The 144,179-nt window shown below is 41.1% G+C and overlaps 1 protein-coding gene across 1 annotated transcript; it reads left to right on the forward strand.

Moving 5' to 3' along the window:
- The first annotated feature begins 9,791 nt into the window (after nucleotides 1-9,791).
- On the forward strand, nucleotides 9,792-93,226 carry LOC139611330 (ephrin-A5b-like). Its single transcript, XM_071465913.1, has 5 exons — nucleotides 9,792-11,071; nucleotides 76,868-77,160; nucleotides 86,516-86,581; nucleotides 86,720-86,800; nucleotides 88,514-93,226. The coding sequence occupies exons 1-5, from the start codon at nucleotides 10,947-10,949 to the stop codon at nucleotides 88,636-88,638; spliced, it is 690 nt and encodes a 229-aa protein (XP_071322014.1). The 5' UTR covers nucleotides 9,792-10,946; the 3' UTR covers nucleotides 88,639-93,226.
- The last annotated feature ends 50,953 nt before the right edge of the window (nucleotides 93,227-144,179 follow it).

Below are 144,179 nucleotides of genomic sequence, written 5' to 3' on the forward strand. Positions count from 1 at the left end.
ATGGTGATGTATGAGACTGGGCTCCTGACATCATTAAGTAGACTGTGATTCTGCAGCTCCACTTTCAGCGTGTGAGAGTCTCCCTGCTCCTCACACGGTTTTCCCCTTACTGCAGGTGAAACAGAGTCATCACTACTTGAGGGCTGCATTTCACACTACAAGGCCAAAGGTATGCAGACACAAAATTTTACCCACATGTACATTAGCAATCCAAGCCCACAGGTATTAATATGCTGCTATAACAACCTCTGCTGTACTGGGAAGGTTTTGCAAGTTTGCTTCCATTAATCCCCAAACCTCTTAAAGCCTTTTTACCCCAAAATTTACCCATGTTAAAAAAAAAAACACTTAAAAAGGCTATCGACTCCTTTACGCTGCCAGCCAAGTTAGCCTGTGAGGAGACACCCAAGTGCAGGGACCAATCACATGCAGTTACAGAGCACACACACACACACAGATGCAGGGGAGGAAGAGTGAGCTGCTAACTGTGGTGCAGACTGGGTATCTCATCCCCCGGCTGGTGCTCCTGTAAGTGTCAGATCCTGCCTGTGAGACACTTCAGTCGCTTATTGTGTGTTTTTGAATCTTATTTTGGGGACGCTCTCACTCTTTCATCCCTGAGCACAGTGTAGCCCGTGTCTGTTTACAGTGTTTGTGCTCTGAAAGACATAACCGCTCGGAAAAGGGGTGAAAATGAATGGGTTCCCCAGGGTTTTGTGTTTACATCGATGCCAATCAGGGCTGGAGACAATAAATACCTGCGTCTACTGCAGACTCATTTGACCCAGGTGTGAATACTGATTGTATCCTTTTCCATTGCTGACAAAAGTGCGATGTTGGCTGGTGTTAGCAGGTTTTTTGACCAGTGGAAAAGAGGCTTTAGCCAGGTCATTCACCACTGTTGGATGATGAGGCCTAGTTTGCAATTTGTGCTCCAGTTCATTTTATGTCTTGGTATGAATTAGAACTGAAACAATTAATTGAATAATTAATTAGTTGCTGTACAGAAAAGTAGTTGGCAACACTTTTGGCTGTTTTTCTTACCTATGGGTTTTTGAAAGCTGTTTGAATATGTCAACTTGGGCTTTGAGACTGGTATTTTTCCTCAATTTTCTAATTTTCTTTTTAATCTTTTATAGGCCAAATGCTTAATGGAGAAAGTAATAATGAGATGAACTGATAATGAAAATAAATGTTACTAGCAGCCCTAGAGAAAGTCTTGTAGGAAAGATCAGTTGGTTTCCCAGTGGCTGCCCTGGTTATGTTTGAATCTTATGTCATTTATATTTAAAGTATCGTATACTTACATCAACACACCATAACGCAGTAGTTTATTTGTGTTATTGAGTGTTTCTGCAGGCTCAACCCTGAAATCGCTGCTCTAATTATTGCTCTGCTTTATGCTGTGTTTCTATCTTGATTTTGGGGGCTCTTCCTGAAGCTGACCGCAGCACAAGGCATTTATTTTCAGAACCTCTGTTAAAGGCCACCAACTTTATTGAAAAGTGTCTGTTTCATTTTCACACAGACCTTCCCAGAGGGGGATCAGATATCTGTCGGAAGCGAAGCCAGACAATATATTCCCTCCTGCCCTTTCATAGCCCCGTCCCCCATCAGGTTGGGATCTTGACCTGCCAGTGGAAGCCCCCCTACCCCTGCCTCATTCATCCCACAGACACATGAGCTGATGAGTCCTTTCGATCATTGGCTTCAGATCAATTTTACCATGCTTGGAGCGATTTTGCTCTAGTAGTCCGATTCATGGCTCCCTCATGTCCTGTTAACATCAAGTACCCACTTCAGCTTAAAGTGCCTCAGATCAAAGGCTAATGAATAAAAGCTGGCTAAGCTAATATCCAGACCTTTTCATCGGATGAAGTGAAAGGTGTGAGTGCTGCATGTATGATAAATCACTTTGATAGAGATTAACTCAAAGAGCTACTTCAAAGGGTCACTTCTTGCCAAGATTATTTCAGCTTTTGTTTACAGATCCCAAAATACTGTAAAGGATGTTGTTCTGTTTTTCAAGAGGGGATAAGACGTGCATGGCCAGTGGCACAAAATACAATTCAGTATATGTAAATCTTTCTGTCTTTATTCCTCTCCCCAAATCTAATCTCGGCTCCTGTGGTTTTAGAAATAAGCTAATTTCAGGCTGACAAAATTGCGTTATGAGAATAGGAGTGAGTGGATTGATTGAAAGGGCAATAAGGGCCGATCAATGAGCAGGAGCTCTGGACGTTCAGCTTCACAGTGTGTGACTCCCTGAGGCAGATTTGGCTGTGATTCGGATGACACCCACTCATTTAGTCTTTGGAGCAGTCACCCACAGCTGTGTCTCATCCAGGCTTTCGAATGAGGCTGCAGAGATCTGATCCTGGAACAGCCTCATTCACCTCCCCATGAACTGTATGAGCTGCACAGATTCTCTGAGGCTACATGTCATATACAGCATAGCATATCACATGACCACTCACGTCCACTGGTCATCCGCATGCCTACAACAGAAAGCAGGTTGTCTGCAGTTGGTCACTTAAGTGCAAAAAATGGAACAGCAAAGGCGAAATGTAAGACGAGAGATTTCTTTGCTTGGAACGACAACGAGGTGGAACTGTTAGTTAAAGTAATGCAAGTATACGTTGGTCATTGCTCACTGAACGGGAACCAACTGGAACTAATCATAAGGGCAACTGTTGATCATCATCGCACTTGGGTTGACCAGAGGAATACTTTAATCTACCATAGGGGAACTTTCAGCAATTTGGATGCCCAGAGGGTCCCTTGAGTTAACCAGAGAGGACTTGGACTGACTAGAGGGATACTTTATTCAGACTTTAATCAGACTAAGGGGGCCCATTATTCACCCAGGACACGGTGGTAGACCAGAAGGGCATTTGGGCCGATTGTATGGGAATTTTGGGGCACTGTCTTCAAACACATTAGCAGTTTGTTTAATCAGAGCTGCATGTTGGTTGACCAGTGTGGCACCTTGGGACACTTGTACTTGCTTGTACTTTGGCACAGAGATGCCTTTAGGCTGACTAGAAGGGCAATGTGGATGACAAGAGGGTCAACTGAAGCTACTCTGACCGGAGGAGACTTGGTACAGCTGGTTGTGCACTTTTGCTGACCAGAGGTGTGCTTGGGTTGACCAAAGGGCATTTGGGCTGACCAGAAAGGCACTAGGGCCAGTCACTGGTGCACTTCAAGGCATTTTTGTTGATCACAGGGGTCGCAGGCTTTGTTCAATAGAATGGATGCCTGGGCTAAATAAAGGGGCACTTGGGGCTAAAGGTGCTCTGTGGTGAATCAGAAGAGCATTTGGGCCACCCAAGTACAATTCTGGTGTGACAAAGACACATGCTCTGGAATATAAATGCTACAAAAAATGCATCCTCTATACACGCCACTGGTATAAATGTACATATCTGGTGAGAACCTCCCCCCACCAACCAACATAGCTAGCATTCCAGTGTCAGCTGCCCTCAGTCTGAATGACTTTAAGCAGGGCAGGCTCCACGGGTCACAGACATTACTTACCTACATGCAGGGAATCATCACCGTGAAAACATGGATGGAGAGGAGTTTTTTCTCCATAAAACATGTGAAGCGTGTGTGTGAGTGTGTGTGTGTGTGTGTGTGTGTGGCTCCTGTCTTTGTGTGTGCTTACACACTCTCTCAGGCTTTTGTGTGAGCTTGTGTATTTGTGTTTGCAGAGGTCATGTATACAAAAGGAGTTCATCCAGGTGCCACACACAGACCTACAAGTGCAGATTCGACAGGAATAACTCAGACCTCCCACGTCTCTCTGGGTCTGAGTTGGCCTGTCATCGTGCATCTTCCTCACACCCCGTCTCTCAACTCCTATTTCACTTTAATTTGTATATTTTTTGCCACAGCCAAATCCTTTATTGGATGCTATTCTTCTTCTGGCCTCAACACCTACAAGTAAGTCCTGTATAGGGTTGTATTCAAGGCCAGATGTGAAGGTTCACACTGGAGTTTTAGACAGAGCGATGAAGAGAGAGAGAGACGGAGGAATAAACCGCTCCCTTGGGGGAGAGGTAAACATTTACTTTTCCATGAGGGGATGGTGATAGCATTACAAGCAGCTGGAAATGAAGAAAAGAGGAGGAAGTGAAAGGAAATCAAATGGACAGTGGGAAGAAGAGATAGATGGAAAGGGAAGTACATGACTCATCAGTCTGTATATAATACATAGTTTATTCCAATAACAGTGCCTGACCTGACTTTGTTTTTACAAAAACCTTTTGAAAACTAGCAGAGCGGGGCCTGTTGAATGTTAAGTGACCATAACCACTACCAGGCATTAATCTGCAGTTCGGGCAGGTTACCAGAACACACTGTGGACTTTAAACAAGAGAGAAGAAGCAGAACAAGCTGTGATTTGATGTTTTTAAATGAAAAATTTAAATCAGCCAGGATTGATCTTACTAGAAATTGCATTTGAAAGAAACTGATTGCAATTTTTGCATCTGATATGCATAAAAAACACTGGCCCATAGAGACTTTATGCAAAGCAGCAGAGTGAAAAACTATAATATTTTTACAGGATATGTACAACTGCTTCATAGCTTTCAGTAATGTTGGATAAACGTATATTTTACATTTAAACAATGGTGGATGATGTTGGTAGGTCAACGTGAATGTTTGTGACTGACTGAGAGACAGAGTTGAGTGATCAAGTTGCACCTTAAACCTTAGCTACTTTCGTTAGAAGAGAGTCATCAGTATTGCCCATATGAGCGAGGCACACACCTCTTTCTGTGTCTGCTCTGTTCAGTGAGTGGGGGAGGGGCAGTGCTGCGGTTTGCCACCCATAATAAATTCAGCTTTATTAAAATACTGCACATGTGAGCACATAGAGTAGGAGAGAAATAAACAGATAAAGGGCTGAAACCAGCTGAGACTGGGCAGAATGCAAACAGGACGCCATGATGTCAGTTGTTTACAGCAGTTCACAGTTTTCAACTGTGTCCTCAGTTTCGCAAATTGACCATACAAAGTCCAGTCATATGACATAGTCTTGTTTCAGAATGGAAGGAATTCATAATGACTCAACACATTGCTTTGGTGAAATCAGCCAATATAAATTATATATTAATTTAAGTGGAGGAAATAACCCTGGCAGTGTTAATGTTCCCTGGATGGTGTATGAAGTGCAGGACTTTAATTGCAGAGACTCTGGTGATGTGCATGTGATTTGGTTTAGAGTAAAAAAAAAACACTCTAGAAAAAGACGGTGGTTTGGGTAAATTGTGAAGAAGTAAATGACTTGCTCATCAAGTCAGCATTGACTTTTTAAAACATCTAAGTTTTAACTTTCACCAACTTAACCAGGTGCTCTGAGTCTCCTTAAACAGAACCAAATCACTGTCAAATCATTCTCTAGTTGAAAATTAAAAGTCTTAAAAGGCTACAGTGATTAGAAAGTGGTGAGACGGGCCAAGGCTAGCTGCTTAGCATGCTAACTTCATGTTGCTTTCCACTACTGGAGACATGCAGTTTTATGCTAAGCTTGCCACATTTCTTCTAGACTAGGTAAACAGCTGTTAATGCTAACGCTGGCTATGTAGCAATAGCAAAATTTACAAATAGCTCCTTTAACACTTGAGAAAAAAGTGTCTGTTCGAAATTTTAAAAAAATGTTTCCAGATGCTTAAAAACTTAGCAGCAGCTACATTTTTGGGCCACTTATTTTAAATAATAAGTGACAGCAAGCCCTCATACACTATATTATCATTACAGTGTTACAAAGTATTATATACAGTTATTATAGTTTTAGTCTGTTCCATTTTTTTTGTCTGTGTCGTAAACAGCTGGTTGTTGGGCTCTTCTTGCCACTGGTGTGAATAATCTTAAAAGATCTTTGGTGAATTCTTTTTTTTTTTTTTTTTACAGAACTCAAATTAATCTGCAAAATATAAACAACTCAAGTGGTTACAGCAGATATTTAACTTGTGCTGAGAAAAAAGAAACAATTTATTCTTAGAACAAGATAGGAATATTAAAATGGATTTTTGTTTGCAGAGCCGAACGTCATTACAGTGTGTTTACCAGCTGCTAATAGAGGAGCACTGAGGGGTTGTAATGCCTGTGTCACAACATAAACACTCACTGGCACTGTGATGGCGCTGCTTTATTACAGATTGCATTCATACTCAACAGGGAAAAAACATCGGAACAATCTGCAGCTCTTGTTGCTGCTCTCAGTCTGATCAAGTGATTCCATGTCCTGTGGCAAAACTGTGTAATATACACTTCATAGAGAGATCATTCCTCCGTGTGTGTTACAGCGGACTCATAAGGCCATGAGAACCATTAGAATGCACCGCTGTGTGTTCTGCTGGCAGCCCCACTGACCCTAATTCATAATGACTCCATTGTCTTGGGGGACACAGACATACATCAGGCATAAATGAAGTAGGACAGGCACTTTAGCTGGTGAGATGAGGTGATTATAGCTCATGGATTAGTCTGCCTGTGTGAGTTGGATGATCAGCCTGATGTGCACACATACGCACACGTGCACAAAAGAAGCGTGCACTCACAAGCACGCACGCAAAAAGACTCAGACCTGCAGGGTTGCAGCCTGTATACTACATTTACAGGACACACGTGCATACATGCACACCTGCTGTGACCTCAGCTCCACATGTGAACAGCATGTGGTGTTTTTACTGTTAAAAAAACCCCACTGCAGGATGATTCCGAAGCTGTCCAATTTGATTTATATGTTTTTTTGTTTTTGATGGACAGGGCAGTTAAATGTACAAAGAGGGGTTTCATAAAACCAGGTTTATTTCAGTAAGTCAGGCTTATTTTCAGGTAACTTTGTGTCATAAGGGCGGTTTAAACAAGTCTGACTTAAGTCATAATGGAAACATATCCATCCAGACTAGCCGAGCCCTTCGTTTTCGGGCTTAGCGTCACCTCAGGATTAACTAGTGTTGGGCCAGAGACACACTCGGTGCGTCACGTGTGTGTGGCTGCTGTGGAACATCTTGCTTTTCATTTCCACACCCATGATAGAGCGGACACACCGCCTGCGTCGCAGCTGCATCACAGGATCTAGCGATTCAGCATCTCGCCTATTTTTCACAAGAGATGCAGCAACAATAGTCAGAGAAAAGAACTGTTGACAGTCATTTTGTCATCATACAAGGAACAAGCAACACAAAAACTGACACCTTCCACTGTGTCTGTCATGAAGAAATATAAATTTATTTCTTAACTATTTTAGCAGCTGCATTTTAGACATTTTCTGTCAAAATATAAATCAGACATCAATTAAAAATGAAGAGAAATCCAACACTGGTCGTAGCAGCGATGCAGCAGACATGTAGCTGGTGTGAACACACGTTTTCCTGCAGCAGATCAGCAATGGCAGCCTCGACGCACACGCCATACATCCAGGGTGCCTCTGGTGTTACAGTCAATTTGTCAGACTGGAGATGATGCTTTCCCCAAAGTTCCTCCCTAAAGGTTCCTAATTTTCCTTTTTATTGTGTGATTAAAATCTGTCACTTTCATACAATTAAAGAAACAGACATCCTGGAATTAGGTTATTTAAACTATGGTGGGTGGGGGGTGGGGGGTGTGGGGGGTTATTATAAACAGTACAACCATCATATGGAGGCTGTTGTGCTGATGAAGTAGCAGAATACACCTGATGGTTCTGTTCACACTGTAATTGATTTTTGGCTGGTGTAATAAAACTCATTCCTCATGCAGGACTTGAGCCACTGATGTCACGATTACAGACAGACTGAGCAAACAGAGACGACCAGTGGGTTTATCTCTGTCAAACCCTCAGCTCACTGCTGGTTCACAGGATGCACCAAAACTTCACATTTGGTCATTTTAATGGTTTTATTACTTTTTATTGTTTAATATGTGCTTTACTCTGTGCTGTGAACATCACAGTTTTGAGCATTTCTTTAACTTGATATGATCAGTGCTTCTTGTTTCAGGCCTGGTTTTTCATGTAAATGATGAGATAAACCAGACTTGATGTATCCGGATCTCAGCAGCTGTAACTTGGCTTAATGAAACAGTTTGATGCTGCTTCACTTTGTTAATGTTTTTACAATAAAACCTGCTTTTCTGGTTCGGCTTTACGAAACACTCCTTAGCTGTTATTATAGACAACATGTTTTCAAAAGGTTTTTTTTTTTTTCATATGAATCAATGAATCAAGCTGTGATGAACTCATTACTATTTCTCTGGCACCAAACTACAGGCAAAGTTAGTGAACATCTAGAAGCTAAAGAGCCTGAATGTGCGACAGCTGCACATATGTCAAGATAACATGCACATTTTTAACTATAAAGGTCCTTGGTGGATACAAACCTGCTGCAGTTATCTCACTCTGTGGACCTCTCAGCCACTGTGCCGCTCAGTCACAGGCAATAAAGCATTTGATGTGATATATATAAAGCATTTGATGTGATATCAACCCGATGCCCTTTCCTATTTCACTTCATTTTGCAGGTGCTCACCCCAGAGCTTATGTCCTGGTAAGATGAAAAACCTCATCATGTGAAAAAGTATTCCTACTCGTCCCTTTAACTGTGGCTTTCAAAAAAAAAGCTATTTCATTTTGTACGCCGAGAAGCCAAACAGTTTTGAAGTAAGTGTACACACTGGGGTATCAGGGGCCAAAACAGACGGAGGGAAACTCTGAACCAGGCAAGATGGAGTTCAGCGAGTCTGTTCAGGTGGAATAAATCAGGCTGTTTGTGAACAGAAGCCATCGTTTGAGGAGACTGTTCAGTGTCTCAATAAAGTTTACAATCCTCCTGTTAAGTCCAGTCCAGCTTCCTCAGTGGTACTGTTGTTATGAGGAGGATTAGTCCAATGATGAGGCTGAGCTCATGTGTCCCTGCACTGCCTCACTAATGGACTCCACTCTCCACCTGGTGATATCCATGTAGTCTAAATACTTTATATTCATTTTTTTTTTATTTTTTTTTTTTTACAATTCAGGAGATGAGCAGTTAAAAGTGGCTCTCCTTTAATGAGCACAGGATTGAACTCGTGCAAAAGACCCACTGTGGAGCCTCAGGCGACGCGCGGTGGTTTTTCCCATCACCACCACTACGTGGCGCCCGAACAGCTGCACAGCTCACTGCAGATCCACAGCCCCGAAACCTGCGGGGGACTTCACTTTTATTATGTCTGTTAGATGAATGTGTGGCCAGTGAAAAAGCTGAGAATAAAATGTGCTGACAGTGAAATGTGCGGCTTTCCTTGAGTCATGCATGCAACATATTGTTTTCCCCAAAACAAGTGAAACCTCTGCCAGCTGAGATACTTGTCATACGTGCTGGTTTCAGGGCAGTTTTTCCCGTTAAAAGCGCTATTGAAACCAGTTGAGGCCCGTTTGAAGCACAAGAGAACAAAGGGTGAGTAATAAATTCTCTGACAATATAGTTCATGTTGGTGAATTCATAAAATTAACATTGAAAACAGCTGAACTTTGGTGATGGCACAATAAATAAAGGCAGCTTCACAGGACAATTGTTAGGAGGTGAAACTTTGGAAAGAGTGGGCAACTGACTGGAAATAAGGTTGAAGCAGTGAAAGGAGGCTTGTTTTCCGGCATGTTTATGAAATGATCTGGGATCTGTCTGCCGGCCTGGGAAGCACAGATACCCCCCAGGAGGAGGGATGTTGTTTTTGTAAGCGAGACACCCGTCATTCAAAATCCAAGCCAATGAGACTGTGCGCAACCGTGAAACTGTGCACTGCAAGAAATATCCGCAATAACAAACAGTCCTGCGGCGGCTGCGCTCCAAAGAAACTTGAGAATGACAGCGTCGCCGGCGCACTCAGCAAATCTGACGTTTTCTACGTGAGCTGGAGGGATTTTATTGTGTTTTCCGAAGTGAGGTGATTTTCTGACTCATGTGAAAAAGCGATGCATCGTAGATTAGAAGCAAAGCAGAGCTGCTGAACCCATTTATCCCACTTCTGCGTTTTCTTTGAGGAAAACGAGCCACGCATGATTCAACACTTTCTGAGACTCAACGCTTCAAGTGCAAAGACGAACATTTTTTGCAGTGTGCCCCGGCTGGCACAGTAGGAGGGAGGGAGAGAGAGAGAGAGAGAGGGACTGGGGGGTGGAGGAGTTGGAGGAGGGGGGTTGGGCCGGGAGAGCATGGCCGCAGGAGCCACAGCGCTGCTGAGTTGGTTTGGTTCCTTCAGGTTGGTGACACCGCTTCTCCTGCGCTCTCGGTTATGTTGCGGGGCAGTTTAACCCGGAGACTGTGTGCGTGTGCGCGCCGCGGAGAGGTTTGACTGAGTGCGTGTGTCGTTGTTCGGCAGGGCAGGAGCGGGTTCAGCCGGAGCTGGAGCTGCGGGTTTGACTCTTCTTCTTTTCGGCTTCTTGGTGATCCACACTGATCAGGAGCGGAGAGCCGCAGCCGGAGACAAGCGGCGGCGCAGGGACGGTGTTTCTGCTCTTTATCTCTGTGTCGTGGAACATTTATTCCGTTTTTTCTCCTCTCTGTTTCCTCTGCGTTATCCAGCGCTGCCTCCTCTCTGGGAAATTCAGTGCGAGTTGGAGAAACTGTTCGCTGCGCGGAGCAGAGTTGAGCCAGAGGAAGACTGTTCGTGGTGCAGGCAGAATTATTGTGGATTTTCTCTGTTCACTAGTTTCAGAAGAACTGTTGACATCAAAGCGAGTGAAGAGTGAACGATCTGACCGTAAAAACGCGGGCTGTGCAAGAAACCGCCGCTTTAAAAGAAGAGAATTTAAGACTTAGTTTTATTCTAAACACCGAGGAAGGAGCTACATCTGTGCGGGAGAAAGTGGACTCTCATCGCATCACAGCATTTCACCTCCACATCCATCAGAACCTGTAAACCCGAACCGGGAGGGACTGTAATCGATTTGGCTTCATCGGAGTTCCAGAGCAGATATGCCGCAGGTGGAAATGATCCTCTTCCTCATCCTCATCATTGGGATGTGTGTGAACGGCCAGGACCCGGCTTCCAAGGTGGTGTCCGACCGCTATGCCGTCTACTGGAACCGGACCAACCCCAAGTAAGTAAACCCGTCCGGCTGCTCGACTCACAGGGACGCGCTCCCTCCGCCCGCTGGAGGCGGCGGACTTCACCCTCGACGCTGCCCGGTTGAAGGTGCACTCGAACCGGTCTGCAGTGTCCGGGTGTAGCTTATACACTGAGCTCCGTTTGCGCCTTTACAAGAGCTAAAAATCAAAGTATTCTACTTAACGAGGCAAAACAAAACAGCACTTTATTAATGTACAGTTTAAAACCCGGCCTGTCACACCATCAATTTGAAACAAAGCACATCATGTTGTCACACTGGCTTTGAGTTACCACCGTTATGAACTCTTCTCCGGCTCAGACAAGGTTGACAAATTGACTGTTGGTCACTTGGCTCACTCTCGACTTCAGCCTTTCATTTATTGCCCCCATGGAGGGATTGTTGTGATGGTTACAGTTTAATAATCCTCCTTATCGGAATCATCTCTGCAATCAACTGTGCAGCAGAAATCCCACTCGACAGTGGAACAACCAGGCGTTTTTCACACGGGCCGTCCGCTATTACCCACCATTACGCGCTATTACGCATTAATGGTCAGTATTTGCCTCCACGTCCAGGTTGAAAATTAAATACAGGAGTTGTGTGCAGAGCGCTGGGAGAAACGCATTCCGCTGAGCGTGAGCCTGCTGGGTTCAAATAAAGCTGAGTCGCTCCAAGTCTGCTGCCATCGATTAGAGTTGACAGAGGAGTTTTTGTGCCAAATGGAGACGCATCCACTGGAAGTTTGGAGATATTTTATGCCAAGTTGTGTCGAGTTTAGGTTGTTCATTATTATTATTATTATTATGAGCATCTCAGTGACATACTGCCTCGCATTTAATTGCTGATGGAGTGTATTTTTTGTGTTGCTTGAGTGAAAACCTGCAGGTAAAAACTCCGGGTTTCTTCCTGGTTCTAATTATCACAAGTTTTCTTCACAAACTTTTGGATGTGAGCCCAGATTCTTCTGGTGTGGATAGAAAGTGACATAAACTCCCTCCTGTATAATGTCAGGGCACCTCCCTGGGTGACTCAGTGCCTCACTCTTGGTGCTTGAGCACATATGAGATAATGAGTGTGTGTCACTTGGTTTTAATTGGACTGCGGTAATTTCACTCACTGGTATTACAAGGCTACAGTTTCGGCGTGAGTCAAACAAAAAATTCATATCAGGGTCAAGAAACTGGTTTGTTGGGATTAAGAGAGGAAGGGCTTAAGTCATAACACACAACAAGGCTGCTGTGTGGCTGTAACAGTGACCCTGAGGCAAATGTGTGCAGAGTTTGGTGTAGAGGAGTTGACCTGACAGGATGTTAATGATAATAATGCAAATGCTGTGGTGGTGACATGAAAGGCTGATGGAGTTCCTGCTCTGCTAACAGACAGATATCTGAGTCTGATAACAGCTTTCTGTCCCACTCACAGGCTGCAGGTTGTTTTTCCTTTTCCTTTTGGCCTTCAAACAGTTCCCAGTTCCCAAGTCTGGTTTTTTGGTTGCCATGCTCCCCCGTCCAAGTGTCCCCCTCCACCCCCTCTGCCCTCCTCCCGGCCCACGCTGGGGCAGACAATAAGGGGGTACACAGGGGTATTTCAGCAGCGGCCAAGACACAGCGTGGTGCTCGGTCTTGTGAGAGATCCACACATGCTGAGGTCACACACTCGGTAGTAACCAGGCGAGTCGCGGGTTAAGCAGCACAGAGGGGACCGTTGTCAGGGTCAAAACCGGGGCAGTACCCCCGGCCATGGGGCCCGGTGACGGCCCCGGCAGGGCACCCCGCCTGGGCTTTGTCTTGGCAGAATGGGGGCTAAATAAATGAGTAACTCTAAATGACTGTCTCCTTTTCTCATTCATGACTTTAATCTAAACCTGACCTGGGCTGTATAATGTAAGGGAGGGCCGTGCTTAAAGCCTGGGGGCCCCCTGACCCAGAGCAGAACCTACCAGTATTCCATAGAAGCCCGTGGGCCCTGGATCCCTGCTGTTTAATGTAACCATACTCAGTATTGGAGCCCTGGGAACCTGCTGTGGTACAGTCCCAACTTCCAGATGAGCTTTCTTACCCCCCTCTCCTGCCGTCAGCGCTGTATATTCAACCAAAGTGGGGAAAAATAGTATCCAGAGCAGCAGTCCATACTCAGCCATTCATGAAATCCCCTACAGGAGCTCTGGAATTGAAATGGGAAGTGAATCGTGAAAAATGGAAATGCGATGACATTTTCATGTTTTGCTATTGTTTCAAAGGGGCAGAAAGGAGCCTTTTTGTAATTTAGATAAACATGCGTTTACGTTTGCTGTGCTTTCATCTCAGGGCAGCGTTTTCTTGCACTGATGTTTGGTGCTGATTAGGCTCAGATGAGCAGGACTCGGAGCTGTAGAGGGATTTACAGCCCTGAGGATGGTTCAGTCTTGCCTGGAGTTTGAAAAGCTCTGAGCCGACAGCGAGTTACTGTGCTCGTATAAGTTACCAAATGAAATTAAATAAAACTCCAGTATCAGGAGTCTTGTTAGGGAAAAAAACTGCTGAAACACAATTGATGTTATGACTCCTAGCTATTTTTTTTTTTTATGCCAAATCCCCCCAAAAAGAACTGAAACGGCTTTAGATAATTGTGTTATTCTGTTATTCATCTTGGTGTAGAGGCCGCAGTGAAATCTTTTGCGTTGTTCTTTCCCAGAATCAGTCCATTTGTATGTGGGCGTATAAAAGCTGTGCACATAGTTCCTACGCAGGTTTGGAAAGTCTGGGAATACTCCTAGTGTGGATTTGATTACAAAAAATGTAGGAAATTCACAAATCTGTAAAGAATATCTGGCAAAACACTGTGGTGTCTGCCTCCTTTTGAGCCATATGTTCTGAAGATATTGTCACAGGAGAGTAACGAAGAGTAGCGTAGTGTCCGTGCTACACTGCCCTGGTTCACAAGGGCAAGACAAGACACAAGTTCTGCAGTCCTAAGTACATGTTTCCACTTCATAATAAAGCAGATAATATACAGGATTTATAAGTTATAACTAATGACTTTACCGTTAATAAATCATTTAATAATTGATCAGTAAGAAGCCATTTGTAAGAACAACTTGTGAGTTGCCAGGTTGTGAAAAGGTGGAACGGTCCAACCTCCCGCTCTCTGGAAGAGGGCTGCAGAGCATCCAGACCAAAACTCATTTATATTAACGTCTTATTAACATCTACCACTTCAGACATGACGGATTAATGTAGTGGAAGAACCCCTCATTAATGTCTTGCTAACATTTATTGTTACACATCTGTTGGCTCATTAGAAACAGAGAAAGTTTTACATATGAAGCAAAATGCAAACGTAGCTGTAGATGCAGTCTGTTGTCATATATTATGATCAAAGAGTAATGAGTGTGTGACTGCTGTTGTAATTTACCTCCAGTCATATTGCACTAGTAGCAATTAGCAAATTAATAAATAATTAATAAAGGCTTTTTAGATCCGAGTTTGTCTTGCCATTAGCAACTTGTTAATGTGTGATCTATAAAGCATTAATAACTCTTTGTTCATCATTTAACATTAGTTGCAACTTCTAAAACCTACATCAAGTGACTTATTAGGAAGTTGTAAACGTAAATAAATGGATTTTAATGTACATTGACATCATTAAAAGCTGATTAATAATCTATTATGTATAAAGCCATTAGTTACAACTTATAACTTATACTCTTTGTAAAGTAGGTCTAAGTGTAGATTTGATATAACAGAAGAATAAAAATGTCCTTGTGTTATCTGTAAAACATTACTAGCAGATTCAGTATTCATTAACAAAGTCATAGTTACAACTAACAAACCTTGTATGAAGCAGGTTTTGTAAGAAAGTGGCACCAGGACAAAAACCTCCTAATCAGGGCAAGAAATCAAAACATGGAAAACAAAAGCTGCAGCGTTTCATGGTGGAAAAGCTCATGTAAGAAAAATGAGCCACAGATGTTCCTTGTCAGCTCCGCCGTCTGTGTCGGTAACCAAATGATGGAATAAAGTGTATGAGTGGGGTATTTACTGCTGCTCTGACAAGGGGCTATTAGTGAATTCCCTGCTCACCAGCTATTTAGCTGCTTCATTAAAACCCACCCGGGTCCATATGGTCTGCATGCAGGCGTTGTCGTGGCCCAAGGTGTTTATTTGTTGCTGATAGGTGGGATCAACGGAGAATCAGGGCCGAGTTCCGTCCCTAATCTCCCAAACTGTTTGTGTCTCAGACGCCATGGAAACTGATACCCCTCGTCATCAAAGAACCTCATTGGGTGGGACTAACGACCTGACAGCTGGGGAAAGAGGGATTCCAGTATTCAGGGAGAGCACTGTCACCCCGGGGGTTTCCTTTAATCCCTGATAATGCTCATCCAAAGCTTTCCCCAGCAGATGCAACATATTTCTCCATAAGGCAATCAAACAATCTTTTCATGTTTGGTCTAAATGTGGTTATTGACTTTAAAGAACTCTCTGATGATCCAAATGATCTTTTCCCTCTCAATTTCTGGACATACTTGATTATTTTTGGCTGCGGTAAAACCTCAGAAAGCTACACGACTTGACACTTGTGCATATTTCTTCTCATAGCAGAATAACCTCCGCTATTTGCTTTTCTTACACTGCTCTCTTTTTAATCTCCACTTAAAGAAACAATGCTGCATTTTTCACTTGGTGGCAAGCTGATGTTGTGATAGTTTCCCAGTGGCATTGTGAGTTTCCCCGTTTGCATTGTTCCCTCTGTTTACCCTCGCTTTCCCCTCTCAGCCTTTCCCCGGCTCCCTGCTGCTCGGTTCCGCTTGGATTAAAAATGGACACAAAAAGGCAACCACGTCCAAATATTGACTGGGTCTCAGGACTGCAGCCCTCTCCCAGCGCCCGGCACAGACTGCCTGAAAGGCCACTATTGTTCCGCTCGTACTCAGCGGCCCATAGCCGGCTTTTAGCTGAGCACAGAGACAGACTGAGACAAGGAGGAGACGGGAGCGGTGGTTTTGGAGAGTGTGCATATGTTATCCGAGGTGGGGCTGGGCAGATTGGAACAGGAGGGACAGCACAGTCGCAGGGGTGAGAGAAACTTCCGCATTAGAGGCCAGAGGCTGTGACAGAGGAACAGTGTCCAGGCCGTGGAGTCCTAGGGTGGGGTCAGAACCAGTGTTTCCACCCTGAGGAGGTGTCAGTCTCAAAAGGCATCAAAGAGAGCTGAGTGAATGTGATTTCCTGCACAGGGGGGCCTCAGACACCATCAATAAACTGAGGATGAGAGGCTTCTTATCTGAGGTTTACCTTCCATTTTATTACAAAATGCAGCAGCATTAAGCCTCCGCGCAGCACTGTATTCTCTCAGCACATGAAATAAAAGAGTGTCACAGCTTAGATATGAGGTCCAACATTCACTCTCTCATTTAATGTCAGTTTTCTTACCACTCGGTTGTACCTTACAGGATGTACTTAAAAGACTCAACCTTCAGGTCAATTACGCAGCGATTCTCTATAGTCAGCTTTCTGCAAAGGGAGGAACATTCCTCATGCTCTGTACACCCCTGCCTGCAGAGAGGCCGCCCTGACCCTCCCTTTACGCCCTGACTAATAAGGCGAGGTCCTCAGGCTGTCAGGGCGTGATTGACAGGAACTAGTGACAAGAGGTTACTAATAAGTGTGGCAGGTTTATTGTTTCATGGGAATGATTCTCTGAAGCTCTGGCACAGTGAACGCACTGTGGTCACAGTAACTGTTGCAAATCGGTGCATTGTCCTCTCTTTGGCTGGTTGTATTTTTCATCACGCAACTTGTTTTCCAAAATAAGAGAACAAAAGAGACCAGAACAGCTTGATTACCTCCAATAAATTCAGCTGCTTTCAATAATTTCCTAGAACTGATTGAAAGAAGGCGGAATAAAGTGAATCACTGCACCAGAATCAAGACGAACCTCACTTGAATTTAGAGGATTCAGCTTAGAAGTAAAAAATCTGACCATGTGGTTTTATTCTTTCATCAAATTTCTGATACAAACCCATTTGTTTCAAGGATTTTGTCTGCCTGATGCACTAGAATCTTGCTCTAGAAGACGTTGCTTAAAATAAGTGCCATAATCTGCCAGCAAAATGTGATCGTTTCAGCTTCAGTTTCCGAGGTTGTTTCAAGTCTGCTCTGGAGCTAAGTCTCAGGATCTTAATGAGGACAGGAAGCAGATGGCAGCACTACAATCCTTACTTGAGCTCGAATCAAAACAAGTGAAAAAAATCAATCAGCAGTTCAATTATTTCAACCTGTTTTCAATACAGTAATAAAATGGTTTCAAAATGTTTTCTTCCTGGAGTTTGATTCTGACTCATTATTTTAAAAGATCACACAAGAGATTAAAGGAAACTGGGAAATGTAGAGGATTCTGTAAATGTTTAACTGGCGGTGGAAACAGGTTAGAATAATGTTACTGTAGTAGCATTTTTTAAAAATTATTTTAAGCTTATAAAATGTTTAGGACTCACCAGTGGCCAAAAAGTGACTTGATAAGATGCATTGTGTTCAGATCAGATACTGTGTGAGTTTGGCCTCCTCTGTTTGATATGTGCGACAGTCAATGGATTAGCGGGGGACTCTTCAGGCCTAATCTCAGTCTCACTCTGCTGCACAGAGGTTCACTTTTCTGCTGTTTTAATCTTGGTGGGGCTTTTTTGTGTGTGTTTGCTGTTTGAATGTGAGTGGTGAAATGGCATCCCCTGTGTCTTTGTAGGCACCGGTGAGGGTATTAGCAAAGAGGCTCTAAGGGGCTTAAGAGGTCAGCCCTCCCTTTGTGTGGAGACACAAAACACTTCCTGTGGGACCCTTCACCCCTCTCTGTTCTTCCCTCAGAAAGCCAGGCCCTGCCTGACCATTCACATTAATCAGCCTTAGCTCCTAATGACTGCAGTAAAGCTTCTGAAAAGTGCCTCCAAAATGGTCCTAAAGTGCCACTAAGCTGCCAACAGAGCGGCCATGGCCACCGCTCCTTGCAAGGGCATCACACAGTATCAAGGAGAGCTGGGTGGGTGCGTGGCCATCATGGCTGCACTTATGTTCTCCTGAACCTGCATCAACTAGCGAAGCATTGGTGCAGAATTATGTGTCAAGAGCTGCTGTGTAATCAGGACTCTGAGAAAACAGTGAAAGTTTATCAGAGATCCTGCAACAGCGAGGATGTGCCTCTCCTGTTCTGTCTGCTGCACCTGAAAAGATTTTCTGTTCAAGAATTCACTGTAAAAAAAAAACAAAAAAAACTCCATTTTAGGGGGAAGGTTTTGTGTGTTATTGATCCCCAAATGACTTTTTTTTCTTGTGCAGTGTTATTTCAGCTTGATTCCAATACAAGTCAACTTGTTTCAAGCTTTTCCTACAAAGATGCAATATTTGTCTTGATTCTAGTGCAACGTTTTTCCTCATTTGATGTCCGTTCTCACTGGGCAATTCTTGAAAGTTGATTTGTATTGGAAACAGGTTGAAACAACATTACGTCACTGGTATATTTTTTTCCTGTGTACTTTAATGGGTCATAACGGACAAAATGACTTGATAACATGGAGATTTTTTTTTGCAGTGTAGAAGTTAAAGGTGCATCTATCCTCTTCTCTTTGAAGTGGAGTAAACGTAAAAGATGAGTTGATTCAACAGAACTGAATGAAAGCTGGAAGAAAACAGAGTCAGAGAGTGAGTAACTCTCTCTGGGTGATGATCAGTTTAATTTTGGACTAAAAACTGTGAATGAATTGTCTACAGTTTTGAGTCATTAGCTGTGATGTCAGTAGTTTTATTACCCGATGTGGATCCCCTTACACGGGGGGCTTCGCTGTCTCTTCTGGTTTAAGACAAATGGAGGTAATGAGGAAATTGGCACATGAGTGAATTGGACTCATGTATGATTACAGCTGAAATGTAAATTGGCTCGAAATATATGCTTGATAAAAAGCAAATGTGATCATTTTGACAGCGGGGGCCAAACCTCCAAGTAAATGTTTCTGGAACTATATTTGGGTCAGTGCGGCTTTGGAGGGAGGCCTGAAACTCAAAGTATGTGCACCTCCTCATCAGAGCAATATTTCCTGATTTTAAATGGCTGCTGACTTCTAGCTTTTTTTGTGTATTTTGGAAGAAATTAGACAAAGCTGATGTGTGAGCGTATTACTTTTCCAGTCAGTTGCGTGAATCATGTGTGATTCACTGAGTGATGAAGCTGCACGTACGATAGACAGTTTTTCTTTCAGCCAGAAAGACAAAGCAAAACATCTCCGATGAAGCAAAATGTGCTTGTGTGGGAGACACCACTGATGTTTAATTGCTTTTGTTTCTCGGGTTCAAATGTCTCGTCTAATGGTTTTGGTATGAGGGTTTATCTGATGATGGTTTGGAGCTGTGTTTTTCAGACCACAACAGAGGAGAGGTTTTAGCTCGGTTTGCCCCTTCCAGACTCCCGCGGTGAAAAGTATTGAAAAGACAAATGTTAGTTATTTGTGTGAAGAACGGTTGTTTGATGAACTTGGTGTGACTTTGTGGGACCTTTTCGTGTGGCTCTCTGGTCCGCTGAGACTCAAAGTGTTTCCTCCTGTTGGATTTCAGCACACTTGGTGCTTTGGGACTCATGAAAAATTAAAAAAGCTGTTTGTGATCTCACGATAGAGCCTGGACAAACCTTCACACGCAACCAGGAGAAATCCAGGTCAGGACCGCCACGACTTTAATAGAGGGGTCGACATTATGTCGGCTATGCTTTTTTTTTTCTCTGGCCTGTGCTACATTGGTGATGAATGACTGCGATTACATTGTTTTTGGTATTTTATCATCGTGCAACTTGAGTTGCAGGGTCATTAATTGAAATCTCAGACTGCCAAGATCTGTACACTTTCCATAGACGTGGCAGACCTCTCCTCATCGCCTTTTCTCTGTGGTGTGTGGCGGAGTGGGGAGCACAGGCAGCCATTTTCCAAATTCGACTCCATTTTGTTTCAGGGAATAAAAGTAGGTTACGAATCCTGGGATGTCACTTGAGCGGTTTCTGATCTTTCTGATCTGACACTCAACCACTGCAAAAATCTTCTCATGAAGTCATTCATGTCTGTGAAAGAAATCATTCACGTCTGCCACTGGGTTCTTAGAGTCTGATCTTCCTAAAATGTGAAACAGCCTGGCAGAAAAATAACAATATTTCAGTTCTTACAAATGCAGATCAGCTTATTTGAAATGTTTTCCAGTATCATGATGTTCTTTATTCTTTTTCTTTAATCGACTGCAGCAACCCGTCTCACTTTGAGGATACAGATTCTCATTTCTAGAATTTTTTTGAAATTTCAGTTCATCTCAGTTTGAAACAAGTTGATATATGCTTTCTTTTTTTCAGATTTTTCACTAGTTTGAAGGAAATTTGGGTTTTTCAGGACTCATGTTAGGCGTAAACGTTCAGTCTTGCATCGCTGAAAATTAAAATGACCATCCTAAATTTCTGGCCACATTCAGCCTTTTTTTAGCCACAAAAAAGGCCAATTTTTTGGGTAGGCAAGGACAAGTTACAAAACAATCTGTGAGTGATGAAGACCAAATTATGTTTGACAAGATTTCCTAAAACTATCACAAAAATCAGGCCACTACAAAACACTGTCGAGGCTTAAGACTTGATAAAGGCATAAAGGTTCTTGAGGTTCTGCTTAAGGAACAAGTTACTGAGACAATCATACAGTTTTTGTCCTGTTTTCAAACTGGTTTTCTTCTTCTTTCTGTTAAAAGATGTTTGAGACGTGAGCGCAACAGCCAAATAGTTCCCTCTTCAGACTTATCTCATGTGGATTCCATCTGAAAAATTAACAAAAAGACCAAGTAAAATAAATTTTTCTGACTCCGTTGAATCGGCCTCTTTGTATTGAGGTCCATCGCTCAGTCTGATTGACCTACTAACACAATGATGATCGCGCACCCTGCCATGTGTTCGTTTATGCACAGACTCTGTTGGTGTATGGCACCACTGCTGCCCTATATGAGTGGGTACCTTGGTGCTCATATCACTGGCCGCAGCAGCAGCACGTTGGGAACACGCGGGCAGACGCTGCGAGCGCTCGCGCTGATGATCCCCTTTTATGTCTTGGCTCCATCAGGGCCCTGAGTTATTCTAGTGCATAATTGATGGAGGAGTTAGAATAGCAGAAGTAATGCGATGAGAGGGTGCAGCCAAGCGGAGCAAGGGATCGCGTGCGTGGGGCTGCAAACATTGCAGGGGACGAGAGGAGGGCATCTGGCGTAACAGGTCCCAGCGCTGAGTCGACACAGAATATGTCACCACCTCAGCCAATCACTGCGCTTCTCTTCTCCGCCAATGAGAGGTCTCCACTTGAGCAGAGTACTACGTTCTCATGAATCGGGCAGGAGACTCTTATTAGTGCCTCTGCAGCTTCTGTTCCTCCTTATTTGTGGTATTAAAGCTCCAAGCTGAATCAGAGGTAGAACTGAGATCATTTACATTTTACTGGAGCTTCTTCTTTGACTGAAAAGGAATGTTGTAAATCACCTCAGGGTTTTTTTTTTTTTGCCTCAAAAGACTTTCTTTGTTCCTGTAGTGCATTCCTAAGGTTGCCTTTGTGGTATCAGCAGTGACAGGGTGGATATCACACCTAGACGAGCACCTACAAAGACAAACTAATGGCCCAACAAGGCTGTATTGTCTGTTTAACAAAAGGGACAAGGTCACAGATAACCTGTCCCGTCCTGCTTCAAAGAGACTGATGAACTCTGAGGGAACAAATAAAAAACCTGCGGCACTGCCCAGAGTTTCACTCTGTTTTACTGTCGTTAGGTTTTTTTTTTAAAGAAAAGAATGTGTCTAAAAATAATCATGAGAAATTCTAAATATTCAGTAATAAAATAAACCAAATATTGAATCATTGCATTTTTTTTTAAATTTAGACCTAAAAGATGAAGGTAAAAGAATCTTATAGGTTATTTTATGTGAATCATAATTTTATGCTGTAATTCACCAAATAAATTATCATAAAATTCATTTTACTTGACTTGATTTAATAATAATGTTTTAGAACATATGACATAGAGCACTGCAAAAAACAACCACCTATACCACTCATTTTATCACTAAATTAATCTGCAAGATGTATTTTCCCAAAATCAATAGGAAAATCTGCCAATGATGGTGAGATAATTTCACTCTTTTTCAGTGTAGCTTCCCTTGATTGAGAAATTTTCTAGAAGCAAGAGTCAGTATCTTTAAATAAGACACAATTAAGTAAAAAAAAGTGAAGGCAACAACTCTTTAATGTAGAAAATGCTTAAAACATGGTAATTTGTGCTGGAACGTGATGTAATTTCACCTCATTTGTGGATCTTTTCATATTATTTAAAAACAGTTTTTACAGTGTAATTATCACACTTGAAAAGAAAAGTGATGAAAATTGCAAAAGAGAACAAAACAAACTCACAGAACTTGTTTTCTTCACTTTATCTCCTATTACACAGACCATAGGACTCCTTCATACAGTGTTTGTTGTGTATCAATTAGTTTCATATTACGTGTCTTAATGTGCAGAATGTGCATTAGCCACAGCTAATGGGAATTTATTGAAATTTCACGGGCAGAGAAAGTGTTCTTTTAATTATGCAGCAGCCCAGTGTAATGAAAACACTAAGTTGTGCAGAGTTTTGTGTGGCTGTGCAGACAGTGGCTGGTGTTTGAAGTCGGCTCTGAAACACAGACCTGTCCAGCGGAGCACTTAGAGGCCACTGGACCGGGACTGTGCCCATTAAGATCATAAAATCCTTCTCATAAAGATGTTTTATTTGTTTCCTGAGTGTGCCGGCTGCTTAGGTTTCCATCAGAAGTCTTTATGGCTCAGTGCTCATGTTTCTGTCTCTGGATGGAGGCGATATTAAGTTTTAGTGGAAAAGTAAGTAGCAAAAGCCTGGTCACCAGAAGTTCACTAATTATTATTTGTTGTTTTTTTTTGTTACTGGACTTTTTTTCAGCTGCAGTGCGATGGATATTATAATTAAATGGGATTTTACAGTATTTCAAATTTCTGCATCAAAGGGAAAATAAATTCCAAAGCAAGTAGATATTATTTCAATTTATTGATAAATATTTTAACCGGTCATGTTAAGCAAATCCCCCAAAAGTTTTTTTTTTAATCAATATATCTTTATCTGCATCTACATACATATTTTGTCATTATTCATAAGTCGTGCTTTCCACACCATTTTTTAAAAATATATTTTTTGTTTATAGTGACCGAAATAAATTTTTTTAGTATGTAATTTTTGTCAAGCTAAATTGTATTTAAACAAATTTTTGATATTAGCCTAAAAGTTATAATTTTAATTATACTTTATTTTGGAATTAAAATACACTATACCCAAAATGATATATTTATGATAAATTGTGGTAATATAGGCATACAAATATGGATATATTATTGTGTGCATGCGTAGAACACAAAATTACTTTTCCAATATGACCTTACGGTAACAGTTACTTAAACGGAAAATGAATTAAATCTTGAGTGTTAAGATATTTTATTTATTAAAAAACTGCAAACAGCAAGAGGAAATATTTTCAAATTAATAATGACAGTAAACTCGTTGATTTAATATCAGTCATAATGTTATTTATTTATTTATATTTCATTTCTAAATTAAATGTTTGCACCGTTGTAGCCATACTTTGGAAAATTAATCAGATATTAAGTCTCATGACCGGCTTTTCACATAAATTACCGGGGAAAAAAATTCTAAGACGAGTTGGCATTTGCAGCGTTGAACCTGGCTTTGATGCGGCCATGTTTCGTTGGCGCTGGGTTCCACTTATGTCACTTTCCCTCAGTTTCGCTTATTTGAGCGTTTCTGATTATAGGCTGGAATAAAGGGGAAGAATTGATCGAAGAAGAAGGGTAAAAAAAAACGGGGCCTGATGTGTGGATGTTAAAGTCCTGTGACTGCTCCTCTGGGTCACATGGTCCTTCCAGAAGTAGTGCTGGTGAGGTCTAGACACGCGATACACAGGGGGGTTAGAGAAACACGCCGGCTAAGACGTCACACACATTTACCATCCACCAAGCCACTCCTGTACGGAGGCAGGCCTGTTCTAAATTTTGCCCAGCAACCCAGCAGTGTAGTGGGAGATGTGGTGTGGTGCAGCACCAGTCTTTGACATACTTCCTGACTTATCCAGTCACAAATAAGGTTATTTTCTGATTACTGCGAAGTATAACGAAGAAATTTCAGATTCTGCGTGGCTATAAAGTTTGTTTTGAAATGATCAGATTGTCTTAAAATAATTTTTCCCATGTTGTTGTAAGAGTTTCACTCTCAGCTCCAGCTGAGAGATCTTTTCTACATTTGGTGATATCATGTCTTTGTCATTTTGGGCCCAAAAATGCTCCAAAAAAATTAGGTTAGAAATCTTCTGTCCTACAGTGAAACTGGATAAATATGCAAATTTGATCTAAAAAAAAAAAAAAACAGAAAAGAGGAACAGGGGTGTGTCCTCTCAGAAAGTCACCAATCAGGCTTAACCCATTACCCATTAGCTTGTGGCAGCCAATGAGCCGCGGAGCAGCTGTGCGTTCATTGGCCCGTTGAGCACAGATAACCAAAACTGTGCCAGATACACCAGGGTAGAAATAACCCAGAATTCCTGTTGCCTGAAGGGAGCAAAGCTCTTAATGCAGCATGCTGAATTCATGCTGCAGCAGTCTGCTGCTTTCTGGGTGATGTAAACTCAAAGTGCCAACAACTATCTGAATAAATCACTATCTGTATGGTCTCTGTGCATCGTGGCAAGGACACACACACACATACACTGTTGCAGTGTCCGCCACAGTATGAACGTTAGAAGGTTACAGGGAGCTGAGTTTGCTTTCTCTCTTTCGTGCTTGCTCATTATCTCTGAGTGTTTCTCATTTCTCTCTCTTTCTTTCCTGCCTCCTTTTTATTTTTCTTTCATGGAAGCTCGTGCCTTCTCCCCTCAGCTATTGCCTAAAATGTACACATTACAATCACTCTTAGGAAAATATTAACCTGATTAACCCCCTCGGCCCCCCACCCACGTGCAACAATAGGTTATGCTTTTCTAACAAAAAATTTCATGTCATCCACCAAGTTTGCCGTCCAAATGCCGAAATATGTCACAAATGCTGTAATGAACCCAAAGTTTAATTCTTTTAAAATTTGTGATAATCCCCACCTAATCTATTATTAATCTGATAAAAAAGTGCCATACTTCTTGGTCTAGTAGTGAGAAAATTTGTCATGTACAACACATTTTTTTAAAGGGCCCATAGCAATTTCTTGGTAAAAGAAAAGAAATGGGGTATAGTTCATGCAAAACACCAAAATTTGGTGTCACATACAGTATGTTGTTTGTGATAATCCCAACATTTGGTGTAGAAACCCTGAAGTTTGTTATAACTCCAAAACTTGTCTGTAGGACTTGTAAAAGTATTTGTTCTTGTTGTGATTGACAAATATGTTACAGTGCACACAGATTCCACAAATTCCATGTTGTACAATCAAAATGTATTTGTTGTCCTCCCACAATAGTAAAGTGGCGTTATAATTCTTCAAAATTTCTCATAAGAATAAAATATAATATGGTGCATTTAAATCCCAAAACATAGTGCACCTGAAATATGTTATGCATTATAAACCCTTGTCAGAATCACAACATTTGTGTAGCAGCTCCAAGATTTGTCATAGAAACAAAACGTCTCATATGGCCCTTTAAAAATTTCCTGGTATAACCAACAAATATGTCACAGTGCATGCAGCTCCAGGTTCCTCTGTTGTGCAAGTCTGCTCTCCATGTTGTCCAGATGTCTGTTATCCAGCTGCTGACTCCTGCTGCTCCGCTATCAGATATGAGAGGGGCGATTAAGACTTCTCAGATTTCACAGCTTTGTTCTGCTCCCCAAAAAGTACACTTTCACCCCAGACCGCTCAGCTGACTCCTTCGCTCTCTGCCAGGTTTCAGATGAAGTCACTTCCTCCGTGTGGGCAATGTTCAACCGCTGGACTCTCGTCGCCGGCTGAGATTAGTGTAAACCCACCGTTCTCCGCTTATTTGTGAATTTGAGTGTTCGATCGTCCTCCAGAGAACCATTTTTTTAGATCTTCTCTTGAGAGAAATTGCTTTGGTTGTGATCCTGCACAGAAAAGGTTGAGATGCTGCACAGATGAATGTGCATTGGTGACTTTAATTTGGCAGTGTGCTCTGTGGGTGCAGACACACATTTAATCTGGTGTGGAAAATGAGTCTGCAGACTTTGGGGAGACAGTGTGATCACACACACACACACACACTTCTACACCCACACACGCAGGCCATGCATGCCTGCACACAGAGGCAAACACACACAGATGCAGACGCGGACTTGTGAGCAGGGTGTCGTATGTTTATCCTGTAAGTCAGCTGTTTGATCATAATTTGTGATTAATCAGCCATGAGAGCTTTTGAATTAAGTGCAGCTTTTCATGTCAGAGTAATTGCAGCCTAATCCGTCTGGCCTTTCCCAAATGCTTTATAGTTTAGCGGAGCAGATGACACGGAGCAGGGTGGCATGGCGCTGCTGCTGGTTATCCAGCGCCTCAGAACCGTAAAGTCACAGGTTTTAGTCCCAGTTGCGTCTGGAGCACAACAAACCGCTGCCCCACCGATGAAATGTGTGTCTAGGATGGTACTTTATTTTTCAGCAGGATCCACCTCCACATTCAATCAGTTTGTCCTTTCCACACAATCTGGGTAGGTGAGGAATCTGCGCTCTCTTTTGTCTATAACCAATGTCTCAGCCGCGTACGTTCACAGATCTGCAACAGGAAATAACAACAGGGAGCCACACTATGCAGATAAAATGTCCTTTAGGTTCATTCTTTCGCCGGGGCTCGTTATTTTCTGGCTTTTTTTTTTCCCCGGAATTTATTGATGAATTTTAAAAGATGGGTGAAAAAAATCAGCGGCAGAAAAGTTTCCTGAACTATACGAAACATACTCTGAGCCGTGCTCACTGCAACAGGATAATGTTTATCGTAAACTGCCAGAAACAGTGTCTTAGTGAAGCAGTATTCGGCTGTGTGTGGGCACATAGTGTAAGATACCATGTTGAAATCAGTTAAACCGGATTTCCTTGGTGAAAACCATGAGCCTTACCTTCCTACTGCGCTTCCTTGTTTTGTTTTCTATAGATTTCTTTTTATTTCATTTCCAAGACTTGAGGCTGGACTCACTGACGACATACCACCTTGCAGACAGTCCATCTTCCATCCAGCGAGTGTCATTTTTGCTCAAACCTCTACTTTAAAACTTTGATTTTGTTTGTGCCGTATTGCTGCCATAAGTCGCAGGTTCACCAGCGCCTGCACATTCATCTGCATAGGTCTGCCTGTTAGCCTTAGTTGTGTGTGTATCACTGCTATTAAAATGCCTCAAAATGCATCAAACTCTTCCTGCATGGCATGCCCATGGGCACGCTGCTCCCTCCCCACAAATGTTTCTCCTACTGCCCTTTTGTTCCACTCCAGAATGGAGTTGACGCGTGTGAAACCGAACGTGATACCAGGGGCCCGAGAGTTCATTATTCGCTGCTGTTCTCACGGGGCGAGTGAAAAATCACTCCTTTGTGCAGAGGAAGAAAGAGCCTTCCTCTGACCTCATGGTTGCGCAGTGTAATGTCAAAAGGCCCTGAGGTTTGTGCGGTGTAGCCACACCCACTCCGTTGTGCAGCCGGCGTGGAATCTGACCAGGGTCCCTCGTCCCTGAGAGAGAGAGAGAAAGCTGAGGGGGAAAAAAAACAGCCTCTTGTAAACAAATGTTTGGATCCCACATTGTATACCACACTAATTGGACCTTGGCTGCTCAGAGGACTTTTTTTTCCTCCAAATCCAAATAGTGCATTTTCTGCATTCTCTGTATCCTGTCCACTTCAGGCCGCACTCAACCTTCCACTTAGTCCCTCTCCTTTAACGGACGTGTTAGACTCCGTCCTCACCACGAGCTCTCTGATGCAGCTCTTTGCTGTATCAAACAGGTCTGAATTATAGGTTTCTTGACGTCAGCTCAGTTAGTGGCTCTCCCCAGCTTGTCACATCTCTCGGGGAACTGACCAACATCTAACAAAGAGAGTCGTCTCTTAAGTGCAGATCATGCGCTTGTTGGATGTTGGGAGCCGTTTCTCAAAGCTTCAATCTGAATGCTAACAGATGACATAATGACCCTCAAGAGCCGCCTGCCTTTCAGGTGTTAATTGCAGCTGTGTGTGTGGTATGTTTATATGTGTGTGTGTGTCTGTGTGAGTGTGTATGTGTGAGTGTGTATTTTTTACCATAAATTCACCCCTACACACACAGACACAAAAACCTCTTTCTTCTCATTGGATTTTTGTCTATTATTAAGACCTGGAAATCATCACCAGGTCATGAGAATTAAAGGTCCCAGATTTTACACTTTACCTGTGTTTTATCTAATTTATTTATTTGAAGTGTTGATATCCATCAGAAGATATATTTGTTGTTTTAAGAACCAAAAACCATCTGAATGTAGTTTTACATCTCCTCTCTCAAGCTTCTCTCTGCAGCTCTAGTAACAACAAGTCAATGAGCCAATCAATAGCAAAGCTCTGAGCCTCTCTTCTGATTGGCTGACTTTTTTTTCTGAGTGATCCACTAAAAATACAGCAGATTTCAGGTTAACAGTCAGACAAACCAAATCCTGCAAGGCTGGATAGTAGGTCCAGGTCAGGCGGGGCATGCGGCATGGCTGAGAGCGGTGACTGCTTTGTTGTGACATCACAAAGTTACAGAAGTCCTGACGGCTGGTTTTAAGGCTCAGTTTGTGAATACAGGCTGTGTGCATTTCTCTGTGGACTGAGGCTTTGATACTTTCACAGTATTATTGTAGAACCTGGACCTGCTTTATAATCAAAGAAGACATGGACATCTACCTTTATACAATATGGGACCTCTTAAGACAGTAAAAAGAGCATATTTTGACTGGCTTCATGTACAAATCATCAATCAGCTGAATTTGCTATGCGCAAGCATCAGTCTGCGTTAATCTGTCTTGTTTTGAGATACTGATGTAGAAACTTGTCTGTTGACAATAGTTGGCTCATTTTGCAGCAGCTGAAAAATCCTTTGGTACATTCTCTCTTCAAACAGTGTTATCCTATCTTGACACTCATTCTAGACAATTGAAAAAAAAATCCCCCTGCTTTAATAAGACAGGACTTTGAGGGCCTTCATAATAGACAAACATTTCCTGAAAGGACTTTGGCAGCTGCTGCTAAATCCTGAGGTACTGTACTTTCCCCAGCTTGTCTTCAAGCTGTTATTCTGTCTTGTTTTAAGATAGTGACTCATTTCTCGGGAAAAATCTTGAAACATAAACACTTTTTGACTTGTTTTTACAAACAAGACTTTTTGGTTTCACCAATAGACAAAATTGTTTGATAAGATTTATTACTGCAGGTTGGCTGATATCCCCCCTGCTCCCGTCTTCTTTTGCTTTCCTGACATTTCCAGAAATAGAAATGGTTCTCTTGTTTCTAAGAAAACAAGGTGTTCTCACTTTGCTCAATAATGTACAATGTCAATAATGTAAAAAAACTCACAAAGATGGTGATTTTTCTGCAGCAGCTGCTACAACTTTTAGTACATTCACCCTCTGCTGACAAATCCAGACTCAGCCCACGATCTTAAGAGGGTAATGGAGTTTTCAGTGCAGATCCTGGTAACTGTGTGATATATGATAGTCTGCTTTAATCACAATTATGACACAACTGAACCGAAGCGGCGCTCTCGTGAGGTTGATTTTGGACGCAGCTCTGATGTTCCATCCACCATCCACCATCCTCCGTCTTTCTCCCACCTCCCCAGATTGTGCCGCCTTGTTAGCCAGGAATGTAGAGACGGCACATTTCTGCTGAACTAAACCTTCATGGGAAAACGTTGCTTCTTCTGTGGAGGAAGAACTGTTAATGGATTAAGTGGCTGCTGTTTCCCACCCGGGGGCCAAGCCTCGATCGTACCCCAGTTTATTCAAGCTAGATGTCCCCCCTCATCCGAATAGGAATGGCTAGCGTAGCTCAGCTTTAGACCCTGGTTCTCTGCCATGAACTTGGCTTTCCTGCCCCTCTTCACCCCATTCATGTCAGCAGGCCCTGGCATTCTTGTTGGGCCTTTTAAGTGTGTTCACTTTGGACGGCGATGAAAGGAGTCGGGGGAACACGGGATCTTAAATCACTTAATGAGGGGAGACAGGCAACGCTTTTGTCCAGCTTGTTCTGGAGCTGCGTCCAGCCAAAGGCCTCTAACGGGCTCTGACACCTCGCTCTGCTGCAGACCTGAGTGTGTGTGTGTGTGTGTCTGTGTGTGTGTGTTGGTGTATCGCCAGCATCACTTCAGCCTGCCTGGCTTCAGTGTCCGTACAATTTTTGTTCTACATCTCAGCATTTATTCGCATTTCCTCACCAGCGCGGCGTGTTTATTTGGTCTCAGCATATTTGGTGTGTTTGGGCAGCAGGAAGCATATTTGTGTGTGTGGTGAGGGTTAGGTGGGAGGCAGAAAGAAGCCGCGTAATGTGCTAGGCAGCGGTGACGAGGACAGGGTCGCTCCCTGCGGGTGTTTGGCCTTGGCGTACGGTTAGCATGTGCTGACTGAGCTGGAGCATGAAGGGAAAACCCAGAGAGGGAAATAAATAAACAAGTGGCAGTAGCAGAGTTTCACATGTTTGTGTTCGGTCATTACTTTGGCTTTGCACTTTCTGACACACACTTCTGCTGACCCGATGAACAAAACACACAAATATGTTAAGGATGGGCGTATAAGATTGTTCATTTTTAATGAGCCCCAGGAGTCCCTGAGCCTGTTCTCAGATTTTACCAAAAGTAAAACACCCCTAACATTTTTATAATTCTGTGATTTACTACCATAAATCAGTGGTTCCAAATCTTTTTGGCTTGCCTCTATGTGAAATGAAGTATTTGTTACCCCCCTCGTCAAGTTTAATGCAGTGTGTTTTTTAACCGTAGAGTGATTTTTCCCTCATCAGACTGATTTAGAGGCCAGAGGAGGCAAAACTATCCATAATTTTACAGGGAAATAGGAAAAAATGAGAGAAGCCAGAGAAAACACTCATTGTGTGAAGCAGAAATATGTTTTTCTCTCATAATTACATATAACTTAGGTTTATCATGACTTAAGCAACTGAAAGCAGAGTTTTATTTGTCTGGGGTTACTTTCCTTACAGGCATATAATATGTTTTTCACTCTGGATGTACTGACACTGCTGTGTGGCACAACAGAACTTATGTAACAGTTTTGCTCTCGACCTTCATCATAAGGTTTTGGAGTTTAGCATGTATTTGTTTAATGCTATGTTCTCATCATGTTAGCATAACGTATAAAATGGTAAAATAATATCCACTGTTAAAGTTGGAGTAGAGCTGAGTGATATACAGATGAAGTTGATTACTTCAAACACGATAAGTAAACTGTGTATGTTCTGAAAGAGGTTATTTTCAGTCTTTAAGTAGCATAGATAGCTAGCTACATTAGCTACATCAGCTGTCTGGAGTCATGAATGTCCCATAAACTGCAATGTGAACAGTTACGCTATATTCCACCTGCCATAGATCACAACCGTCTGCAGATATCACGCGAATGTCTCACCGAGAAACAAAAAGCTGGAGCAGATGAAGTTGTGCAGTTGATGATGCAAATCTTTGATTATTCTTCCTAAACTTTCTTTCTTCCAAAGATCTGAAAAATAAAACCATCAATCATGTTTTAGTCTTGCTGTGTTTTTCAAGAAATAGAAAAGATAAAAATTGCGCATTGTTCCCAAGCTTGAAGAAAATGGATTTTATTTTTCGGCCATATTGTTGAACTCAACCTGAGAGCGCTCGCATTATTCCAGGAGCATCACCTCTGCTGCGTGGTGTCACCTGTACTCACACTATGATGGAAGAGTGGCTGAAACAAGCTATTTTTATCTTGTCGGCTACTTAAACCAGGTGGAAACTGCATCGGATGTATACTGCGGCTCTTTTTAAATTAGCAGTTTTAATTAAAGGTAACACATCTGCGGTTACTTAAGTGTTATGCTACTGTAGGCTGATGAGCATCAGTACATCAGGAAACAATATTGCTGTGTTTCTCTGTGTGGGCATGTGTGCTACAGGCATCATTTTATGCACATCAATTAACGCTACGTGTTTTCTGCACTTAAGTGTTAATAAGGGATTTTATATATTTATTTTGGCGACCATCTGCTGTTTTTCCCCAAGTGGAAAATACCACATCTCATGCTCCTACATCATTACAATGAGGCTAACGCTTCTCCATTGCCTGCTCTTATTTATGGTCTGTACCACATCACTTGCATGATAATACGACTGTGAGCTTGTCTTTGGTTTTTCTCACATCAAAAACCAGGTTACATCAGTAACAGGTTTGATAAGAAAAAAAAAAAAGGTATTCTTCATATACGAGAGTAAAGTCCAGCTCTGCTTGCACTGTATAAGAGAGACCAGATCAGAGTTTAGTAGCACTCCTGGCCTGATAGGGATCAGGGCGGCGCAGGCAGGCCTGGGGTCAGCTTTATAGCTGTGACATCACAGTCCAGGAAACCCCCTTCCCCCCTTAAGCTTCCTCCACCCTCACATCAGCCCCTGGCACTCTCCCACCCCCTCGACACCCGCTGCTCCACGCTCCTCCAGCCGTGAGATGAGCTGCTCTCCCTCTCCGCTGTCTCCTCGCCTGCTAGTTAAGTCTATCCACCTCACTCACTCCATTTTCACTTGCGCGCTGCTCTTAACACTCTCCCACATTCTTCACCCATACTCCCATACTTCCTCCCCCGTTTTTCCTGTGACATCTCTGCTGAAGGTGCGTATTAGTGCTGGGATGGCTTTTTGGCTTTGACATGTACTGCTCTCTCTTGCTCCCCCCCTCTCTCTTTCTCTCTCACTCATTGTCTCTCACTGTCTACCACCATTTCCCTCCCCTCTCTCTTTTGCACATGCTGTACACACACATTTCACACATCCCCGCACACATACTGACGAGCTGGCAGGCTTGTGTTCAGTTACAGGACACCCTTCAGTGTTTCTCCTCTGTGCTCGATGTGTAAATGAGTTTTGTGAACTCGTCTTCATTAGAACCGGAGCTTTTTCGGAGGCCAGTGCGGGCACTCTGGCTGCAAACCAGCCTGGGATGAACTATTAACATATCAGCTGTAAACAGTTGTTCGCTGCAGAGCCGCTGTGCGTGCGTGTATCCGCAAGTGTGTGTATGTGTGTGATTGCATGTTGATGTTGCTCTCTAAAAAGCCAAGATTTATATGGTGTTCTCAATTTAGCTTCACTGCAGCCGCTTCTGGGCTGTTAGACCTCACTGTTCCTTTCAATTGGCTCAAGTCCGCTTCCTTTCACAGTCCTCCAAAACAAGAAGAATGCCATGAAGTTCCCATGGTAAATCACATTCACATTTACATTTTAGGCCTCATCCAGAATGCAATGAATACCATGGGAGAGGCTATGTTCAGACCCACAGCAGCTGCATCAAAAAACCATAATTCTCTGCACTGGTGTCACCATAGGTAACGTTAAGAAGATTAAAAACCAACACATTTTACAGCAGTTTATTCTCCTTTTGAGGCATGAATTTACAACTTGGTAAAGTAATTGAAGCAATGATTTTCTCATCCCTCTCAGTGTTGGTGGGGTAAATAGTTGAAGTAGCTAAAATTACAGTCAGCTAAGAGATGCACCAAATATAAGAAAAACAAATGTAAATAAGGAAGAAAAGTCCAATAAAAGAAAGAAGAAACTGTAAAAATAAAAATATAAAGAATCTAATAATAGAGAAGATTCACAACTCTATACAAGCCACATGCTACAAGGTATTCACCCCATAATATGCACTTGCATTATTGGATTTGATTGGCCACCGTATGTCAGCGATTACACTGGACTGAATTGCAACAAAAGATGAACCAGGATCAGCCTTTTTGCAGACGATGAACCTGTGTTTTTTTGCTATTGCAGCACCTTGCTCTGCCGACAACAGTGTCACTGAAATGAATGGGGAAACTTTTGACGCAGTGCTGCTGTCAGTGTGAACATGGCTTTATGTTTCCTGACGTTGAAAATGGCCAAATGGAATGAAAACATATATTAAGGTTACATAAATTTTACCCTGTGGATTATACATAAATTTGCTTCAGTAACAACAACATGTAAGGTATCAACATGGTCAAATCAAAAACGTCTAGGTTTTCAGTGCCTATATCTTACTGTATAGTTAGTTTAATAAATTGCGTTAGTACCACAAAGTTGACCTAAAAAGTATTAATGTTTCCCACTAGTCTATATATTCTGTGATTTACATGGGAATTTTAAACTTTGTCCCTTTGTGTCATCAGTAAACCAACTCTAAGAATCATATGTATGGTTTCAGACCAAAATACATCAGAGTAGAGCTTGAAAACACTTGACACATTTTGGACTTAGTAGGAATAAGTCATTTCATTTCTGTGTGTTGATCCCAACTCCTTTTCTCCCTATGCTGCTAGATCTTATTCTAAGAGCTGGTATTTCTGTATTGTTATTTATGATCCAGCAACAAGTGCTATTCTATAGTTACTTATGGAACTATTTCAAATTTGAGTCAAAAATTTAAATTTTCTTTTAACTTATTTAATAATCTTTAAATTTATTTGCAGAATAAAGATTCTACCATGATAACGCTTGTCACGCAATTTTAAATGTCTGTGAAATCCAGATGTGATATACAGTTAACTGCAAAACTGAAAACAAAATCAGTGCTTTATGTCACTGGTGCAGGTGGAGGCACGAAGGACACTGAGGTCAGTTTCAGGAGCCCTGCGGTGGCGCTGATGTTTTGGGGATGTTTACTGCACTAAATGAGAAGTTTGTGTAAAAAAGAAAATACATACCAACCAAACCACAGTCCACCCAAGTGGTGGCTGACGAACAAATCCTGTTTCCAGACACTGTGTGTCTATGCCAAACAGCACTCTGCCAGTGCTGCCACATCTGTGCCTACTCAAAGTGTTTTTTTTTTGCATTCTTCTCCCCAAAATATGCAGATATGTTTTCAATCAGAGGATCTCGAGCTGAAATACAATAAGATTATGATTTTATCAGCTTTCTCTCCAATCTATTCAAGCTGAGATTTTCTCAGGCTCAAGTTATGTGACTACTGCATGTGAAAAAGACTCTTCGCAGCTTTGACTTAGGGTATAAACTTTACGGTACTTAAAGAGAAAAAAAAAACAGGCTGTTCCTAGTTGCCAACGGAAAGTGTAGAAGTGAGCTCAGTAGAGCCTGGATAAATATGGATTCATGCTTGTGTGACCAGACTACAAAAAGACATGTGTACTTTGCTTTGCAGCCGCTTTGCATGGTGTTTGAATGGGCGGCTCGATAGGCTATGAGACCATGAGAAACCCCCGACATGAAAGCCGTCGTCCGTGCACCAAGGAAATTCTGCTGACACCTAATCACAAAAAGAGAGGAGTGAAAAAAAATCAACCGGAGCCCACAGCGATCTCGGCGGGTTATCTTGAGGGAGCGTAACCTTTGTGACACTGATAGGATTGTACACAAAAGAAGCCGCTTTGCCTGCAACGCACACACAACTTCACCAACTTTTTTTTTTTTTTTTTTTTCATTAGCTCTCTTTGGAGTGTGTGAGTGCTGTGAAGCAGTGGAGGTGATGGATGTCAGGTTGCCCTCTGTCGCTGTTCTACTCGACTCGCCTTAATGGACCTTTTAGAGACTTGAGTGAAATTGATGGGAAAACTAACGCCAAAAATAAAACCGAAGCGCCATTCTTCTCTGCTCTTTTCTCAGGCTCGCAACCGCACGCCGCCTTATCAACACCCAATATATTACACACAGTAAAAACCTCCCATAAAAATGTGTTTCTCTTTATCTCATGGAGCTGGTCAGAGCTTACGGAGCTGGAAATCGAAGTGTGGCTGGAAGGCAACCAGTGAAACCAGTCACTCCTCTTCCTTCACACATATTTCTCTATGTCTTTCTTTCTTTCTCCTAATCTGACAGAGCTCTCTCATGTCAAGCCAAACATGTGATTCTCTTTAACCGCTGCCCCAGAGCAGCTGATAGCCCAGAAACCTTCTTCCAGGGCAGGCAGCAGTGGAGGCAGACGCAGACACAACTGTTTATTTTATTTACTATTTATGGAAAGTGTCTATTTCTGGGTGAGGTGTAAGTCCGGCTTGATGAGGTGCTTAAATCAGGGGGGATAAAGGCCAAACTTAGGGCTCTGTGATAGCCTCTCTGGACCCTTGATGGACTGGGTTTTAACTGGGTGAAAGAATGAAGAGATCAGAGGAGTGAAAACAGTCAGTACACATTCGCTAAAGTCATGGTGAATAGAAATAGTATCACCTGGGCCACCAGGAAGTGGTGCATTCTTGTATCCAAAACAATAAAATCAAAACTGTGGCCAACACTGCCATTACTGTCATTACTGATTAATGCTAATTCATCAATAATGATGCTTAAATGCTATTTTCTGGTTTAATGGCTCAATGGTTTTGTCTATGAAACATCAGATAACTGTGAAAAAAGGCCACAGTCATTTTCTAAAGGCCATCAGATGTCTTGTTTTGTCTGTCAATGTACTGCCGCCGTGACTCAGGAGGTAGAGCAGGTCGTCCACTAATCAGAGGGTCCTGGCTCCTCCAGTCCACAAGCTGAAACGTCCTTGGGTAAGATACTGAACCCCAAATTACCTCAGATGCATCATCGGTGTGACTGTGATAGAAATATATATGTGATATATGTGAACCTGGCTTGTACTGTAAAGTGCGTTGAGTGGTCGATCAGTTCAGTAAAGTGCTATATAAGTGCAGCTTCAATTATTTTACATATGTAAGAAAGCGAATTCTGTCACATGAGAAGCAGGAATCATTTATGCTTGAAATGATTTTAACATTAATTTTAACGTTACTGAAATAGTAGCTGATGGTTGTGACCCTACGTTGAAGTGAAAGCTGATATAAATGGGTCAAAATGAACCCGATCCAACCTGGTGTCAGGAAGTGAAATGAAGGATCAAATTAAACAACCTTTTCCTCCGTATCTAATCCATTTTCTTTAAACTTAAGATTGTCTGATGTCTCAACATTCTGTTTGAAAAGGAAATCCTCACGTTAAAAAGCTGATAATACTGTTCACCTACTGTCTCCATGCTTTTTAAAGTCCATGGAGAAGGAAAAGACGGGGATAGTGAGGAAGAGGGTGGAGGGACACACGTAGAGCAGCACCAGCTGAGTGAAGACCCTCAAATCTTCATCTTCATCTCTGTCTCAAACATGTAGACTGAGACACTGACTCACGCTCAGCGCAGAGGGTCCGAGGACATCCCGCCATGTGCACCAAATCTCAGCCTAATCTCATGTCTGCCACCACTTCACTCACGCTGCTCGGCCTCTCAGTGTGTGTGTGTGTGTGTGTGTGTGTGTGTGTGTGATGAGCTGACTGTGAAGTGCGTCTGTTGGTATCAGCGTCCACCTGTGGCGAATAACAAAACAGACCTGATTGGAGTCACCTGAATGTTTGCACATGTGTGTGTAATGACTCGGTGTGTGTTTATCTCGGCGATCAGCCTCTGGTTCTGAGATAAGAGGACAAACAGCCGGCAGGAAGTCACTCAACACACGCAGCCGGAGACTGGCTCCCGCACACATGAGCCTCAGACTCAGTGTGAACGGATGATGTTAGGAGAGTCAGTGGAGATTTTCTGCCGCTTTTGTTCACATTGTATTTTATTGTGATGTTTCAGGTGGTTGTCTAGTGTTAATTTTGTGGGTTTATCCTGCAGTGCTGCAACTGTGTTAAAAGATTGCTTGGAAAGTATTTCCCGCTTTCATTTTTTTTCTTCTTTGAATATGAAAAAGTTCACCACAACAAAGTGTCGGAACGCTTTCATTCATCTCCCTTTGTCTAGTGCACATTACATTTATTTTTGCCAGTGCACATCAGGTGGTGTAACAGTCTTGTAATTGGTTTCAACCCTGCTAAGGAGCTGATACTGAATCCAAGTTTCAGCAACACATTAGCCACAACTTCCTACCACATCCCAGCTATAGCTGCTGAGCGTAAGATGAGGAGTTTGGTGTGTGTACAGTAAATGCGACGCCGTAACAAAACGCACCTACCAGCACCTTTAAAGCTCAGGAATGAACACGCTGTATCTCATTTGTTTCATCTGTACAAAACAAAGTGTAAACAGGGTACGTTTTGTTTTGACTGGAGATTATGTGTGGGACTGTTTCACAACCCACTGCAATGACTTCCTGGAGCCTCTGTCGGTTGCCTGGCAACCTGGCAAACAGTGATGATGAGACTCTTGAGAGTGGCATCAGTCTTTACTCTCCACAAGACAGTGTATGAATCAAAGTACACAACAACTCCCAAAACAACAAAATGGAGCTGCACAATTAAGCAAAATATTTTCGAAAATCACAATATGACCAGGTGCAGTTTGTTTTGATAAAGGTGAAATGTGTGACAACATATCATAAATGAAGTATTGTAATGCTGCAGAGACACCCCGGCTTACAAAGCATATTCTACAGATGTAAGAGAACATATTTGTTTGGTACAAGCCCCGACAAAAATCACATCATCATCATTTTTTTCAGTGAAAATGAAATCCAAAAAGTACCATTCCTAGTAAATTCGTAGCTCATATATGGCTCAGGTAACTCAATATCTGCCAAAATAATAAGATTTTTTTTTTGCATATCTGATGCAGTGATCTGATGCATTGGATGACTTCTTGGGCCCCTGTTTCTAATGCAAATAAAGTTGTGGAAAAGTTGTATGAAGTTATGGCACCTCTCCTGAAATGGACAACTTTTCACACCCTGGTCAGGTCAGATTGTGTGTAATTATTCTCTTTCCAACAAAAATCACACTTTCATTCACATTTGAGGCATTAAGCTCATGCTCCAGCACAGAACTACTTACAGTACAGAGGGAGTCAGATTTAAAGGAGCTGTAAAGTCTTCTTAAACAGACTGGTTACTCTGGTTAATAGCAACATCAGCTTGAAGGTAAATCACAAGGTTTTAGGTGGAGAATCAACATCAGTCCTCTACTGGTTCCTCTCCTGTCATGTCATTTTGTGCCCTGATGTCAGCAGAGGTCACTCGGTCTCGACCCGCTGACCCTCTGTTCTTCATGAGTCCACAAAAGCTTCAGACGCCGCTCATATGATCGCTGCCGACAACAGATCCACCCTCACGCTCCCTCCCTCCTTCCACCCGTCCTGCTGCCATTGTCTAAATGTCACCCTGCAAACAAAACGCCTGTTCATACAGAGCCGGAACAAAACACAGCATCCTCCATTCACACTGCGACTGTCAAACACTCAACAAGCGCTGCCACCGCCTCAAAAACCCGGCTGTCTCCTTTCTTTTTTTTTTTTTTTTACTATCGAGGGCAGAGAACTTCTCACCCCAGATCAAAGAGGGTATCATAGCAAACATGGCAGAGATCCCATCCCTGATACCCATCCTACGTGTGTGTGTGTGTGTGTGTGTGTGTGTGAGTGTGTGTGTGATTTGTGCATGCGGACTATGAAAAGCCCATTGTGGTTATGCCAATGTGCCTAATTAGTGTGTACACAACTATGTCAGTTGTCCTGTGATCTCCTCTTGTGTTGGACTGTTTGTGGTGTGCCATTGTGAGTTGAGTGGGAACGCTGAGGGACATGCAGAAATCTGTGTGTGTTTGTGTGTGTGTGTCCTATATGAGTGTGTAGATGTTATCAGAGACATGCATCAGCGTTCCTGTCTGTCTGCTGGCGGTCTCGTCTTCGTCTCACCCGCGAGCTCAGCGTCTCAGATGCCTCTTGATTTACGGTGACGAGGCCCCGCGGCTCCAGGATCGGGTGGCGCTGCTGCCCAGTGTGCCAGCCAAGGGCCCGAGGAGTCGAGTTCAGCCCGGTTGTTTACTTTATGCCCTTTAATAACTTAAGTTTATGCCCTTATCAACTGGTATGGGGCCAGTATTTGTTTTATCATGCCGCTCAAGGTCGACTTTCCCAAAGGTATCTGATATCTCCCTCTTGACTTTTATTCAAGAAAGTGCTTAAGTTACACAGTAAATAACGGTTGTATTACCCAGAAGATTTCACAGTTTCTTAAATGCACTTCTCACTGATGCATCCTCCTTTTTCCAACAACAACAAATCGCTTTTAAGTCAACAGCGATGTGAATGGAAAGTTTTTTTCATCGGCATGAAATTTATATTCAGAATGAAAAATCATTTTAGCTGTTGAGGAATTTGTTTTGCTGCTGCTAAAGAGGCGTGTTGACAACTTAACAGAGGACTGAGGGGTGTAAGAGTGCAGAGCGAGGAGGATCTGTGAGCTCCATACATACTGTACATATGTAAGTACAACGAAAATAAACACCAAGAATCCTTGTACTTCTTTGCATCTTCTTATAAATCTGGTTGTTTGACGACAGTAAACTTCATTTGAAATTCCAAGGCAACTCTCAGGTCTTCACAGTGTCTGGTGGGACGGTTTGGATGAATCATCCCAGAATCTACTTTGTCAGTTTATATTATCACTTTTTAATAAATGGAATTTTCATGAGCTCCTAAGAGCAAAAAGTGCCTGTTGATAAGGTAAATAAAAAAACATTTGAACAGAAGATAAAATGATGAGACTTTGATATGAAACAGCACAAAAATGCATTTTCAGCACCCAGGGACATTTTTCTTTTTTGTAAGACTCTGAGTCAAAATCCTTCGATGGGTCCCATTGTAACAAGGCTCGGCGAGTTCAAACTGTTGGAAGATTAACTTTGACTTGATCAAATGTTTTCTGTTCCCCCCTGCCCTGTTTGCACAGATGAAAGAGCTGACTGAATGGGCTTTGTACTGGATGAGGGATAAGAGTATTGTTTGGATTTAGCTTTTGTCAAAATGCCCAAGGATTTTCAGTTTACCTTGTCTCTGAGTTTCAGTCACTGGGTTTCCACCACGGAGACAAACAGTCTTAGTTTCTTGGAATTTCTTGTTGCAAATAAAGTTCTTGTATCAGCTGCAGTTTTAAATACAGGAAAAACAGGATGCATTTAAATGGTTCATTTGCAAACAAAATGTCCAATACAGGGGAAGAAAATCATTATTTCCATGAGGTAAAGATTCCAAACTTCAACAGCATGAGTTTTGATAAAGGACTACATGCTCAAACGCACCTTAAAGTCACAGTGAAATGAAAAATACAATTTCCTGTGTCCACTTATCTCTCGTCACAAGCTAAATGTTTCCAAAGAAGTAATTTCACATCAAAGTGCAGTTCTTTCCTCTTCCTGTAAAACAGAAAAACGCTTTCAATGAGTCACTCCACTTGGAGAAGTGATTGTGATTTGGGGCAACTAGCTAACCCCGTCAATCATGTGTAGCTAGTGTGTTAGCTAGCAGGCAGCTTGCAGAGCAGCTAGTGGGTAGCTAGCAAAGCAGTAGGAGGTGTTCACATTCAGCTAATAAACCTGTGAAAATAGAGAACGAGGTTTTGGTCTATTGTGTTAGTTTAACCCTCAAGCTAAGGGCTAAAGCTAAAAGGTAACATTTTTCGCTCTGTATCACATTGTCATTCTTCCCACTTTTGAAAGATCCAATCAATTGTTATGGATTTGATTTAAATCCCTTTTGTAGCCAAACTCCACCCACATTATCTGTTTTTAATTATTTAATTATCTTCTGTTCCCCTGTGACTTTAAAATGCGATATTCAGGTGACACGTCTGACATCAGTAACGGATCTGAGTGACGGATCAAAGAACGGATTCTTTGAAAAGCATCATTATCTTTATTTTCTGCTGCTGATATCTGATGAGTGTGATCCCGCTTTTTTCAGTGGATAAAAATCTTGTTTTTGAGCAAAACTTTTCATCTTTCATAAAGCACATGTTTGAGCTCCTGTAAACGCTTTGAGTTGGATCCGCCCTGTTGAAGCCCCACAATGCCGTGACGGAGTATGTATGGGGTCATGGCTGGAGACAAAGCCACAGGAAGATAACGTGGAGGTGTGTTATCAGTCTTTGATGCTTTGGTATGGCTGTCTGAGTGTGTGTGAGTGTGTGCTTTGCTTTATCAGGGGACAGAGATGCAAGGGGGCCTGACCTTATCATGGTGTCTCTGCCTCCTCCTGTGTCCCATCCTCCCCTTATACTCCTGAGATCATCAATACAAACACACACACACACCCAAACAAAGCAGATCAGAGGAAATGCTCCAAAACAGTTCAATACATCTGTCAGTGATGCTCTTTGAAAGGACAGGATTCCTGCCAGTGTGTGGTGACGCATCCAGACAGCTGATATCGATAAAACACTAGACGTCAATATGGTGGAGGGAGTGGGATGGTCCCGTCAATGACCTGTGGTTTCTTAGAGAGGAGAGCCACAGTGCTATGTGAGGTCTGCATTATTGTTACAGTCATGTGGACCTGTGCAGGTTAGGACAGTTGTGTAAATGTGATGAGAGTTAATACATTAGGCTGTACATACAGTGAGCAGTATATGATTTTTTTATAGTGTGATGATATACATGTTTCAACTGTCAGAGATTTTATCAAACTTTATATGAAGAGGTATCCTCCTTTAACCTCTGAGGTTGGACATTGTGGGTGATGCTGCAAATGAATCAACAGGACTGATCTAGTAGTATTGTATATTTTATACTTTTCCTGTGTTTTATTTAAAGTGTTGATATGCATAAGAAGATATATTTGTGGTTTTAAGAACCAAAAACCATCTGAATGTAGTTTCACGTCTCCTCTCTCAGGCTTCTCTCTGGAGCTCTAGTAACAACAAATCAGTGAGTTTTTTGACTTTTTTATGAGTAATCTAATAAAAAAAATGTAGCAGATTTCAGGTAAATATTCAGAGAAACTAAATCCTACAAAGTTGGATGGTGGGTCCAGGTGGGCGGGGCTTGGGGCATGGCTGAGGGTGGTGACTGCTTTGTTGTGACATCACAAAGTTCCAGAAGTCCTGACGGCTGGTTTTAAGGCTCAGTTTCTGAATACAGGCTGTGTGCATTTCTTTGTGGACTGAAGCTTTGATACTGTCACACTAATGATCCAGAACCTAGACCTACTTTATAATCAGAAAACACATGGACATCTACCTTGATACAATATGGGACCTTTAAAGGATGTCAACATAGTCAGCTGTGTATTGTATCACTGTGTAATAGTGCTTATGAATGTCATTTTGTGGTCTTTAGCCAGGTGGCTAGCTAAAGTCAAAAGCTGAGGCACAATCTTGCTGGAGTTCACAAACTTTCACTCAGTGTTTGTAGTTTGTAATGCAATCCAAATTTCCATCCTTCAGATTAATGGTGAAATAAAAGCTTTTTTCATTTGACATTAGATTACATTCAACCAGAGTGCTGGAATCAATAATCTGGAAGAGGAAATTGATTAACACTGAATAAAAAGCACTGGCTCGTCCTGATGCATTGATTTGAGGATGTGGACCCAAATACACTGATATGAATCTTGACACTGATCAAATATTGTATCACTGTGTTAACTTTATTTTTATTGCTAACTTTGATATGTCTGTATTTTTCTTGTTCAACTTCTGTCCCTGTCATTTACTACCACTAACTAAGCTGCTGTCATTAGTCATGTCATTCTAGTGTCTTGGTGCAATGTTTACATATTTAAACCAGTTGAGCTACTTTTTGCTATTTACATTTTGCTTCAGTGGTTACAGTGAGTAATTACAGCTCTCTGCTCACTGAGCAAATACAGGCTCTGTAGCTCAAAGCACACAGCAAACGTCTGCTGTGTACATGAAATTTTAAAGCAGATTTCTACCTAGGATTAATTATTTTAAATCCATTATATGTACAAAAGTAAAACTCATAGCACATGTTGTTAGCGCTGCCATTTCCCCTCTGAAACTGATCAGATCGGCTCTCATCCCTCTGCTGGGATTTCTTGTCTGTGAACTTCCAGCTCATGTCTTTGATATGAATCTCTATGCCATTACTTCAGGATTGTTGAGCCTCTCAGAGGTGGATGAAGGCGGCTGCAGTGTTTGATTTAAGACCTTTATTTTCACACAACACTTCTCCACCACAGGAGAAGGAGAAGGCTTTAATTCACGTCCTGTTTTTTACTGTGCAACTGTGCGGTCGCAGCTCTCATCTGTTTTAAAGCAAGGAGGGGAAGTCATTCGGTAACCTCTGTGCACGTGTGACTCGTTAGCTAACATGGCTATTAGCCGCAGTTAATTCCTTTCTCTCTCTTTGCTGACAGCCTACGGAGAGACACATAAATATCCTGAGCGGAAAAACCAAAAGCGAGAACACGTGACTCAGGTCGCTTCCTGGCCACCGGCTGACCAGCTCAGCGCTTTTTGGTCGTGACAGAGTCCTTGACATACCTCTCTGACCGCTGACCCCACCATGCTGTGGAGAAAGGGGACGTTCCCGGGTGTCACTTGGTCCTGATCACCCTGAGATTTACTGTGACCTGACCCAGGGAAGGCCATCGTGGGGTGTCTGGAATTATCCCAGGTCAACTCCTCTAGGGAGTGACTGCTAGAGGTCAGGGTGAGGGATGCAGATTTATATAGCCAGAGCGACATGCTGCACATGCTCTTTCTCCATTTAGCTAATGGGTCTGCTGTCATAATAACGATCCTTTCAGGGAGGAAGAGTTATGGCCTCATTGTCTTCCTGCTGCAGTTGTTTGCGTGTTTCCCTCTTGGAAAGCTCGGAGAGCCGCAGGTTTGGTGCTTACGTAAGGACTGTTTGGATGGCCTGATGGCTCGTGGCCTCAATGTCACATCATGTGGTTTGATTCCTACAAGAGCCACTGTTTCCACTCATGTGTGAGCGTCCTTGACCAAGACACTGAAGACAGCAGGCCCACTCACCGGCTGAAATATAATCCACTCATTAAAATAAGTGTTGTGTGCATTTCAGGGAGTTTAAACCCCACCACCTCTCTTGGCTCGCCTTTATTCAACTGTAACACAAATGTCTTTTCTTACAGCACACTACTTTCGGAAAAGCTGAAAAATGTTCCTGATGTTTTCTGTCTATAGTGTCTGATAAGATGGTGCCTACTTTTAGATACAAAAAATAAACACCATGGCAGTTTAACTGAGAAAAATAAAATAAAAACAATAAGTATTCAAACCACAAAATAAACATTGCTTCTTTTAGCATTCAACAACTCTAGATCCCATCAGGCTTTGACAGCATGCCAGTAGTCAAAGGACAGCACACACTAGCCGTGTCACAATGCATCATGTCATTTTGACGCCTGCAGCACACACTGGATGTGCCATACAGGCCGAGGAAGTTGTCAAGGTACATGTGGCGAATGTGATAAAATTGCTGGTTTTCTAGATCATCAAATTGTGTCGGTGGTGACACTGTCACATGTTAACCCATGGTGACAGCTGATGGTGAGTGGGCTGAAAACAACAGGCCCTGGTGTTCTAGTCATACACTGCTGCCGTGTGTTGCCCCCTTAAGTCATGGGATACAGTGTTGATGAATGCTAACGAAATAATTATCACATCTTACTGTCATAGATTCAAAATGGAAAAAAAAAATTGTGGGCTGTTCCAGAAAAATCCAATTTCTCCTGAAATAAGTGAATTTCTGTAGGCTATTAATCTTAAGATGAACAAGCAGCCATATGATGTAGTTATTGTAACACATGTTAAAGTCAAAGATCACTGCAACAGTAGATTTAAGATGACAGTACATTTTGTAATATTCAGTATAAATTAAACAAATAATAACACGACTATACAAAAAAATATGTAAAACTTGCATTAAACAGCAGCTGGTGAAACACTTAAGTACAGTGGTCACAATCAGCAGGTGCGCTTGTAGCAGTCTCGAGCCCCTTTCCACTGGTTAAAAAACCTGCTAAGACCCGCTAACATCGGGCTTTTGTTGGCAATGGCAAAGGGTTTAATTGGCATTCACACCCGGGTCAAATGACTCTGCAGCAGAGGTGAGTATTCATCGGCTCCGGCTGTCGACCCGTACATACCTGCTAATTTTGGTGGAAAAAGGGCATCGTGAACACTCAATCCCTCTGAGTTTTACAGTAAAGCTTAACACACAACTAATAAGGAAAACATGGCTTCACACACAGCACATTTTGAGAGTGTCGCTGTAAGACCTTGTTAAAAAACTATTATTCTTTAATGGGGGGACACGGGTAAATACACTGCCATGTCCATGTCTGAGCCAAGTGAACATGCAGCTCAACAGCCAGGTCCACACATCTGTGAACACCTGTGCCACATTCCTCTCCCATTCACACAAGTGTAAAAACAGCAGCACAGGAGACTCCAGCTAACCCCCAACGCTGCAGATTAGCAACGCCACGCTGGCTAACAGCACAATACAAAGTGTGGAGAGGAACTAACAGGCCATGCACTGGTTGTATGGAGAACAGGTGTGACACACACACACATACATTCATCATGGGTTCATCACAGAGCCACACAGGCAACACATACAGGCCATGTGGGTGGTTATAGATGGACATAGGCCATGTTCCAGGAAGCAGCACGGCCATTAGAGAGGAGAGGGTGTGAGGCATCGGGGAGGCAGGAAGAAGGAAGTAAGACTGTGAAGGAAGCCAAGAGCCTCCCGGGCACTATACGTCTTTCTGGCTCTGCATATCATAAAATTTTATATTGTCTTAGATGAGATTTGAACTTTGTTTTAGACCAGGTCTCACCCCAGTAGTAACCTTGGTCCCTGAACAGGCATTGAGCTGATGCACAGCTAAATATCTGGACTGAGAGTGATGCTAATGAAAGTCTTTCAGGCGGTGTGACATCTCAGGTGCAGAGCGAAGGCAGGCAGCTACTTCATCTGCCAGAATAATGTAAAGTATTGAACCTTTGTTGACACTAAAAAGTGTGCATGAGGCAAAGATTATCCAAAAAGCTGGCATCAAATGTGTAGTCATATTCATAATCTTGACATATTTCTTGTTGCACTGGGGTTTCTCTGGCTTTGCGTTATCAAATCCTGTATGAGTTTCCACAATTACCCTCCTAACAAATCTAATTAGGTTCAGCTTTTAACATTTGCAAAGAACTATAAATAACTTTGATCCGTTATCAGCTTTTTGTTGGTCGAGAAGGCAGAAACTCTGCAGTTTTGAGTGGTAGCCTAATTAATTTTCACAACCTGTAGCTAGACCTAAAAGTGGGAAGATGCAGTAGAAAAAGATGAGAAATGTAGATTTAATTGGACACACCACACACCAAACTAGCTTTAACACCTATTTTTGGTGCTTGCTCTAAATACTGGAGGTCCAGTGGAGATTAACTAATGAAGCTGACCAGCTTAAAATATTGATTCTGCTCAGATTGATGTGGGGTGATTAGCTATTTCATTCCTCTGGTGAAAAGCACACCATCTGTGACACCAGTGGACAGATTAACCAGGCAACAGTCACACTTTTAATGTTAATCAGTTATTAGTTAGTTCATAATCCAGGTATCCAGACACCAGTTACCATTTTACAGCAGTGGCTTCATTAGTTTGCTGGAAATAGAAGGGATTTGTAGGAAAAAAAAGTATCCTTCAACAAAGGGATCAAGAAAAGTAGTATCTTTCTATTACTAATCTCAGAATCAGAAAATTTCCAACAATATCCAGCCCTAGTAACAGATGACAGTGTGAATTTATTGCTTCAATTTAATTTTTATGCGCATGTGTTTCTGTGTGTACGTGCAGAGTGTTTATTTAGGTAGTAAATCCCCGGCAGGCAGGACCGAGTCTGGCAATGAGGCTGTGTGTCAGGACTTACTCATCAGTGTTTGGGGAAGGGATTATGAGGGATGAGAGACCCACATCCACACAAAACAGGCTGAAGGGAAGAACACGCAGAGAGAGTGAGAGAGAGAGTCCATTTACTAACAGCAGGCGTGTTCTCCTCCTGTCTCTTCTTCTCTTTTGTTCTCCTGTGCCATTTAGTAAGCTCTTTTATCCAAAGTGCCTCACCGTACCATGCGTGGATACATTTTTAGCTCCGGTGGCTCCGCTGGGAATGCACCACCGGCCCCCTCCCACTCCTCACCACCGCCACCCTGGCGGCGGCGGTGCCATGCTCTGCCAGTTGAGCTATGCACGACCACACACTTCTTTCCTCCTCGTTAGTGCCTCGATCTGTGCAGTCACTTCTGTAAATTATTAGAATAACGTCCAGCTTTGTGCGACAGCTGCCTCAGTCACGGTTGCACCACATGTTTTTTGTGTGCTTGGAATTTGCACACTGTGGAGGGCTGCAGTTTGATAAACTACTTTCATCTGCAGATTCAGCTTTACACTTGAGGAGAGCTTTGAGCAGCCTGTGGAGCATTATTCAAAGCACTGTTAAATATTAAATGTGTCTGGATAGTATAACAATAGTTATTGGCAAATATTATCAATATTTTTTTTAAAAACAATGGCAGGCAGGTACACTGGGCATGCACAAACTGGGGTAAACAGGAAACAGATTGTCTGCAGTTGATTAGTTACAGAAAATACTACGAACAAAGAACAGCAAAGGCAGTTGATGTTAAAATGCAGAGTTTCACTGCACAACAGCTGCTAGCAAAGACAACAAGGTCAATAATGCCTAATCTAGTTTGTAATTCGTTATCCATGTTACTTTCCCCACTGGTAGTCAAAGCTGATAAGACCCAATCAGGGAGCGACTCTGGGCATCAATGTCATTGTTTCTGTTTTTGCCCGTCCAGACAACAACACAACCACAGAGTTTTCAGACTAAAATGAGGCACCGTTTCCAAAACTCTATGTTTTCAGGGCTTGGAAACTCTCGAGCAGTGTGGACATAGCTTCATAGTGTCCCTACAGCACACAGCTGTTTTTAGACAAAAAGCTCTAAAAACCCAAAGTATGCACCAGCACCAAACAGCAGTCAGACAAAGTTAGCAACTACCTGGCAAAGAAAGTGGAACATTTAGCAGCTAAAGAGCCAGATATTTCTCTCAGGAGTTGGTGGAGGCCAAAACAGTGCTAAAAAGGAGACTTAGATTTCCCAGCTCTTCAGAAACATGACTCCAAATGAATCCTGATGTTGCTCTATGTCTGCTGGCTTTGTAAATAGATGCTAACACGTTAGCCATTGCACCTTGAAAGGTGATAATATATCAGCATGATGTTCCCAGCTTGTTTCTGCTGCTCCCAGGTGGCCAGAAAATCAGTTTCTGTAAGTTTAATATAAAATGTAGCCGAAAAAAAAGTGTAAAAAGCATGTAGATGATGAGAGGTAGTATAAAGCTCCAACAAAGACAGTGAGTGGACTGTGAGTTTAGATATTTTGTCGTACAAGTCAAGAATGCAGTTGAAAATGTTGTGAAGCACATTTATTCCAACAAAGTCTGCTGATCCTTCCGCTTGTCAGTGGTGGAAGGATGTATGGACAAAAAGACGCTGTCAACATGCCAAACAATGAAGCATGGTAAGAGACAGACATGCTTTCCTAGTCTCCATCACTCTGTCGCTGGTCCTCCACAGCTCACCCGGAGCTGTCAGGCCCAAATCAGGGGAACAGATGAGAAACAAATGGGTTTTGTCTGGCACACATGAGCCAGGGAGATACGCTTATCAGGGCTTCAATGATGGGCTTTACCCAGTGCACCTCCGCTGCCCTGAGCAACAGCTGCCCCCTTCAACTTTCCCCTCCCATTCCTCCCTACCTGCCATTTTATCTGAGGAATGTGGGAATGCATGGAGACCAGAGATGGAGGGAAAAAGAAAGAGGGGATGAGGGGAAGAGAAGGATAAAGGGGAGAGGATGGAGTCTCTGGGTGCTGACAGTACCGCGCTTCACACCGACACCTTCTCCTGAGCCCAGGCGGATTAGAGCCTCAGTGAAGGGCCACGGAGCCCCTCCTCAATGAATCCTACCCCCAAGCCTCCCATCATCCCTCACCAGTCCCCCCTCCTCCTCTGCCATGAACCAGCCATTGCTTCTTACGCTTAGGAGGGTACGGTAGGACTTATTGCAGCTGTCAGAATGAAAAAAAAAAGAAGAAACCTTGTGCCTGGCATTCTGGTGATTTTCAGCCGAATGGAAACTGAAGCTGACACTTCACGGCTTGTATTAAAAATGGTTCAGGAAGTTTCCTACCCCTTGGGATGAGCAAAAATGCCCCAAATAGGTTTAAAGCCGACTTATAAAATACATCTGTGGTACCTGAACCTGCCTCTACTCTACAAACACACAAAGACCCATATCGTCGGGTGGAAAGCATCAATGAAATACCATCATATATCAACAAGAGGGAATAATCCAAATTTAAAGACAGTTTATTGGACGAAACAAGACATTTTAAGACCTCACCATGGTCTCTTTTTGATACACAACTACCTACATGTACTCCATTAATGAAAAAGTAATCAATAGATTAATCAATAATGAAAATGTTGCCCTCAGTCCCTGCTCCCTCCCTTTTTCCATTAATGATAATATACCGGAGGGCATTTCAAAATCAAAAATCAATAAGTGAAATGGTAAGGAGAGCTGTCTTCAGGCTTCAACAGCAGTTTTATTGCATCTCTGATCTCAAAATCACCATCACAGCTCAGGCAGCTCTTCTTCCACGTTACCTCCTCTTTAAGTGTTTAGTAAGTCTTTATGTCTTTAAATCAATACTGATATCAGATTTCATGTTGTGCTGAATCATTGGTTTTCATTGCCTTGGCTTGTTCCTTCCTCCCAGGCACATGTGTGGCCTTTTACCACCGTCCATGGCGTCACGGCAACCTTTGGGCACACACCGACTCTCTGCGCTGAGAAATCCACCCGAGGCCATTTAAAAACTCATCGACTGTAACATCATCCTATTGTGCAGCGTTCACTGTCAGCACCATCCACTTAGCGTAACCACAGATGCGCATATCGGCCGTCGCTGGCACCGAATCCGTGACATGTCATTTGTAGGTTGGTCCCGCTGACCGCCGGGCCACCCCTGATGCTCTCATCCATTTACGGCGAGGCAGTGAGTGCTTCAGTCATGACGAGAGGCCCAGGGGCAGAGCTGGCAGAGCCCAGGAGTGTTTGCGAGAGTGGGTTAGTGAGTGATTGAACGCAGCCCTCTGTGATGTGTGTCAGAAACAAAGAATTGTGTCAAATATTGGACGATGTGCACGCTGACTGATTCTGCTGAAAGACGCCTCATTTGCAAGCGTGAGTGTGAGCGTGCATGCAAATATCTCAGGATGTGCGTGCGTTCCTTTGTATGCATACATCTGTGAACTTCACTGCGGTGTTAATGAGAAGCAGAGCTGCCTGGAGGTAGGTGTGTGTGTGTGTGTGTGTGTGTGTGTGTGTGTGTGTGTGTGTGTACGTGTACAAGTATGAGCTCTCATCTCCGGTGTCAGATCATCGACGCAAAGAGAGGAAGCAGGGAGGTGAATATTTATTACAAACAGGGGAAATTCCTCTTTATGAAGACAAATACAGGATGAGACGACGCCACAGAAGAATTTCAAAATTAAAGACCATCTCCAAGATTCATTAGCATTTATTAACACTTGCTAGTCTTCCTGTTTTAATCATCTGCATTGTGATCTTCTGTCTTATTTGAGCTGCACTACATTTGAGGACAAAATGAAAGGCACAGAAACCGTTTGCATTTAATGAGTAAAGAACCAGTTAATCACCAGGAAACGTTAAATAGGGAAGATTTGTCTTGACGACGCTGCCACGGGGACAGTTTACACTGAAGCATGTGGTAAAATATAAACAGGACCTCGCACATGATATACAAAGACACAAGACATACTGTTCCACTCAGAGCAGACTATACATACACTGCTCCATCTAAATATTCAATATTCTCTGACTGTGTAGATTTTGTACTTACAACAGATTGTATAAACATTTTAGTTGACAAGAGCTGACAAGTGTTTGCGCGCACAAACCACCAAGAAGTCAATTACCGCTGCTGCCTCATCTATTATCTCCTGTAATTTTTCTCCTCCCTCCCTCTGAAATAAAGCCAAGTGAGCACAGCTGGTTTGTGACCCTTCAGTGGGATCTCTGGCTCTCCTGGAATCCCCCCCCCCTTAGATACTCCTCTGTTTGTACCTCTGCTGAGCTGGGGGAAACCACCAGAGAGCGAGTACACGAAGTCTCCAAAACACTTGTGTGCAGGTGCCAGAGTTGTGACTTTGGTTTCCAGAGGAAGTTTGATATCTGAATACTGTAGAAAACAGTACAGTGCAGATACACATACAGATACTGGGGAATATAATCACTTTATTTATTCATTTATTTTTTTAAATGATCCATTGTGAAGAGGGAGGAGGCAGGGATCACAGTGTGATAGGTGAAAAAGGTCAGAAAGGTCATTTACATTCCCCTCATGTGCTGTCCGTCTGAAACCTGCTTCACATCTGCTGCTGAACTGAAAAGAGCAATGTAGTTCCTTCCAATTAAGACCCCCCACCCCCAACACTCATCATCACCACCGCTGACACTGACCGCTGTGAGCCCGTCTGTCTGGCGTGGGCTTCATCCACACAGATGTCACGGTTTGTCAGTCTGTACTGCTAACAAACACAGACAGGCTTTAGCATCTATTTATTCATTTCTTTATTTTCAATTGAGACCTGATCTATTTTTTTTTTTTTTTGCTGCCCAACTCAAGTTACATCAACAGAAGTTTTAACACAGGTTAAAGCAGTTGAATTAAGGCCGTTGCCGACTCATTTAAATCAACGACAAACCAAACGTTGATCCAGGATGTTGTACGCTGAGCTCATGTGACTTATTTCTCCCCTCGAGATGTTGTTGAAGCCTTTTGGAAGCAAACTCACAGCCACTGGCCTCCATCTGCGTCCTGCAGCTCCGGCTCTTGTCACCTGACACCATCTGCACGCTAACAGGCCTGTGAGAGCCTCTTCAGGCCAGCCGGCACACACTGCAGGGCCCTGCGCTGCCCGGTGACAAGTGTGGAGGGACAAGAGCCAGGAGGAGCACAGGAATGCAGCAGACACTTTCTGTGTATGTGTTTGTATGTGTGTGTATGCATCACTCACTCCCTGTACTGGCTAACACTCAAAGAATTGTTCTCACTAGGTTGATGAAGCAAATTCATGTTGTTTTCTTAGTGTGTTTGCCTCTGGCGAACCAGCGTCTCTTCGAGAATCACAACCAGCCTGCTAAAAGAAAATGCTTTCACTTCCTTTTTATGTCACGCCCGTTGTCCTGTTGCCTATTCTTCCTTAAACGTCGCAATTATTAATTATTAGGGAGGGATTTTCTTTACTGGCTGGTGAGTTTAATGCGAGTGTCACCCTAATCTGTGTCAAAAACTTCAGACATCTAAATCTGGTGCCTTGGGTAGGCTTAACAGAAAAACTTTCCTTCTTGCTGAGTGTTTTTTAAGGACAAATAATGAGAGAAGAGCCCAATGATTTACACATTTTGTTAGACTAGTCAGGTAGTCAGTTAAGTAGTTATCATGAAAGTTAGAGATAATGCTCAACAAGATGTTCCAACGTAAGATGTTAATATTTGGATGCAAGGATTTGCATTTTCTTCTATATCAGATCACCTCAAAGTCCATTATTGTGGTTGTGTCTTATAAGCTTACAGCTTATAGTCTTTAAATTATATAGAATAACTATATAATTGTCATATTCTGTGTTTTTCTTATTGTCAGCAAATCCCATGAAAAGAGCAGAAACCAGCAATGATCTGATCTTGTAACACATATTGTCTGTGCATCCAAAACCTGCTGCAGCTTATTCCTCTGTGCCACAGAGCTCTGTTGTTATTATTATTCAAAATATACCAGTGAACCACAATGTAGCAGTGGGTGACATAATTCCTTTATTACCATGAATACATACACCGGCTGCTGGAAATGCTCACTAGAGCACCAAATGTGTATTAATCCACCGCTGAAAATAGTCCCAAATAAATACACTATTTACTCCTGTTTGAACTACAGTGACAGTGTGTTAGGAAATGACTGAGCATTTTTTTCTCTTAATAAAACAAACCATATAGTTATGACCTGTTTTTACATATTTACACCCTCAGTCACAGACAGAGTTCGGAGGTCGTTTCATGGGATTATAGACTAATGGCAGCCCTGTCTGCAGTCAATGTCACCCATAGTTTAGTTGGTTTCGCTGCTTACTGGTAGTAACTTACAACACAGCATGAATCATTATCACTATTGTTGCTATAGTGATCTGCAATTTGATATTCACTTTATTGTTTTGATAGAAATATAATATACAACATATCACACATGTCAGGAATCAAAGGCACCATGAATTAGATTAATAACTTTATTACATTATTGATCAATAGGTAAACAATCAGAGGAAATGCAGTCACTGCAGTCATTAAACGCTTCTTGTTAAATTAAATTTGCATCTTTATTAGTTTTTTTTATGAATGAACTGTCAAGCGTCATTAAGAGGTGTTTTTTTTTTTTCCTGGAGTTTGGTGCCTCGGTGTGAGTGTGTGTGTGTGTGTGCTGTCACTCCTGACCTGATCTTAATCATTTGAGGGATTATGGGGATTTGATTCTTTACCTGCCGTGAGAAAAGTCAACCTAATCAGTTTGTCTGCCTGTGACAGCCGCGGCCTCGGTCGCAGCGTCGGACCGTCTCATGTCGACTGAAACCTAACAGGTCCGGACGTGTCACACACTCTGAATGAATCACACACACACACAACCACGCAGGCAGGCAGGGACACTCTGTTTATCAAAAGTGTTTCCTCAGACCTCATACCACCCCAACACACACACACACAAATACACACCTTCTCAAACACAGAGCGGTCAGTAAAGCCACCTGTGTGTATAGTGGTCAGGTTGGAGCAGTTTGTTTTACCTGACTGATGATCGCTCAGGCTGTCAGAGCAGCAGCAAGGCTTTGTTGAGGAGGATTAGCCGCCTGCAGGGCTGGGCTCGGGTTACTCCCTGGGTTAGGCTCAGCTAGCGCCTAATGACAGAGGAAAGGTGCACTTTGTGACCTATAGGTGTTAAACTGAGACCTCTTCTCAACTGTGATGACCTGGCTCTGTGACCAGACAGGCTGAATGTGTGAGATGACATCTTCACTCTCAGCGCGGAACTGGTTTTCCATGTGAATGACCTCACAGCAGTAATGCTGAAGTGTATGTGATTGCACTGATGGGAAGACTCTGAATCGCTCTTTTGTGATACTGAGAATAAGTAAATGTTAGTTGTAAACCTATACAAACAAAATATAAAGTAGCACACAAGGATTTTTACTTGAACAAGAAATTTTTTCACAATTTGTCACGAAAACTAGATTTTAAGAGATTCATCTGACCATTTATGTCCCAAAATCTCCTACATAATCATATGTAGCTATTTATTTTTATAGTTTGATACCAGTAATTGGAAAAATTGAGGCAATGTCAAATATGTATATGTCAAATTACAGTAACAAAATCTACAATAATGAATGTTAAGGCAAAGCACAGCCGGCCTGCTGAACATGCAAAAATGTACTGTACTGTATACAAGCAAAAATAAACTGTAATCTCACAAATATAAATTACATTTACAAATAAATGTGCATATTTATTTTGGTTTAAATTAAGGATCGATTTCTGTTGTCAATTCCCTGTGGAAATCCCTCTGGAAATCAATAACACAACACAGCTGACTAAACTCCACTAACTATCTCAGAACTTCGTCTCTATTTTAACCCATAATTAGTATCAAATTGCATCTTCTCAAGAAATCTGCCCAAGAATTTAATGGGAAATTACAGCCCCCTTAAATTAAGTGTTACAGACAATAACTCTGGAGAAACACAATGAGTTTTTATGATGAATCAACTGAAAGATGAGTCAAAGAAATCCTGTGATGATCACTTGACTTAGACCTTTGTGGCTTTGATCTTTATGACTTCTAAAAGCTGATATGGTCAGTCGACAGTAGATTAAAGAGGAAAACTACACTTTACAGAATAAAAAGCACCAACAAAATAAAGCCTTAGTAAAGCCCCTCTTAGCTTTGCTGACTGACATTTCACTGCAGATGGACCAACAGTTAGACTTCTCATGGGAGACAACAAAGTACTGTGCAAAAGGTCATTTCAACTGAAACTGAAAATGAAACATCCCATCATCTATAAAGTTTATCCATATCAGCCTATCACAGGGCTGACATATAGAGTCAAACAAACAGGCCAGCTTACATTCACACCTACGGGCATGTTAGAGTCACCAGTGTAGTCTTTGAACTGTGGGAGGACGCCGGAGAACCGGGAGCGAATCCACGCAGAAAATGCAAACTTCACACAGAAGGGTCCCGGGCGGGGTTCGGGGTTCAAACCCAGAACCTTCTCGCTATGAGGCAGGCAACTATCCCAGTACATACTGTGTAGCTGTGTCCCAATTCAGGGGCCACATATCTGGGAGGCTGCATTTGAAGACCAGTTACGTCACAGCGGCGCGACTAGACTGTCCCACTTCGAAGGCTCCTTCAAATGCGAACGAGAAATGCAGCGTTAATTTCCTGAGTAGCTCAACCTATCCCGAGACCCATTGCACACTGGTAATGAAGGCAAACAACACTCAAGGATTACACTTTTAAATCTAAGTATTGAGTTTCAGCTCAGTTCAACAGCTAATGGTACAACTGTCAGACCAAGGGCCTTAAAACCAAGGTTGCCAGGCGACAGCAACACTTATGTAAACTGCCTACAATGCACAGAGAGTGTGAGAAATGTGTTAACAGGAGCCTTTTAGCTGATTTTTTACTGGGGCCCCGAAAAAGGTTAATGGGGCCGCGCCTCCACTTTTGTTTGTATGACGGTTTTCACCAGGGTGCCTTACAAATACTGTAAAAATAAGAGGAACGAGCCGGTTTGAGAAATGATGAGTTGAAAAATGTTGCTAACAGCATACTAATTTCTGCACTGAGTTATGCGGGTCACTTTGATTTTATTTAATTTAACCCTGGCAGCGCTGCGAGGAATAACATGAAAAATGTCCAAATGTTTGTGTCTCTGTGATTATAATGGTCTTGGTTTAGCCGCTGAAAGCCTCCCTGTCCATGTAATCGGCTGTTGTTCAGAGAGTAAACACTATCTGAGAAGTGTTGAGCCTGTGAAGTGTTCGGGGTGTGTGTGTGTGTGTGTGTTAAAGCGGTGAGTGCTGAGAGCAGTGTGTGTGTGTGTGTGTGTGCTGACTGATGCTGGCTCGGAGTGATTTTAAACTCTGGCCCTCTTACCCACGCACACGGAGCGTTTCTGTCAGTGATGGAGGTTCACTTGGTGATTCTTGGTCACTTAAGGTTAACCAGTCAGCCGAAACACCTGTTCAGCATGTGTCACACCGGCCTCAGTGGCTCTGTGTGAATGCATTTATATATTGGAACAAATGTTATATAGATATTCTTGATTTTTCAGGATTGTTGCAGATTTTCAGTGAATTTCATAGGTTTAAGTGTCATATCAGACTTTGCTGTGTTATTCCATGACTCCCTGCAGGGTTTTTACTTTTTCTGAGTTCTCTCTGACTTTTGGATTTTTAACTGTTGATTCAGTAAATGTTGATTCAACTCCACATTTTTGAGGTGTTGTTTTATTGTTTTGTCTCCTGTTGAAATGCATTCCTGTCTGCCTCAGCCTCGGAAGCTGCCAAAGAGTGAGAGAGAGCAAAATAAGCGTCACAAAGGCTTCAGGGATCGGAGCTAAGGTTGAGCACCATGAAAACAACATAGTTTTCACATTGGCATTCATCAAAATCTGTCAATATGTGTAAACATGAGGAATATTAAGACCTATCAAAGTCAGACCCCGAGGTCAAGGTTTGTGACTAAGGGTGACCAGGCTTGTGCTATTAGTGTCTCCCGTCTGAAATCAGATGCTTCTTTGTGTCAGCCTTCAGTAATGTTTGACATGTTTAATCGATATAATTATTGCACTTGCATATTTTATTGCCTGTCTTTACCTATTGTTAGATCATTTTGCATAATGTTTGATATATGTTTTTATTTATGCTCTTCTGCTCTTTACTTGCTCTTATTTATTTTATCGTCTTCATTTCTTCTACGCTCAGGGCATTTGGCCTTCTCTTTTTTATTAATTGAAATCTAATAACTTTGGTAAGAAAAGTGCTGCATAAATAAAGTTATAATTAAATGTTAGTTAAGTTAGTATTAGAATAGACTCACTTTTCAGAAACAGTCTCAGACTTTGAGAGTTTTTGTACAGATGTTCATGGTCCTTAGACAGTGTATCATCCAGACATGTTTAAGTAACAACATTTATAAGATGTCAGGACGAGTATTGGATGGACTGTTGTGGTATTTGGCACAGATATTCCTTTTTCAATCCATGCATCGTGACAAGTAGAAAACAGCACTGCATCATTGTGTGATTCTAATGGGACGTGATTACCCTGGACAAATAACGCCGACATAGATTCAGTTCAAAAACAGAGTGCTGCTAATTGGTGCAGAGATTGAACCTGTGGCTGTTTTGATAACCGGATGGTCTCGGCTACAGCTAATCTGCCCTCCTCCTCCTCGGGGTTCAAACGCTGAAGGACAGGAAGGATGTACATTAAAGGCCAAAGTACTCAAAGTCATAAAAAGTAATGACAGCGTCTGCTGATGCTGGCAAGCAGCTACAGTCCAGCCGTGTGCCTACACTCCATTATTTGAAGATACCGTGTGAGTGGTCATATCTTTTTACAACGTTCCTTAATGGTTATGGATGAAAATGATGGCACACATGATGACGCCCCTCTTTCCACAAGGCGATAATGGCGGTCACATGCCATTTAGGACGGGAGAGAGGGGTTGGTAATGGCAGTGAAAGGGCAGAGAGACGGAGGCTTAGGGATAGTATTAAAATCATTACAGATAGAGGATTAAGATGGCAGCTCGGAGTGCGAGTGGAAGAAAAATAGGCAGGAAAATGAAAAAAGGAATAGTACTGTCGTGTAAAATGAGCGCAGAGGAAGGGTTAAGATGGCAGGTCCAGCCCTGCTCTGCTCTTTGTGTCTCCCCAGGGGGTAGATGAGAGATGAGAATGCCTGTCATTCAGTGCAGTGGAGTATATTTATCCAGCCCTCCACCCCAAGACCCCCACTGAATATGTTTCTATCCCTGTTTGAGCTCTTGCCTTTGCTCTCTTTCCTCTTTTAAATCTTTCATTTTCAATTTTCTCTCTCCCCATTTTTTTTCTGCCTTTTCACTCTCACATCTTCCTTTGTCTCTTTCTCTTTGAAACTACCCCCCAGCACTAATTTTGTGATATACAGGTTTAATGAAATCAATATCATGATTTTCTTTTCTGATTTATATTACAGGCAAATTACGGCAAATGTGTGCAGAATCACTTATAAAACAACCTTCAGTTGTCCACTTCATACTACACTATCATAACTTACTTAAATCATTAATATGGAAACTTCAGAAATGTATAGAACAATATTATAACATTCATTCAGTGTCATTTGCACTAAGACATTGCTGAAAGATGATGAACATTTTTATGTGAATTGCCACCCAGACCTAATGGGAATCAACAGAAAAATGGTAACTACGGTGAACAAAGTTTGTAGTTGTCTAGATTATGTAGTTTTATCTGCATTTCAAGTTGTAATGTATAAGATTTGAGTCTGGGTTGACTTGGAGACACCTGTGGTTACTGTTTGTAACTGCAAGTAACAGGTCGCACATTTTCATATGAAAAGACAGCAGCGGTGGCAGCAACCACACCTCGAACAGCTGCCCTCTCCGAAATGCAACAGAGGAAGAGCAACTGCTGCGTTTGCAGAGCAGCCAAACAAACCAACAGGGCTGACTGACCTTCAATGTGTCATGTTATTTTTATACAGAAAAACTTAAGACAACAACTACGCTTTGTTTTGACAGGTCCATATCATGTCTATCACCTCTGGTAACCAGACTAAATTGCCAGTTAGCTGCACCTCATTCATTCAGCTTGGTATTGTTTTCATTTTATCCCATCTATGGTTTTTAGAGAGAGATTATCTCACTCACAACAACCTCACCAACTCCATTAATCTCATAAACATGTGTTGCTTATTTTTACACTTGACATTTTTTCATTCATTTCACAAATTTTTCCTGGATGTAGCTAGTTAACTAGCTCACAATGTAGAAAGATGACATCCCCAAATAATGATCAAGCGTCGAGTGTTTCTAAACCTGGAGGAATCGGCTGTGAATCAGCATCAGACCTGGTTAAATCATGAAACGATTTTAAAAACAAATATGGACTTTTCTTTTTTGAAGCCTGGATCCAGAATGCGTTCTATATTCAATCTGAATGAGACCTCACAAAAGGCAGACTCCACCGCTGACAATGAAAACGGCCATATACAGTTACAAATACACTGATTGGCTATTGCTAAATAAAAACGTCCACCATAAATAGTAACTTGAGAAACAAAACTTGAGATAGATATAATCATAATAAAGTCTTTTTTAAGGACTACATTATAACATGTAGTCAGGACCTGCGTCACGTTAAAACACGGTCGTTTAAATGCTGCTGAAACAACAGCGACAGTATATGTAATCTGAAAAACCTTCACTTCTTAACATGGCCCAGGTTTAACCTCCACATATCACAGAAGTCAGAAGTGGCTTGTACAGATATCTCTTCCCTCCCATGTTTTTGGCTCAACAAATAGTGTCTTTATCTGTATTTTTGGCCTCCATTCATACATTTTTCTCTCTCGCTGTTAGGGGCTCTGCTGCCTTTGCCAAAATCTTGATTTCTCTCTTTTTTTTTTCTTCCTCTCATTTTCCGAATCGCAAACAAGGGCAGGCGGCGAGAGTGTCGCCAGCAACAGTGAGACAGAGAGGAGAGAAGTGCTGCTGCGTGTTGCAGTCTTGAACAGCAGGCTAGTATCTCTACTCCAATAACAATTACATCAAGTGGTGTGTTAAATGAGGTGGCCCAAGGTTCAGCGGCTGGGGCTAATCACCGCAGTCTGCTCCCTAAAACACAGGCAGAGGGGTGGATTTGGTTGCCGTGAAATGCTTAATTTAACCCAGGCCCGTACTGTACGTGTAAAAACACGCGGTGGTGTACAGTGGATGAAAGGAAAAGGAAGTTTCACACACTGAGATTGTCACAAAAACAGATACACATCTGTCTTATGTCTCCTTCCCTTGGGCGAGGTGTGGAGGTGAAAAAGCTGCGTGCTCGTGTTCTCAGAGATGGAGATCAGCCGGCGGTGAGGTGATCTATCAACAACGGCTCTATCTCTCCTTTATGGCCCTCTCCATCATCACATCGAGGCAGTAAATCCTTCCTCAAACTGACATGCAGCTGCTGACATGTGGTTCCCATCTAGCGATTCCACAACCAGCCCGGATTCAGCCGAGGTGACGCTAATCGCGGCGGGGGAAAGCACTGATAGCTGATCTGGGGTCAGTGGTGAAGTTCAGACGGGCTGGATGTGTGCGAGATGTTGCAAAACATATGAGGAGGAGGACATGCACACGATGATGTTTCTTGGATGCGATGGGGATGTAGTTTGTTGAAAGATTTGAAAGCTGCACTCCTGTACGTGAGTGGGTTTGGTTTGGTTTAATGCTGGTCAGCTGTCGGACAGCAGCTGGTGATATTTCTGTTGGCCAGTCCACCCTGCCGGACCGGTCTGCTTCGTCCCGGGCCAGATTTCTGCTGCTCTCTGTGGCCTTTTGCTCAGAATAATATGAGCTGTGTTTGCAAAGTGCATGTTCGTGTGGGCGGATGGATTTGTATGGGTGCTGTTTTTCTAACTTTTATTTATCCCAGGAGGTTTCTCTTTTTTTTTTTGTTGGCAACGCCCTGCTCACAGAGTAAGCCACATTACCACCTACGCTCCAGTCTTTCACTGCTGCACACAATATTAGGTTCTGAGAGCTCATTTTGGATCTGGTTCCAATTCCTAAATCCCTCTAACTATCAATTATTAAAGGGTCAGTTGACCCAAATAACAAAAATACACCTTTTTTCTCTCCAACCTTTTATATTTATTGATGCAGATAGTTTCAATTTTAATTGTCCAGGTTATGAGATACCTGTCTGAGATGGAGGCAAATGAAATTTCATTATTGGTGCTTGAAAAATGTGTTTTGAAAATTTCCAAAGCAGTGTATATATTTCCAGGAACAATACACAGACCACACTGTGAACAGATCCGACTGGAACTACTTTCTTCTTCTGAAGAAATAGTCCCTATGGAAACTGCTGGCAGACAGCTAAGTGGAGAAAATATTTCTTCTGGGTGAAAATTGGGTGAATTTCAGAGTCTTAAAAATCTCCCACCGTTTTTTTGTATGTCTCCTCTGGCAAGTTTTAGTGCATTGAATGTGTTTTTAGTTTTAGTTTTTGAAAACTTAATTATTTATAACTTTTTTTTTTTTTTTAACTTAAAATAATCAAAAGAAATAATCCGTCTAGAAGTGTCCATCAGGATTCTAATTTGATACTGCATGTACATTCAATAGATGAATTAACTGTCTGACTCTTCATTATCCTCCCTCACTTATTTTCCTGTTCAGTCATGGATTCAAACCAGCAGCCTCTCAGTCACCTTCCCAAACCTTTAGCTCCTGCTGCCTCGCTCTGTGTGTGTGTAGCTGCAGGAACTCTATATATTCACATGTGTTTGAAATTTTGGGACCTCTCAGGTTCATTTATGCCTCATAGCAGTAGGAGACGGTTTTATATGCATTGAAATTTGCCCACTGGATGTCCCAAAAGACGGGCCATTACACCTCGCCGACGGTTCGCCTCGCACTGCGCTGAATATGTGAATGAGGAACACGGCTTCCAGAATGTTACAGTGGGTGTGAATATGAAATACGGCCTCTTAAGGTGGAGCGCTTGAATCTGAGGCTGGGACTTCTAAAGGCGGCTGGTGTGAATCCGAGCCGCGCCTCTCTTAAGGCGATATGTGCAGATCTGAGGGTCTCCGGTTTGCGCTCTGATAGATGAGACTTTGACAGCCATTCTGTGTCATGGGGAAGGGGCAGAGGGGTGTTATGGGGCCCTGTGGGGGCAGATTGAGCGGACCAGGTGGTACGGCTTGACGCTGGCATGCAGGGCACTCGGAGGGCGCTTCTATGTTTAGCCCTTAACATGATGTTACATGGGCTGTTTTTTCTGGGCCTGCTGTGGGATGTGAGGGGTTCTCTGTCTCTGACCCTTTGCAACAGACACTTTTGACTTCTTTTACTGGCTTTGTGCCAGTAGTATTAGTATGTGCGTAAGTTTCACACTTAATATAATCCAACGCTGTAAAAGATCACATGTAAATACAAGTGGTGTTAATTTCAAATTAGTTCAAACATCAACCATAAAGCATTCACTATGGAAACAGGCTGTTTGTCTTTAATATATAAAATGTATTAATCTAAGTCATGGATGTTTTTCCTCTGATAGTAATGAAAACATTGTGGATCATGATTTAAGATCGTATCCACCTTAATCCCCGCCCCCATAAACACCTGTAATTGATGACAGTTGCAGGGTGCAGCCTCACGTGAGTCTCTGTAGCAGCTCTGTTGCTGCAGTGCAGGGCCGAAAAAAAAATCATATTGTGATTATTTTGGCAGATATTACGATTGCAATGTGATTCAAAATTTCAGATGAAATTGCATTTTATTTTTTATTGAAGAAAATATAAAAATTACACTTCTATCAAACAAACATGTTCCCTTATGCCTGGAGAACGTGATTTGTAAGCCGGAGCGTCTCTGTAGCACCACATGCTTCATTCATGGTACGTTGTGCCCCTTTTTACCTTTATCAACAACAAAAATTGCAGCTCCTGCAATTTGGATATTGCACTTGGCCATATTGCAATTTATAATATTTTGATTAATTGTTCAGCCCCGCTGCAGAGTCAAGAGCTGGAAGTGTGAGTGAAATTAAAAAGTGACTTATCAAAATGAGAATGTATAACAGACTTTACACTTTGGTGGTCTGACTGGACTGCTGTTGAACTTAATATCTCAACTTTATTGAATTTGTTGGGTCGCTCTCAGTGGCTCACGTGGTAGTTGCCGCTGTGACCTGGGTCACAGCTCATGGGACAACTTTGAACTAATTTCTTAACTTGAGTTCAGTTAACTCACATTTTAACTTATGCATATATCATAAAATCGTATAAAATGAGGTAAACACTACAAAACTAGATTTTAAGTAAACCTATGTGGCTATAAAGCTGGTATAACTTGACTGATTATATTTACTTTAGTTTCCTAGATTTTTTTGAAGTAAGTTCTACTTGTCAGATTTTACAGTGCAGTTTACAGTGTGTTGTCGGATTATAAACCTTACAGCCATTGTGTTTTCAATTTCTATTGGTCATGACAACTTTCCCTTCATGTTTTTGTCGTTGTCTTTTTTCTCATGTTTTCACTCTTTTCAACAGCATTGTGTCAAACGCAGCCTCTGCAGTCATTTCAATAGAACCACTGCGTTGGTACAGAGGTCATCCTCTCACCTGTACCTGCAGCAACAAGCCCACACCAGCACAACTCCATGCCTTTTGTGTAAGCACAGTCTATTGTGAGCAGTGCAGGAGGGGGATAGAGCAGTGGGTGGGAATACAGTTTGCTCCTCTCTGATCTCATGTCACTCAGCTGACAACTTGACAGCAGATCTGCAGCGCATTTCCTAAAACGTTAAAGTGTTTTCAACTTTTTGTTCACCAGCAGACTCTTGAGGGACCACCGTGATGTGTGACTCATAGTCATTTTGGAAAATTATAGAGGTGAAACAACAAGTAAACGTGACTGGTTGTTTAAAATCTTTCGCTTATTCTGCCTTTGCTTTGTCATGTAGTTAGTGTTTTATTAAATGTAGAATTTCAAGGATGTCCACTTCGTTCTTTATTGCCTTTATAGAATACAAGTAGCACACTGATGCATTCATCGTCCTCCTCCTCTTCAATTGAGAGACTCTTGAGGCCCCTTGAGAGACTCCCTGTTGTCACCCCCCCCCCACTGTGCTGCCATGTCAGAGCGCTGCCCCGCTGGAAGGTTATGAGTTGCATTTTTTCCATATAAATACACAGGAAAGCATTTTAGTCCAGAGTGACACGTCACTGTGTGAGTGGACGCCGAGGACTTTTTCTGTAGGAGTGTCTGATCTGCCAACCGTGCAGGGTTGGGAGCCACTGATGCTGCAGGTCTGTGCAACCCACTGAGACATTGTATGTGAAATTGGGCCAAACAAATAAACTCAGAAACGTCTCACACACACACACACACACACACACACACAGACCTCCTAGCTCTTATACAGGGCCTATGGGAGTTTTAAATCAAGGATGGGCTCTTTCCCACTCCCCTCTTTCGCATCCCTCAAACTTTCTCACATCATTTTAGCTTCTCCTTTCACATTTCTCTCACCATGCAGTCAATCTTGCACTCTGTCACTTCTATTTTTTTTGTCTCTCTCTTTCTTTGTCTCTCTCCAAACCTTGAATGTAATCCTCTCTCGCCCCCTCTCCCCGTCCCTCCCTCCCCTTCCCAGAACCTTGAACACAACAAATTTTCCGAGTCTGAGTTTTTAGCATTTCACCATCTCCCCACAGAACGCCTATTACTCAACCAAGTCAGCTCCACCACACTTTGATGTGTGTGAGACCTCACTGGTGGATAAGTGCTGGTGTTGGTGTGTGTGTGTATGTGTGTGTGAGTGTATGTGCAGTGCTGCTGGTGTGTGAGAGCTTTGCAGGCTTGTCATGGGCGCGTGATTGAGTCCAGACGTTGTGGGTTCCTCTCTTCACCGCCTTCCCTCCCCCCGTCTGGTTGTGGGTTCAGAGTGTGTTGGGCCCGGGGCGGGTGGGGCCAAGACTCCCTGGGGTGCAGTAAAGTGATAGGGCAGCATAGGGGGCTCGAATCGCCCCTGGGGAGGGAGGTCAGAGGTGAGAGTCTCTGCCCTGCCGAGCCAGGATCAGGGCCATGTTAGTCAAACATGCTTCAGGTGGGGCCTTCCTTCTGTTGCTGCTGCTTAGACTAGCACACATCTGGGTTTGTGTGTGTGTGTGTGTGTGTGTGTGTGTGTGTGTGTGTGTGTGTGTGTGTGTGTAGATGTACATTATCCTGTCTAAGTGTCTCAGCATATTCCTCTGTGTATTAATAAGTAAATAACATGTATTTTCACATTTACATATATACATTTATATAGATTTGATTTGAGCTTAAAGGTCCCATATTTGACACTTTTCCAGTTTTTTATTTGAAGTGTCGATATCCATAAAAAGATATATTTGTGGTTTTAAGAACCAAAAAGCATCTCAGCGTAGTTTTACATCTCCTCTCTCAGGCTTCTCTCTGGAGATCGAATAACAACAGGTCAGTCAGCCAATCAGAAGAGAGGATATGATCCTCTCTTCTGATTGGCTGACTGTTTTCTGAGTGATTGACTAAAAATAAAGCAGATTTCAGGTAAACACTCAGAGAAACCAAATCTTGCAAGGTTGGATAGTGGGTCCAGGTGGGCGGGGCCTGGGGTGTGGCTGAGAACACTGACTGTTTTGTTGTGACATCACAAAGTTCCAGAAGTCCTGACGGCTGGTTTTAATGCTCAGTTTCTGAATACAGGCTGTGTGCATTTCTCTGTGGACTGAGGCTTTGATACTTTCACAGTATTAATATAGAACCTAGACCTGCTTTACAATCAAAAAGACATGGAAATGTCACTTTATACAATATAGGACTTTTAAATTGCTCACGTACAGCATCAAATGAATAAAATAACAAAACACTAAAATAAAAAAATATTAATCATAGAGACTAAGATCCTAAAATGAACTGCTGAGACACAACAAGTAGGGTGATTGTATATTTGCATTTCCTGACTTGATCCGCTGTTCTTCATTTACACGTAGTGGCGTAAGCTCAAATGAAACTGTCTCCATGTGATGTTCATGAAGAGCCACATGGACCACACATGTCAGCCGTATGTGTGAGCATATACACCTGTACAGACAAACTGTATGTGCTCTTGACTTTAAATAAGTTCATAACAATCCACTTATCAAAAAAATCTTGGTAGTTTTCTGTCATTTAAAAAGTAAAGAAAAAAGAGAACTTTACAGTTACAGTCTCGTCAGCAAGGAACTTGTAGTAAATAATCAGACAGAGGATGATGAGATGGAAGCTGAGCAGGAAACAGAGAGCGAGAAGGAATCCAGTTTACAGGAAAATGCTGAAATGAATGAAGCGTGAAGCATGTCATGGGGAATTGAGTTTTTTGAATGGACTTTTTAAACTTCACCTTCCATCCCTCAGCAGCCCCTGAGACAGACGACGGCGAGGTCAGTCCGTCACCTGGGCTCAGACACTGACCAAACACCGGCTCTCAAGCTGAATAATGGGCTGTCACTAACCCCTGACCTCAGCTCAGAGTCTAAGGTGTCAGATCAATATCGGCCCGAGCACAGCGAGTGGCTCATCTGACGACAGGCATCTCGGGGTGTTCAGCCTGATTGCACTGTCTGCGTGCTCTGCAGGATCATCCACATTAAGCTTAATTAAACATTAATTCATTCAGTATACCGTATGATCATCGCCATAATCACATGGAAGCACAGTGAAGTGTGGCGTTCTGCATTTTGTTCCTCAGTACACTTGCCAGGCAGGTGCTGATGGGACATATTTCAGGGAGGTTATTTTAACAGGACCTGTTCTGGGCCTCCTGGACTTCCACAATGTGGCATGAGAGGTGGTCGAGTAGGTGCTTGTGTGTCTGGACCCATGTGCTGCACTTACACCCGCAGATACGATACGAACACTTCATGTTTGTCAAAAGCTCCGATTCTGTGGTCGGAACATTGTGTTGTTGTAAACTGGCGTCATGGCAACCTGAACAACCATGTTTGGCACAGAGGGGGCTTATGAGTCAGTCTGTCGGCCCCTTGGGGTTTTACACTGACTGAATGACGGATCCCTGCTGTGTGTGTATGCACGTGTGTGTGTGTTGACTGACACTAACCCCATGCTGCTGTTGCTGCTTTGACCTCCTTAACACCAGAATAGCTTTGTCAGTAATTAACCAGCCCCGTCCATGTAAGACAGGAGGAGAATCACTTGTCTCACTCAGTCAGAAATATTCATCTTAAAGGGTCAGTTCACTCAAATCAAGACACACACGGTCTGATTTCCTGCTGTGTTTTTGAGGAAATACATACAGTGATCAGCTGGTAATAGTTTCCAATAATAAAATAGTAATAAATGAATATTTACTTGGGTTTAAAGGGCCAAACCACAGATTTTACACTTGAAGATCAGATGCAGATTTGTGCCCAAAAAATATTTTCCCCTATAAACCACTATTATAATAGACATCTGCACAACATCTGGAACTATAAACGAGGTCAGTTTTTGGTCTTTCTATTATGAATTTATACTCCATGGAGGATTATATTTGTTTTATTTGCGAGTGATTAGTCATCACAATGTTAAGTGTAGGGCGGGAGCAAAGAAGCATTGCCAGCAGGGGAAATCTGAATGTGCATGTGCAGTGGAAGCAAACCCAGATGCTAGAAAACGTTTCTGGCCTCTGCACCAGACAAACAATTCTCATTCAAGTGACTGGGTGCCATCTTTGAGTCCAGTATCCAGATCCCATAATTTATCCGTGGAATGAGTTTGGAAGACATGTGGCAGGCAGGGAGGTTCTAATTGAAAGGTATTATTTAGTTGCATTGTGGGAAATGTAGGCCTGACTCATACCAGACACTGCAAGTCAAGATATGTCAGCATTTGCTGCTTCAGTTTTGACCATTCGGTTTTAAATTTGGAGGATATTGGAGTCTACCGGCCTAATGGATCCACCTTACTGAACCATGGGAAAGGCCCTTTACATGCAGCTTTTCTTTCAAGGACATTCCTATTTCCTTTAAAAACTAAATTATTATAAAAATTAGAAAAAAATTAGAAAAACTAAATTGATAAGTCCTTTACAAGAACTTACTCAGGAATGTTTAGGACAGTGGTTCCCTCCACAAAGGTATTGCAAGTGGGCTGACAAACCATTTGCTAAACGGTACAATTTTGGTGAAAAAAATTTGATAAAAAATGTATCTATAAATAATATTTTTGAATGTTTTAAAACTAAATGATCTTTAAAAACATTAAAAATTGTTAAAATGTTTTTTGTTTTTTTCGTATTAAGGCCTATCACTGTGATAAGTGAATGATGGCATCTTATTTGTTGCTGTTGCATGACCACATGATATACTTGTTTGCTATCTCAGTCTGGAGTATCAATACTGTTAGCTGTTTAGCAGCAGGAAGAATTAAAGGGGAGAGAGTCAAGAGACAGATGGTAAATCAAAAGTGAAACAAAAGAGAAAAACTGAGCTTCCTACGTGTTTCCCCTGTTTTTAGTTGAATCCTGAATGTTCAACCGTTGTCATTCAAATAAAAAGTGCTCTGAGAAGGCATCATTTGACGTCTATATTGTTATCCTGTCGAATGTGGGCCGCAAACATTTTTGAGATTGTCAAGTGGCCCATGACTTGGAAAAGGTTAGGAAAAGAAATAATGAATTTAACCAGAATGTTCCTGTTTACATCTAACATTAACACTGAAGGTCTGAGAACTTGGGCTCATTTTTCAAAATGAGAAAAAACAGGAAAACCTCATTACAGGAAAAACAAAAATAAATTTCTCACTCTTGACATCAATTGAGCCAGTTTCCAGTTTTTCTCACTGTGCTTTCTGGTGCACAAGGTACAAAAACAACAAGGCCTAATCTGCAAACAGACAGAGATCAGACTATACATGAAGCTTTACATAACACGCTCTCTGTCTGTGTGTTTGCCTGGCACACAGTGTGTCTGCAGCTGCACTGCTGGACGAGTTAGTGATTGGCACAGTCAGGACCACCAGGATCCATAAGCGGAGCGTCCGCTCTCGCTCTTCCTGTCTCTGCTTCCTCTCTCCAAGCCTCTGTTTTATTTTTGAACTACCTGAGGTGCCGTCCCACGAGCAGCAATGTGTTTCCAATCTGAGGCCATTTATTCACCTTCTCTGATTTAGTTCCCAGCAGGAAAAACCCAGAAACAGAGAGCTGTCTATACTTTACAGGCTCCATTTTTCCCATCTCTCTGCTGTCAACGCCCAGTCCGACTGAGCCCCCTGGCAGACACATTATGTGTTTAAATGCACTGTGTGTGTGTGTGTGTGTGTGTGTGTGTGTTTGTGACTCCATGGACAGATGTGTGTATATAATTAGCAGACTAAGTAATAATGGCTTTAAACTCCCAGCGGCGAAAAGCTTTGAATGATGTGGAGGGAGGGTTATTGGGACATCCCAGCCCTGAGGGCAACAGTATGGACGGACCCCATCTGGTGACATCACATCACATGACCAAGGCTTGATTCCCCCTTTTGGCCCCATAAAGAGTTCCCCCTAGAGGCTGTGATCAGGAACGACAGGGTTTAACTGTGAGTGTGTTTTTTAAAGTCAGTTAGTACACATCGGTTTGTGGAGGAGTAAACAGAGGGACTTGATATAGAAGCAGCATGAGGTCTGTGGTTTGTGTGTTCACTTGTCTTTCAGTGAAGATATTATCACTGTGTGTGTGTGTGTGTGTGTGTAAAGACAGAAGCTTTATGTGTTTCTGTGGGCCCAAAGCATCTCCTCTTTTCTCCCTTTGTGGAATAACCCTGGGAAGCTGCCCCTCGCCTGACCCAGCTGTGTTCATGAGGAAAACATCCAGAGGGTTTTATCCTCTTTTCCTCCCCTGTTTTCTTTCTCCTGCCTTCTTTTTTTGCCTTAATTTTTCTTCTTCTATCTCTTTTGTGCTTCTCTTCCCCCTCCTTTTCCTTGCTCTTCTTCCTCTTGCTCTTTTCCTCCTCTATTCCTCCATTCCTTTCCTCTCCTCTAATCATCTTGTCTTGTTTCGTCTCCTCTCTTCTTCTTTCTTCTATATTCTTGTCCTCCATTCTTCTCCCACTTTTTATTCTTCCCTGTTCTCTTCACTTGTACTCTCCTCCTTTCTCTTGGTTCCTCTCTTCGTCTCACTTTGCTCTCTTCTACATCCCTCTCCTTTTCCTTTTCCTCACTTTCATTTTCCTCTCCTTCTCCTTTCCACTCACTTTGTCCTTGGGGTAGGAGAACCTCTTCTCCTCACCCCCCACTCTTCTACTTCCACTCCTCTCCCTCATCTTTGTTTCTCTTCTCCTCCCATTATTCTGTGTTCTACCCTCTTGTTCTCCTCTTCTCCTCTCTCCATCTCCTCTTCTCTTCTCTCCATCTCCTCTGGCTCCGGCTCTTTACAGTTTTCAGTTCTTGTAACGACTATAAAACTGTCACGAACAAACTAACTAATTAGGTTTTTGCCTCTCCTCACTTCTCCCTTCCGCTCAGGACCATAGCTGCCACTGAAGACAGTGAGACGTTTTTTTTTTTTTTTCCTGGTAATTTGCTGGATTTAGCAACCTTTAGGGATTAATTATTTCTTGCTGTATTTTCCAGTATTTTTACACTTACTTTATATTTATATTTGACAGTTTTAATGCCTGTGAAATAACTAAAATCGGCACACCTGAATACATGACGGGCGTGTCGGAGAAAAGCACAAGTTTAAAGAGACCAAAACTTCAGAAATGAATATACAGTACATACCAACAGTAAGAAAGACACTTATTTTTTAATTTTCTTTTGTGCCAACAAAATAAATAATAAAGAATTCACTATTTCTTTACCAAATTTAATTGCTGGCCGCACGGAGAGGGCTCTGAAACAGCGTTTAGACCCTCATGTTGGGAAATAAAACGCTCTGTGGTTCTGCAATTTTCCAGTGATTTCCTTCAACATTTCGTGGAAATAAAGACAAAGGTCTTTCAGTTAGAGTTTAGTGCGTCGGGTTGTGTTTATGAGCACTTGTTGATTGCCAGAGGAAACTTTTAGAAAATAAAATCGAACCACTAATGGAACAGGCTGAATAAATCGAAGGGAACAGTCCTCCCATTTGCTCTCCTCTCTTCTACTGCTCACCATCTACCACCCACCGTCACCAACTCCCCCTCCTCTCTTTGTCTGATTCCCTCCATACTGGCTCTGCCATACCTCACCTGTGCCAGGCCAAACACACCAGATGGGGCTGAAGAAAGTAAACAAGTGTGGGGGGGGGTGGCAGGGGGGTGACTGAAAAGAAGGATTATCCGTAGATGTGTGCTTTGTTAAGAGCTCCAGCTACTGATTCATTGATAAGCCTCCTTTAACTGGCCGTGAGTAATTCAGGCAATCAGGGATCATTAATCCCCAAGACAAATGGATTTAGGATTTAGGTGCTTTTATTTTGTTAATGGCTCGTTATGACACATTTTTAACCGACAGTTGAACTTTTTTTTTTCTATCAAAAGCCTGAACCCTCGATCAGCCTCCACCACCACCTGCTGCTCAGAACAACGCCACAAGGAAAACACAACTGTTGAAATTGCCTCTATCAGCCCTGAGAAGGCTTAATGACTCACTAAATAGCCGATAACGGCAAAGCCATCTAGAAACAAAAAGCAGATGAATAAATCTCGCTGGTAATGAAAATGAAGAAACCCTGATGCTGAAGATTACAGAGAGCACTGCAGAAGGTTTCGAGCTCGGTAAACGAATGAGGGTTTCTCACGCTTCAGGCCGGTCCACGGAAGGAAGGGGGGGTGTTGACAGGCGGATCAGAGTCTAGTGTGGACATAGCAGAGATCAGAGCACAGATCAGCAGGAGACAGTCTTTGGTCAGCCTAATTTAAAAAGAAGAAACCAGAAGACAGTGAGAGTCGAAATGTCATCTCCCACATCTTGAGTTGGGCTGCGTGTTTACAGCTCCGTGTCTCTGCAATATTTCATTTCTGCCACTCAAAAACCTCCTTATAGCCTCCATCTGGCAAACATCTGGCGCGTGTGTTGGTGCTCTTGCTTCTCTCACTAAGCATTTTATCATCTTTTGTAACACCTACAGTCCATATTTTAGCCTCTTAGCTGCATACGGTTGACACATCCAGTGATCTGATCATAAATGGAGGGGGAAAAAAAAAGCATCTTAGACAAGAGTAAAAAAAACTACCAACTCTACAAAGGACTGTTTATTGCATGCAGACAAGAATCCATGGTGTTTTCAGGCCCGTCGCTAAGTATAAGCATTTATAATGATTAATGAATGAATGAAAAATGGCAGCCTGGGGAAATCAGATGTCTATCTAACATGTTTCCTCTGTCTACAGGATGGGTGGTTTCCAATCATATATTGGTCTTATTATTTTTTTTTTTGTGCTTCTTATTTACTTCTTCCTGCCTGATCTTATCTTACTTTTATTATTCAATAATATCTTGTGTTGCATTTGTGTTTATTTGCATAAGTTTTGAGAAGTTTGGCTCCCTCACAATATAAAATAGGTGAATGGAATTTTTAATTTTTTTTTTTATTTTTATTTTTTTGTGGTAAAGTTTTTAACTCACATTTCATATTCAGGAACAACTTGTCTTCCCATGCAAAAAAAAAAGTGTCCCCATTTCCCTGGATAATCCCCAGAAGTGTCAACAGTGTTTACAGTGTAGGTTGATGCCCGGAGTAAACATTGTCCCTGCTACAGTCACAATCTGAATGTATCTGAATATAAATATCCAGCTGGAAACAGGGTCATCGCCACTTTCACAAACTTTTTCCCCACCTTTATGGCACAGTGGTATTAGTTAGAAATTCTTCTTAATCCTGACTAATCTCCGTTGTTACTCCTGGGTCAGGTTTGATTGACAGCCACTGACACTCGCAAGGTTAAAGCGAAACATTTAAGGCTTAGTCCGGACACAGAAGGACAAAGCAGGCGATCCCACAGTGCTTCTGGCTGGGGACGTGATACGGTGGAGCCGGCTGACCCCTGGTAGTCATAATATTAGCCAGCAGCTCTGAAACTGAGGCTAAGAGAAGCCATGCTGTGTCTGCCTGGAGCCAACGCGCTCAGCTGGTACTGCGGGGGGGGGGGGGGGGGGGGGGGGGGGGAGAAAACAAGAGCTTCGGTTTCTCGTTTGACCAGACTATAATTAGAGAGAGAAAAAGATTACAATATGGCTGACGATGCCACAAGACACCCACACACCCCGCTATCATGCGCACGCACGCATCCGCTGAGTTGTGGCCCCTGCAAGCCCAGTAGGACGGCCACTAATCCTGCAGCACATTTACAATCTGTGCAATGACAACTTGATACCCCCAGCAGGCTGCGGCGAGCACACACCTCTCTTTATGCTGCTCCTGCCTCCCCGAAGCCCCGACATGTACGTGTCAGCGGCAACAGCTGCGTCTCGACCCCTCCCTTCCTGCCACACCTGGCCTCAGATCAGCTGACTGGTGTTCCCATTCTCTGGGCAAGGAGCAGGAGTAGGTGTAATATCCGACCTCATGGCCAGTGGAACGTCAGGGTTTCACCATGCTCCGGTGAGGTCACTCGCATCGGATCGTCGGCCTGCTGCGTGCTCCAAAACTCCAGCTCTGTCTCCCCTGATGGTCCTCACTGTGTCAGTGAACAGAGGTGGAGTATTGAAAACATCCGCAGTATGTCAGTGTGTCACTGATACTGAACTGCGGGCCATTAGCAGCTACAGAGACACAACCATCCGGCCGTCCAAGCCTAATCTGTCTCCGCTAAAAGCCTCAGAAATGCAACCTTATACGGCGCCTATGGGAATATGTGTTTCCAATCACTCTCCCCAGGAATGAATACCTGGCATATCCCGTCGCCGCACTCTTTCCCCCCTTTTCTCCTGTCCACTCGGTTTACAGTAAACAGCAGGCGGAAGATCTCGGGGCTCTTTCAAGGCGATGCTTGAGAACAGGCCTCATTTTCCCAGACTCAGAGATTCCACAAGGGGCTCCTACATCAAGCTGTCATGTTGGGCTAATGAAAATCTCATTCTACGGAGGGATCCTCTTAAAGCTGCTAAAGGCACATGCTAACCAGGGGATTAGCCCTGTAACGCTAGGGGACTTTAATTTCAGCACCAGTATAAGTCATCACTGCAGAGCACTAACATTGATATATGGCTTAGGACTGACTAGTGTGTGTCGTAAGAGGTTTCTGGGGCGGGTGTGTTGCCGGGGGGATTCGGTTTAGTCTCACAAGAGGGTCGGGATGATTGAGACTGACATGATGAGATCCTGTAAACAAAACCAGAGGAGCTGTAGCCTGAATGTGTCTCTCACAGTCCGGCCCCGGTTTGCGAGCACATGTGGCAAATTTTCCTTCAGCTGTGGCCCCGCTAGGAAAGCCAAACTATCATGTGTTGTCATCAGGATTTGAAGAACTCGTAACTCCGAGGAGAATGCATCTTCAATGAGCATGTTGGCGAGAGAGTCCCCAAACAAATCAATGAGTAACTGTCTGCGCACTTAAACAGCTGCTGCCGACGTGCCCCTGAGCAACGTGCCGCTTCAGGGCATGTGAATGTTAAACGTGTTCAAACCGCAGGAGGCTGCTGCAGAGAGAGCGTGCATGCTCAGCGTGTTCGCACTGGATAAATAAATCATTAGAAAGGTCAAGATCAGCGATCACATGATCTCGCAGGATGCCATTGTGGGAATTATCCTTGCATGTAGAACAATCACCTCAACCGATCATAGATTAATCATGTTAGTATTATTGCTGACACACACAAAAACTGCCCTTCTCTGCGGTTTATGAACACAACTGATTCCAGTCATGTAAGCACAACTGGTCACAAGCCTCTGTGGTGTGAATGAAAAGCATGGTTTTATGAATGTATGTGTCTGTAGACTTAAAGCTGTCCTGTTTTTCTTGACTTTCTGTATTTATCATCAAAACACACATGTATGTGTCCCTTTGTGTTTATGTTGATGCACTTCCTTCCTCATAAAACATTTTGAAACCTCACATCCATATTTCCCCGTGTTTCCATAGTTAGCAACATGACACACGTCAGTCACTGGACTAGTGTGAAACCACTGGTAGGACTGTGAATTGATTCAGCTGTGAAAAAAAAGGGACCCACACATTAAAACACTGCCCCATAGAGCAATTAAAGGTCCCATATTATATAAAGTGAGTTTTTTATGTCTTTTTGATTATAAAGAAAATATAGGTGGTATTTTAATGCCATGAATGTATCAAAGTGCTCAGTCCACAGAGAAATGCACACAGCCTGTACTCAGAAACTGAGCCTTAAAACGAGCCATCAGGACTTCTGTAACTTTGTGATGTCACAGCAAAGCAAAGCAGTCACTGCTCTCAGCCATGGTCCAAGCCCCGCCCACCTGGACCCACCATCCAACCTTGCAGGATTTTGTTTCTCTGAGTGTTTATCTGAAATGTGCTATATTTTTATTAGATCTCTCAGAAAACAGTCAGCTCACCGACCAATCAGAGGAGAGGCCTGAGAGAGCAGATGTAAAACTACATTGAGATAGTTTTTAGTTCTTAAAAGCACAAATTTATCTTCTTATGGATATCAACACTTTGAATAAAACACAGGAAAAGTGTAAAATGTGGGACCTTAAAGGCCAAAAACTCAACCGGGTATCTTTTGAAATTCATGCAAACAAGGACTTAAGATCTGACTCACCTGAGACTCACTAAAGACTTGATTTGAAACAACACAGCAATGCAGATTCATTGCTTTTCTGCACAATCTCCTATGGGTATATTCACACCTCCCTCTTTTCTGTTTCCTTCTCCTCCAGGTTTTATCGGGGTGACTACCACATCGACGTCTGCATCAACGACTACCTTGACGTCTACTGTCCGCACTACGCTGGCCCGGTCTCCGACGACAGGGCCGAGCGCTACGTCCTCTACATGGTGAACTACGACGGCTACAGCTCCTGCGACCACACGGCCAAGGGCTTCAAACGCTGGGAGTGCAACAGGCCTCTGTCGCCGAACGGACCGCTCAAGTTCTCTGAGAAGTTCCAGCTCTTCACTCCCTTCTCCTTAGGCTTCGAGTTTCGCCCCGGCAGAGAGTATTATTATATCTGTGAGTACAAACTTACCTCAGTGTATTATTCACACAATTTACTGTACTTTTTTGAAACCAACAGAAATGTGCTAAGAATCACCAACAATGTTTGGTCAGATTTGTAATCTTTTGACTTTTTTTTAATCTTTTTGGGAATTTTCCAGCTTTATTAGACAGGTCAGTGTAGAGACAGGGGGAATCACATTCAGCAAAGAGTCCAAACTGGGGACTTGCCTTCTCAGAGCAAATGTGCTCAAGTGGTATGCGCCCTAATCACTCGGCTATATTATCAGACATTTCCTAAAATCAAGTTGAAATTTAAATTCTTGTATAGCTGTTTACATGATAACATTTATCACTTGGTAAGTTTTCTGTTAAATGAAAAAAATACTTTTGTAGAACTTTGTCAAAGTAAGGTACCAAAAAAATGTCATTTTGTTATCAGCACTGAAATTCAGGTATAATAACAGGACTAGTGAGAGAGATTCACAGCAAAAAACAATCTCTACCTATGCCTCACATCAGAAGATCGATATCAGTTTCATCCTGGAATCTGGCAAAAACACAGCAGCAATGTTTGGGGTTTGTTTTGCAAGTCCTTGGAAAAGAAGGCCAAGCCAAAACACGAGCCAGGGGGAGCAAAACATCTCTGCTGTCGAGGTCTCGTCTGAAGCATCTTTTGTTGCTGACTGGCTGAGCTCAGTTTTCTCCTCCTCGTGAGAAGACTTGGGAAAACAAGCAGCTGGGAAGTCATGTTTTCATAAGTGAAGTCAATGCCCTGAAGGTGCAGAGGAGAGAGACTAAATGAGATACACTGAGCTCCATGGTAGATTTTCAGGAATTTAGCTGACACTTGTGGTCAGAGGAGCTTTATGGGTATTAACAGGAACAGGAACAGGAATAATAAGGAGTGCAAGTGTCAGTGGAAATAGAGAACTATGTTGGCTTCACAACAGAGTACATTTAGTTTTTCTTTTATGCAGCTTCCCAGCCTCCAGACCCAGAGCAGGTGTTTCAGAAAGCTTGAAAATCAAAACTCATTTAAAAAAAATATACAGTTTGGCTCATCTGACCAGTCTCCAGAGAGGGGATGTTTTTTTTTTTCTGGTGAACTGCAAATCAGGCTTCACATCTGTTGGCTGGTCAGTGATTTGACCCTTTGAACAAAGATTTCCCCTTTAAAGTAGCTTTACAGTCAGAAACCAAAACTCTTTATCACAGATTTGAGTAAATCCACTTTGTATCTTTGATACAAAGCTCCACTAGAAGCTGAGTTTATGATGACAGACACAAGCAGGTTTGAGATCACAAGGAACATTTTCTATGATTTTGTCCTTGCAACATTTTTGTCTTTGCCTCGCTGATCTTAGACTGTGTGACAAAATGCACATCTGGAATCACAAAATCATCAAATTTGTCCTGATGCAAGTTTAACCAAATCTCAAACGGTGTTCTTGTTGCAGTATTTCGTGTCATGATTCATTGCCCTTCACTGCATGTTTCTGTTGGACCTCTGCATTTGTTGGCTAGTCTGTGTGACTCTGTTGCATAAAATGTGACTGTTTAGGGAAAATTGTGGTCTATTGTTAGCGCTGCCAGAGAATTACTGATGTTTTTGCAATTCTTTGGATGTTGATAAGAAAAATCATAGATTGCCTAATTCTGCTTCATTTGCTCAGCTGCCCCTGCTTGATGTGAAACTGAGAGAGGATGATGTTCTTGCAGACTTGGATGATGATTGATCATCCAAAGAGAGAGAAAGAAAGGCAGAGACAGCCCATATGGCTTTGAGCAGTTTCAGGCCATATGGACTATCTCTCACTGACTCAGATTCATGACTCATCCATCAGATCGTCGTTCACCAAAGACACTTTTTTTCCTCCTCTGAGGACATGGGATCTGAGTGCGGTATGAAATAACAACAGACAAAGACACCTCAGGGAACATACCATGACCTTGTAGTCAGAGCATTTAAGATAATACCAATATTTGTCCTCATTGTGTAGAGTTGTGTAGTTGGAAAGAAGAACTGCTTCAGGAAGTTTTTCTTTGTTTTTTTTAACCACTAAATTCCAATGTGAAAGTTTTCTTTTAATGATATCCTCCATGTTCCTCATTCCGCAACACTGGAGTCACCTGGATAATGTAACAGGACTATATGTTTATCTTCTAAGAAGTCATCATTTTCTGTCAATTTTTATGATGAATGGATCTAAATACTACAATACCCACGAGCTTCAGCTGCTGTTGCTGTGGAGAACAAAACAAGGCAACACATTTGCTGATTTCATCTAAAACAGACTCTGGAAGTGAACTGATTTAAAGCAGCATTAGTAGATTTTTGAAAGCAGAACAAGCTAAAACCACAACAATGACATATGATGATATGTAATACACTACATACTGTATGTCAAAGAATTTACACATCCAGCAGAGACAGAGAACCATTAGAGTTGTATTTCTGGCCACCTGGAAAACCTCTGCTTTGGTGTCCAGAGGGAAATATATAGTTGTAAATGCTATTACACTGTATTCGTTTTAGCTATACGCTATCTTTGTGTGATTTCTGGTGCATGGTTGGTAGTTTACAGTGGATTTATAAGATCTTTTTCACTGAAAACAGCTGCCTTTTGCAACTGAAAGCTAGGTTGATCAGGGTAAACCAAAATATTAAAGCTGCAGACTGAAAAAACAAAACAATCAGCTAAAAGAGACTAAAATACTCCAGTTCTTAATTCTCTTCACATAACCTACAGTCATTTAATCCATTGTTTATAAGGAAATGTTGATTAGTGCAGCTTTAAGCTGCTGAATCTTTTACCATTTCTGCACAGAGTGAGCCTTAGCTTTAGCTCACCGTTAGCAGTGCACCAACAGAATTTAGACTTGGTGACTCAATGTTTTGGACCAAAAAAGTTTTTATGTCCACAAACTTGACACAAACTCAGAAACTCAAAGAACAAGATATTTTATCATGCAGCTGCTTGACTTTTGTACTAGTTTGATGTCCATCCAAGCCTCGAGGCGCTCCAACTGTCTTAGCACTTAACACTGTCTGTGCAAAAAAAACCAAAAAAAAACAGGAATATTACTTCTGGAGCCTGCCATGTCAGTTTTATTTCATTTGGAATCTTAAAATGCACATCGATGCAGTAAGAAAAAAGTCTTGCTGATCTACAGGAAAAACATACATTTTTCCAGATGGATCCTTGTTTTTCTTTCCATCAGCATCATCCACATCCAGAAACTCTGGCTGCATTACAGTAAACTACTGTATGTTTTATCAGCTGCTGGTATCAGTGTCAAATTGCATGTTAACAGTGTCTTGCTGTAGCAAAGCCTGACAATAGCTGATAGTTAATACCTGTTTTGTACATATAATATGGTTTGGGAATCTGAATGACACAGAGAGGGGGTTCATGACTGCTTGTCTGAGTGAAGACAGACACTCCTTTGTCCTCCTTCGAGGTGATTGTCATTCGCCCCAGGCGGGGGGGGGGGGGGGGCAGGAGGCGGGGCCACGTCAAATAGATGACACCTGCAGTTGGCCACAGGCCTGCACGTCTGGCAGACAGACAGACACCGGGGGGAAAGCCTGGTGTGGGATCAGTATTGCGGCTGGTCCTAGAAGGTCAAAGGTCACCAAGATGAGGACAAGGTCTGCGCTGCAAGCTTCTCATGGCCTCAGAGGGCGGCATGTTTTTCTAATAGAGCCGCAGCGGAGCGGGGGAAGCCTGATCCTAATCTCAGGGGATAGAAATCCAATTTTCAGAGGAGACAGTTGAGAGTCTGGCTCTCCCAGTGTGAGAGGAATGACTGTCTCCCTGTAAAGCCCTCGCGCTTCAAACGCCTGGGTCCCACTTCGTACAGCCAGTGCAGATCTACATCGATAATGACATGAACCCCGCCAGCACAGTGCCCCGACAGTTTCCTTTTAGCTTCTCGCAGCTGAAGCAAAGACAAAGGGCTTTGTACACCAGGATAAACAGATCATCACAAAAAAAACACCTGATCCTACAGTAGGTTATTTATATCAGAATCTGTCTAATTCACCTCACGGTTACACTAAAGCATGGCCTGACACTCCATCCCAGCCTGTTAAGTGACATATGGTGCTGGTGGTGAGTGTATGATCAGGGGTCGAGCAGCATAAGACTGAACACGCAAAGTGTGTCTTGAGCGTGTGACCGGGAGGGTTAACCATCACCCCGTCGTCATGATGAGGCAGCGTCAAGATGACCTGACTAACGCTCTGAGTCTAGAGTTGCAGGCAGAGCTGGAGTTACAGTCACGGCGAAGCACGGCGAAGCACGGCTGTGTCGCTCCAGGACAGAAAACCCAGACTCTGACCTCAGTGGCAGACTTGAGAGAGAGGAAGAGAGACAGTTGGATAATTGTGTGTGTGTGTGTGTTGGAATCTGTGAAGGGTCGGTGGTATGGAGAGAAAGAGAAAAAGAGAGAGGGTGAGAAAGTGAGATGAGAGGAAAAACAGAGTAGGAAGGAAGAAAAGATTCTGCAACAGCTGCAACTTTAACATTTTAATAACCAACTGGACAATGTTGTGGAGGATGAAGGATCTTCCAAGGACCTAACATGCGTCTCACATAGATATAATAAGCGACATGTGTAATGACCGTGTACCAAGACAAATCTACTAAAAACCAAATGAAAGCGGATAATTTAAGAGAAATAATAAATGACAAGTGCTGCTGATATATGCTGCTTATACAACGGTCACTTACTAAAAGAAAACAAGAGCATCTGTGTTTATTCCTCTGGAGGCTGAAGTAGTTTTATACTTTCAATTTTGCCCTTAACAACTGCAGCTACTGTTAATGTTACTACCAGTGAATGACTGTATATCTCTTTTTGAGGCTGCTTCTTCGTTTCCTTCCTACTTGTGATTGGTCGACAGGTTTACCTGCTGCACCTACAGAAAGTCTGGCATCTGGCATGATTTTTTTTTTTACCAAACTTCCAGAGATAAATGCAGAGATAAATGTTTAGTCTTAAGACTTTTTTAATGTGAACTGTAAGTCGTCACAACATCTGCAGTTCATTGTGGCTTTGTCAGCTTGTTTTGAGTGTTAGGAGTAATAAGTCATGCATGAAAATAATGAGAACAGGCTGTTTGTCATAGGCTGATAATTGTGATTTCAATATTATGCTATTTAATACGTGTAGACAGTTTAAAACGTGTTTGTTTCAACAGGGAGTTAACAGACAGGCATCAGAGCGACGTCAACAGTGAGATACATGCGCAGGCAGGGGACAGGCAATAAGCCAAAAGGACTGACAGCTTATGAAGAGTTCAACATTAGAATGTGTTTTTGTGTATAAAACTGCAGAACTCACAAAAGTAATGAGTGGAAAATGTCCATTATCTCAGGAGGTAAATCTGCCTGTTAGCTCAGAGAGCAGTTAGCCGTTAGCTCGAGCAGTATGACTAGAGGATGGGTGGATTTTCTGAAGGCGGTGGATGGTTTCATACTGAAAGTGCAGGAATAAAGAGCAGTGTTAAGGTCAGACAGCTTCACACTGTCGCTGTGTGTTTAAGGCTGTTTGATGACTTCTGCTCAGGCTCTGTGTTTGACATGCGTTTAGGGTTTCAGTGTGGGAATGGGTGACAGCTGATGGCTTTGGATGGAAAATGTGTCACGTTGTTATGCTTATAATTTTCCACAGGAAAAAAAAATTAAACAGGCGCACAGAGTCTCTTTTCATGAGCCTGTGCTGCTGACCAATAGCACTGATTGAGTCCTGTATTGACACCGTTTGTCAGGAGTGAAGCTCAGCCTGGTTACAACTCTAACATCAGCTTCTGATTTAATGTAGCACATCTGGTATATTACATGCTAATGTACATGCTAACGTAACTAATGCATTAATGAGAACGAGTACATTAGTGCTCTTAACTCCTGCAGCAGGCAAGTTAATGCTAACATCATTCTTTGCAGTTGATGTTTTTGGTTACTTCTCTGGACCTGAGGAGCTAACCTTGTATAGAGCCTCGTTTAGCATTAGCATTGCAATATGTACCATGTTAGCTGACAGAGACAGAGGTCTGTGATAGGTGGTGTGTGTGTGTGTGTGTGTGTGTGTGTGTGTGTGTGTTACACACAAGTTCACCTGTAAACAGTAATTTCACAAGTTTCCAGGAAACTGCTTTTCTACTGAATGGTGAAAATGTCCATATATAAGCTGTTACGAGTGTGGAAACATTTTTTTCTACCCCAGTGCTGCAATGCACCTCAGTTGTTTGTAAACAGGAAATGTAATGTGAGGCTTAAGTGCTGTTGCTATGGTTACCTGTGGTTTTATGTACCTGGCTCACTGATTTAGTGGCCGGCGCAGCAGTGATAAACACACTTTTTGTTACTTTCTTTTTCTATAGTTTATAGTTTCTATAGTTTTTTCTATAGATTAATATTTTAATCAAGAAATCATCAGGAGATCATCTGATAACCAAAATACTGGTTAGTTTCAGCTGTAATTTTATTCAGAATAATTTTATAAGATTAATCAGGAGTTCTAGACGGGAGCTCTGGACAATAGTTTCTTTCTGTCTTCCAGTAATATCTCTTGATATAGCTGCCCCTGAAGACATTCATGCAAGACTGCAGAAGTAGACTTTTTAATGAAGTTTAAAAAAAAAAGTTATAGAGCGATAACGACAGCTGGGAAAATGAGACAGAAGGAGCACGAGAGGCAGAAAGAGAGATAAAGACAGAGTTTTGGCCAGTGGAGTTCAGAAGCAGAAACTGAGACAGTGAGCTCTCCCGTCTGTTCCCGCCACCGTCAGGGTGTGAGGTAAGTTACTCGATACCCGCTGACACAGACAGAAGCAGCATGATTGACACCGTGTCTCTCCCGTTTATTTCCTCCCTCTGCTGCTTCACTTTCAATATTCCTCTCATGGTGGAGTTTTAAAGAGGAGTTTTATCTCCTCGCAGCCGCGCTGCATCTGATGAAGTGCCTTTTGAAATAAGAGCCTGAGTCATGTGCGACAGTGGAAACACTGACATGGTTTACTTTTATCCGGAATTCACCGGTGGGCCTGAATCCATCACACGGAGCGTCTGGGTGAAAGGATAGAGGAGTGTCTGTAGACAAACTACGGGCACGTCTGTGCACAGATGCACATACTCGGGAAACCACAACCACATACGTGCACGCATGCAAACCCAACACACGGTCACGAATATCCAAACACACTCAGGGTTGTGTGCGTGTTTGTGTGGAGGAGGCAGCAGGAAGGGTCAGAGTATCAATGCACACGAGGGAAAGTGTTAGAGAAAACCTACTGTGGGATGAAGATAAGGCCAGACAGAACATGAAAATATTCTTCTGACAAAAGTGAAGACAGAAGTTGAAGTCATTCGTCACAGCTGGAGACACCCTCAGCACTCTATTAGCAACGTGGTCCCCGGCACTACTTGAAAACTAATTAGTTTTGTTAGCTGTGCAAAACAATCACACCAACTCAAAAAACTATTTTTTTAATCTATGCCTTTCACAATCAGGAAACAGAGGAAATTAGATTTTGTAGGTGAGCATAACAGCGTGCCACACATCTGCAGAAACCACTGCCTGTGGCCAAATTAGACATGGAAGTATGAGGGTGACTTTGAGTTGTTTCATATCAGAAAAATGTGAAGCAGAAAAGGCTTTTACATCAGGACCAGAGGGAAGTTCAGACGGCGAGATAAAGCGAGGTAGAGCTCTTTAGACTGTGTTTAAAGGGGGGTACGAGTGGAATTTTTTTTTTCCTCTGATGAGGAAACAGTCGACCTTGTCTTTTTGTTCCTTTCTGCTGCTGAGCTGGTGTTTATGAATGAAGGTAGATTCCACAGAGTCAAGAGGTCTCGCTTGTAGTGAATGTGAAAGGAGACAGTATTGAGTGTGTTTGCAGAACGAGGACCAGGAAACTTGATGTGATACAACAGGATAGTTTTGCCTCTGACTATGATTTGGCTTAGAGAGACAACATGTAGCATGTTTGCTTTACAGACTTTCAGTATGTACTGAACACACTGTAGTCAAACAGAGAGGAGGTGCCAGGGGCCAACTTCACTGTTCATTCCTCTTTGTCTGCAGTGTTTACAGTTGTGCACAGAAGAGCCCTCTGTGCTCCTACTGGTCACACACGTTGTAAAAGTTGTCAAATTAGGCCACAGAAAGTGTTTTTTGAGGTCACGGGCCCCAGAAGCTGTGTCACTTGTCTTCTGTAAACTACTACCTGGGATAAAAACAAGGAGTTGTTGAGCCTGACATAAAAATTTTTGTCACTAGTACCCCTCACCTGTCACCTGGGACCATCACTGGGCTGATACTGTGTAATGTGTGAACTCAGCATTAGCTACAGTCAATTAAAGTTTTAATATAAACAACCTAATATCATCTTGAAACAACAGGACTTTAGTGATTTTAGATTCTCAGCTGATAACAAAAACATCGTGAACAAGTGAACAGGTGTCCAGACTAGGACACATAATCGCGAACATCTTGGTGCTGCTGGTTGTTATTTTTTTTAGTTCTCGTGCTGTGATGATATTTGAGTTTCAGTATTGATACCAAAACACAGTTTTTACGTTACTTTTACTTTGAAAAAAATACGTTTTTTTTTTTTCATATATTAAAGAAGCCAAACGCTCTTAATTATTGTATTGTTGTTGTTTAAATGTTGTCTAAAAACAAGCATCCATTCATGAACTTTGTCAAAATTTAATTGGCAAAAATTTAATTAAAATCAGGAGCTATTTGGGGGACATGAGGGCCAAATGGTTAAGGCTCATACCACATGAGCAGTAAGTCCCAGTTTGACCTCTGGCCGGCCAGACCACTTGCTGCATGTCTTTCCCTCACTCTCTCCCTGCATTTTCTGTCTGTCTCTACTGTCTCTATCAAAAAAAAAGGTATGAATGGCCAAAAAAGATTACTTAAAAGCTTTTGGATAAAATAACAAAATTTCAAATCTGACCATACATTTGCTACCACCTGCCAAGGATTAGGGCTAAAAAGTATAAAAAATCCCATTTTTATGCCACATTTTCTTGATTAAAGCTGACACTTGAGAATGTTTAGTTTCTGTTTGTTTTGTACAGCTTGGGTTATATTTTTTTATATTGTATGTATATGAAGTCAAATGTGGGAGGGAAGTCAGATTGTCAGATTGTAATGTTCAAGTGCAGAAAAACTGTTTTGTTTCCAACGATGGTGGAATCATCATGATCTCATTGTTGAGCAAAAAAAAAAAGAAAAATGGTGCTGGTCGTTTCAGTCTGTAATCGAGCAGCCTGAGATTAGATCAGGTGAAGCATTTCGAAATGGAAAAGTGTAGGTAACGTGTTTAACGTGTTCTCTTGCTCCACAGCCTCTATCACTGACGACAAGGGAAGACGGAGCTGCCTTCGACTCAAAGTCTTCGTCAGGCCTCAGAGTGAGTCACAGATTGTTGTGTCTACTCTGCCTAGTTTTCCATACTGTTGTTGTGCACCAGCTTGTGATCAGGCTGTGGTAGAGTGACGTTTGACTTCTCTAATCTTCACATCTCCTCTCCCCTCTTTGTTTTTCAAAGACAATTGTGTGAAAAGCACTGGCAGCGTGCAGGAAGGGGTCGATTTTGAGGACAACAGTCAAAACTCCCTAGAACCCAGAGGTTGGTGGGAATATACAGCACATAATGTGTGTGTGTGTGTGTCTGTGTGTGTGTATGTTAGAGATTAAAATGTTCCATAACTGCTGTGTCTGCTGATAAATTTCTTTTCCTTTGTTTTCCTTTAGAATTTTCCTTCATTTCATACATCATGATTGATGAATACTTTTAAAGCGTCTAATCTAACAGAGAGCTGCTGGGATGACGTATTTTTGTAGGCTAACACAGATGTTAGCGTCACCCCGGTTCCCTCGACAAAAATGGGATTTTTACATTGTCTTTTGGATTATTGCTAAAAAAATAAACTCAGTGACAAACCAAAGTTTATGTTACTTACACATTTTGTTTTAATTGTAGTTTGATTTTGCTCTGACCTCTAGTACAAAAGCCTTTGCTCTTAGAAAGTAATAGTTTGTAAAAGCGCAAGTATTAACACAATGAAGCCGTAAAGGTGGACTGGTGAGTAGGTCATTTTTCAGGTTCAGCGTGATGACCTTTAACCTTTGTAGTCTCATTTAGCCACTTGTTAGCAACTAACCTTTTTTAACAGATGTGAAAGCTTAAAGAAATCACAACGTATTTTATGCCCTGGAATAAAATGCGAAAATGTCTTGAGCAGGAACAGGAAGTGCTAAAAAGCTATCTTATTTCTGGGTTTTAGGACTCATTCCTGCAGCACTCTGAGGTTTTGAGTGAAGTACACAAAAGAAAAATCAGCACACAGACTAAATCGGCTTAACTTTTAATTGTGCTATTCATACATTGTGGCTATTATTAAACAAACACTGACTATATATTTTGTATATAGTACATTCTGTAAACTCTAAGGGAAGTGCACTTAGTCTAAGCACTAATTGGCTCATGTGTTAGCCATATACCGGCCAGAGCTGTCTCTTCTTTGGTCATGGCTTCGTCATTATCACCTGATTCAACTGATGAACCTTCTGTCACTAGTATGTGTCAACATTTTTATTGCTGTGTCTCCATGGGTTTTGTTTTTGGTTGACACTATGTAGGGTTTTGCTTGTGCAATGTGGCTGCATTAACACACTTGGGGGCCCTGGGGCAAAAATTTGTTCTGGGCCCCTATGGACCCCCTGTTTGTGTTAAGTTGGTTGAAGGAATATTTTGACATTTTGGGAAATAAGTTTATTCACATTTCTGCTGAGACTCTGCTGAGTCTGCCCATCACATATGAAGCTGCAGCCAGGAGACAGTTAACTGGAAACAGAGCAGCCAACCAGCACCTCTGAGGTTCTCTGATTTACTTTAAACTAAATTACATTTAGCACCATATACATTTTACACAGGCCCCTGGGTTTGGTGCATTATTTGAATAAGTGACGGGGGGTGTGTTAGAGCTAATACTGGGTGCTATGTTGCTCTTTAAGGCCCTTTTCACTTCAGTTTATGCTCTGCTTTAGGGGTGCAAATTCCCAACTAAAGTATTTAGCAGTTATTCAATTTACCACAAACCGACTGACACATGATTAATATGAAGGTGTGGGGCCTGGGGGCAGTTGCAGGCTTTTCCTGGTTGGTAATGCAGCTTTGGTGTACAACTTGTCTGTGCTCATTTATTGCAGTGCATGATGAACAGCCCTCCTCACAGTGTCTGATTTCCTCAGTGTTTTAATACAGAGAAAACAAAACCATCTTTTAATGTCGGGTGCTTTTCCCTGTTACTGAAGATATTTTCCATCTCTCCCCCTTCAGACGGCATCAGTCACGAGTCGCCAGAGCCAGCTCGAAGGGATGTGAATTCTGTCGGTCGGTGCCAGACTTCAGTCCTCCTGCTCAGCTCCGCCCTCATTCTCCTGGCTGCCATCTTGTCTTTATAGCGCCCAGTGTGAGGAATCCTTGCAGGAATGGACTGTCCTGATTGGACCACAGGTCGCCCTACCCTACAACCCCTCCCCTGAAGGAGCACTTTTTAACAAAAAAAATTAGAAAAAAAAACCACTGACAATCTCTCTTAGTGAAGAAGAGAGAGGAAGGGACTTCGACGCTGAAGCCTGTTGTTTTTTGTTTTGACTTTGGAAAATGCCAACTAGTGTGATTCTTGACTTTCCAGTGGGTGCTGACGGTCAAGGCCCCCACCCCCGAGGTAAAAGAGTCTCTTACCTGTTCGCCTCGCTGCTGTTCACAGTATGCAGATGTTACACATTTATTTGCGTTTAATCGAAGCACACATACATGCTTTTAAACATATACACACGTTGAACGCAAACAACACAATCAGTACACTCTTTAGCTCGAATGGCAAAGAAGCACACAGCAGGATCCCTCAAAAGTTTACAGACTTCTAACATCTTTGTGTTCAGGAGCTTCACATAACACCCCCGACATGTAACATGATTAAATCTCACGTCAAAGTGGAAAAAGGTTTCAAAGAAGATCTGGGAGCAACACATCACATCACGGACAGGAAAACAAGAAGGATGTTGTTGCTAAGAGACTGTTGCAGAGGACAAGTGGAGTTACAGGACAGGCCTTTGATGACTTAACCTTCCTCTCAGGTTAAAAAGGATGCATCGTCTCAGACTGTGGAGGGCCCTTGTTGAGAGAAAAAAAAAAAAAAGAAAATTTTAAAGAAGCACTCATCTTTTAGTGTTTGGATAGAGGCGATTTAATGATTGAATAATGTATTTGTTTTTTCTTTTTTTTTAAAAATAAATCACGTAATTCAATTGTAGCAGTCAACACGAGTGTACAGTAAAATATTTGAGCGGAGCGTAGAAGTCAATATGGTATTTTGCCAGGCAAAATGTATTTTCCTATTTATTGTGAAGTCCTCGTGCTTTTTTTCTGTTCTGGTTTAGTCTGTAAGTACAGTAGAAAGGCAATAAAAGACAAGTACACTTACCATCAAAGTTAGTTCAGATTACACACAGTTCATTTGATACAATCATACAAAAACACTGAGTACAGTTTACGTATCTGTTTGGATCGATCGCTGATGATGGTTTTTAATTGTCCAGGAAGAAAAAAAAAAGAAGTCTGATGTGCTATCAGGGTGTAGAAATCATAGAGTATTTGTGTTTCAAATTTTGTCATTAACGAATGTCACAAATGTAGTTTTACAATTACACTATTGCTTTTGTGGATCACTGTCATAACACAACTATTGTATATAGAGGCGAATTTCCTACAAAGTTCAGGGATGTGTCCATGCTTAACATGAGGTCAAAAATGATTTTAGTCTTTCTTTTTCTCTGATCGAGGGGGTCACTCTTCCTCAAATGAAGCAGCACAAGTTTTCTGTGGCTAAAGATGTTTCCGTGAGACAGTGACTGAGTTACAGAGCAGGTGGTAGCAGCGCATACATGTGGGTCTGGGGTTGTGTAGATTCGGTTGCATTCTTTGATGTTGTGTAAAGTGGCGTCTGTACAGAAAATACACCAGGGGCACCCTTGTACTGGTTATTTCTGGAATGAAAAATCGACCACCAGGAGAGATGGAATAAACAGAGCGAGGTGTCCTGTTCTCTCCGGGGCAAACTGAAACTCTACCACCACTGGACCTGAGAGGGGAAAGAGTGAGATGTGAAGCTTTGTAGTGCTCCTGCTGAGATCAATACCCATGTTCTTCTTTATTTTATTTTTTAAAAACAGATACGTGCGGTAAACATATCCTTTCCATGTCAACTGCAGCAGCACTGTTACATTCACATGCACTCACTGCCAAATGAAACCACCGCCCTGCTAGTTTTACAGCTGAAACAGAACCCCTGCAGTACCTGCTCATTTGGTTCAGTGCAATGGAGTATAGGGCCACTTGAGGGGAAAAAACATGTCAGACTGAGATTAAGATAATCATTTTAATATAAAAGCTATAATGATAATAGTCATGAGAATAATCATTTTGAAAAGTAAGACATATTAACAGAATAAAGTTGAATTTTAAAAGAAATGGTAATATAATTTTTTATTTTCAGGAGATTAAATGTAGGTTATTAAATCAGAATTTTACAAGAAAAAACTTTATGGGAGTAACTTTGCAATTGTACAATGACAATAATAGTAATGATAATACAAGAACAAAATTGTAATTTAGAAGAAAGTCAAAATATAATGAGTGTTATGTCATAAATTTACAAAAAAAAGTCACATTATTATAAAAGCCAAATTGTACTCTTACAATAAAGTCATAATATTATACGAATAAAGCTGTATTTTCATGAGAACCAGTCAATATTACAAGAATAAAATTAGATTTCCTAAGTAAGCATCAGATTTTTATTTCCCTTGACAGTGGCCCTACTTCTCTGTCACAGAGACTGCTTGGTGTCAGGGAGGTCAAGCCGAACCGCTGAATATATGATGTCATGGTGATGTCATTAAGGTCATGTTTTCAGAATTTAGAAAACTTCCTCCAGAGCTACAGAGGGCATCAAACAACATTTTCACAAATGAAAGTTTGCAGTGCCCCTTTAAATAGTAATTCACCCTCTCAGTTTACAAATAATTCCTGCAAATTACAGAAGTCTGTGTTGATATTTATTTCTTTCAAATTTGCAGCGTTAAAGGTGCTATATGTACATTTTTGCTATGGCTACATAGCCAACTTTAGGATTCACAGCTCTGTACTTTGCAATGTAGAGGAAACGCTAGTTCAACATGAAACTTTACTTGCCAAGAGCTGTCTCCAGCAGTGGAAAGCAACATCAATAGTAGCTTTTGTTTACCTCCTATTTCTTTAACTTCTTTTCCTCTACTGAAGTTAGCATGCTATCCAGCTAGCCCCAGCCCGTCCTGTCTTGTAATACCAATCTGCCGTCCATCCAACATAAAGAGGATGTAAGTAATCGAACCTATTGTCTTGTAAACACAACAATAGCTGAAGGGTCTCGGTAAGTAGCTGTTAATGCTAACAAAAGCTATGTTGCAATAGCAAAAACTTATGTATAGCACCTTTAATACATTCACATCTCAATACTCCGAAGTGCTGAATTTTATAATATCAGACTATTTGATTTGCTCTTATCCTTCTGTTTCACAGACAAAAACCTAAAGAATATCATCATATCTCTGGAGTGCTGAAGAGAAAACAAAATTGAAATTTTCATATAAGTTTATAATTGGAGGTGGGGATTATTAAATAAATGACACAAATTCAGCATGCTCAGTTTTGGGAGTGAATAAGTATATTCATCATGTTGACTATCAGGGAATAATTTTCAATTTGAGGGCACAAATTACTATGTTGTCAAAAAGCGTTTCCTCTTGACACCTTTCAGCCTCCATACATTTTAGTTTGGTCAACAATAAAAGTCAGCTGTCACTGAAATCTTTGCCTCGAGCCACGCCACAATGAGAAAAACCAATCAGTTAGTTTTGTGGATACTGTGTATCCAACAATTACCCTGTTGTAACATACAGTGTTAGATTCTTTCTCTTTTTCTCACACCTCTTTTGAAGGGCAATTTAACTGACACATTAATGTTCTTAGCAAGAAAAAAAAGTCAATGTTTGTAATAAAAAATGCTTTATTTCATTTTATATGTCTTTTATATGAAATAGAAAAAACAGGATCAACATTGCACCCTCTATGGGTAAATGTGTTCATGCAAACATGGCACATATCAAACATGCAGTGTGGTCAGGTTACAATCATGAATCAAAGGGCCTGAAGAAAGAACAGATGGATCTCCAAGAGCTTGAAAATCCATTTTCTCTCCTTTTTTTAAAAAAAAAAAAATTGCTTTTGTTCATTGTATTGTTGCATCCAAAGTGTCTTCAAGGTGCAGTATGATCTTTGTTTCCAGATGTGGTCTCTCGCTAATCTTCACCTCCAGCTGCTGCGGTTAAGATTGCTGTGACGACATTGCAGGATTCGGGAGATGCGATTGACTTTTCTTGGTGTAGACGCTCGATGTGTTTGTTTGTGGCAGCAGGAGAAAGTCTGTGTTCCACATCAAATTTTGATGTTTCATGTTTTTTGAACAAACTGTGCTACAAGGAGGGCGGGTATTGTGCTCTGAGGACTTCTTCTTCACCTGATTTTGGTACCATGTAGCCTGAAGCTAGCACCACTGTGTCCCTGGCTTGCAGCGTCTGTTCTTCATCCTCTGTATTGAAAAAAAAAAAAAAAAAAAAAAAAAAGGATGTGTGCTTTTGTCAGTGCATCTAGCTTTGGGAATGTTTTGTTACTTAAGCCACAACTGGGTTTTTTTCCCAAACATGACATGGATGTGCCACAAAACTGCACATTTCTTTTAACATTGTAGTATCTGTACCTTGTGCCTATATGAGCCCCATCCTCTCCTGTACTCATCTAAACTGTTCTAATGTCTGTTTCCTGCTCAGTCCCTCACTAGACTTTTCTACAAGAAGGCCATTTCTTTGTAAATACACGTGTTGGAGCAGCTATGACTAACTAAAACAAACAACAAAAAAAGATTTAATAAATATTCCTTTGTCGTTGTAATCATCGTGTCTGGTTTGTTTTGTTAATAGTTATGTAAATGAGTGACAGTTTGTGAAATGGAACGGACATCAAAAAGGCGTGAAGGCTGCGTCGGAGCAGCACGAGCGAGCGCTGGATGTTTGTCTTGGTTGTCACTCGATGCATAATCACACGGGCTGAGTCCGGGGGAAGTGGGTGAACAGCTGTTTCTCTATAATCTGGAGGTAATTCACAGGCTGAAAAAACAAAAACAGAAACAGCTTCGATTAATCTTGCGGGAATGTGCAGCGCTTCAGGGAGCTCTGCCAAGAAAACTCCGTCTCACACGCTCTCTTGCTCCTCGCTCCACTCTGCCTCTCCGGCTGTCTGCTTCAGTTTCTCCCTCTTTTTTTGTGTCTTTCTCAGTCTTTGTCTCCGTCTTCCTCCTCCTTCCTTTGTCTCTCCAGTGACTTTGCCAACCTGATGCAACAACTTTAAGTCGTCATATTGTAGCGCTTCAACAGCATTGTCACGAACACGCAGGGCAATTTGCAGGGAAAGGTCAAGAACACACTGTTCTTTGGTCAAATGTAACAACCTGCTTTATCAACAGTAATAAAGAGCAGCTGAGGTGTCTGAATCAAAGCGTGCTGCACTGCTGGTGGAAATAAATATTTCTGCCTGGGATGAGCCGTGAACTCTTGGAGGTGGATGAAATCTTCTCCGCTCTGAAGGTTCACGTCTGCGATTTATAGCTCTGCGATTGAGTTAGGGGAGTTTGAAACAACTTTTATTCCCTCGAAAAGATCAAGCTCTAAAACATGTGTCCTTCATTTTCCATAACGCAACCTGATAGTGTTATTCATAACACCCACACATGTCTTTTAAACTCCACACCTCCATTTGAAATCTTACTCCAGTAAAAGTAAAAGAGGTAAAAACAAAAATTTACTTGAGTGTCAAAAGTAAAATTACTCATAGTGAAGAGGAGTTTCACTGTCAGGTGAATGACAGGAGGGCAGGAAGAAAGAAACAGAAGTTACAGTATTTTCCATTCAAGACAAAGTCCATTAAAATACAACAGAAGACATGGACATATAAACATAACTTAACAAACATCCTCCACCAAAACTCTGAAGACCCAGAGACAGAAATGTTAGAAATTTATAAAGACAATGATACTAGAACAATTAAAAGAAACAAAGCATCAGAAGTATTTTTATTGTGAAAAGGTGGATGTTGATCACGCATGGCGTTCAGATTTACATGTGTCCCCTGTCTTTGTTTTCAAACAGATACATGTCACAGACAGTATCCTTGAAGATGACTAATCATCAGCCATCAACAAAGAAAATGGTCTTCACAACACCGGCTCAGTTAACCAGAGTTTAACTGTAGGCTAGAAAAATGAGCAGTGAGAGGTCCATAGAAAAGAGGCGCTGTGGAGCTACTCCCTTCTCAGCAGTCTTTCAGATATTCCAAAGGTGATTAACACAGGGTCAGGTTTTATCTCCACCCCCAATAACTTTGAATGGAATCGTAATCGAAATATCCCCCTACAAATATTCCGCAAACTGGGACACAGGGCATAACTGTGTAATAAGACGGCTTCCCATAAAGAAATATAATATATGACATATATGCTCGTATAACAAGTGTGAAGTTTATAACATATACGAAATAGTAAAAGTAGTTTATGTATGTTTATTAAAAAATATCTATATGATGAATTTTTATATGGTATAGCATGTTGCAACCACGCAACCATATTTGTAAAGGATATGCATTTAATTTATATATCCAAGCTTATTAAAACAATATACATATACAAATTCTATATGTTTCACACACACACACACACACACACACACATATATATATATATATATATATATATATATATATATATATATATATATATATGAATGTTTCTTATCAATTTCTCATTCATTTTAAATATGCATGTCTATCTTATTATTGACAGGGCTTGGGACAGATGTACTGTATATTTACGTAACCTACTGTGTGTCTACAATATAAGTTTACATACATAAACATACATATTTGTATGAGCTGGACAGATATGTCAATATATGGAATTGTTCCCGTTTCTAATAGGCTCCACATGTAATTTTTACATATATGTACATATATTTTTATTTCATATGTACATATATTTCATATTTGGGAGTTCAATATATGTAAATATATAACATTTGTGTTTGGGTTCTGTTGAGCCATATTTATCACATAATGGTAAGAAACATTTGGAACAAAGCATTTCTTTAATAAATTCTCCAAATTAAACTACAAAATGCTCTAATTTTGTACAGCACAAGGCAACTCAAATACTGTGCATCTGCAAAATTAATGTAACCCCTGCACATGTCTGTACAAATCAACCTGTCAGATAAATGAGTGGAATAAAACAGTTTCTCTCTGAGGTGCGCAGGAGCAAAAAGACACGAGACAGAAGTTGTTAAATTAAGTGCCAGGCCCTCAAAGCTCTTTCAAAGCACAGTCCTTGATTGATGTTGGATATTTTGGATCTCCCTGCAGTCGTCTCTCTGCTCTGTCAGGAACATGGAGTGGAGTATATTTTCCCTTTATGAACAATGATGGAAATTTACCTTCAGCGATGTGAAGAGAAGCTGCTGATGGGCACTTTGTGACTGTCACTGACCTTCTCTTCTGTTCCATAACCACTGGTGACACCCAACTCCACCGCCACCCTCCAGCTTGGTGCTGCGGGGCCGTGTCTATTCTCAGACGGCCCTGTGGTCAGGTGCCGACTGAAGGACACACTTGGGTTCACTCTCAGTCAGCGCGGCAGCGGTTAAAGAAGGAAGAGAGGCCCTCGTGGTTGTAGATTCTTTACTGCAAACACAATGAGCCATTTCAGTCTCTTTATGAATCCAAAATGTGCACCCTGCCGGAGTGTCCTTGAGCAAACACTTCAAAAACTCATTTATCGAGGTTATTTCTGTCTATGATTCAGCTCTGAAATTAATTTTTGTCATGTGCCTCATTCTCTCTCTTGTTTTAAGATGCTGACACTTGTTTCTTAACAAATTCAAAAACAACTCTGTTTGCTTTGGCAATAGGCGGAAATCATCTGACTGCACTGGCAGATTTGTTGAAGTTGTTTGATGAACAGTTTAATTGAGACCAGTTTACACTCTGTAATTACACTAATTATAAAATGCAATGCTGTCCAGATTATGTTATTTGGGAAAGGTTCTAACATTAGGCAAAGGAGGGGTACAGCCTATCACAGGGCTGATGTATAGAGACAAACAACCATTCACACTCACATTCACACCTACGGGAAATTTAGAGTCACCAGTTAACCTTAATGTGTATGTGTATGTCTTTGGACTGTGGGAGGAACCCGGAGAACCCGGAGGGAACCCACACACACGGGGAGAACATGCAAACTCCACACAGAAAGGCCCAAGTCTGCTGGGAGGTCTGAACCCAGAACCCCCATGTTGTGAGGCAGCGGTGGTAACCACTGCACCACTGTGCCACCAGTATCTAACATATAAGCCATATTTTGTTGATACTGCACAAATCTGCGAATAATTGAAAGAACATATTTCATTTGTTTTCTGGTAATTTTTCTATAAATCTTTTTTTTTTCTATAACTCTTGGTAACTGCAGCATTAAATAAACTTTTTTATGGTTATGTTTTCAGTTTAGGGAAATGTCATGGTCTTAGTTTAATGCAGACAAAATCCACAGCAGCTGGAAGCACAAGACGCAACGTGTTGACTTAACTGAAATTCAACCAAAAACACAATCTTTTTCTAACCTTAAGTCAAGTGGGTTTTTTTTTTTTTTTGTTTTGTTTAGTTTTTTTGCTAAACCACAGAGGGGGCTCAGGATGTGAGCAACAGTCTTCAGTGTCAGTGTCACATGCTTTGAACATCCCACCATCCTCCTTCCTATGAGCTCCGTGTGATGAATAAATGTAGCTCTTTCTATGCTCAAAAAAAGGTTGCAACATAAAATAAAATCCAGGCAGCAGTTAAATATTTCAATTTTGGCAATACAAAAAAAGTATAGAAATTTGTAGAGACAGGGTTGGTTTTAAATATATTTATTTTACTGCTGCTAGAGCTGTAGTCCCTATAAGTGGATATTGTGCAGTAAAATCAGATATTTGGGGAGAAAACAAATTTAATTGGTCGTCAATGTATATTTTATTGTCGTGTTCAGTATCTTTCAGCTTGCCCCATATGTAAATGAGCAACATTTTCTCGTTATGTTAAAATCGGTTCAGCCTGGTATTCAACGTACGGAAAAATGCTTGTAAAAAGCAATTAGACCAATATAATGTGAGATTATTTCAGCATCTTAGTGCTCTGTTTTTGGATTTCTGAAACCGTCACTTCATTCTGCCATAAAGAAAATGAAATGTTTTAATCTGAAGCCTTTTTTTTTTTTTGGTGATGAGGCTACGTTGGGACAAACGGGACTCGTGTCTGTCAGTCCAGCTAAAATCCTGCCTGCAGCACTGGTTGGGACACAATAGTGAATGAGCTTTTTTTTTTTTTTTTTTCAGTGGAGGTTTTTGCAGAGATGGTAAGCATTGCCAGCTGTATTCCCTCTATTCACTGTGGGTAGATGAAATAATGTGAGCACGTCATTTAACTGGACTTTAACCAGTGCTGAGAACACTGAAGGTGTTTGGGTTCATGCTCATCCCAATGTACTGAAAAGTAGCACAAAAAACCTACAGCACTGTTGCATTAAAATAAAATACAGTAAACACAAATGTCTTTGCCAGAAATAACTAATCAGGAGTTTTACATGCAGAGGAAGAAAATCACATAAAGTACAAAAACACAGAAATAAAAGAACGTAAATTGAGGTAATTGAGGTAGGGGAACATAATAAGTTCTTTAGTGTAATTTTGTGAAGCGAGCAAACACTCAAACAGCTCACAAGTTTAGCATTCATAATGTTCACTGTGACATTTTTAATGTTTCAGAATGTTTCTGACTGATGCACCTGCGCCTCCCAAATGAGATATCCTCACCCGTTTGAGCTCTTGTCTCCTGTTGTTATGGAAACTCACATATTAAATCAGTGATTGTCAGCTCTGCAGAATTACACTGGTAATTGAAATTCAACATAATAACCCACATTTATATAGAAGAGTTTGGTAACTGGCATCAAACTACTTCAGAGTTAAAGTCCTTTCACCTGCATGTGTTTCACATTGACCGACAGTGGATTGTGGGAACGTGTTGAACTGGACTTCCCACTGATAACTACTCTCCTGTTATCTGTGTTTTGGGTCTGAGGGGACTATATCTGTCAGACACGTCCACTTCCTGTTCTGTCTGCTCCACCGATGTCAAGAAATAAACATGCATTCAGTGTTAGCTGCTTCTCTCTGGAGGATATAATCAGTGTGTAAGACGGAAGGATTCCTCTTGTGTTTAAACTCTTATTGTGCGATTATGGAGGATAAAGTCAGGAACCTGTTCACAGTGGCAGGATTAGCTGCAGACAGACTCACTGTATCTGCTCTGCTGTTAGATAGATCAACTTTAAGAATGTAAAAGCTGCTGATTATCTTGAGTGGGAGATTCCTCACAGCTCATTGAAATACGAAATGAATTACGAAACACAGCTTCATTTTAAGCATTTCTAAGACTTTTTGAGGGGTTTTATTACCCTGGGAAGATATTTATGTTCTCATAAAAAAAGAAGAAAAAAAAAAACATGTAATCCTTTCCAAATCACCTCATTTGGAGATACATGGTTTACCCCATACAGCGATGTGACATCATGGGAGTGTTGTGCATGAGCTCAGGGATGAGCATCTGTGTGTAATCCTGCGTTAAACCACCTGAGAGATTGAAGGTGAGGAGGTAACCTGCTCCACCATTTTCTTTAAAGCAGTAAAAGCCTAGAAGCTGTTTTCTGTCAGTTTCTCCATCTGCAGCGCGCCTCACTCAGCGGACGCCTTAGCAGGAGGTGTGAGGAGCGTCACTTTCATTAACTCGGCTGTGAAGAAACCTGCCACCTTGAGAAAATGTCAGTGGCAGGAAGCGGAATCTGCTGGTTGCTGTTGTTTCATCTGAGGGAGCAGGAGATAAAGTGGAGACTGACATAGCAGCTGCAGTGGGTTTGTTTTCAACCGAAAGATACACTATGTGGCCAAAACTATGTGGACATTGTCGACTGCACTTTTGGTCTGGGGTTGTTTTTCATGGTCTGGGCTAATTCAGTTAATGCAACAGCATACCATCATATTTTAGACAATAATGTGTTACTGTTTTCCCAGCTTTGCGGCAACATTTTGGCGAGGGCCCTTTTCCTGTTTCAACATAACAGAGCAGTGTGGAAGAACTCAACCTCAGCCCCATCCAACTCTTTTTGGATGAACTGGGACACCGAGTGTGAGCCAGGCCTTATCACCCAACATCAGCACTGGACCTCACTAACGCTCTTGTGGCTGACCAGGAGCAAATCCAAAATCTTGTGGAAAGTCTGAAGTCAGCACAAAGATGACTGCTTTAGCAGCAGATTCTGCTACACAAAACTTTATTTTAAAGCTTTTTTCCAAACTTCTTTTTGTCTCTAAAAGGTAATAAAACCTGCCAAAATTCTCAAAACTGCCTCTATGGTATTTCCCACTGCAGTAGGTGTCTCCAGGACCACATTTTGTCATGGTGAGACACACACACACACACACACACTGTCATGGCTGGTAATAAAACAGTCAAGAAGTAAAAATCATGTGCATCCAGTGATGAAGGTTCGCGAGTGGACATAGCTTTGTTTCAAGGGGTCACATGTAAAAAGGCTGGGAACCTCTGGCATGCAGTACAGTATGGTTGCAATGTTTGGGTGTCCACATACTTTTGGCCTTGTAATGTATTCAATCCCCAGATGGACAAAAAACACCTGCTGTGTAGACATGCCATTAGATTTACCCAGGTGCACTTAATAAACCAGCAAATGAGTGAATGGCATCAGTGAATTCTCTTTTAAAGGAGAATTAGGGTCAAAAACATTTTCTCATCTTATAACTAATTTCTAAAACAAAAAATTAAAGCAGTCACCAATCAATAGGAAGCAATTCAAGACCAAAAGCCAAATAAGACAAAAATGAAGGATCTTAAAAATACATAAATAAAAAATGGAAGTAAAATACAGATTCAAACTTGAAATTAAATTAAAATGATTATCTTTATTCCAATGTCAGACACAATGTCTGGTTGATAATGGCCCAAGCCAACAAATGTGGGCTATCAGGAGCAAAAATTAGTGTCATACAGACAATTACCCTGAACTGTGTGTCACATAGTGGAAGAGAACAGACAGACAGTCTGAGTTTGAGTTTTCTTTGCTGAGTCTCACAGAGTCTGACACCTGCAAACATGGCAAAGCAAAGAGGAGTGATTTCATTTCACAAACCTGTATCCACTTGACTCTTCCTCGGGTCAGGGGCATTATACTAAATTTGAGCACCTGTGAGCACAATGCTCTGCAAACACATAATGGGCATCCACACACTTGGCCGCTGTCTACTGACTTGCAAGGAAAATGACTGCTTTACCTCCAAGGGATTATAAATGGTACAAAGCTTACCTTCATTAAAGGTCCCATATTGTATAAAGTGAGATTTCTAGTCTAGTCTTTTTTTATTATAAAGCAGGTCTAGGTTCTATATTAATACTGTGAAAATATCAAAGCCTCAGTCCACAGACAAATGTACACAGCCTGTATTCAGAAAAGTCTTAAAACGAGCTGTCAGGACTTCTATAACGTTGTGATGTCACAACAAGCAGCAGCAGTCACTGCTCTCAGCCATGCCCCAAGCCCCGCCCACCTGGACCCACCTTGCAGGATTTGGTTTCCCAAATCCCAAGTGTTTATCTGAAATCTGCAATATTTTTATTTGATCACTCAGAAAACAGTCAGCCAATCAGAAGAGAGACTCAGAGATTCTTAGAGAAGCCTGAGAGAGGAAATTGAAATGGTTTTTGGTACTTAAAACCAAAAATATATCTTCTTATGGATACTAATACTTAAAAAAAGGTAGCTAACTGGACTGAATAAGTGCTCATATTTTTGGTCATTCAAATGATTATTAGATCTCTCGGAAAACAGTCAGCCAATCAGAAGAGAGGCTCAGATCCTCTCTTCTGATTGGCTCACCAACCTGTTCTTACTAGAGCTCCAGAGAGAAGCCTGAGAAAGGGGATGTAAAACTACATGAGATGGTTTTTGGTTCTTAAAACCACAAATATATCTTCTGATGGATATCAACACTTTAAATAAAACACTGGAAAAGTGTAAAATATGGGACCTTTAAACCTAAATATGCAAATATTGTTTGCTGATGCTAATATGGAAATGTGAAGTCAGTCCCTGGTTTGAAGCCTCATTTGATGCTCTGACCATCTTCAAAGATAAAAACATCATGTACTCTCATCTTGTTGTTGAGGAAAGCTAATGAGGAAAAAAATCCTAAATATATTGCTGACAGACTTTCAGGATGTACTTAATGCTTAAAAATAAAATAAATCATAGCTTTATATAAGGAAACATTGACTGGTGCTGAGGTCAAAATGAGATAAGACTGAGCTGAAATCTCTTAATATCCAGCATACTTAACAGACCACTTTGACACCTTCTAATTCATAATCCTTCATTTTCCTGATTAATTTTCTTGTCATCTTGGTCTTAAGAACGTCTCAAGAGGCTCCTGTTAATTTGATCTCACAGGGAGAGCCCTCTGTAATATCTCCACTTTAATTCTCAACGCTTCCTGTTCAAACTCTTATTCCTGTCCTCTTCAGTTTAGCTGAAGGCTCGAGCAGATGGAACTGGTCGACGGCCCTCGGTAAATGAATCATTTTTGGGGGAGCAAGATGTAATATCAGCAGCCAAACAATTGCACCACCTCTTCAGAGACGTTGACCTTCGACAGTGAGGCAGCGCAGCCGCAAACCCCGAGGACAAACCCATTTCAGAAATCATCATGGAAAATCATGTTGGCTGTGTGTGAGGACAGAGAGGGGCTGGCTGTATTACTGAACTCCCCCGTATTCTGATAATAGAGACCACACAATGGTACGTCGGCCAATTCTCTGCCCCGCTGTTAAAATGAAGCCCTATTCAGTTTTATGTAGGCCATCTGTAAGTCTACTCAAACCTAAAAATAAAGCCTGAGTGGAATAGAACATATTCATTGCTCTCTGCTGTTGCTGTAGATGGCTCCGAGCTGAATGGGCTCTCTGAAAGGAGAGAGCTGAGCCAGAGAAAACACAGAGCACGGCACTGTGATTGACTCAAGGCTGGAGAAATGGGCTAAATCTATTATTCAGACACATACAGGACTGAAGTGTAAAGTCTATACCTTAGAAAAAAAAATCAATATTGGCAAACTGGTCCCTTGTCCTGGTGCAGCACAGTGTGGAGCATCATGATTGATAATTAGTTGTTCCTCTCTACAGCTGATCTGATGTGTAGTGGCATGTTTGAATAATTTGTTGTATTAAATCACGGAGCCAGTTCTGTGTGATGATGCATAAATGGAGCCAGCAGGACGTCTTTCTGCAGTGGCTGTATTTTTTCAGTAGCAGCTGATGTTGTGGTGTTACCAGGGCAGGCTTAAAACTTCAGGGGCGTAAACACCACAACTGGAACTTGTTGTTCAGCACAGCACAGTTCTACAGTGGCAGATAGCTACATTTGTGTAAAAAGTAATGGTAAGGAAAATAGTTTGATGGTCAGCTATCAAAACTGTGCAACAGATAAACAAGTTGTGAACCCATCATTTCAATTTTTGGCAGATTTCTTGCCCTTAAAGGAGCTTTTTGTTTTTGCTCGTGCTACATATCCAGTGTTAGCATTAACATCTGTTCACTTACCAGCCTTGTCAAGAGCTTCAGCCATTGTTGCATGTGCAAAACAAGAGGTTATACTTCTTCAGGAGAAAGACAGTTTTTGGCTGGTAAAAGAATAAAGTTTGATGCTGAACTCGCAATGTTTCTTCTGGACTGGTAAGCCGTTACCTTACATAAGGTTTAAAAGATGCTACAGGCCTAGTGCAGCAGGCTACCACTCTACCTGTTAGAGGATGCAGAAGAAGAACGTTCTCTGGACAAATATGTTTATTTAGTTGTCTTATCCATTTCAGCTAATGAAATGCATTTCAGAAGTCTATGTGATTTAAAGGTAGCTCAGCCACACCAAATGAGGAGAATTTTAGAATCAAGAGGCTGAGATGGGAGGCACTACTTCTCAACTAAGCTAGACTAGTTACCATTTACTTTAGGAGTTAGTCTAGATTTTTTTCTGCACAAATCACAAATCATGAACTTGGAGTTTTAAATTTTCCTTTTACAAACTCATGCAGACCACACTGTTGTTGAAACGTCATTCTCATAAATGCAGTAAATGCCTGACAAGACTTGTGAAAATAGCAAGTGAAAGCAGAGAAAACATGCCACAACACAAAATGGAGCACAGTGAATTATTGTCTTTAACAGAGAGCTTAATGACTCTTATTTCAATTACACTTACAAAAAAGTCTCTTAAAGTTGATTTTCACATTTACAGGTTCTGGTTCTGCCAGTGTTAAACAAATGTGTTGTGTACTTGTGTTCACAACATCAGCTAACAACTTTGATTTCTCAACGAGAGAGAAAGTTAACCCATGACATGCAAAACAACAGTGCAAATAATCCGTGCAGACATGCAAAGATGTAAATTATAATGGAACATTAGACCTGTTAGTGGTAGAAATAGTGGTAGTAAGAGGGTTTAGGTGGTGTAAGTAGATGGTGCCTCCTAGCAGCCTGTGTTACGGTAACTGTTACACAACAACAACATGAAGCTGAAACACATGGGACAGCATGGAGCTGCAGGCGGTGCAGAGGCAGGTGTTCTCCCAGCCCGGGGCCCCAGGAGGCCACCTGGCACTCGGGTACACACACACACACACACACACACACACACCCACACAAACACACACAGTTACTGTATGCAGACACACACTTCACAACAGTGTCACTGTAAGAGATCCCAGGAGCCAGCTCACAGACAGGGCAGCTCTACAACACACACCTAAACATACACACACACACACACACACAACCTGTCACTGAGGAGTTGACCTCTGCCCCGGTAGAATTAGTACAAAGTGGTACAAAGTAACTGGAACAGTCACTGGAGTTGTGGAAATCAAATCTGGAGCAGCTTATTGTAAGTTGTTTCTGCACCAATCACTTTGGCAAATAATGATTATTTCTGTCAGGAATGTTGTGTTAATGCAGTTTAACATGATATTTACTGCTACAGTAATCAAAGCAGGAACATTCAGCATCTGCAAGAAAAACTGTTGCACTTCCAAAAATAAGAGATAAATACAAAAAAGAGAGATGAGCAACAGGTAGAAATATGCATAAACACTGGTGTGCTTATAGTCAAGTGTACCATGTCAATGAGACCAACAAGTAAATGTTGACGCGATGATTTTGAATGTGCTACTCTGCCTCTGTCTATATTTCTGAGTGGCTCCTATGTATACAAGCAGCTTTATATGGAAAGTCATGAGAGAATTGTTGACTTATTGCTTATAAACATCAGGTCCCATGTTCCTTCCTCCGAGCAAACGTACAAACACTCTCATGTTAAGTCTTCCAGGCTCAAACTCTGCAGTGATGAATTTTGAATTTCAACTGATGTTATTGTTAATGGGAGCAGTAAAAGTGAGGTTTGACGACGGGCTCAAGTACCAACCTCTCACAAATACAGACTGCATATAAACTGCTGCAGGCTATGTTTAAATATCTGGCAGCCTGGTTGCTGCTTAAGGGTCTGCAAATGTCAGGGTTACCACAGAAAAGGACCAAGGCTCTGAAAAAGTGCTGAGCTGCTGCGGCATCGCCTCATTTAGGAAATGTAAGAACAAGGCAGTGATTTTACATTAGTCTTTGTTAATGACTGTGTCAAAGTAAAATATGTAAACACTCATATCAACAACACAATTCTAGTTGTCTAAATATGACACTCTCCTCCTGAAAAAAACACAAGCCCATAGGTTCAGGTTGGTTCAGCAGTTGCCATAGTTACGTTTTATTGTTAGATGACATCTAGTGGTCATAGCAATCATGACAGGAGCCAAGGGGAATGTGCGGTGACGTAGTTTAAAGAGCAACAAAGTCCACGTCAGGAGGAGGTTTTGGTGGATGGATGGGTCAACAAAAAACAGGAATATGATTCAGGAGAACGGTGTTCGATTCCTATGTGGAAGTAGCAGTTTATGTTATTTCTATTAATGCTAACCGATAACCACATTGTTATTATTATAACCAGAGTAGAACTATACAAGGACGATCAGGGGGTCAACTTTTAGCTGGGGGTGGGGGTGGGGGGGGCAGTGCATCAGTGCAACCATAGTAACCCACTCACACACATTCTTGCGTGTGCACAGCATGAGAGGAGCAGCGGCAGGGAATAAATGACAATAACAGATCTGTGGATATGTCTCACTTTGCTCTGATGGTCTGAAGAACTCGCTGCTGCTCTGTCTGTGTCTGTGCACCGTCAGCAACATTAAACTTACCACAGAGCAAAATTATTTTACCAAGTGTCTAATTGTGCTACTCGTGCCATTAGAGATGAGACGTTCAACTAATGTAAGGTTAAGAAGTGGTACGGTCCACTTTAGGGGTGTCTGAAATCATATTGTACGATTCTTTCAGGCATGAATATGAGAAATATACTGTAACATTTACAATTATAGGTAAGAAGGATATATAAATGTTTCAACCCTCCTGAACTGTTGTTTTTACCTCTTTTAGGGGGAAGGTCAAGCCTTAATCGGGTGGTCAGACCCCCCCCCCCCCGTAATTCAAACCCTGATTATAACCATGACAGCAAAGATCATCTAATATTGAGAAAGTACTTACTTTAACCCAAATCATCTTTTCCAAAACATAACCAAGTAGTTTTAGTGTCTAAACATAACCAAGCCATGACTGTAATTATAGAAACCATGGTGACGAAGGTAGGTACGTCACATTTGGTACAGTCTGCATGGTTATTATTGTAACCCTGACAACTGAGGTCCGGTACGCCAGCCGCTGTAGGGGCACTACTTCAGGAGACACTCCTATGGATCATATCAGAGGGTTGAAAAAAATGACGTGTGTGGTTGTTCGGGTTGGAGGTTTTGTTGCCAAATGCACAAAAACACACTAAATTAGCCATTAAATTAGTGCTGGTGCACTGCTATAAAACATCTTTGTCCTAAAAGTTTGTTATTAAAACAAGTTTTAAAAAAATCTAGAGTGCCAGTGCCAGTGAGTTTCCAAATTAGCCTGCATCAGGTGTCATTTTTCTTCATGCTATTGCATTAACTCTGTTTGTCTGATTTGCAGGACTCTGGAAACACAAACATTACTTGGTAAGAAAGTTTTTTGCAGTGTGTAGCTGGTGTGGTTTTAACAGAATAAGAGAAACCGCAGCAGTCTGGTGTCTTATCTGTGGGAATCATTTTGTTGATAATTAAGGGTTCATACATAAGACGGCAACTTAATATTTAACAGGAGAGTATAAACCCTGATTCTCAGCTGGCCCATCGTGTTGAAGCTTTTAAACTGGCAATTACATCACCGCAGCCCCAGCTCCACTTTTGACACTTGTGTTTGCTCAGTCTTTAACTGTTTAAGCCTCATTAGGACTAATGTTTGTTTGGCCTTTTAGTTCATTTATTTTCCCTATAATAAAAAGACAAAACACTGAGGGCACTTCAGGATCTTAACAACTGCACAGATCCTCCTGAGGAAACACTGGAAAAAGTCAACATGAAGAGAGAGATAGTGGGTGGTGTTGAGTGTGAAAAGGTTTGCAGTGTTTTTCTGGTTGAACGACATGTTTCCTCCCAACAATACATCATGACACATATTTAAACCTTCAGTGCACTAATAGCAGACACATGTGTGAGTTTATTAGAGAGCTCAAAGAAGTCCTAAAAACCACCAACACACTGGCTGGCTAACAGAGCAGGAAACAGACAGGTCCTGCAATCGTGACAACTGATCACAGGTGTCTGCAAAGTTAAACACTTAAAGGCTCCATTTACATATGACTTGTACAGTCAACTTAAAGAAAAACATTTCAGGTTCATTTATAATTTATTGAGTAAATAATAAGTAAATTGTGTTTATACAGCAGGTTTCTAAAAGCAAATGCTTAAGAGAGACAGAGGACGGAGAAACCATGACTGATTTTGAGACTTAAAGGTGCCACATGTTACACTTTACCCATGTTTTATTAGAAGTGTTGATATTCATAAGAAGATAAATTAGTGGTTTTAAGAACCAAAATCCATCTCAGTGTAGTTTTACATCTCCTCTCTCAGGCTTCTCTCTGGAGCTCTAGCAACAACAGGTCAGTCAGCCAATCAGAAGAGAGGATCAGAGCCTCTCTTCTGTGTTCTGAGTGATTGAATGAAAATATAGCAGATTTCAGGTAAACACTCAGAGAAACCAAATCCTGCAAGGTTGGATGGTGGGTCCAGGTGGGGTGTATTACATTTGGTGCATGGCTGAGGTGGTGACTGCTTTGTTGTGACATCACAGAGTTACAGAAGTCTTGACAGCTCAGTGTCTTAATACAGGCTGTGTGCATTTCTCTGTGGACTGAGCACTTTGATATTTTGACATTTAGACCTGCTTTATAATCAAAAAAGAGATGAAAATTCTACTTTATACAACATGGGACCTTTAAGACCGAAATTTTTGTGAGCTAAAAGAAAAACAAAAACTCTTATGTCTGATGTTACCTGACAATTTCCCCTGGAGATCATTTAAAATTGTTTTACTTCATCTTACTCTTTAAAAGTGAAAAATACCTTAGGTCTAAAGTGCCAAGATGATGTTAATCTGCAATTTCCTTGTGATACTTGCAGGACAAGTTGGTTTACTATTGTATGGGAAGCTAATCATAAACATGCTAACTGCAGGAAACATGCTCATGCCAATCAGATATAAAAGCTTACCAAGCTAACTCACTTGAATTGACCGTTGCTGACTCAGCCACAAACAGGACGGTAACAGTTTAAGACACATATTTGTAACATTATAACATTGACTTTTCTCTCCAACCACTATTCTTCTGTGGAGTTTTTTGGCCAGCACAACAGGATGATATGGAATTTGATGGTAACACAGCTAAAGGCTATGATAGCTTGCTCTGATGTAAACTCTCCACTTCTTCATTCCCTTTAGAGCTCAGCTCTATGATGGTGTTATTGGCTATTGGTATGATTTCCCAAGTCAAAGTTTGCCAAAGTTGAACTCAATGTGAAAGATTCCCACAGATTCATATCATCCCTGCTGATCCTGGCAGTTCCACTGAAATGAACTGATTATGTAGTGAAATTTCACTATGTTAAAAGCTGGTGTCTTCATCTGATACTGTGGATAAGTGGTTCCTAATCTGGAGGTTAGGAGCCAACAGTGGGTTGCAAGATAAATCTAAGGGGTTGCAATTACCAAGACAGAAAATAAAGCGGATCAGTATATCTCTGTGTTTTTATGACTTTTCTGTAATCTTCTCTCTTTCATTGTAAAATACTGGATGGATTTACCTCTTCAGGCCTATTTGAATGAACAGCTCAGAGGGTAACAGGTGAGAGCGACTGCTGTATGTGCACTAACTTTAAAGATATACTGTAACTGTGGGATCTCTGATAATCCTGGTAGCCTTGCTTATGAGAAAAAAGATTGTTGGTTCCTAAGGTATTCTGTTTTGCTCTTTTTCAGAACAGACACACCTACATAGTTGCCCACCTGTGTGGCATCTGTGTGGGCGTCTTTATCATTGTTACCCTAACAACAAAGGTTAGGTACACCTGCCGCCAGTACACTCCAACAGGTTGTATTAATGACCTACACTGGGGTCCAAAAGTCTGAGAGCAGGCTGGTGTTTTTCAGTCCTTTACCCAACTCTCGTAAATACTTGAAGAACACACAGATGTGCTGTGAATCTAGAAGTTCTTCCTGTTTTTACTTTTTACAGTCCATTTTACTGCCTCACATTGTTGCAGCTGGGATCACTCTGTTGTGGGTTTTGGTCATAGGGAGCTTCCTGAACAGAAACACATCACCCCCAAGCTGTACTGCCTGTTTACAATGTGATAATCTATAGGACCAAAGCTGTCCAGTCAGAACTTCTGTACAGTAAAATAAAAGTGAACATACACTTTGTTGTGAGCTGTGTGAAACTGTACCATTTGACTTTGTATGTCTGAGTGTGACACTGCCTTTGGTCTGTTTACACTGATACTAAGACACTTTAATTTTAATTGTATTTCTGATTGCTTGTTTTGAAATGTTTCCTTAAATGACCTGCATGTTTTATTTTGCTGCCTTGTGTAATGGGGTTTAGAAAGGTGCTCTATAAATAAAGTTTATTATTATTATTTTAGTAAAAAAGCCAAATGTGTATTGCTTTACTTGGATTAAATAAAGATACTTAACAACCAAGTTTTGATATACAGAGAGATACTGGAGTCTGGTTTAAAGGGGAAATCTGAGAACTATTAGCCAGGCTAGTGCTGTGGTTCTCAGGATGGAAATGATGGTCGGTCAGTCAGTCCACTACAATGGTCCTAACTGAAATATCATCATCACAAATATTGGATTGCCATGAAAACAGAGAGCCATAGTCCCCAGAGGATCAATCCTATAAACTTTGGCGATTCTCTGACTTTTCATAATTTCAGTCTGGCTGTAAAGTGCTGTAGACTAAAGCTCCACTCTCACCAGTGTTTAATTCAGTTCACAGTGAATTTAAATTTAAAGTTTGACAAACTGTTTTAATTCCTGACAGCGCTGAACTGTGAGGAAATGGAGAGCTGGAGAGTCCAAACTGGAGGGAGTTATTGTTAGCAGCTGTGTGGCACCATCCACTTGCATTTAAAAAGTCCTCCACAAAACAGGCACAGTTTGTGAGACAGGAGTCGCTGATGGAAGTGCATCTTTTGAATAAACTGTGTGAACTAATTGTCCCGCAAATGGCAATTAACAAGCTAGTTAGCTTGAAGAAGTCTCCTCTTCAGTAAGTCTTTATTGAATGAAATTACAATCTTGAGAACGGAATACCAGAGGGAGTAAGAGGCCCAGCAGCCAGAACACAGAGAGAGGCTCTGTGACATGCTTGGACTGAGTATGTTCCCAGCTCCATAGCATAGCACTGACTAACAGTAATAGGAGAAGGATTAACTGTAATAAGTGTAATACTGATTGAGCACTGGTGCTGTCACTGGAAAATAGGATGATTACTAGATTTCACCAACAGCACTTTTGAGATGTGGCTAAATTTTTATTTCTAAACCAACACACAGGGAAAAAGGGACTTGTAAAGGTCACGTCTGGATCCTTGAGTCACCAGTTAGCTCTTTCTTTTTTTTATGGTCGCATTTTGATTAGTTTGTTTTTATTCATTTGCTTATTTTCGTATGTTAGCATTGTAATATTTAGTTCTTGGTTAGTTTGCACTGATGAGTGCTGCCCCCTGGTGTGTTGATGGCAGCGTGTACAGTTTCTTATTAACCAACTAAGGTCTATAGCAGCAGTTCCCAACCTATTTCAACTAATTGCCCACATGAAAATCTAAAAAATGTTGGCGGGCTACATCCAAGCCCATAGCATTATGAACGCCAAAGAAAACGCTCTCAGAGCACTTTTTATTTTAACACTAACAATCGAACATTCGGGACTGATCTGAAAGCAGGGGAAACACCCAGGAAGTCACCAAAGTAGCGCTATCACAGTGATAGGCCTTAACATGACAAAAAAAAGCAACAAAAGAAGGTTTTAAATGTTTGTAATTTTTTTCATGAATGTTTTTATCATTCCTTTACAAAAGAAAAAAAAATTAAAATAATATTTTTATTTTTATTTGTCTTAATTACATGTTTTTCTCACCAAAATTTTACTGTTTTGCAAATGATTTGTTGGCCCACTTGCAATACCTTCATGGAACCCTGATGGGCCCACAGCCTGGGAACCACTGGTCTATATCATGATCACCATCAATTCAGGTCTCACATTTATTGGCAATTTATAAGACATAAATTATTAGTTATTAGCTTCTAGGTACCACTGTTAGTTAATAATTAACAAATACATCTTTCAACTCCCTCTCTATTTTTATTACAACCAAGCAAACAGTGTGTACATGAAAAGGCTTTTTTTTCCGCCACCAAAACATCATTTAACATCTCAGGAACAAGAAAAACTGTTTTCAACCTTAATATATTCTTATAAAATTAACCAATAAAATATTTGTATTTTTTTTTTCAATCTGTCATATATTAAGAATGTTCTATATTTTCATGGGAGAACAAATTAAGTGATTTATGTGTATACATGTATTGGTACATGTGTGTTCTTCATTTAAACATGGTTCTGGGATGTTTACATGAGAAGTTATTAAGCATTAAATGGACAGGTATAAAACTGTGTGTAAAATCAGGTGGAAATCAGATATTGGAGAAATGGTGGAAATAAGTCGTCTCACTCTGTTCTGTTTCATTTCAGGGAATCCTGGAAATTAATAAATAACTCAAATAAAAACATAAAATTTTATGTTATTTAGGGAGAAAATGAATAATCTGCCTGACATGGCAGAGGCCGTAATTAGACCTCAGACACCATATGGAGGGGCCGGATATTCTCAGACATTGTGGCCTCTATAACTCATACACAAACCCCTTAAAACACACACACACACACACACACACACACAGAATAAAATAAAACCCACAGCACCGCTCAGACAGACAGGAGCATGTTCAGCACACCCTCAGCTGGTGTTTGGTCTTCTACATTCCTTCCTTTGTGAGTCCGCAGTTTGAGCCCCCCCACCTCCTCCCCCTCCTCTGTTTGACATTCCTTCCTTTTATATGCCTTTTCATTGTTAATTATCCTGAATGTTTTTATTGCTTGGCTAATTAGCATAGCTTTACAGTGAGGTGACACCTGGTCCTGTTTCCCATGCTGCAGTACAGTGCCGCTAACCACGGCCTGGGGATCAGGAGTGTGTAGTTGTATGGTGGCTTACAGACGCCTGCTCTCATGGTTTGATGGATGAATAAGCGTGGTCCATTAGTCATGCAGTGCCACTAAGAGGCTCCACTCCCAGGGCTGAACAGGTCAGATAGAGACAGCCGATTATTACCAATGAAAAATGAAACTGCACAAGTTTTTGTTTGAGTTTGGATGTTTGGCAGGGCCATGTCCAGTGTGGATGTCTGGCTTTCCTCATCCCCTGCTGCGCATTTCATTTATTTATTTATTTTTTTGGCAATTATATATTAAGGGAAAAATCCCACAAATGCTCAACAAACAAACAGATCAGCTAACAAAGAGAAAACAAATTAGCAATACTTCAAATGCCTCCAATATCATCAGAAAACAACAACAATGCTCTACACTCTTGACACTTTCATAAATGAAAAGAAGTGTTTGTGGTCTGACATTAAAAAAATGTTACTGATGATTTAAGCGGTGTGCATGTGTTCAGCTGCAGTTTTATGTTTTCAATATAAGACAGATAAACAACCAGATTATTATGAATTTTAGAAATAATTGATTCATAATTAAGATAAACGCTTGTTTAATTCTAACACCTTGTGAACATCTTTATTAATTAATAATTGATACATTATTAATTTATTATATATTAATTAATAATATATATACTAAACATTAACAGCTGGGCACTGTAGTTTTTAGGAAACAGCAGTGTTTAGTGCATTTGGGTGGGTCTATTTTCAGTGGCGGATTAATACACATGTGGGTCTCTAATGAGTATTTACGTACATGTTTGATGTTTGTGGGACTGAATAAGAATAAACTATGTCTGTGTGTCTGTGTGTGTGTTTGTGTGTGTGTGTGTGTGGTAATGAAGGAAAAGTCACCATGTGCAGCAGTGCAGCTCACTGAAGTGTTTTAACATGTTATAGACAATAAAACCTTTTTCTTCTTTTAATTGGTAAAATTTAACAGCAGTACACACCACGAAATAAACAGCCTACGAAGAAAACACTAGATTACAAGGACTTTCGGAAAAATAAAGGATGAGATATGTCTGTGAGTTTATATTGTGCAGGTTTGGTGAATGTGGGTCAGAGGTGGACATGAACATTTTAGCTTCTTTGTGTGAGAGTTTGTGTGAGGCAGGTGAGCATGTGTGTGTCTGCAAACAACAAGCAGGCACATTAATACTAATCCTAGTAGTTGTAGTAAAGATGGTGATGATGAGAAAGATAGATAGAGAAAAAAAGGGAAAAGGAGAAGAGAAAAAAGGAATGGAGCTCTATGACAGATAGACAGTAACAGTTAGTAAAGTATAGGTAAGTAGGTAAGTATGGAAGTATGGAGGACAAGTTTGCCAATGTTAAAATAAAATAATTTATTCCAATGAAATTTTCAATTTGTGTGAGCATAATGTTTCAAAACATAAAAAAATAATCTAAAAAAAATCCTATTTTCATTTTAGTGCTTGAAAATGCATACTACATAAAAATCAAAATGATCAACTCTACACCCAAAGCATAAGCATAGATAGATAGTTGATCAGTTTTTTTCCTGGGATTTGTTGACAAAAACCTTTAATTATTGCCTTCCTTGTCTTTTCAGAGAGGATTCATTATATTAACTGTTATGACATGTTAAAGGCTCTATGTGTAGAAATGTTCATCTTTAACGCCTCCTAGTGGTAGTACCGAAAAAGAAACTGTGGCAGACAATTACAGCAAACATGTTAGCTAATCTTAGCTGTCTTAGCTAAAGTATCCTAATTGCTGGCTCCAATGCAGTTAGAAAATGACGTGTTATAGATATGAAGTGTGATAGTTTCAGGTCAGATGATCCTCCTGATCACCTCGTGTGCAGTGAGGCTGTTTGTCAAAAGGCCATCGAATGAAGAAGTCGAGATAAAGGCTTCATTTGAAATTTGCCGGGGTCATCTCTCTCTGTCTCCCCACAGGGTCTTAAATCACTCACAGTAGATTGCTCACTGAAGAAATAAGCATATGTCAGAGCCTTTTGAAAAGCAGCTAAATGCTGGAAATAAATTTGGCTCAGTCTGATGGTGAGAAGTTGATTCAGGAGGGGTTGACTGTACAGATGTTACGACGCCTTGATTCTCACAGTGCTGGAATGTTCTGGAAATGTTTATAGTCAGTGTTTACTCTGAATCCCGCTGTCTAAAGACAAGGACACATCCATGTCTCTCATGTCAAATGAAAGTATACTTAATGTCCAAACCAATGAGTTTCTTTCAGAGGAGCCTCAGCAGTCCACCGCAGTGGCAAAATGTTTCAGTCTGCTCTCTCTCCGTACTGTGCTGTCAAACCTCTGGCTGATAATCCAAACTCACACAGGCGAGTGAAAGTGAATATTTGTCTTGGCTTCTAATGTGTCAGGGAGAAAATTAGCCATGTGTTATAATAACAGCACGCGTCAAAGTCCTGCAGTAACGTACACGCTCGCTCCTCCGGAGGAGAGAGCCGGGGCGTTTGAAGGGAAGCTGGAAACACACCGGGCGCTGTCAACCCTCTGGCAGTTAGGTAGCGTGTAGCTGGGGTCAAAGGTCAACCACTTCCTCAAACCAATACTTCCCCCTGCTGAACACAGACCCTCCCTCTCCAGCTAAAAACCTCAGGTTTATGTGGGAAAAGAAGGAAGTAATCACATACACAACACATTAGTGTATGAAGTAAAAATAATAAAATAATGATTTACGAGGGTTTTTAACTTGTTTTTAAATCAGACGTAGAAGGAGAGGAAGGATGGATAGGGTGCAGGAAACAATTAAACAAGAAAGGAAAAAGAACAAGAGGAGGGATGAAGAGAAGAAAAGAGAGAAAGAAATGAAGATAGAAGGAAAAGGACAGAGGAAAACACAAAGGGGAAAGGAAGGATAAAAACAAATGAGAGGAAAAATGTAAGGAGAAGGAAAGAAAAGTAAAACAGGAAGGATGGAAAAAAGACAAGAAATAAAGAGAGGACAAAAGATAAGTAATGAAAGAAGGATGGAAAGCAAACTTTTGTACAGTTTCAGAAAATGTTCTCAATCTTGAAAAATACTTAATACTGAGATTCAAGGTTTTACCTGGAAGATATACTGTATCTCATGTTGAATGTTACAGTTTCATCAAGTTCTGGTAGCTGGAAAAAAAATTTGGGCGACAGGAGAGACAGGAGAGGAAGGAAGATAACCAATAAGGAGAGAAGGAAAGAATAGTACTGTGAAAAGAGAGGAAGTGAACAAGGAAGGAGAGATAAAAAGAAGAAAAATGGGGGAAAGAAAGAACAAAAAGCTGGAAAATGTGAAAAGTTTCTTCAGGAGTTTAACAATAAAATTAAATGTAAATGTAAAATATTAGTGAAAACAACAGAAGGCTTCTCCACTCATGTATGAGTACTTATTCACTTCTATGATTTTGATCGCATGGAATTTTCCACAATATTTTAATTGCTTGTTTCTTTTCAAGTGTATCTTTACAGTCTCTGTCTATCATCGGGAAACAGTGGATTACTGAAAATAAAAAAACACATGATCCCACTCATATCTCACTGTGAAGCTGCTGCAGCTGGACTGTGGACATGGACAGACTGGGCCACAGTTCAAGAGCAAAACCTAGGAAAACACAACCAGAATAGTGTGTTCAGTTCATACCAACTCCCTGTTTTCTCATGCACACAGGAGAGCAGGCAATGACCTGTGAAGCTGTTGAAGGGTGAAATGTTGGGAAAGACTCGATCTGTGTTGGAGGAAGTGGAGCTGCTTCGAGGGGAGTTATCAGAAATGACATTTTCAGCCATGATACACAGAAAACTGTGGTTTCTTAGCGGCCAGTCATTGTTTTCTGTTTTGCCACCCAGTCTTGATCACACACAAGAAGCAGTGTGATGTGTTCGGATGAGGATCATCATGTATTTGTTATTTTCAACTCAACACTCTCCTGTACCCCTTGGTTTTTTTCTGTCTTCACAAATAGGAAGCTGAAATGTTAGTTTACAAAAGTACTCTGACTTGATTCTTGTGGATTTTTTTTTTCAGTTCTTGTTGAGTTTGCATTCATACTAATGCAAATAACTAATTTCACACATAGACGTATATGTCTAGCCCATGCAAATATGTCTGTTTAAGTATTCTTATATTGTAGACACAATAAATATATAACCATACCAAAGCCGGTCAGTATGTTTTGTTATTATACAGTAATGAACAAGTTTTATTAAACTTGCATATATAAACTATATAAACATGCAGTTATATATATGGTTGCAATAATAATATAATTGACAAATATAGCAACATCACTTTTGATTGGGACATGTATTGAGAGCAAACAGTCACTTGGACACTGATTGGACAGTGATGGTGATGTCATTTTGTATCATCAGCCCACATGAACCCATGAGGGGAAATCCACCAAGCTGTTTGAACTTCTTTTCAATTCCTGATGTATCGATCACGTTCTAACAGTGGTGGAAAGTAACTAAGAACATCTGCTCTTACTTAACTTTGTACTTTACTTGCATAACTTCATTTTATGCTACTTTATATTCTACTCAACCAAACTTATGTGAAAGCTTTACTTATTAGTTCCCTTGCAGACATGTCATTGTTCTGATTATTATTTTTGAATTGTAAAAATGTTACATTAGTAGAAAATGTAAATGTGCAACATATAAATTATGTGTGTATGATGTAGATTAACCTCTGAAAGTGGCGGGTCTGTCTGATGAGCACCTTTACTTTAGGTACTTTAAGTATATTTGGATGCTAATTATTTCTTTCATGGAGTTTTACTCAGGTAAAGTTTTGAATGTTTGTAACACAGTATTTCTAGATTATACTATTACTGCTTTTATTTAAATAAAATATCTGAGTACGTCTTCCATCAGTGTGTGCTGACACACATGTGATATCGTGGTTACCAAATGATCCTGCATAAATAAATACATAATATATACATATCACTTCCTCGAGTTATCATTATGAGACGGTTGATTCTCTAACTTCATGCTAAGACTGTTTATCCACTATGATCAGTCCTTTGGTCCGTCTGCCTTACTTTCACACCATTACAGACCCTCAGTGAGTGGTCTCAGTCCAGTTGTTTGTTGTTGTCTTTTACTTTGTAACGCCTGCTCTTGACAGCTGCTCTATAAACAAACTCACTCACTTAGTTAGCTTCGTGTTTAGTCTGCTGCAGAGTTTGATTGACAGCTTTCACTCCAGGCTAAACAAACTGAACCAAATGGGAAAAAGCACCAGGGTTAATAACACTGACGCTGATAAGTTAGGTGTGAAAGCAGCCGGAGTGACCTCTGAAAGCTCACAAGGGATCATGTTTCTATCTGAGTCACTGCAGCTTTATATTTCTACCCAAAAACTAACTGCTGATGTAAAAGAGTTTCACACAAAAGGAATTCGCAGGAGATGCTTCTGGTGTTTTCACTTCTGGTTGTTGGTCAGGATCACAGGCCTCTTTTCTGACAGATCATAGATATTTTCAGTGAGGTAGGCAGGACTTTCAGCCAACAGCATCAGAGACTCACCGCCAGATTTGGTGTCAGACTCAGGTTGCTTTTATCCGGCCACACAGAGCAGAGGCAGTGTGTATGAAAACAGGTCTCCCCGGCAGTATCAAAGATGCTGCTGGCTCTTTGTCAAGACAAAGACGTAATGAGATCTTAGCCGCTCTGAGTCGGCCCCTGAGAGTTTCCTGCGCCAAATGTCCGGGGCCAGCCGCAGGTCAAGCTTCTCCTTGTGATTTATGTTCTTCTTTATCAGACATAATGAGTGTTCTCACAATTAGCTGGAGACACGCTATCAGAGTCCTACTCCGTGTCAGTGCTGACCCTCGCAGACACAGCTGCCTCATAACGGCGGTCGGGGCGAACTCGGGGTTTCTGTTTTAATGGGCGGAAATCGCAGCTTCGCTCGCTGCAGCCGTGGCTCGTTACGTGGCCTCATGAGAACAGCTCTCACCTCGTCACCATGGAGCGTCGGCTTGGTTTTTCCGTCTCATCCTGCTGCGACCTTTGAGGTTTTTAGTGGGCCACATAAATCGACTTTCTCAGTACCTGGTCGCTGCTCAAAAGTGTCAACAACAGTGATTTAAAAAAGTGGGAGACATATTAGAGGTATCCTGTGTGAACTGTAAAACAGCGACAAGACATACTTCTTTTGAAAGCATTTCTAACAAGTACATGTAAAACAATACAAGTTCAAAAGACACACAGTAACTACCAAGCATACTGTGGTCCTAGAACACTGCTGCACAGAGCTGATAAATGTGCAGTTTGTAGAAGTTGTTAATGGGTTCATAAAGTATCTAACTACGTATCTGAGTACAAATTAGAGTTTTGCCCACAATAACTATATCTTTAAAATAATGTAGGAATGGTCATAACCTGGTTAGGAGGTTAAACGGCTCTGGTGTCATGTATGGATGTGAGAGAAGGAACAGAGATGTCAGTAAATGCTAATGTGTTTCTTTCTAGAGGGCAAGTTATGTAGGGCCCTGTCTCCCCCTCGTGTCACAGCGGGTGTCAGTTTTTACAGCTTCAATGAGAGGATGAAGTGGAACTATCGTGCTGGTCAAAAAAAGAAACAAAATTGAGGGAACTGCAATCAGGTAAATTTGTGTGTAAGCTAACATTAAGGTGCTAGCAGTGCATCTCTGTCTGTCTCTCTAATACCCCTTTTCCACCAAAATGTGTGTGTTTTTTAAACATCTGACATCACTGGAGCAATGTCATCACATGCAGTTACAGAGCACACACAGACATAGGTGCAGGGGAGGAAGATGAAGCTGCTACCTGCTGCATGGACTGATAAAGCGGATCCCTCATTTGTCCTCCCTGGTTTGGTGCTCCTGTAAAGGTGTTGGAGCCCCTGTGGGAGATGCTTCAATCAGTGATTGTGTGTTTTTAAAACTTATTTCAGGTCTGCAGCTCACTCTTTCTTCCTCCGGCACAGTGCAGCTGCAGTGTTTCTGGTTTAGAAGCACTGTGCTTGGCAGGTGACAGGTGTGCCAGCAGTGTCTGTGATGTTCTGAAAGACAGAGCCGGACTTGATAAATAAATGGATCTAGTGCAGAGTCATTTGACCCTGGTGTGAATGCTGATTGTACCCTTTTCTAATGCAGGCAAAAGCCTGATGTTAGCGGGTCTTTCTACCAGTGGAAAAGGGGCTTAATTGAGCTGGGCAGTGTGTCTCTTGATCTGTGTCTTGCTGTGACTTTGTTTCTGATGAATGTGAGAGTGAAATAACTATTTATAACATTTGATAAACACCAATAGGCAACAGTGCTTCTAAACTGCAGCTTGGTAAGGATTAAGGCCCCAGAGAGGTCAGGACCAGCTCTGGGGGAGGGCATGGACTGATGATGTATTTTATTATTTGAGGGACAGGTTCAGATTTCTTGTGCTAATCATGCCAAGTGCAAAAAGCATACCTTGCTAAAGTGATTTCAGCATAAGTGATGGCAGACAAACTCCAGAGTCCCCATTCTGTGTAAAAACATGTTAAAGTTCAGCTGAAGCTAATCTGAGGCTTCAGCAGTGTGAGCCAGAAAAATCGAGTATCTTTCAAACATACGGTCTTCTTACCAAATTCCCTGTTTTTGTTTCCCGTCTTTCCTTGCTGAGGAGGGATACTGGCAAAAAGAAGGAATTTTATACTGAAAAACTATAACTTTGGAAGATACTTGCTTGATTTTGTCCAACCTTGGCTGGTGAAGTCTAATATTTGCATTGGCCGAACATCCAGTGGATTGGACTGCGGATTTTGTCTCCTGTCACTGAACGCTGAAAGGGCTTTCAGGAGGAATCTCTTTGAGGCCAGTACAGACGATTACCAACAGTGCTTTAAGCGTATAAATGTGTATGTACTCTTTTTAGACATATAGACATAAAAATGTGAATGTATACTTTAATTATGAAGATGTGTTTTCTTGGTAATAAATGCACTGTTACTATGGGTAGTACAGTACTGATCCAACTTCCCCTGCTGGGAGATGTTTTATGATGCCTCTGCTAATAACTCTTTAAGAAAGAGTTTGAAGTTCCTCTTCAGACATGTTTTAAACTTTGTAAAGATTACTTGGCTATGATTAATACTTTGTTACACATGGTTTTCCCTAATAAAAGTGGAAAAAAATAAACCCAGAAACTGGGTCTGAAGCACATATAGAGCTTACTTCCTCATTGAGAAATTCTGAATCAGGCCTTTTGACTTTGCTAATAATCTTGATTAGCAAAGGAAACATCAGACAGATTCATGCAGCCATATGTTTGAGCCTCAGTCAGACCCAGACTCAGGAGTTTTTGAGGAGTTTATTGTGCACCACAAACAGCGACTAGAAGATGTATCAGAACGGTGAGCGTAGTTATTTGTTTATGTTTTTTATAAATTTGTAACTGGCAGTGGCTGACAAGTGTTAGTGGTTGCGCTGATGAAAACTCTGGCTCTCTGTACTTTCAAGGTTTCGGGTATTTTTAACCTGTCGCTCTATAGCTGCAAATTGACAGGATTGGTGTCTTAGTTACCTCGCGTATGAATCCCTGGCTGTCTGAATCAGTTTTTATGAGACTGTCCTTGGTTCACTGCAGTTCTAAGGTGGAAACATGCAGTCATAGCATTGACGGCTTATTTCATTCATGATGTCTTGTTTTATATTAAAAAAAACAACAACATATGGACACGTTAACAAGATTAAACACTTGATTTTCATCAGGTCTTTAAGAGGAAGTTAAGAAGTTTTTCAAAAACTTTTCTTTTTGTTTTGTTTGCACTCACTTTTTATAAATTTCTGTGTAATACTGCTGAGGAGCAAAGAGTGACACATATACCAGTAATTTGGCTCATAGGTTGATATTTGACTACCACTCATACCCTCCATGTCACCCTGCCATTATACACTTTGCGCTGCTGTACGTACATGACACAAAATAGCTCTCAGAGATGCCCACATAATCCCTGTACCCAAACTGAGCCTCTCGTTGGGTTTGTGTGGTTAAAATAAGATCCTTACTCTTATTTCTCAACCAACATATTAAAGTGGTGCAAAATTAACATGTTTCTCTTCCCTGAGGGAATAAAGGAGTATTCTGCAACCTTGAGACGAACTTATGAATATTTCATTATAATGATATTGTTTTGACAGTTTATGGAAAAAAAGCCTGCTCTAAAATTGAATGTCCTCTATCTCCTATAGTTCAATAGTTGCATGAGCTTGAGAGGAGCAAGAGCAAATACGTATTTTCCCCGCACTCAAAAGAAACAAACACAGATGGCAGAGTCACCTTTCGTTTTAATAACTTATACAAATTATAATTTGATTAGAAAAATAAAATGTTTCTTACTGTCACAACAACCACTTGAGAATATTTGTTTCAATTACCCTTGTGTCTGATCTCAACATACAGCATTATTTATTAAAAATCATTCACTGGTAATTCAGTATGATAATAATGTTCCCATATCAAACTAAATCCCTGACTGCAGAACTGAAATATTAATGTTACAAAATAAGGTTGAAAACTCAGTCTAAATACCACAGCAGATGAAAACATGATGATGTGTTTGATTTCACAGCACAAAAGATTTTTCAATTAATGTCTGCTGCCTGATGGGAAACTTGTTGTTGGATGGCACCACCTACTCTGTGATGTGTTGGAAAACAATTTAGAAGCCTATAATGAAGGTTTGTTCTCACCTTTACTCTTTTCATACTGCAAACAAGTCGCTTTATTTGTTTAGGATTGTCTTGGCAGAGCAGTGTTTCCTGCTTCATCTTCCATCATAAATGTCTTGTTAATAGTACAGCTTTTCATACTGCACTATAAAAAATAACAGGAGCATATTTTTCATCTCAATAGATAAAAAATGATGCTGTTTAAATCGTTGTATGTATATGAGATATGTCATTTAGTCAGAATGAAAATCATCCTATTCGAAAGCTGCTATTGTGCTCTGCTCTCTATTAGCCAGTCATCTATTGTTTCCTCTGAGCTAATTAATATCTCCATGCCTCAGGCTCCCAGCATGCATCACTGCATGATGCCCACAGAGCCAGACTTCCTGGCAAATTGGGACTGCGCAGGGACACACGTATTCACAAACAAAGGCATGCACACACACTCTCACATACACACACACACACAGTTGTTGAAGACAGACGTTTCGCTGTGAGTCCTCTGCAGGTCTGCCAAGAGCTGCGGACTTCAAACAGTGAGAGGAGGTTTTAATATTTCACATCTATGTCAGAAGTTCAGATGCACCGTTTGTCATCACACACTGCTCCTTGCATTTCTTTGCTTATCAAGCTTTCTCTGAAAGAAACAAACTCCCATGGAAAAGAGCATCATTAACTATTTTTGTTTTTTTTGTTAGCAGTGGAGAGTAGATATGTCGATATAATTTCCATGTCTAATCAAGACATATCCAAATTATAGGAGCCAAAGAAATTCCCACACATTTTTCTGAACACAGTCGCGCTCCTCAGAGGATGAGCCACAGCATTTCCATTCTGAATACTCCCCTTTTTCTCAAGGGGCAAAATGTCAAACTTTATACACAACAAATATCGAAATGTACCAGGCAATTTGCTGAGGATTCCTACTTCCCAGAGGATAAACCCTCCATGACCTTTTGTCTACCAAACTTTAACCAGTAACTCAACACTAATGCATTGTATTTCCTGGAGTTGCCCCACAACAAAAGCTACTGCATATCTTGCCAGCTGAATGTTTAATGTGAACAGGAATGCTGGATTGCATACATACATTGTTTCTTGTGTGTCCCTGCAGAGACTGCAGCAGGTTATTATGACCCAGAGTTACATTTTGTTGCTAGGCGACACCTAGTGGTTGTAGTAATTATGACAGGAGCAAAGGGAAAAGTGCAGTGTATATAGTATATAGAGCGACAAAGTCCACGTCAGGAGCAGGTTGTGGTGGATGGATGGGTCAACAAAACACAGGAATATGACCCAGGAGAGCAGTGTTCGATTTCCCATGTGAAAGTAGCAGTTTATGTTGTATGGTTGTATGAACTTGTATGTATGTTGTAACCATGACAACAAAGATCATCTAATATTGAGGAAGATACTTATGTTAACCCAAATCACCATCTTTTCCTTAACCTAACCAAGTAGTTTTAGTGCCTAACTGAGCCATGACCGTTACTATAGTAACCATGGCGACAAAGGTGGGTATGCCACTGTCACCGTGTAACCATGACAAGAAAGCTGGACTGGGTATTAATGAAAAAAAAAATGCCGACTTAAAATAAAAGTACCAAATATGTGGTCTGATGTTATGAAAATAACAGTCTATGGCATAACTCCGAGACATTTAGAGACTGTCATAGTTCTTTAAATAGGAGGGCTTCAAAGGGTTAATATTTTTCTTGTCATATTAATCTATGTAATAAATGGTATGTTCAGGGTGGACCTGAGTATCATTGCATTACATGGATCTAGGCCGTGTCTGTTCTGGCTCTCATGTGGGGACTTTCTGTGTCCTCCTGTGACTCACTGCCTCCTCTATCTCATATTTCCTCAGTTTCCAGGCCTGCATTAACCACAGTGCAGAAACTGCTCTTTATGGATCGACCCAAGCTTAACCAGAGCCATCAATTATAGGACAGTCAGACACAGCCGATATTTGGTCATAACTCAGTGAACCAGCCACGCAGGCAGCGAACTCCTCCTGCAGCATTTAGCCAGCTAATAATGATTTAATGGACGGGCTTCGACAAAGATAAACAGTAACCTCATTCCTGACAAGGGAAGCTACTAATTACATCATAGAGTCAAGGCAGAGAGGCAGGCAAATACATGAGCAAATAACTGGGTGCATATGTCTTCCATATGGAGGGCCGAGCCCCCGGGCTGCAGGTCTGCCCCTGGAAACAAGATGACGGCAAACCGCGAGTACGAACACTTCCCCGGGAGACGCATTTGAGCTGACTTTGATCATTATGAGCAGGGAAAAAAGGGCCAACTGATGATCAACAAACTCATCATAATGAGCTCTGATTTCATTTATGATCATCAAAGGCAGCTCATCACAGCACGCCCATTGTGCACTTGACAATAAAGTCAATGTCGCTGCAAAGAAACATAGACAAAACATGGCAAGTTTCATCATTTGGAATCTCTTCTCCACTTTTTTTGTAATGAAGCATTTCAAAATCATAGCAGGGGCAAATGCTTTGGCGTTAAAGTGTGGATATTTGGAATAATTTTCCTGTTGAAATGTAATGATTATACTTCTGGAGTGACGGTGGTGTTATGCAGTTGACATCTTTGGATAGGTAATCTATTCCACCTCTCAATGCCCTTGGAGAAATTGTTTTAATTTGCACAGATGATGATGATGCAGTTACTAAAGTGCAGTTTGAATGCTGATCAGACAGCTCATAGTTTTCTGCTTCTCTCACTCTTTACTTTGAACAGTGGTTCCCAACCTGGGGTTTGGGGCCCTCCAAGCAACCACATGTTAAATGAGGGGTTGCCAGATGATTATAAATAAATAGGAAAGAAGAAGAAACTTTTTTTTTCCAATACAAAACGCTTTTTTTTTTTTAAACAGTTCTCTAAATGTGTAGCAGTGAAGCCTAAACCTAAACCCATTGTGTCAATGTGGTTAAATCAATTGAGAATATTACTCAACCACCCAGATTTTTCTGTGGATGTAATATGATGCTTCTCGTGAAAATAAAAGTGAATAAATGTCACAGAAAATGCTCTTTTTATTTAATTGCTCTGGTTAGAGATCAGCGCTGTGCAGGCCTGAAGCCCGTGGTGAAGACATGAACCTCAGCGCTGTGGTTTGGAGCTCCACTTGGTTATTTTCTCTTCATATTTGTCTGGTCTGTAATGTTTTTGACATTCAAACCACCCATACTGAAGTATTCTCTGTATGTACTGTACATAAGTTCAGTGTACTGTAATGGCTGAATTATTATGGTTTTGGTGTATATTTATATATTCGTACAATTGTTTTAATAACTTTCAAAAACTTTTTTCTGTTTTGGTTTTGTCACTGTTAAATGAAATGATTTCTGTTTTCATTTATTTGGCGAAACTTTGTTCTTTTTGGAGACACGCAGGTGTCAGGATAAATAAATCTTTTAACGCGCAATCATGCTTTCAAATTACATATATATTTTCAAGTTCTCATATTTTCAGCTTTTAACCTGCCAAACACCCTAATTTATTTTCCTTTAATAGTTCAGTTTTATTCAGCTTTGGGTTTTCAGTTTTGGTAAATGAAACCACTGAATTTGAATTGATATTTGTTTATAATTTGCTTTAACTGATTTTCTTTTTGTGAAAGGTTTAACTCTGCATTTCAAGGATGCCATGCTTTTACGTTCAGATTAATCAATCTAAACACAGCCACACTTTAAAACACTGATTAAATTAGCAACATAGAAGCCAGCTGCGCACAACCTTTTACCCAAAATGCATCACTCTGTCCAAATAGCCCCACAGAGAGCCATTTATTACATTTGACATTTGCATTAGACAGATCTTAGTCATAATTACTCATTTTTTACAGAAAATACAGTGAGTTGTGTGAAGGCCCTTCTGGCTGCTGGGCCCTCACTCACATTCCTGCTTAATCCTGTCATGTTGCAGTGTTTGCCTAACTAATACGATTTAGCCTGTGTGCACTGGGCCAGAGCCCTCACTCTGCACTGCAGGAGCTTGAGTGGCATATTAAGTTATAAACAGACCAACACATGGAATTTGCCATTTTCCATTTTTTGCCCTTGTGCGTCCCTGGAAGTCGTCCCAGACAGTTATGTCTTTCAGCAGGATTACTAAGGACTAAAAACCCACAGAAACAAGGGAGGAGGCCTGTGCAGGTGAGTGAGACTGGCATTAATAGTAAGATGTGAAGGGTATTTATTACAGCTTAAAGCAGCCAGCAGTGGAAAAAAGAAGAAACAGGGATGTAGGGGATAACACTTTTTGAAATATTACTCTAAGTGGAATTAATTCCTGCCTGCTGAGTGCCTGGACATCCCAGGTGTTACTGTGAAAATACCATCTGGCTCATTAATTGGGAGTTATTCCAGACGATTACTGATACCCCCGAGGACCGCAGTCCACTCTCTCTCTGCACGCATATTGAATTTCATAAATAAGACGCCACCACGCCTCGCCCTGGGGAACGGCTCAACCGGGTTTTTATGGGTGAACATTGATTATCAACAGTTCAAGGTAGTTTAAACACATTGAGCAGAATTCACAGGTGGAGGAGAAAATGAAACCTCCAAGTGAAAATACGAAACAGAAACAAATTGAAGCTTTTGGAGTATCCAGACAGTGTGTAACTATTATTTTAATTAAGTTCACATCCACAAAGGTTTCTCCTCTCTCTGGAAATGAGTTTTTATGTGCCGTAAAAATAGGCAACAAAAAATCTAGTTATTTTTAGGACATGAAATGATTATTAAGCACCAGATAATTGAAAAGTTTACAGTGATATTTAGATACACGGAGAACAGTTGCAGTGAGTTTCTTTATATAGCCCAAAAGTTCCCTACAGTCTCTTACAGTAAAGTCTTATGCTGGACAGAAACTGTACAGATAAAACCAGCTTTGACCCTAAACTGGTTTCTCCCATTTTTTTCTTTTTTTTTTTTTTATGGGGATGAACTTTCATCATGGCTGAGAGCAGTGACTGCTTTGTTGTGACATCACAAAGTCACAGAAGTCCTGACTGCTTGTTTTAAGGCTCAGTTTCTGAACACAGGCTGTGTGCATTTCTCTGTGGACTGAGGCTTTGATACTTTCACAATATTAATATAGAAACTAGACCTGCTTTATAATAAAGAAAACACGAACATCCCACTTTATACAATATGAACCTTTAATATCACTGGAACAGGTCAATATTTTACATATTGTAGCTTAGACTGATCTGTGAGTTCATGTTCTACTTTTTTCCTACTTGCTTTGAAGTGTAACTCCACCCAAATAAAGTTAGAATGAATAACAATGTACAAAATAGACCTCTGAGTGTTGCGACACGGTTGTTACAGATGAGCCAGAGGATTCAGCTAAACCCAATGCTCAAATCCAAACAGTTACTAGCTACATTTTGCACACAATATGAATTTTGTTCACCTGTATCAACATCATATAAGCCAAAAAAAAAGAAGTTTAAGTAGACTTGCACACAGTAACAAAGCCTTTCCCTTTTAACCAACATTTGTGAGGATCTTGTTTGGGTTGTCACTGCACAAAACCAAAATTCTTACTGGTTTATATTGGTACTTAAACATCATAACAATGGAAGTAAATGAGAATGTGGTGAACAAGCCAGTAACATTTGAGTATTTTGAATAATTTTAAGAAATAAATTTGATTGTATTTTTGTAAATACTGGGAACCTGTGGTTTATGTTACTGTGAAACTAGACTGAGGTTTGGAGAATGTGATGATAACAACCTTTTTCTCAACTGTTTTATTTAAGGATAAAAAGATAGGAACAGCTTCATATTATATCACAGCTCTTTATTCTTACGGTGTATTTTTTAAGCATTAAGGTCACTCACTAAACATTTGAGCCACCGGATTCATATACAACAAAACACTATAAATTGACTGGGCTGTATTATAGTGTTACCAAAACTTAATTGTGTGTAATAAGGGAAACTTCACAAAAAGTGTAAAAAAAAAATAAAAACAGCAAAAATAAAGAAATACACAGTTAATTATATTAATATAAAACTTAAAGATGAGGTCACAGTAGAATGTTACAGATATTAAAAATCATGTAATAAAAGGTTTTAATAAGGGTTTGTTCTCTTCCCCCCTGTCTGTTAAAGGCTTATTGTTTTGTTAAATGTTTGAATATGTTAATTACATACATACTCCAGTCATGTTATAGTTTTTTTTTCTTTTTTTAATCAAATTAACTGAATCATTTGCAAACATAAACACTTGAAACCCATGAAATGAACTCCACATGAAGTACAGGGGAAGGGATCATTAGTGTCACTTTTATTCTAAACTCAGTGGAGCTGAGCTCAAGTCTACACACTTGTTCCCAAGTCTTTGAAAGCTTGTGCCCACTGATTAGAGAGTCCTGCCCTCGCCCCCTGAAACTCAGGGCAGGGCATCAGTTCTCTGCACCTCTAACCCCATCACTTAACTCTGACCTCCCCAAGGCCAAAGAACAGACTCATACTGTTGTTTTTTTTGCTTAGTTCACAAAATGGATCCATGTCCATCTTCTTTTTTGTAGACAAAAGATGTGGTATTCCTCACGTTATCGTCCATAAAAGGATCAAGTTCTCTCTGTGCAGTGAACTTTAGCCGCGTAACTTTAGTTCAGACTTAGAGATCAAACACAACATTCAAAAGACAAATTTTGTTAATATAGTGACCATTTAAATGTTTTTAGCTGACAAATTGTAGATTTTCCATTGACTAAGAATCCCCCATGTTCTTGCTAATTTGTGATTTGTGATTTGTGTTTCACTCTGCAGCCTTTCACTTGTCACTTGAGACATATTCTCCTCTCCCTCCATGACACATGGGCTGCTTTCCATTTGGCTCCTCACTTCCCTCACTGCTATTTCTTCATGTCTTAGCTCCTCATAATGTGAGAGAGATGGAAGGACAGATGAATTGTATTTACCAAATGGGACACCCTTGCTCACTTCAGCATTATTTTGAGGATACAATTATGTCAATATAATTAAATGAGAGGTTTTTATGAAAAACAAATGACCCCTGATGACTGCTGCTTTTCTTGTGGTGTCAGGGCTTCACTGAATGTGACTGATGTGACTAATGAGACAAGATGCATTTGGAATAGAAAATAAGAGAGGAAGAAAAGAAAAGCATTATGGGTAATGAAAAAATAGGCAAAGTTGCAGGATATTTTTAGAATTCATTTACGATGTATGTGATACAGAAATATATCATTTTCCTTTATGATTAATCATCTTCATCATCACTGATGCTGTAAATCCTCTTTCCCCAAGTAGTTTGCCTGATGTAAATCTTGCCAAATCAGTAGCGATTACACAGGGGTGCTGCCCTCCATTAAAACATCTGGAACACCTGTGGTTCTGTGCTATAGGTTCCTCTGGAAGTCTTCTCTCCCCACATGCCTCGTTTCTTTAGAGAAATTTAGATCCCCTCTGATGAAAATGAAGTTTTTAACCTTGTTAACACGTCCATATGGTGTTTTTATATAACACAAGACATATCAGGAGCAAAATAAGCAGTCAACGCCATGACAACGCCATCTTGTCAACTTGTGGGGATGGGAGGGGGGGAGGGGGGGCAATGTAACCCAAACCTTGTAAGTATAGAGTTTGCATTAGCACAGCCACTAACACTGTGTCAGCCACTGCCAGTTACAAGCTAACAAGCTAACAAATAATAAACTCTGGGTCTGGGTCTGACTGAGACTCAAATAAATCTCTCCAGTGTTTCTTCCATTAACCATATTGATATACACAAGTCTTTCACTGATCAACCTTGTGCAAGCAGCAGTGGTGGCCATTGACTGGCTGATTTAAAAAAAAAAAAAATACGTGGGAAAACCATGTGAAAGAAAATATTCGTCTTAGCAGAGTATTTTTCATAGTTTTGAGTGTGTCTGGAGGGATTGGAACTTGATGAATGAACTTGATGAACCTTGGTTGATTTTCACATCACAGGCTGGAGGACGGAGGAAAAAGAATAACATAAATTATCTCAATGGAAAATAACCATGTCTCAAGCACCTCTTATCATCTGTTCCATCTGTGCAGGTGTCCCAACAAACCAGTAGTTGCTAGTGCAGCAGCAAGGAAGGACATGATCCCTCACTGGCTCCCCATCCTTAAAACACTGCCAATTGTGTTTGTTGGAATATGTGACTAAGCTGGTATCCATTACCCTGTCAAGAAGCTGAGATATTCTTATTTTTACATTTCAACTTGAAGTTTTATTATTAAGTTTTATTATTTTATATGTGTATTTTTATCCCAAACAGCCACCACATTTACATCTTGTAAAATGACTGTGTTTTCTGATTGGTTGATCTGTGTGGTTTCCAAAAATATGCTGTTTTTCAAATCTCGCAAGAAACCTTAAGACAAATATATTGGGTCTATAATTAGCATCAAAACTGTCAGGAGTCAGGTCATAGATAAAATCTCACTTCCCCCCACGTCTTAAATTTAGCTTTTTGGAGCCTCATTTGGAAGTGACTGAATTGAAATTGTTGGATGGAGCGTCTCAGTAATCAATATCATCACCCGGCAAACCACTGATCAATCGTCTAGATCCCCGCATCATCCGCTCCATCCACCACCATGAGTGATGGTGACACCTGTAATTGGATTCACTCTGAGAAACAACGGAACAGAGGAACGGCCCGGAAAAAATGAGACAATTATACACAACAGTAATGCACTGTGCGGCGGATTTAGACAAACTCATATTTATTCTGAGAGGCGAAGTGAAGCAGAAGGCGCGGTGGGCGCTCTTCAGAGGTGTTTTATTGAATTTGTCAGGCTGTTTCCCTCTCTGCGCCCCAATCCTTTCCTCTGTCTGTTATATCCATCACACACACACACACGCACACACACACACACACACACACACACACACACACACAAACAAACAAACTCAAAATGATGGGTTTCTCTCTGCACCCCAGGGCTCGCTCGACCCCTGCACCAGATTAAATCTGACACTCATGACCGACTCTGACAGGGGGAGAAAATACCGCGGGTGAGGATGGGGGGTGGGGGTTTGAGGGAGAGGGAGTTGAAGGGGGCAGATGAGGTGAAGGGGGGAGGTTTGGACGGTAAGTTTGGAGTGACAGGCTAATTAGGGTTTCCTGCGTGAAGCTTTATTTTCATATTTACTCCTGAGGACCAGAAGGCCAAACAGCACTCTGATCGGACTAGTTTGGATTACATTGTATACACACACACAAACACACACCTACACAAACACACACACACACACACACACAGACATACACACAGACAGACCGAGTGAAAACGTTACCATAGCTGTTGCACACTAACTGACAAAAGGTGGCAAAGATGAGACTGACACTTGTGTATAAACCAAGAGAGGGAACTTGATACCATCAAACTAGCAAAGAATGGCTCCCTCTGCTGGTTGAGGAGAATAAGAACATCGTCACTGGGGCATCATACAGTCATCAGGTGGAGGAGTAGAAACTCCCCCCCCAAAAAATACAGTTTCCCAGAAAGACCATAACTAAATAGATACAACTGGGACAACATCTTGTACTTTCTTTATTGCACATTTCCCAAAATGTATGTATATGATGAGTAATATAGGATTTTATTAAAGAGCTTCTAGTCTTTGGCAGAAACTGCATTGATCTGTCCACCATCTTTGATTCAAAAGTTTACCAACACCAGAACACCACTTTAGCCCAACCTTTGGCTAAACTACATTAGCTGCCATATGCAGCCAACGAAACTGTGACTCACAAATAATAAAAAATAAAAATAATCAGTAATTGACTATTAACCAATATTCAGAGAGATTAGATGAGATAAACTTAACCCCACACAGGGACATTCAAGAATAACACCAAAAAAAGTTAAAAGATCAGTATCAGTCCATCACTAATTTTTTAATCACATTTTTAAAATCCTCATTGTGGAGCTTGAAAAATTGTGGCGTTTGTTTGTGTCACATAAAAACAAAAAAAGTTTTGAGTTGTTAGTAGTAAGTCTTACCCAGAAATTTTAAATTGTTCTGCAAATTACTTGTGAGCTCTACAGTTCCTAACACTCAAACGCAATGAAGCTATGAAAATGAAGGTACAATAATTAATTTGAACAAATTAGGTAAAGTCAAGGGTTTGAATAACATACAATTTGAATTAAATACAATAATAAACACGGTTAAGATTTTTGAATGGTCACAGATAAAAAATTGACGTTTCAAGTTGGAAATGCACAGCGGTCTCCAATGTCAAATTCCTGTGTTGTGTCCTCCCAGTGCAGACATCATTGCTGTACATACTACATCTCTGACTCTGAAGATGGCGATGCGCACAGTCGCAGCGGCTCCTCTAGGTCCTGTTACAAGTGTTGTATGTGTGTCTCTTGTTTGTATTTGTATCTTCTTTTTTACACTGGTCCTAGAAACACAGTTTCGTTCCTCTGTATGTGCTTTTACGAATATGGCTGGAATGACAAATAAACTAACCTGACCCAACATCGCCTGACTTTCTCCTTTGCTCCCTTCATACTACAGCCACTGGAGGTTGCGTAACAGTAAAACGTAACTATGGGTCATAAAAGTTGTTTGCTTAGACAGACAACCTATGGGCATTTTTTTTCTTTTCTTTGTTGTTGTTTTTAACAGAAGGACAGTTTGATAAAAGCTCATGTCACAGCACCCTCTGGAGCAGCTGTGAAAAGCTCTGCAGTCAATCGACTCTGGTCTCCTCTACCAGGGTTTTATTTCCAGAATCTTCTGAATTTGGATTCAAAGACATACTGAAAATATTGGATTGTGCAGGCTGAAGCACATGGGGTAAAATAATCTCACACAGAGCAGAAGAACAACATGCATCCTGCAAGACAGTATTTCACTCTGCAAACCATGTTTATATGCATGTGCATCATGCAGTGTAGCTGCAGCTGTAGAGGAGACGGTGGCGAGTGCCCAACAGTGCGTGGCTGAGAAGTGGAATGAGATGAGGTCATTTGAATAGTATATCACTTTAAAAAAAAGAAAATATCCCCTTGAGAAAGCATACAAATGGGCACAAGCAGATGACGGTGGTATCATTGTAAAAGATTGAATGTACAACATGTTACTTTACCATGAATCATGATACGTCCATTTCCTGTATAGTAGTTTGTGACTGATCTCTCCCTGAGGATAATTACAGCCTCTACAGTTTAGCTTTTCTCCAGTGATTTCCTGCCCCATGAAATTAGGCCTTGCTGAGTCCATTTATCATCCCATTACTACAGTCTTGTTCTCTATATATAGATCCAGGTCTGGAAGAAGTGGAGAATGAGAGCCAATGGTGCCAACAACAACAACACCAGCAATAACACAACTGGTCACTGCCACTTGATTACAGCACTTAAGATGACTGCATGTTTGAAAACAAGGTTTTTCTTAACTGTGGTTTGACTCATCATGCTAAGCTTAAAACTACACAACTAATCATCCTACAAGACCACTTCATTTAGCACTGTGTCCAAAAGTGTACTGAAAATTCATTCATGTCTAAAAATCTTTATGTTAACTGTTTTTATGTCATTTCTCTCGATTTGGATGGAAATGTGTAGTTCAGTATTGTACATGGGGTCATACAAAGAAAGAAAGACTCAAGATACAAAAAACAAAAAAAATAATGAATTTTGACATTTTCTTTGTATAGATGGAAACGTTGGCCTGAGGATGGCAGACGAAGACAAGTAAGGCGACCACCAATATCACAAGGAGTCATTCATCTTTTTTGGGTGATAAATATCAACAGAAATTTCATGTAAATTTGGCCTTTGCTTTTCTTGATATCTTCCATGAAAAATTAATTTTTAAAGTAGAAATGTTGTCCTGCTGGTTGGACTAGACCAAACATCATACAGACATAAAATGTTAAAAAGGGTGCCTCATCTGGGCAGCCCTAATGTGATTGGTAAATTTCATGATACATTTTGTAAGATTTTGATATTTCAATGATATGGTGGCATGAAACAAGATGTTAGACCTTATCTGTTTAAAATTTAGAGGGTTATCAAAATCATCCAGCAGTTCTCAAGACTCCATGGATCTAAATACTGGTCAAGAAAGGATTTTGACCTCTCCTAAGAGGAAAAGTGAAAACGGGATTACACAAATACAAAATTATGATTCATCCTCTGGGACACATGGATATCTCTTGAGGAGATCCAGCCAGCAGATTCCATGTTCTGGTCCAAAATGCTGGTTAAGGGTAATTTTTTTTTCTCAAGTGATAGCACTAGAGGACATATCAGGACAGTCAATGACATCATTTGGATTCATCCTCTGGGGACCATGAATATCCTCAGTAAATTTTATGAAAACATGGCTAGCAGTTCTCATATCAAATCTGGCTAAGTGTCAAACAGACAGACATATCCAACAACAAAGCATCATGACTAAGAGTCTGCAGGCAGACTCTTTGACAATGCTAACATGCTGATAAAGAACATTTTAAATTTTGACCTGATGATGGTGATACAAGACAGTCCAGGGGATCTCCAACTTTAAATCCTGCAGAGAACATGAACTACTGCACAAATTTTATATCAATCCAGCCAATAAATGATATTTTACTAGATAAGTTAACATTTGACCTTAGGGTGGTGCTAAATGAAAAGTCAGGGAATCATTCTAGCATTCATCTTCTGGGCACAATGAATGGTCCTATCAAATTTCCCACCAATTCATCCAATAACTATTGAGATATTTCAGTCTAGACTGAACATTGCTGCTTTGCCAGACCAAACACTGCCATCCCTAGAGCCATGCTGAAAGCTGAGGAGGGGGAGATACAGGTCAGCCCTGCAGCCATGATATTATGCATGTACAGAACACATATGATAACATCTACCAGGTCTACACTTTTATTTACTTCTTTCAACATGACACCACTATCATGAATAATGCAAGAGGTCAATAAATATTGAGGGAGAAAAAAGTCCTTAGAGTCGGGGTGATAAACCCGGTGGAGTATGCACATTACTCATAGAGGTATGATGGCCTTAAATGCATATCTGGGGAAATGTTATGTGCATCTCTTGAGCTTTTCTCTCTCTTTGCTTTATGGTTTAGATGAAATTTCTCAGGCATTTAAATTATACATCGTTTCATTTAAACAAAGGGGTCTTATTCAGCCTTTTCTTTCTGGAAATATGTTTCATGAGCAGACTTCAAAATTCAGTTAAATGTGTTTGCCAAACTCTCCAGAGAGGTGCACACTGGTAGCATAAAATATGACTGTGGCATGTTTGACTTTTGTGGAGAAATGAATGAACAAGCGCCAACACTTAGCATGATGTTTATTTGACAAGGTTGTCACTCCAAAAGGAACCTCTGGACTAACCTATAAACATACTTAACCTGCAGTTTAAACAATGTATAAGCTTTAACACTTCATTTTTATCTGAGAACAAGCCCTCCCTTTTATTCTCCTCATTGTATCACTAAAACAGCAGGGAAGAGTTTATTTTGAAAAGGACAAGTCGGAAAATGTCGTTGAAACGACTTTGACCTATGGCTTTCTGTTGGGTTTAGATTAAATAAGGTGGCAGCAGTATCAAAATGGCCTCTGAGACCATCAGGAGTGCGTCATTATGTCGGTGGGAAAATGCGGAGCGGGAAGTGAGAAGTGATGAGGGTCACAGCAGGGTCGTGACATGAGGAGCGGGGCCGATTGAGTGAGAGGGCCCCGGAGGCTTCTACTCATGCATGAACCTCCTCAACCAAACAAAATATTTCATCCAAGCACCTTAAGACTTCTGTTCCAAAACACATACATATATCCAATATGTGGACATCTAAACAAGTCAAATCACTCAGCACGCTGGAAGCGTTCAATGCTAGTCTGTGAAAGGCGTTTTCATCTTAAAAGCCAGATGTCTGCAAGTTGCCTGAATGCTGAGAAAAATCCATTTTTCAACCACAGGAGTTGCTTAAAGGAGACACAGCACTGAAGTAAAATGTTGGAAAGTCAAAGCACAGTCGGAGTGGTGAAGCTGTATAAAAGACACTGAGAGCATGTTGGACCCTTACCTTAACCTAAAACACTAATGCTAACTAAAGTAATGCTAGCAGTGTAGCTTTAGTTAACAATGTTGGTTTGTCTGTTGGTTAGTAGTTGGTTAGTTAGTACTACTTTGGTCCAGACGGAAATATCTCAACAAATATTCAAGTGATTACCATGAAATTTTATACTGACATTCATGCTCCCCTGAGGATGTTTCCTAATAACATCAGTGATCCCTGCACTTGGCCACCATGAGGTTAGCATTTGTGGTTTTTCATGGGCTATATCTGCTGCTATCTGACAGACTAACGCTCAAACACTTCAAGGCTTATGATCAAATACATACATGCCATTCCCATCAGTCTCATGGATACTTCATATTTAGTGGTAATTAGCAAATGTTAGCATGCTGCATGCTAACATGTTAAATTATAATGGTGAACATAGTAAACATATGTATACCTGCTCAGCATCAGTATGTTAGCATTGTCATTGTGAGTATATTAGCTTATTGATATTAGCACTTAGCTCAGACCACTGTTTCACACAGCAGCAAGCGTCACAAAAAAACTGGATTTTTGAATGAGTTTCTGACTTGTTTACAACAAAGTTAACATCCTTTCAGCATTTTTCTAAAAAAAAGAATACCAAATAAGGAAAAAATTTAAAATAATAAAAAATAAAATTCTGCTAGATAATTTCAATTTAGAAGAAAAATCAATTAGAGAGACAGGCTTATATTTTTGGATACCAAAAATGAGAACATAAAAACCAGTGTGAAAATTAGACATCATGACAAATCACTACCTCAGATCATCACAAGAGGCCAAACCACATCATGGAATGGGAGGAAGCCAAAACTGTCACATGTCAAACTAACAAGCACCATCACTGGATTTAAGAGGCAGAAATCTGAAGAGAGGCCAAACTTCCCAGAAAAATAACAAACTCCCAGTGCGGGTGATTGTGAAGAAGTTGATAGAGCTACAACTATCTGAAATGTCAAGACAAACAAGTCTGCTAGTTTGTCCATCAAGAAATCTCTCTAAAATCACCTCAGTAGTTATTGGTGAAATCCATAGATGGCTAAAAACATTTTGTTGAATAAAAAGCTGGTGAGCCGAACAAAGCACAAGTTATTATAAGTCAGGAGCATAGAATCAAATTAAAATCTAATGAGACACAGTTTTCACTGAACAACAACTATGGCCACCAGTGTGTAAGCATGAAATATATTGGGATGATTTCTGGTCTGAGTATTTCTGTGTGTGGAGCAGTAGCCTATACTGTGAATGCCTGTAAGTCATCAGTCATCTCTCCATCACTGACCATTTCCTGCACAGTAAGTGCCCACTTGAACTGATCTTGGTCTCTCAGTTTGATTCCTCTGCAAATACACATCCTTCCCTTTTGTCTTGATGTGAGTGAGGGCTCTACCAAACCTGCTCTGATGTTCTCCTCCCCCATAAATGTTATTCCTGCTCTCATCGAATTTCCCCCGGCAGTATCTGTGTCGCCTCTTCCTGCCGTGAACTAACTCAAAACATGTTCGCCTGTGATCTGGCATACAGGGCTGTGCCGTTATTTGTTCATTAAACAGAGCATTCGTTTTGGCTGGAAGAAGATCTCGGAGGTTCCTGGACGGGATCAGGTATCGGTCATCTCGAGAGTATGGAGGAGACTCTCCGGGTCGCCGGGAGGGAAGAATTCCTGAGAGGAAAATAATGTGTCCATGTGAATGCCAGTCAAGTGTGTCAGCTGATGAGAAAGCATGTTTTCTGTTAAGTCCAGACATAATAAACAATGATTAAAGGCCTCCATAAACAGTCTGAGTATGACAGTTAAAAAGAAATGAGAAAAATATTAAATACTTAACTTAATCTTAACTTTACAACTTGGGACGTGAGATACAGAACAAAGAACTTTCAGTCTGCATAAATACACGAGACTGACCCTGCAGTAAAACCATGGCAACACATCATAGCTACTGAGGGTATTATATCTGCCATTAATCAAGGATATTAGTTTGAGCGGTTTTCCCAGCTGGTTCTCAGTACTGAAAGGAAATACTCCCATTATAGAGCGCCAACCAAGAGCCACAAAAACCATCGTTTTAAATGGAATAAATTAGAGGGAAAGACCCATTTCTGACACTGTTTAGAGTAATGAGCTCTAAATTATATAAACAACAATAGTCTTCCATCGTTATGTGACCAAAAAAAATAAATCTTTTTCACAGACATTTTGTCAATTATAAAACATAAAAACAATTTGGTATTATATCAACTCTGATAGCGTTAAGACTGGCCCTGTGTTTATATGGGGCCACACCAGCAAGGTTTAATTTAACAGTGTCAAAAGTGTCAAGTTTTCCACACTCATGGTTATGGACAATCATGTCCCTACTACTGTCAAAATGTTACTGTATTGTCTCCACCAATATTTTTACCTATCTCAAACAAGCTTTCTATTTTAGGTCCACAAATTGTTACCTCGGCAGAGTTGCCAGGTTTTATCTACTTTCTGCAAAATGTTGGTTATTATGATAAAGAGTGAAAGACTGTGATGGGGGATACTCAACTATGATATGTCATCTTCAAACTGCATTATGCATTGTTGATTAGCTGCAGCCCAGCAGCTGCAGAGGAGTTGGCGGTGAACATCATCATTTACATCTATATTTACATTTACTTTTCTTCAGGTTTTCTTTAAGTTTTAGTTTTACAGTTTTTATTGACGTATTTCAGTTGAGTTAGATGAGTAAAAGTGTCTGTCTGACAGCTGCATCATGGTCTTCCTGCAGGTCACTCTCCAGTTTCATCTGCTGCTATAACACCTGACAATGTAACATCACCTCCTGCAGGCTGTAATATTCTCTCGTCTAATATCTCCATGACTGTCACATGACTGCCTCTCATACTAGTCATAGACCTCTTTGCTTTTTGCTTTAGAAAGATGTTTTTTTAGCATCTAACTTTATGTCAGACCATTCTCTCTTTATGTCTGTCTGACAGTACAGCTCTGCTCTGATGACACATTACTCAGCTTACGATTAATATTTTCTCTAATACCGCTCCTGTTAAACCTGTGTCCACACCTCACTCTGTTAAAGTTTTACATTTCATTCTCTTCTCCTTCTTATACTTTAGAGAGGAGATGATGTTCTCTGAAACACTCAATCAGATGCTTATCAGCAGATAACAGTCTACCAAAAGCCTCTTAGTTGTTTTAGAGAACATTTCACCTTTAATGGAACCACTAATGACCAGACGTCCTATTAGCTTCACCCAGTTAGTCAAGAAAATGTCTTTATGCATGTTGACATCTTCCCAGCATCTCACCACTGTCCACATCGCTCACAGTTTTATTGCTCCTCATTCAGTGTTTTATGTTATGAATAACATAAATCATAAGATAGAATAGGCAATGATCATTTTAAAACAACTCAATTTTATAACACATCACCATAACAGCTGAATCTTAATGTTAATCTAGATTTATTTCTTTTTTGTATTATTTTATTTTACTGGTGAAATAACGTGATAAACAAAACAAAGACATTGTAACTTAGAAACCATAAAACATAATACAGACAGGCAGTTGACATAACACATGACCTAACATAAGTGTATTAAATACACTATGATGTTAATCTAGATGATAATGTATAGAAGTGTGGATGGATCTGAAGGTAACAGAACCATCATGGGACCCTCCAAAATGGCAATGCCTCCAAAGGCATTTTTATCCAAACAGTTGTAGTTCGTTTCAGTTGAATTCAATTTGATTTGAATAGCACTGAATCATTTCAGATTAACCCTACTGGTTGATGTAACAAGCACCAGACTAGTTATACATTTGGCCACTATGCTCATCTGGGAGGATGCGTTTGCTTGTTATTCCAGGATAAAGTGGAGGCTACATGTTTACTATTTAGTCATAGCAGATATAGGCTGTAATTATATCATGTCAGTAAGTTAACAGCACATTAGTTAAAGGGCAGTGCGTTTCCCTACATTTCCCATAATGCAGCTAAATAGTCTATCTTTAGCCTTTTGCTGCCTGGTAACCACCCGCTTCTTTCAAACTCTCCACCTTGATTTTATAACACTTTCTTCCTGTTATTAATTTGTCACCAGGGTTAGTTTTTCAAACTTTGGAGCACTCCCTCCAGAGCAACAGTGTTTCCAGGGGCTCAGTAATGCTCCTCGTGACAGGTGAGTTGAAGTTCAGGTGTAGGGGTGGAGGACTGCTCCTGGTAAAATGATGCATGAACATCAACAACAACTCATGAACACTCAGCAGTCTGTTCTGAAGTGATGATAAATGACCTGATGACAATAACACTGTCAACTGAGCACAGCTGGTAAGTGGATTAAAGTGAACAACTGAATATTAGTGAACAGCGACACAACTTCATCTTGATAAATACACCAACATGATGAAGCTCATCACCGGGCTGTGAGCTTAAAATCAAATCAGGGATGGATGCCGATCATTAGGATCATAATCATGATGATATTGTCACTGATGACTCAGCAGAAATATTTGGCCATAATTACACTAGTGATGAGGAGAGCAACACTGTGGAACTGAATCATGAGTGACAGACAGAGGTGCACGGCAGATGAATTGGAAAAGTGAAAGTACTTTGCATTTACATATTTAATAGGATGTAATTTTATTTCACAGGAAACACTGTGTGCCGTATTGTTTCTCCTCTGACATTAAATGAGCTGTAGAGAAAAAGCTAATTAATGCTCAGTTCCAAATTTCACCTGACTCAACAGTGAGCTATCAACAGTGATAAAATCCCAGACACTATGCGACTGTACAGCTGGGTTCATTTAATTGACCATATTTGGCAAACATCCTTCCTTTAGGCAAAGAGTTGGATGTGCTAATTAATGTAGGCAGTATTATTTGGTACATTTACATGAAGACTGTCAAAGAAAATAATTAAAGATATTACTTGCAAGCAAATATTGTTTTGCTATAAATGATAAAAGCAACAGAAGTTTAAAAGAAAATAATGTGTGACCATAAAAAGACTAGCTGGGCAGTCCACCTCATCAGTCCTGCGTGTTAATGACAAATTGGCAGCAATTGGTGAGAAATTCCTGAGTGAAATCATCCCTTATGATGATATTGTAATGTTTTTTATTTTATTTTAAGCAGACCTGTTGGATGTCTGATCATGCACCACAGCTTGGAGGCCTGCAGAACTGATAAGACTTAACTGTGCAGGAGGATGGTGTTTGTGCATCTGGTAGTTGTAACCATGTGAGTGGCCACAAGCACCCTTGTGTTGAGGGGGAAGCAAAGTGGACCCAGACTGGAGCCTTGTGGGACTCCTGTTAGCAGGCTGCATGGTTCAGGGACTGATCCTGTTCTTGTCAAAAGGTAGACATTACCCATCAGCTACAGGCAGACAGTAGTGTCCAAACAGGCAGACCATAGTGTGCAGACAGGCAGACAGTAGTGTGCAGAGCCTCTGTCACTTCAGAGGGTCATCTCAGTTGAGTGACCATCCTTAAACCCAGACTGGTGAGGGTTTAGAAGGTTCCTCTGAAAGAGAAATGCAGACAATTAAAATCAGATAATAGAGGTTGACATTTTACTGAACAGTAAAATATGAATCAAAGATTGGTGCAGTGCTTTCAACCTTGCTGATAGGGGCTGATTTGGCCCTGAAGGTCAGTGCACACCAGGTATTACGGTCAAAAGCTATTCCTGATTTACGCTTTTTTATTTTACACGTAACTCAAAAAAAAATCTAAGGGGTCTCTTCTACCAACCAAGGAAATGCAGAGAGAAAAATGTCCATTACAAAGATGAAAGCTGGGAAAGGCAGAAAACTATTAAAAAAAATAGCCAGAATTTGAAACTGCAACTGCCATCCTGTAGCTCTCTCCTGACAGGCATATGAACACACTTCAGACAGTTAGGCAACACAAGCAACACAGCTGTGGCCGTGAGCTATGGTTGGCTATGGTTAGCAGAAGGCTATAAGCTTTGTCAACATTTAACATAGATGCTCATCACTTGCTTTCATGGTGGACCCACCTAAACAACCAACCACTACACATGTAGATATTACAGGAAAATGAAGATATCAGCCTGTTACCTGTCCAGGAGAAGTACAGCAAGTTCGTTACACCAGTACTGACACGTCAGAAGATCCATCTGAGGATGGATGTGGACATGCATCTGCATTTGTAGATCAGCCAATGGGAACACTCTCTCTGAAAAGACCTGTGATTGGCCAAAGTCTCCCACCACATAGGAGACCATTTGAATCACAATGGGCTGAAATATTTTTTCCCATTGCTGCACAAATATTTACTGTATACCCCAACTTTAAGTCATGTGACAGAGCAAGGACTGACAGAGTTGAAATGTTGTTCAGTCTTATTCCAACCTGTGTGTGTGGATGTGTAATCCTCATTAACAGAATGACGAGCAGCTTCCACAAATCTATTTACAGACAGAAGAAATGCATACTGGTCCACATGTCTCCACTGCAGCTGGAGCTTTGTGTTGTATTCTGCATATTTAGTCTGTCCCACAGTGTGACAGAACCTTTGCGGAAATGTTACATCTTACAGAAATGCTTCACATACCACCCAGTGTCCTCTATTCAGAGACATCTTCTCCCTGCTCGTTGCTGCCGTCTGAATGAATAAATAAACTTTCTGCCATGCTCTTAACTCCTTATAAATATTTCAGAAATATCCGCTATTATCTGAGCTCTGTGGCTGTGACCCCCGCAGTCTGGTTCTAGTTTTAATCATTGAAGCCTTCTGTTGGAGTCATTGTACTGAACAGTAGGTCTCCAGAGACCCAGACATCAAGTTAGATTTTCAGCAGCCTCTGGAAAACGCAGTGGTACTTCACACTGTTGACCAGTCAATTTAATAACTGTTTGTGGGTCAGAAAAAGCACAGTGAAAAAATGAAAACAGTAAGACCTTAAGTTCTAAGTCAATCACACCAACCTTTATTTCCTGATATATTATTATTATTATTATTATTTTTATTATTTTACTTTAAACAGACCCAAATCAGTGATTTTTATTTAATACTTTTCAGTTTAATGTGGAGAGGTGCTGTCAAAGTCTTCTGTGACCCGGACTCATTGAACTTCCTGGCAGCAGTGCAGAGGTTTTCCTCACTAAAGTTCCCGATTCCTGCATAAGCTGAGACAGAGAACATGACAAGGATGTAGATGAAGGGCTGGGCGCAGCGTTGCAGAGCAGGGAAAAGAAAGGGTGGGTGGAGCGGTGGGGGGGGGGGGGGGGGGGGGGTACAACTTGCACATTGTAGCAAGTATTTACTTCGCCTTTGCAGAGGTAAAGCAAATACTTGGTGCTTTTATGTAGATTTCAACTGACATGAATTTACACCACTGACCAACTGCACACTGTCTTGACAGTGCTGTTACCAATGAGAGTCCAAAAAGGAGAAAGCTGTTGTATTACCAGTGTTTTACCCTTTAATTCTGTGTATAACCCTCCTCTTTCAACAATGATAATGATAATTACAATAATAATTTGTATTTGCTGTATTTGTATAAAATGAAAAGCCAACAAATTGCTCCACTGGATTAGAAAATAGCAAAGTAGAGTAAGACAATAGGAAAATTACAATAAAGACGTCATAACAGAGAAAATAAACATAAAATTATGTTATAGAAAATAAATCGAACTTTGTTAAAAGATAGATTTTAAGATTCTTGGTAAAAGGTAGAGGTTCATCAGTTGCCTTGAGATTGTCAGGGAGGGAATTACACAACCTGGTGCCATAGTAACTACCGCGCCCCCAAACAAGATTTTGTTTGTTCTTGTGTTTTGTTTCTGTTGTAGATGAGATGAGTTTCTCTCTGTCAGTGCAGGAGAGCATGTCACGAACCCTGGAGATGTTATGAAGATGATCAAAAGCTGATTTGCAGACAAAATATCTAATATGTATAAACTGTGAGGATTCACTGAATTGGTTCCTAAGGGATCAACAAAAGTGAAATGAATGCAAAATATAACAAAATGATCTGCAAGAGAAATGAATTCACAAAAACATGTGTTATCTCTCCAAACCTGTGGCAGGTGTCTTCTACATTTACATGGACTCATTTGGCAGATGCTTCTATCCAAAGC

This window comes from Trachinotus anak, unplaced genomic scaffold, assembly GCF_046630095.1.
Source record: "Trachinotus anak isolate AG129_WGS33_773 ecotype Australia unplaced genomic scaffold, CSIRO_AGI_Tana_v1 ptg000028l, whole genome shotgun sequence".
NCBI classification, from domain to species: domain Eukaryota; kingdom Metazoa; phylum Chordata; class Actinopteri; order Carangiformes; family Carangidae; genus Trachinotus; species Trachinotus anak.

Excerpts from the sequence above, each read along its gene's own strand:
- LOC139611330 (XM_071465913.1), top strand. The coding sequence starts at position 10,947 with ATGCCGCAGGTGGAAATGATCCTCTTCCTCATCCTCATCATTGGGATG. Across the intron at positions 11,072-76,867 it reads TGGAACCGGACCAACCCCAA|GTTTTATCGGGGTGACTACC; the intron begins GTAAGTAAACCC and ends CTTCTCCTCCAG. Across the intron at positions 86,582-86,719 it reads AGTCTTCGTCAGGCCTCAGA|ACAATTGTGTGAAAAGCACT; the intron begins GTGAGTCACAGA and ends TGTTTTTCAAAG.